A 144,179-nucleotide genomic window follows, 5' to 3' on the forward strand; every position below is an offset into this window, starting at 1 on the left:
AAAGTTACAGATGACACATTCCCTTTACATTTTAAACAATATACATTTTATTTATCTCTTACATTTTCAAAATGACAGAAGAGGAAAAGGGCCTGCAGCAAAGGTTTGTCCACTCTGCATGGCATGGCTAGTAGCCCCTCTGAAACTCCTCGTAGTCCCTTTAAAGCAGAAGTAAGCGGAATGTTTGTGTTAATATAAGTCTTAAATAGTTATATCTTCCGACAGCAATCACTTACATAGAGTGTTTGGTCTGAAACACGGGTCTGTCAGTCACTCTGCTCTGCTGTAAGCCGAGGAGAAAACTTTCCTTGTATCCTACAACCTTTATCCAATGAGGAGAGAGAACGGCATAAAGGGGCGGTCCTCTGTGTGCAGCCAAGGGATGCGCGTGAATGTGGTGACGTAGGGACGAGGGCGAGGACTGCTAACTCCATCAGCTGACAGGAAGTTAGCCAAAACGACTGGTTCGCCTACTTCTGCTTTAATGAATGGGAATTTGAAAAAATAAAATAAAATTTAACCACAAAGGATTCTTCTTTTTAGTGTCAAAGAGCAATTAACTAAATTTTAGGGTTTGTTTTTCATGTTCTAGTTCACATAACAAAAAATAAAATCACCAGTCAACAGGAACAAATAAACAGACCCAAAACACATTTTTTTCATATGATACCAATGTTGTCATTTTCAAGGCAAGAGTGCCAAAGCACTATGGTGCCTTTGTGCAAACAAAAAACCTTTGTTTTTGTTTTGTTTTTTTGTTTCTGTCATCTAGATTTTATTTTTGTTATATGAAATAGAACATGAAAATCAAATTGTTTTTAATTCCCATTCATCAAAAGAAAATCCAATGACCAAAAGATACACTTACTGCAAACTTTTGTAGCTACTGTATTTCAATTTCTGATTTCCATTTATTATCATGCTAAATGAAAACAGCTCATGTTGTCATTTTCCATAGTCTAATCATCAAAACTAAAACTAAAATTATTTGTTTCTCAGTTTCAAAATGGTAATTGGGAGATGAGCTGCTTCTCAATTTTGCTTTTCTTATGTCAAACACTGATTCTTGAGAGTCGGGACAAAACACGTTCTGAAAAACTTTTTTTGAAAATGTACACTATATTGATTAGAGTTATATATTCATGTAGATAAAGATCTGTTCTATTTAACCATGTACTGTAAAGGTGCAGGCTGGAGGTTGAAAAACATTTTTAACAAATTCACATGTTTACCTTAAGGACTTGATTTGTGTCAACTCCGTCAGACACACTAAAGGTATATAATTATATAATTATAATAGCCTAACAAGAATGTTAAGTTCTGATGTATTTTTTAATAGTGTTTAGTTGCTCTGATATGCAATAAAAAATAAGATATAAACTTAAGGTTTAATTTCACACTGTTATGAATACACAGATTTCTAAAAATTAGCATTTTCCAACTTTATCTTTTATTTTGCCACTATAGAAAAAAATCCTAAAGTGAATAAAACACAAGAGGATGTAGATCTGATGATCCTCTATTACTTAAACAACAAAAACTGAAGAAAGAATTATTTGTTTCCCCCAAAAATTACAAAAACATGTATCTGGCGGTGCTGATGAAGATCTGACGGAGCTGACGGAGTTGACAAAATTGTATTTGCATTTCTGATCAATGAGCAAAACCTTTTTTAAACAGATGGAAGTGACACTAAATTAAGAAATAGCAATCCCTTGTCTTACTGAACATATTTTTAATTTGACTATAATAAACAAAACTGTAAATACACCATTTCAAACTATAAAAAATTGCACTTCTTCATTTTGTACTCCGAAGACCTTCTATAATGTCACAGTATCTAGCATTTGATTGGAAGATGTGTCTGTTTTGGACAAATCTGCCACAGATGACACTGTACTGCATATATTACACTAATGACAGTGGAAAGGCAGGGTTTTGCACACTGTCCGAGTCAAAGAGACTGGATGCTGTGGCATTCTGGACACAGATCCTATGGATCATGTCTTAAAATATATCAAGACAAAATTACCACAGGTGCACTTTTGGTATGATGGTCCAAGTAAACTGATTTGAAAAAGCAACACTGAACTTCTTCCCTGCTCTATAAGAAGTGTGAATATTTTCAATAGTGAAAACTACACACTGTACCTTTAAAATTTTACATCAATCAATAAATCAAACATGTAGACAAGTGCTTATATAACACATGTGCTGGAAAGTCATCCAATAATAAGCAGATAGAAAAGAGAATACAATTATTCAATAAGCAGACCACAGTCTGGCCGTGCTCTACAAATCATAAGTATATTGTAAAATAATGTAATTGCATGCTATATACCTACATTAATGTGCAGATAAACCCCTAAAATAACATTCTATTCCTTTACTATATTTGAAAAAAGTATAATATTAGCACATTTAAGCAGTTATTGGTGAATCTGTCAACTCCGTCAGCTTAGGCTACATGTCAACTCCGTCAGACAGAAAACCTGACGGAGTTGACTCTGACGGAGTTGACGAACTGGCATGTTTTTTTCCTTCTGCAGAAAAAAGCACTGCAGCTAGCTAGCTAGTTTTTTGGCTATTGCTAGCTGTCTCCATAATCTCAATAAAATACTTTCATTGAGTCCACTATGGTTTTAAAAAAGTATCATAAGTGAGAGATGGTGTTGACATGCTCCGGCTGTGACCATAGGAAAATTGACATTGTTCATCTAAAATATCAAAAAATGTCAACTTTACCAGACCATGTGTGGTATTGAAGCATTCACCACAGCCAGGAGAATGAAAAGGGATCATCAGGGGATAGCTGGCCATGCTATTGCCTGATTTAATGAGGTTTATGAAAAAATCTGACGGAGTTGACGGAAACAGAGGACACAACTTTGATGGGCAGATTTCTGTGGAAAATATTTTTAGATGTTCATGGCATGCATTGTTTTATACATTTATAACCCTTATCTTTGATTTGATATAAATGTTTTCACAATTGTAGAGGTTTTTAAAGTTTTTTGGGGCTGGTGAATGTTGTGACCTATTGCTGAGGACAAGAGAAATAACATGGGCCGTCTGACCACTGGTCATATAATTAAACAAATATCCCCCAAAAAAGGAATTATCTATGCTAAAACATAACATCAGTATTCACAACTCATTTAGATCTAACTTTGTGAGTATGTCAATCATTATTAATTTCTTTATTTTTGATATAAATAAGACTTTTCTATGTGGGACATGTTTTGTCCCGACTCTCAAGAATCAGTGCAAAACAAGAACTTGTTTCCTGCAAAGTGCAGTGATCAGGATTGAATGGGGAATTGTTTATTCTCTTCAGCTACGTGTCAGTGATTTTAATGTGCTTGTCAGCTGGTGGTGTGAGGTTACATGAATCATCATGTTTTCCAACATGGTGAATATTCAGAGATAAAGAGAAAAATGACTCCTCCAGGACATTGGAGGCTGCACTGCTTCCCTGCAGGTGAAACCCCAGGTGACAATGATGAAACATACATGTATGATACAGATCCATATTACAGGATGCTTTTCCCTCTTCTTCTGACTGTGCCAGTGAGTTTGTGTGGTGGGAGCGACCCGGAAATCAGGACACTGATGTAAAATGTAAAAGCAGCTCCCCTGGTTAAATAAAGTTGTATAAAGCAGCCTATTGTGTAAGAACCACTAGATGAATGGTGTGTGTCTCTGTGAGAGAGACAGAGTGCCCTCATGCATCACTGCTCTGGGTAGTTGTACACAAACTGTATAAAATCAACATAAAAATGGAGGACTGATTCATCATTTAACAACATTGTGAGTGAGTGTGATGAACGCCTCACTGTGCACATCCTGTTCAATAACCCCTGAACACATGGTTAGCCTGTAGCTAAACTTTGTAGATTAAATCTAAGCGGTGACTGTTTCCACCCTCACCACCACATTTGTAAATCCACAGTTGCCCCAAGGGGAGTGTCCTGCTATTCGCTTCTTGTTTATTTAAAGCAGAACTATGCAACTTGGCCGGAAATAGCTCGCTCCTTCGTTGGTTTCTCTTTTTTTCCCTCTCCGGGGCTCCCCCACAGTTCTGGGAGGCACATGTCACTGTCGTAAAAAAAAAAACTCGCCGCCCCACCTCCTCCACCCCCTCCCTACACGTGCTTGTGTTTACTGCTGAAGGTAGAGAGCGGTGTTTGCTAAGCACGGAGCTAATGCTAACACGGAGCTAACGCTAACAGGGAGCTAATGCTAACACGGAGCTAACGCTAATACGGCCACACACAGACAAAGACACAAAGACACAGACATACACACACACATGAATAAAGGTTCCAAAACGCGAAGGCGTGTGTGTGTGTGTCATGATGTATTACATTATCTTATAAAAGATCCATGGTGTGTGTGTGTCTGTTAGCATTAGCTCCGTGTTAGCCACAAGCCGAACTTCATCAGTACAAACATGTTTCCATGGTTTCCTCCGACTTTCCGAACTCAAACCAATCACGATTCATGACATGCATGACGTCATCTGCGTTCTTATCTCGTACTGCCGTAAGGCAGTTTCTCGCGATAGTTCTATCCATTGATGAGATTTACACCGAGACGGAGGACTGATCTTGCAAGTGCGGTTTTCAGCCAGTGGGGGGGGTGAGCGCATTGGCCTAGACCCCATTCACCTCATAATAGGTCACTCTACCATCACAGTGACTCTGAGCCACAATAATTACAGCCGAAATCCTGCATAGTTCTGCTTTAAAATCTGTCTAGTCCTTTTGACCCATGTCTTTCTGGAAATTGTGATGTATTAATAAGCAGCACAGTATAATTAAAGGTACAGTGTGTAACTTATTTGGCTTTTTATTAGCAAAAATCAAATATTGCTTTCATAAATAAGGCTACGTATTTACCCACGTCTAATCACAATCGCAAGACGACTGTTGGTAAAAGTGCCCTGCGGTTCCGTCACACTTCTACCTCAGGTATGGATAGTGTACAGCCTCTGACCCGGGTTGACCAGGGCCGTTATATAGGGGAGAAAGGTGATGATAATTCTAGGGGCCCAGCGCCCAGTAGCCCCCCCCCCCCCCAAAAAAAAAAAAACAGTAGTCTAATCTTTGTATGACTGAATTATTCTGCATAACCCTGACTAATACTCATAGCAATGCTGCATTAGCATCAAAACAAAAGTAGGCTAAATAAAAAATGATAATACATGTAGTTTAAGAAAAAAAGTGGAAAAGTCAGGGGGTAGGGGCCCACTTTAGTATTCTTTCAGGAGCCCCAGAATTCCTAGCAACGGCCCTGGGGTTGACATGAAATGGATGGCAAGGCACGCTGAAGTTTTACAAAGTTTATTCACCCAAGCGGTTTAAAGTGAACAATGATGAGAGACCAACATTTTCTGTAAAGATAGAGAAAACTATAAGTAATCACAAATAAAGACATTGAATGTATTAATTGAAATAAGGAGTTAGAATTAACAAACTCACATAAATTAACTATGGCAAAAATAAGCAAACTTTGCAGTCATGACTTGATAAATAAACAAACTTTACCTCCTGAGAGACAGTTGTAGGTCTACTCTTCAACAGACCAGCAGCATAGAGAGGACCGAGGCTCAGCTCACATTTAAACACTTGGCCCCTCCCACTAAATAGGCCAGATCACTGACAGGGGGAGGAAAGGAGTTGCAAACAATCCCTGTCTTTAAATAATTGTTACGCAAACACCATAACAGCAGCATGACTTTAAATACACATAATATAACATAAAAAGTTCTCTTAATGTCTTGTGTAGTGGTTTTCTTTATGTCTTTTGTACTCCTTAACAAAAGTAAAAGTAGAGTTGATGGTACCCACTCAATCAGCCACAACCAGTCTCAGGTGTGTCACCTTACTGGGAAGCAGGTGGATTGAATTAAGGAAATCTTTGCGACTTTGATGTTGCTCATGTAGTCCACAGTGTGCACCCTCGTCAGGAGTCATAGGTCAGAAAAGGCTGGCAAAAGGCTAAATATTTAATCGGATGTGCCTTTCGTTTAGACGGCGACTGCGTTTTCGGGGCTTGAAAACGCAAAAAAGTGAAACCACCCTCCTGAGTGGAAATCATAAGGGCAGCATAACGTTGGCCGACGTACAGCCTACCGGAAATCAAGAGGAAGAAGAAGAATTTCTTGTGTTGTGCACCACGCTGCCACCTAGGCTCCTGGTGTGCATACAACATTGAACTACACAGACTTTTGCGTCACCGTATGCACGCAGATTTCCACCCCAAAACACTCGTCTAAACACAGAATAAAAAGTGAAGACGCGACGCCACTTTTGCATTTTCTGTTCGGATCGTAAACGTAGCCTTAGTGTATGGAGCTATTATTGTTGCAATATTATTTGCAAATGCGTATCTCAATCTGTGTGTGCGTATTCAGATATGTGTGTGTGTAATATGATCTGTGTGTGTGTATTCAGATCTGTGTGTGCGTATTCAGATCTGTGTGTGTGTATTCAGACCTGTGTGTGTGTAAAAAAAATCTATTCAGATTTGCAAGTGAAGACAAATCTGCAAGTGCATGCAAAGATCTGTGAATGTGAACACAGATCTGTAAGTGTACATAGATCTGTAAATGTGTAAACCGATCTGTAAATGCGTACATAGATCTGTAAATGTCTGTCATCACTTACAACTCAGGCAGGAGCTCTCAATTGGCTGTGTTTTTACACGTGACTTTTGCAACACTTCTTCCGCGGCAGATCTGTGATCTGAAAATGTGTAGAAATGAGATTTGTCTGTGACCTCAGTGTTCCTTTGCCCTGAGCTCAGGCTCACAGGCTCATGCTGCCTGGCTGCAGTAGCAGTACCGCGGTCCGTGTACTAAGTATAATTCAATTACGTCGTTCACTTTGTACCATGAGAAATGTCGTTTTTACTGGGGTAAATGGTAATCGTTTAGGAGGCGATTTGTTGTGAATTAAGTATTTAATTCGTTTCGGAGTTTTTCTTCTTCTTTCTTTTAAATTGTCCGTTGCTGTAGCCATCAAAACGCGGAGCTTTTACTTTGAAGGCTGGTTCCAGCTCTCGACTTCCTTTTTCAATTTTCATTGTACAAGTTGGAGAAAGGAACAAGAAATTACCGGTAAAAACGACATTTCTCATGGTACAAAGTGAACAACGTAATTGAATTATACTTCGTACACGGACCGGGTCGGTACTGCTACTGCAGCCAGGCAGCGTGAGCCTGTGAGCCTGAGCTCAGGGCAAAGGAACACTGAGGTCACAGACAAATCTCATTTCTACACATTTTCAGATCACAGATCTGCCGCGGCAGAAGTGTTGCAAAATTCACGTGTAAAAACACAGCCAATTGAGAGCTCCTGCCTGAGTTGTAAGTGATGACAGACATTTACAGATCTATGTACGCATTTACAGATCGGTTTACACATTTACAGATCTATGTACACTTACAGATCTGTGTTCACATTCACAGATCTTTGCATGCACTTGCAGATTTGTCTTCACTTGCAAATCTGAATACAGACACAGATTTTTTTTACACACACACAGGTCTGAATACACACACACAGATCTGAATACGCACACACAGATCTGAATACACACACACAGATCATATTACACACACACAGATCTGAATACGCACACACAGATCTGAATACGCACACACAGATTGAGATACGCATTTGCAAATAATATTGCAACAATAATAGCTCCATATTAGTGACAGTGAGGGCTCACACTGTAAGAGAAACCAAGAGCCATAACATAGAACAGACCTCCAGCTACAAACAGTTCATATGGCTTACAGTATACTGTAGCTGGGCCTCATGCCTGTACAGTATGGCTGAGACTTTACCCAGAACCTAAACCAGCCAAACCTTTGACCTGGCCCACTTTCATTACTGAATGATGGACCAAATCTGGCCCTAAGGTATATCAGCCTTAACTGAACCATAACAAAAACCAGACTTCTACCAGGAGTGAACTAAATACAAATAATTGGTAACCCTTTAATTTACAGACCACTAATTATGTGATAATGTCAAGAAATAGCCCAGAAATAACGGTCAATTTCATAGTAATGTCGAGAAATAAAGCCAAGAATCAACGATTGATTGAGTAGAAATAGCCCAGAAATATCGGTCAATTGCAAGAACTTGGTGGAGAAAAATTCTGGCCTGTCCCAAACAATTCAAAGCATGAAAACCATGTGTTATCTTTTGCCTTTATCAAAAACATGACATTACAGTGAAATTGACCGATATTTAGGCTATTTCTCGACATGACTATGCAATTAAAGCAGAAGTAAGTGATCAGGTCGTTTTGGCTAACTTCCTGTCAGCAGATGGAGTTAGCAGTCCCCGCCTTCGTCCCTACGTCACCACATTCACGCGCATCCCTTGGCTGCACACACAGAGAGGACCGCCCCTTTATGCCGTTCTCTCTCCTCATTGGATAAAGGTTGTAGGATACAAGGAAAGTTTTCTCCTCGGCTTACAGCAGAGCAGAGTGACTGACAGACCCGTGTTTCAGACCAAACAGTGATTGCTGTCGGAAGTTAAGACTTATATTAACACAACAATTCCGCTTACTTCTGCTTTAATTGTTATTTATTGGCTATTTCTTGACATTATCATGAAATTAGCGGCCTGAAAATTAAAGGGTTACCTAATAATTACATGGTCCATACCTGGGCCAGATAGGGTAGTAGTGTATGTGGCTCTATTCTGTTGAATCACTGTGGCCCTTATGTGGCCACATTAGGGTGACAGAATGAAACTACTTGGTTCAAAATGTAATCTAATGTAGGCTATACCACATCTTTCATCTGACCCACATTAAGAAGTCAATGACAGAACAAGTCTGGCACAAAAAAAAGAAAAAAATATATATTTAGTGTAATATCAGCATTGATGAAGTTGTGTATAGATCACTTTAACTAAAAGCTTGCTGTGGTAACTCATGCATTGTCCTATAAAGTAGGTGTAGAAGAGCTTTACAAATAGAGCTGGATTTCCATTATTGATTGAATATTGTGGTTAAACGTGCATCAACATTTGAATATTGTCCACTGTGCTGCAAGGTATGACTGAAAAATGCTCCTTTAACAGCCACATGAATTGGTCTGTAATTGAAAGAATCTCATACGTCAATGTTCATGTTGTCCGTTAGAGGGCGGCACCGAGGCCGGCGTCAGTCGCAGGCAGGCTGGAGCGCTGCTGAGCCGGACAGAGCAGACAGACACTGAGGAGGGCCGGTGGAAGGAGGGAGGCATCCCCATGCCGCCGGGGTTTACAGGGAATTAAAAATCTCACGTCCAGCGTAGCGCGGCGGACTCTGTCGGTTCTGGAGGAGGAAAAACCAACACAACAAGATGCATCCTTTAGGGATTTGGATGCTAATGGCGGCTTTGCAGGTAAAATATATTTCTAATTTTTCACCGAGTCAGCTTCAGCCGTCGGAGGCAGCAGCAGCAGCAGCAGGGCACCGAGCGGAGACTGATAGGCTGCAGATACAGGTCCACATCCAGAGGGGAGCGGAGCCACTGCGGGTAAAAACCCCGAGTGTGTAGCCTGATCTGCGATTCATTTTAATTCTCGGCTGTTCTCGTCCGAGGCTGGCCTGGTGTTCACACTGTGGAGGCATAAAGGCTGCTGATCCCAGACCTGCTCCGGTCCCTGCTGCTGCTGCTGCTGCTGCTGATGATCTTCACCACCAAACAAGAGGATCGACTCCTCTATTATAACACTGATTCACATTTAATTCAGAGCAGTCCGTTACGGTGTGTGTGACTGTGTGCAGTGCGTAGCCTATGTGTGTGTGTAGTGTAGCCTATGTAGTGTGTGATGACAGGCTGCTGCTGTCGCCTGTTCCTGCATCTCATTTACGACTCAGTTGATGTCGCTTTGTGCTGAAGAGTCGATGCCATTGTCGGACCGTTCACCGGTTCATCCTGTCAGAGCCAAGCCCCTGCGGGTGGGGATTCACATATTCAGATAAATGTCCTGCGTGGGAGCAGCAGGTCCAGCTCGGCTCGGTGTCTTATCGATCCTCCACAGCGTGGATCCACCACCGTGAACTTGTTGTGAATTGGACATTTTTCGTGATTGAGGGAACATCTTCCTTTATGTCAGTCAGTGCGTTTAGTGCGTTTACGCACAGCAGTGTCACATTGTAGTCAGCTGTGCAGGTTGTAGCTGATGTGTGTCCCTCCACCTGCTCCAGTACCACAGATCATCTAGAAAGGCCCACACCAGTGTGATTTCCTTTGTAATGGCAATCTAAGGCAGAGGCAGAGGCAGACCCTCACTCCTTAGCAGGGATGCAGATCCCATGTCAGGATTGGGGGTGGGCAACATAGATTTTTTTTTTCTGCCTGTATGCAACTCACACCATGCCACCATAAATCACAACTTCGTAGAGGCTCGCCATGTCATTCATAAAGTACTGCACAGGGAATCATTTACTGTGCTTAGGCCTACATTTCTTGTTTATTTGTCCTAAACAGCCAAAACGTATCACTGCTCACTTAACTGTTATATTAGAAAATCATCATTTTAAGGGTCTCGGGCATGTAATGTCTACTCACACTCTTATCTTTCCCCTCCCTCTGACCCTCCCAGATCCACAATTCTTCCACCATCATTTCTTTTTAGAAATTTAGTGAAGAATGTGAAGTCTGAAAATACATTTGTTCAATTTTGACATGTCCCCCCTGTCCCCCCTGGGATCTACACCCATGCTCCTTAGGATCACGGGTATAAGGCAGAATTTAATGAAGGCACAGAGGGGCCCACACTGTCAGACAGATCAATGGAGAGGACAGTGCTGTGCCAGCTGGTCAAAGGTCAGCTCCTAAAACAAATCCATCACTGACGACTTACCTCCCCCAAACAGCAATGTCAGCACTTCAATGGGCTCAGCTCGAACCTCTGGGAGCCTTTTCATGTGTCTGTCTGCCGCTCCTAGGTCCAATTCACCTGTCATCGCATACGTATAGCTGCTGTATAATGTTTTAGTCACATTGATGAATGAGGAAACAGAGCGGCGCATCAGTTGGCGGAGATAATGTTCCTCCTGTTGCTTCAGAGGGAGAATTGATACTGGAGGTTGATGAAGACTTGGTTTTATCAGCTGTGTCACAGATAGAGAAATGAGTCTAAACTCTTGAGCACCCTCCTACAATAACCCCCTCCGTCTGTTGGCTTACTGCACTGATTTGTTTCTAACTGAAAATGACTATCTCTATAAAAAAAAAGACTATCTGACGTGTTATTTCACATTTCAGTAACGTTACGTAACCCGTGAGCTCTTCATGCGTGAGTCAACTCTCACTGACCACTGATCACACATTATGTTTGATCAAGTGGAGGCCCTAAGACAAACATCCAACTCTGTGGGGTCAGATGACACCATGAATGTATCAGCTTGGCATTAGAGTGGCATTGAGCAATGGTGATGAAAAGGTATAAAAATGTATAAAGAGACTGAGATAATAACAGTTATTAGTGCTAATGTTCTATTGTTGTAACAAAAATACTCAAAAAGTAAAGCATTTAGTCATTAAAATAAAAACGTGTTGTCCGTTTCTCTGATGAGGACAAGGGACGAGTAAGTGATGGGAATGGTAAATGTATTCTCATTTCTTACCATAATTATCATTACCATAATTACCTTTATTAAAAACCAGGCTGGACAGGCTCATTCACAGAGTCTCTTTCCATAAGACATTACAGCATGGAAAAATAATAATGATAATTCAATAAATGCTGCAGACAAACCCAGTACTGCTACTCGCTGCTTCTGGTCACCTTATCAATGTGTGCGATATATGAAGGCTGAGCAGTGCCCCCCACCATCCTGGACTGGATGAGGATGGTCTCCTGTGGGACCTCTCCCTGCAGCTCCAATTACACTGCATTAGGACCTGAGCAAAACAGTAAACGCAGTCATATATAGTCATTTTCTATTCTATTTCTATTTTCTAAGAAGGTCTTTCTTTCTTTCTCTTTGCTGAATGAATTGGTTCAAATCCCAATATAGCTGAGTGCAATATCAAATGCAGGTTTTTAATGAAGGTAAAATGTGTCACAGGAACAGACAGACATGCCACAGTCTATAAATCCTACTCTAAAGGAATGTAAAGGAATATGGTTGTTATACGCTCAAAAATCCCATCATCATCATTTTGTATTTTCTACGGTGAGAATTACCAGTAAAACCATGACTCACGTCTGTCAGAGTAATTGCAGCAGGATTTCTCCAGCACCCCTACCACCTTAATCCTGAGTTAAAGCTGCTGTCCAAATTTGAACAGGCTGTTTTTTTTTTTTTTTTCCATTTTTCTCTGAAATAAAGAAACATCAGGTGCATGAATGGTGGATGAGAGGATGAATAATCGTTGTGTCTTCAGAGGTTGATGACAGGCTGGCTGGATTGGACCGCACACTCACCCTGGAGGACAGACACACAGGGTTTGTCAAGGTGTTGGATGCACAGGTTTGCATTACACCTGGGTGATGTGTGTGTGTCGCACGGTAGGAGTGAATATGAAAAAGTAAAAATTCTAAGATGATAGCTAGTTGAATCTCTGTCTTTCTCCCTCTTTTTCTCTCTCCTCGGCCGGGTGTCACTTTGATTCCACCTTTTATCTGTCTTTTCAAACTGAAAAGCCTCTGCAGAGTCGTGTAATTGCGACGCCGCGATATAAGGGAAACACTTAAGCAAATACAGCGTTTGTATCGTTGTCATTACCGATCACGTCGCCGTGTCTGGATTGCGAATAACTGTAAATAAATGATCGCGTAACAGCTGCTGTGCCATGTGCAGAGACGTGCACGACTCCCGCCTGCTCTGTGGAGATGTGGTCTCTGCTGCAGGTTCATTCATCTCCTCAAGCTCAACCCACACACACACGCAGCTGTCAGCGGCACACACCACCTCAGCAGCCTGTCGACATGTCAGACTAACAGGAGGAGACGGAAGTGCTGAGCCCCGTGGATCTATAGATGTGAATATGACTGAAGTGGTGGATGTCTGTATACCAGCTGGATGATAATCAAACAGTGTGTGTGTGTGTGTGTGTGAGAGAGAGAGAGAGAGAGAGAGAGAGAGAGTAATGAGAGAGAGAGAAAGAGGGGCGTGTGTAGGGTTGCAAAATTCTGGGAATCTTCAAAGTTGGAAACTTTCCATGGGAATTAACTCGAATATATGGGAATAAATCCAAAATTTACTAAATTGAAGTTTGGCCCTTAACAGGGAACTTGGGGGGGGTGAGTAATATTTTACTCAACATTCATTTTTGTTGTTCAGTAAAAGAATTGATTGTTCATACAAGAATTAAAACTTGATAAAGTTCTACTCACAAATAAATCTGTTGAAATGTTTTTTAATTGTATTATTTTGCATGGATGTCTGCTTATGACAAAACAAAATATTTACATTTGGATATGATACAGTTTGTTTAAATTACCCCCAATTTCCAGTTAATTCCCCAAAAATTCCCATAAATTCCCATAATTCCCATGGAAAGTTTCCAATTTTACTGAAAAATTTCTTCCCCTTTGCAACCCTAGGCGTGTGTCTGTTTGACATATACTGTACTGGTAGATCAACATCAACAACAGAGAGACCAGAGATCAGTAGATCTCGGTTGAACCAGCTGCTGGCTGCTTAGAGAGGTATTGTTTCCCCCCAAAAAATCCACCAAACATCATCAGGTATATGCAGTAGTTTTAAGCGGATTGACCCCCTTTTCCACTGCCAGTGGAGTTTGCCTTTCTGTGAGAACACGCACAACTGCAAGGACCCATGCCACTTACAGAACAGACACACAAACACACACAGACAGCTGTTAGCCACGGAGGAAACTGGTAAAAACAGATTAGTCACATCACATTCCTGTGTCGCTGTTGGGAGTCTCTTTGATTGGTGTTTTTTGGTTGTTGTTTTTTTTAAACTTATCTCACCGCTGCAGCTCACTCAGGTCAAGTCCAGGCGTGGAAGATGGATTTTGATCGGAGCCTGAAGATGCTCTGCTGTGGATGTCCAGAGGTGTTAAACCCTCTGCCTGCTTCATTTTAAAGGGATAGTTCAACATTTTGACAAATTGGCCCATTGCCATAATCGCTATAGTCATAGCAGTAGGTTCACTACCTTTATTTGTCGGTGTAAGCTTTTAGAACTGCCCAGAGCTACGCTACGGAGGCAAATGGGATTTCTTGGTTTCCCTCATGAAACTCATCAACTACACAATCCAACAACTCCACAACACAACTGGACAAGTTGTGACCTGCACATTCACCACGCTATGAGATAATAACAGAACGTTACGAGTCGTTTTAGAGGTAAATTCATGCAAAACCGCTGAAAACAACTCTGTCTCGTAACGTTCCATTATTGTCTCATAGCGGCTCTGCTCCACTGTTCTAAAAATAGCTTGCACTGACAAATAAAGGTAACAAATCTACTGCTACAGTATGACTATAGCGATTATGGCAATGGGCCAATATGCCAAAATGTTTAACCCCCCAGTAGCCAGTGTGCAGGATTGATGATGGATGTGTGTGTGTGCATCAGCTGTAGATAATGATGCTTCCTGAACGGGAAACAGGATGTTCATACGTGCATACAGTTAGGCCTCCGCAACAGGATCTGTGCAATGACACTGGTCAGTATTTTGATGACAAAATGACAGTATGCTCTATTTAAAGGGATAGTTCAACATGTTGCTGCTTAATTGCTATAATCCCTTCAGTTTTAGGAGTAGATTAGTTTCCTTTAATTGTCGGTGCAAGCTGTTTTTAGATCGGCGGAGAAGAGATGCGAGCTGCTCAAGTTGCAACCTGCACATTCACCACACTATGAAATAATAATGTAATGTTACGAGACAGAGTTGTTTTCGAGGCAAATGCGTAGCTGGAACTACATTCCAGACGCTGGGCGGAGTGATTTCAAAAGCGCAAGTAGTTCTGAGTATTTGCTTCATGTGTCGTAATCTTAGTTTGATAAGGGAAATGAGAAAATACCATGCAGCTCACGTCTCTGCCCCGCCGATCTAAAAACAGCTTGCACCATCAAATAAAGGTAATGAACCTACTCCTACTATAGGGATTATGGCAATAGGCGGACTTGCCAAAATGTTGAACTATCCCTTTAAGCTTAGCATCAGTATCCCAGAGCATTTGAGAAATCTGCAAACTGCATGGACTTTGAAAATGATAACTCTTCATGATTTCACACACACACGTCTTTTGTGATGATGATAAAAATACAATTTACTGGTAGCATTACTACACAGTAGAGCTATAGTATATGTAAATAATATAAGCCAACATTATTTATACTGCACACCAGGGTATTTATATGTGACCACATTGAGTGTCCCTCATGTATTGACTGGCTGAAGTGAGAGTGAGCCGAGACCTTCGAAAGTCAATGACTCACCTCCTCCGTGTTCAGAAGGAGGCCGCTCTGGTTGCTCCGTTCACTAAAATCCATTGTCACATCTCCGTATTCCTCTTCCTGCCACAATAGCTGTGTCACTTGGGATGTGGTGAGATACAGGGTTGTATTTAAAGTTCTACTGTACACACACTATCCTGATGACATATGACTTGCTATAGATAGACAAATAATACACTACAGCTTCTCCTACCACAATGCTAAGCTAACATCACATTCACTAACCTGAAGCTGCTCTTCAATATGTTTTTAATAACATTATAGATAGATAGATAGATAGATAGATAGATAGATAGATAGATAGATAGATAGATAGATAGATAGATAGATAGATAGATTACAGTATGCATGTCTCATTACTATTGGAATCAAATAAATAAATAACAAGTACTAAAATACTAAAAGATGAAAATTAAAACATTAGATTTATATATTTTGTCATGAAGTAGATTTTATTGACATGTTTTCAACAATAAACCCTCTTCATGTTATTGAGTTAACTGTTGTTCTTGATAAAAACCCGACTTTAGTCTGTGCCGACCTGCTTTAATAATATTCAAATGTTCTGATGTTCTAATTAGAGATGGAATGGTTTGCAGTTTGTTCACAGTGTGTTACTGTAAACACAGTTTTTCCTTTTACATTCTAATCATCAGTGTCACTGATAAAATGTTAGTGGATATGAGCTTCAAGCCAGTGAATCTGCCGACTCTTTTTTCTGGGTTTGTCTTCTGTTTGGAGTGATGTCACATGACCACGGAGCTCACACACACTCACACAGACACACAGCAGAGAGAGAGAGAGAGAGAGAGAGAGAGCTGCAGCAGCAGCCACATCCCTGTGGTTAGTGACTGTGTGTATTTAAAACTTATTTCAGGGCTGCAGCTCAGTGTCGCCTTAAGTGCTGTGTGTGTAGCTTCTGCTACAACAGCGCTGCACTGGGCAGACTACACTGTGTCTGAAAGACGAAACAGTATGGAAATTAATGGTAATAATGATATTAGTAGCACATTTGCATTTCTCAGCACACGACATGCAAACCCAGCAGCCTGCTGCTACTGGCCTGGTCTCTTCATCTGCGACATAGATACGTTGGATTTGTTGTTATTAATGTTAAAAGGCAAATATTCCTTTGGTGAGATGGTTTAAAGTTTTGCTTTGTTACTTGTTTTTGTAACATTTCAGCTCATTTGAATATGAAAGGCCTTGGTCACTGCATGGTTGTAATGTCTTAATGTTCTTATTCCATAGTGTTTAATTGGCGTAGCAGTGTGTTTTGGCTGTGGCTAACAAGAGAGAGGGACTCCAGCCTCCGGTCTGATGTGGTCTCAGATAGAAGGCAGACATGTGAATACTGTCTCTCTCCTCCCTCTCATCTGTCTCTCCTGTCTTCCTTCCTTTCCGCAGTTTGTTCAGAGTGAAGAGGCCGAGCGCCCGTTGCCAAGCAAGAAGGGGGCGTTGCCGTGCACGAGGGGCTTTGCACAGGACGAGTCCATCATCGACACGGACCAGGAGTTGGCGAAGGGACAGGCTGTCTTTAACGGTCAGTTCATGCACTCACACACATACACACACACACACACAGTTGGGTGGGGGTTGTTGAAGAGTCCTGCTGATATCTGAACTATAATGATCTTGAAGAGGAGGGGGAGGAGGGTGGAGCAGGATTAGAGCAGCAGACTGAGCCCACATGTCCCTCTGAACAATGTGCTCCAGCCTGTCTTACTGTCTTTCCCTCTGATTGTTATTATCCTGATGAAACAGGACTGTTCTTGGTCGTCCGTGCTAAGCTCATGAGTTTGACTTTTCATTTGAGGAGAGTGTAACTCTGTCTCCATTAACTCACCCATCAAATGGCCTCTCTCTTTAGTTAGAGCTGAATTATATGTGGCTGAAGTGCAGCTTTATGGAGGACAGTCACAGAAATGCACGGAGCCTCTGATGTCCGCATACTAGCTCGGTGCTGTTTGAGCATTCTGCTTTTTAACCTCAGCCTTGGCAGTGTTAGTGGCTTCATTGCAGCACCAGCTCAGATAAATCAGCAGCTCTGATGAGGGCTGACTGGAAGGCAGCCAGTTGTCTCCCCACATGTCCTGCTGAGATGCTCCTCGGTTTAACAGAAGAACCCTGTGGGACAAGCGGCTCTGTGTGAACATGTCAGACGGGTTACATCGACACTCTGACGTTTTATTTTCAAAATGGCGCTTTAAAAGGAAACGGTGTCCGTTCAGTGGGGTGTTTGAGTTTCTGGTCAGAAAGTATCTCAGTTCACAGTAAGACAGATGAAAACATAGATTCATGAGCATTCAGAGCATTCACTGGACTTACAAGTTTGCAAATGAAGAGTTCATTTTCAAAAGCACATAACTCAGTTTTTTTTTTTTAATTTTCCCCCCAAAAATTTGATTATTAGGTGATATCAATCGAACCAAGGTTGAGTGGCTTTGACCAAGGAGATGAGATCAAAACAGACACATCTAAAAAAAAAAAAAAAAAAGCAAAGAATAATTCACAAGCATGAGCTCATTTTTATTCAAAATGGCATTTATCTGCTTTTGAAAATGAACTCTTCAAGTGTAAACAGGAAGCTGATTGTCTATAATGAAAATACTACGGATGAGGCTCTGCAAAGGCAGTAAGCTGAACAACAGGTGCTAACAAAGACAACAAGATCAGTAACAACATTGAGTTGTCAAACTAAAACAAGTGCGGATCCAGATCCTGGTCCAGGTTTCTAGTATAGTCTCTGAGGGTATGAAAACTCAGAAGGTGCAAACATAGCGGAAGAGATAAAAACATTGTTGTGGCTGCTGTGTGTGTGTGTGTGTGTGTACAGCAGAAACTCTGGGAATAAAATGACCTCCACTTTTGTTTTTGTGGTTTTATCCTGGCAGAGTGTATGAAACGGAGCTGACGCCCCAAACGGTTGTACACAGTAACACTGTGCTGAGGTGGTGTGTGTATGTGTGTGTGTGTGTGTGCGCGAGTGTGAGTGTGTGAGGGAGATCACGTGTGTCTGCTTCAGTGGACTTGTATGGACCCTGTGAAGTGTAACAAGGTAACAGTGACTGGAGCTGACAGAGCGGAGAGGGGAACAAGAGCGAGTGTTTCACTGTGGTTGTAATTCTTCAGTGTGTGACCAGGCTCTGTTGTTTATACGGTGTAACAAATACTAATTTCTGCATCATAGGCAGCAGGGCAGTTGGTACTCTTAACCAACTTACTGCTCTAGTTCTGAAAATATGAGGAGGCTCTGTTCATGTTAAGGTGTGATTCCTCTAGGACTGGACCAGGATGACCAGGACATTGCCATAACTCTACAACTCTACAACTGAACTGTGGCGGCACAGTGGCAGTATTGCATGAATGTGTGTATGTGTGCGTTGTCCGTCTTTGTGGCCCTGTCATAGACCGTCAAGGGCAGAGTTCTCAACGGAAAATTAAAACCCGACCCGGCCCGACCCACGGGTGTTGAAGCCCAGACCAGACGCAGCCTGACTCACAGGCATTCATTCTTGGCCTGAATCCGGCCAAAAAACAATTCTGACACACTTGATAATAATAGTGATGATGACATGAATTTTCTACTCTACTATAATGACGCGATGAAACTTGAATGAAATACCAAATCGGACATAGGCAGGTATGAGAACCGTGTAGAAGCCATCCTATAGCCAATTTATACATTCTTCTGCTTAAAGCAGATATCAGCTTCACGGCCGTTTCGGCTAATGCTGCGTTCAAGGCAGGCTTTTGAAACCGTAAGTTACAGCTTCAAGTCACAACTACGACTTGGTAGCGTTCCAGGTAACCCGTAGCTCGTGTTTTTACCATCCTGTTGTCTGTGAAAGTTCCCTATAACGGCCACTCGTAACTTCCGACCCGTGAACTCGTACCAGATCGAACTGGTATGACTTCACAGGAAGGAAAAACACAAAGTACGAGTTTCTTTGAACGCACCATGAGTTAGCAGCCCCCGCCCTTGTCAGGCATCAATTGGTCCTCGTGCTACGTCACCACATTCACGCGCATCCCTTGGCTGCACACACAGCCCTTCATGCCGTTCTCTCTCCTCATTGGATAACACTTGTATCCCACAAGGAAAATTTTCTCCTCGGGTTACAGCAGAGCAGAGTGACGGAGAGACTCGTGTTTAGGCTGAAATACTTCATGTAAGTGATTGCTGACGGAAAATAGGACTATTTAGGACTTATATTAACAAAAACATTCCACTGATATCTGCTTTAATCATTACCAAAATGACCATCACATTTCACAACCATCAACACATAGTGCAACCAGCAAGAAGATGTGTTTTATTTAAAAAGATAAAAAAGAAAAAAAAGAAGCCTGAGGCCTGACCCAAGTTATTTGTATATATTTTCAGCCCAGGCCAGCGCCTCTGGTCAGGATGGTCAGGTCGGTTTGGCCCAGCCCGTTGAGAACTCTAGTCCAGGATGTACCCTGTCCTTACCTTATGCCAGCTGGGATTGGCTCCAGCCGCCCTAGACCTTTAAGCAGTAGAGACGATGGATAGATGGATGTTCTACAACTATACTACAATTACATTGGTGTATATATTTCAAGAGGAACTATGCAGGAATTTCACCTCAACTCTGCTATATTTTCACCTTAATTAACCAGCTTTAGAGTAATAGTGATGGTTAGATAGATGACTTGTAACTTGTTCTAGGGAGAATGGAGACTCTCTGTCTTCCACCTAGCGTCTCTTGGCTGAAAACCAACCTTGTAAGATCAGAGCCTCCGACCCGGTGTCCCAGCTCTCGTCTCTGCGGCACAGCCACGCAAACATAACGCGCCCCGTAACCCGTAATCTCTTGTTTATGACGGATACGACTAAATAAATATACACATCCCAACATGTGTAAATAACATTATCCGCTGCTCCATGGATTGCTTTCTTGCCAGCTTTGTTAAAAACAAATGCACATGCTCGGGAGGAGGGTTAGCAGCACAGAGGGGAAAAAAAGACCAGACTTGCATAGTTCCCCTTTAATATCAGGTCAGATCATTAAGGACCAGTTCCAGAAGACCAGACGTCAGTATGTTAACAAGTTGTTTACGCCATATCAACATGTCGTGAACATGATCATGTCCTGAAATATTATTTGTCCACTAACAGTGCTCCACACTATGTTCCTGAAGGCTAATAGAGAGCCTAAGCGGAAGCAGGAAGTAACGGCGCCATGGGACCTCAACTCTGAAAAACTCGCCATTCAAATGAATGAGACTGAAAATTTTATTTCGTGATCCGATTGAATTGTGCCATGAGAAAAAAATATGACCTCTACCTGTTGTAAACATCACATTTCATCCGGGAAAAAAAGCAGTTTATCGTAAAACGACAACGGAAGAATGTATTTTGTGTGAAGACGCTCTACGGACTACAGTGGCGGAGCCAGGAAATTTTCTGTGGGGTGGCCAGGATGGTCATGTGATCATTATGGGGTGGCAATGTCTCACTGTAAAATATAGCGATATTTAGGTCACCTACTGTAAACCACACACCTCCATAATATTTAGAACGCAGGTAATGATGGAAAAGATCAACTAATATTCAGTGTATCTAACTTTTTTTCTTATTCCTGCAAGTAAAGTAACAAAGATGCTTACACTACAAATAGCACAATATACAGACAACTGCACAGCGTACTGTGATGAGAGGATTCGGGAGATGATCAGCTCCGCTTATAGTGATCACTATGAGCTCATTCTGTTGGTGTATCAGGAATACACAGACATAATTTGAGAAACAGTTGTTTTATTATAGCCTGATCAAGCTACAGTATAAACACACACAAATAATGGCCAGCAAATTGGGTCAACATAAGGATTCCAGTCATAGACAAGGCTTAAGGGCTACTGTACAAATGCACAAAACAGTTATATGTTGATGGTCTGGAATGTTGTTGAAAATAAATTGGAGAAACCTTAGGGTGAGCAACAGAGGAGGGATCCCTCAGGACGGGCAGACATGCAATGGATGTTGTATACAGACAAGAAAACAATTTACAACACATTGTTCACCATCTCCTGCTGTGGGTCTAGTCTGTTGACACCTGTCAGTTGAACCACACACACTATAAAATATTAATAGGAGGATTTGGTCATGTCGGGTTTGAATTATACTATACTATTACCTAGCATTGTTACTTAGAATGTAATGATTAATTGCAATACATAAAGTAAACAGTAGCTGTGGGCATACCTACCTTGTGATGAGCCCTGCATAGGTTCTGTGGTGACAGTGTCTGAAACACAAATGTTGAAACTGTCAGTAAGTCTTAATGATTTTATCAAGAATCATTACATATAACAGTATAGGTGATACAAAAGGCAGAAACGGCAGGCAGACACAGTGTGCTGTAGCTAAAGGGTCTGTGTTCTCATCCTGTTCCTGTCTGTCCTCACCACTGTCCCTCCTTTCAAGTAGCAGGCAATTTTTGTTTTCATTTTGCCTGACAGGTAAGGAGAGCAGCAAAATACATTAAGTTACCACACGACTATCGTTATTTGAGTGTTTATGCTCATGTTGCGCTGCTACAGAGAGTAGCAGCATGCAAGTCACTATTAAAATATATTGTGTGCTGAATGTGTAGGGGAAAAAAACATTGCAGCTGGTGATTAATCAATGGTATAATGATGTCTATTTTTTTTAAGTGCAAAAGACTTGTCTTAAAAATCACAAAATACACACAATATAATATAACGTAAATGAGGGCAGTCAGAGCAGACTCTCCATTCGCTAATGTACCACAAGGAGACTACCAGATATGTGTCTGAAATGCTTCAGAACTGGAGTAAAGTCACAGTCAACAAGTAAGAAAACTCGACCAGAACCGACCAAAGTGATCATAGAAAACTTACCTCCAAAGGTGTCCTTGCTTGGCGACAGCGTATTATGACAAACTGGCTGCTCCTGCTCCTCTGCTCCTCTGCTCTGCTCCCGCGGTAAGTTTGTTGTGTGCTGCAGTAAAATGCGTCCGTGCGGAAACGGCGGTAGGGCGGAACTAAAGTTCCGCGCGCAGAGCCGTTTTTTGTCAAATTATGCCCCAGCCATGGGGGTGGCCAGTGGGGTGGCCAGAGAGTGGTCAGGGGTGGCCACGGCCACCCCTGGCCACCCCTTAGCTCCGCCACTGACGGACTACAGATCTGTGTCCCACAGAAAATACGTCACCAACTGACACGGGAAAGGGCGGCATTTGGTGTGTGACGTCACCTACGCGACTTGTAGTCTTTCTGCTTACAGATTCTTCTGAATTTTATTCTACAATAGCTTTACAACAAACTGCTGATTTCTCGGGATGAAACGTGATGTTTTAAAGCAGATATCAGCTTCACGGCCGTTTCGGCTAATGCTGCGTTCAAGGCAGGCTTTTGAAACCGTAAGTTACAGCTTCAAGTCACAACTACGACTTGGTAGCGTTCCAGGTAACCCGTAGCTCGTGTTTTTACCATCCTGTTGTCTGTGAAAGTTCCCTATAACGGCCACTCGTAACTTCCGACCCGTGAACTCGTACCAGATCGAACTGGTATGACTTCACAGGTCGGAAAAACACAAAGTACGAGTTTCCTTGAACGCACCATGAGTTAGCAGCCCCCGCCCTTGTCAGGCATCAATTGGTCCTCGTGCTACGTCACCACATTCACGCGCATCCCTTGGCTGCACACACAGCCCTTCATGCCGTTCTCTCTCCTCATTGGATAACACTTGTATCCCACAAGGAAAATTTTCTCCTCGGGTTACAGCAGAGCAGAGTGACGGAGAGACTCGTGTTTAGGCTGAAATACTTCATGTAAGTGATTGCTGACGGAAAATAGGACTATTTAGGACTTATATTAACAAAAACATTCCACTGATATCTGCTTTAAACAGGTAGAGGACATATTTTTTTTCTCATGGCACAATTCAAACGGATCACAAAATAAAATTTTCAGTCCCGTTCATTTGAATGGCGAGTTTTTCAGAGTTGAGGTCCCATGGTGACCGTTACTTCCTGCTTTCGCTTAGGCTCTCTATAGCTATTTTTTGACCATGTTAGCTTGTTTAGGCTAACATTAGCTTGTTTGGACTAACATAGTGAAGCGGGCTAGTTGTTCGCTACATTATCAGTCTACAGTCATCACTATCTGTCCGTCAGGTCAGGTAAAATATTGCACTGACTATCTGTTGTTGTGTGTGTCTTGCTGTTGTTACTGTGAAACAGGAAATTACAGTCTGTTCCCCATCCAAACCTCCACACCTCTTCATTTTTTTTCCCCTCCTGTATACGTGAAGTGAATCATCGATGATAAAGAACTTGCAACACTCCAGACTGTTCACACCGATTTGAACTTTCTCCCTGTATCAGTTCTTATTCGTCCTTTTACCTCTTTAACATCAACAGCATTGTAAAGGACCCCACCCACCCAGCACACAAACTGTATCCGAGTATTGAAATGGCGCTCGGATACCGCCCAAGCCGAGCAAGTACTTGAGTACTCGGATATCGGCTACAGCCCTAGTAAGATCCTGTAGGTTCCTGCATGACGAGTACAATCATTGTCAATATAACAGTCCAAACAAAACAAAACATGGCGGTTAAAGGGTTTCTTCAGTGAAGTCCATGTAACACTGCCAAGTGATTAAAGGATGACAGAGTTATGCAGTGTACACTCCAAGTTTGATCATCAGATGAGATAAATCATTGTTTTTAATATACTGGATGAATCGACCCCCCACTATTTGAAAAATGAATGTAAAAATGATTCCCTCAACCATAGGGTAATATCAGGTTCATCCATATTTTTCCCACGTTAAAGCTACTGTCCTCTGTGCTTGTAGAAAACACACGTTTACAAAAATTTGTTCACAATGTTTTATTTTGTTTCCAGCTGGCTAGAGGCCTAGAAGACGGAGTTTGGGCTCTAGCTCTAATCTAATGGAGAGGATCTCCAGCACAGTTAATCTAACCTCTTCCCAAAACTCCCTTACCTTTGGGTACTGCCACAGACAGTGAAAAATAGTACCTTTATTTTCACCACATCTATTGCAGATGTCTGGAATATTCACATTAGGCCTTTTTTTGGAGTGATATACACCCTCATTGGCCAATTATATTGTAGAACTTTTAAGCATGTCTTGCCCATCCCTGTCTGGGCTGCTTTGTCTCCTGCACATTTGCACTGCTCTGACTATACTTGCTGCTTGGTTTGACTATGTGTCTATTTCTATCTATACTTTTAGGTATTTCTAATTATATATTATTAAAGGGTCTATTCTCTTAAATGTTATTTATCCTGTACGCTGTTGGACCTGAGTAACGTATTTCATTTCTTCATGTTCTTAAACATGCTGAATGACTAAACTAAACTAAACTGAACTGTCTTTGTAGCATCTTTTAGCCTCCATCATACTAACCTTGCAGAGAGTGGAGGAAGTCCTTTTAGATCTGTATCCCTGCTTCAACCTCACCAGTTGAATGTGAAGCAGCTGTAGCTGAGCTTGGATGGCTAACTGTAGCTGGGTGTGTTTGTTGACACTGGGAGATGCAGCACGTTATGCTTATGGCTGAGTGTAAGTGGATATAAGAGGAATGTTCAGTGTAGAAGTGTTAACTAACTGAACGGACGAGCTGAACATCAGCATGAGGACACAGTCTGGCAACATTTACATCAGGAGCCGTCACTCTGTATATTTTTCAGTTTGTCAGACGTGTGTGGTTTTTTTTTGTGTGTGAATCTAAAATCAGTATTTTAATGGTGTTGCTGTGTTTAGCAGGATAGAGGAATTAGATTCCAATCTGATGGCTCTGGGTGCTGTTAATTATTTAATTAGAGCAGAGGAGGAGTGAATTATTAATGAGGGGAGAGAGGATGGAGTGAGGGACGTAATTATGAACAGACGGAGTATTGGGTGGGGGGGAATGAGTTGAGAAGGGAAAAGGAGGTCAGAGGTGGAGAGTAGCAGCTCACAGCAGGACGGTGCTGGACGCTCTGAAGACTGTCCCGTCTGTACCTCGGTGACGACAGATTTGATGAATGTTCTGACCACAACATAAATGAGCTGCACGAGTTCGGCTTAAACAGTGGGGAAAGATTTCTTTTATTTATATCAGGTTTAAAAGATGCTGCTAGAAGATTAGCATTAAAGCTAACACAGCTCCAGCAGTGACAGGAAACAGGCTGATGAGTCAGGTTTGTGTTTCTGTGGAAAGGAACAAAAATAAATAAGAGAATGGAAAGTTTATCCAGCTGCTGCCAGACCATGTGTGTGTATGTAATGTGTGTGTAATAACTATCTGTCTCTGTAGAAATAGATGTGGTGGTTTTGGTTTGCTTTTATAGCCATTATGGAGGTGTTTGTGTGGGTCCTGCTCCTGTTTGTCATCCTGTGTGTGTGTGTGTGTGTGTGTGTGTACATTTTTTCTCCAAGTACACTTGAGTGTGTGTAGATTGAGGTCCAGTTTTTGATTATGCTGGCTTTGCGTGTGTGTGTGTACTTCCTGTGGAGCTCAGCGGGGCTGAAAGCTCTGACCTTCCCATGTTCCCATCCATCCTTCCTATTAAGGCAGTGAGTGTTAGTCAGTGATATGGCCTCATGCTGCTGGTCAGAGCTCTTCTCTCACACACACACAGCCACCCCCCCACACACACACCCCCTGTCTTACCCACCCACCCACACACACACAGACACACAGACACACACATACACATTTTTGCAAGCAGCAGAAAGTGCGCACATTCATCTCCCCACATCCCCCTCCACTCCCTCTCTTCTCTCTCTTTCTTCCCCTGCCTCCCTCTCTCTCTCTCTCTCCCCCGTCATGCGGGGGATTGCCCTACTTTACTCCTGCCTCATGTATCACTGTCTCCCCTCTCAGCCGGATTGGGGAAGGGCAGCTGAGATGCAGAATGAGCGCTCTCCCTCTCTTTCCCCTAGTTTGATTCCTGTTGTTTGTTCTCTGAGGGTCTTGTTATCATCTCAGCAGTGGGCTGCTCTCTGATTAATATATATATATATATATATATATATAAATATATATATATGAATAAATGATTGATTTTGATTTGAACGGTGAGTTTTTTTTCCCCCCAATGTGCTGTCACTATGGCAACAGCCCATTCACATCAAATCGCTGAAATCTTTTTGTGATGAAGTTATATATCTGCCCCGGGCTTCTACAGTGAATTAAACATCACGGTTTTTCATCACACCGATAAAAAGGCATGAAGCAGCTCATCTCACTGATTCATGACATCACCTGCAGAGCTCTGTATCACAGGTGAATCAATCCGCGCAGAGACAGACTGACTGATCTCTATCGCCCCAGACCACAGCATCATTATTGATCAGGGTTTTCTTTGCTGAGCACATTCACCTCCTCGGTAGAAACGCCGCGACCCCCTTCTTCTCTGGACCACAGGCAGTCGGGATTGATGGCCTTGAACGAACCTTCCTCACAGTCAAGGATCATTGTCGAGAGCAAATACAGATCTGGCTGTAGGAGGAGTCCAGGAATCAGCGTCTGGGCCAGTCGGGGCAGATTTTAATGATGTCGGCCAAGAACACTCGAAACCTAATGATTTCTGTTCTTCACTGTTGATACACACCACTGTGCTACATGACAGGCCTGCTGCGCTGGATCAGTGAGGTTCTGGATGATTTAAAGACAGAAGCTATAAAGGATGGTTAGTGTCTGATTTTTTGAGGATGAGCATGTCAGAGTCAAAATCCCTTCACTATGAGCCTGTTCAACCACCGATATTATGTGGTTATTATTTACAGTGATCCAAATGTGAGGCAGAACTCCAAGTGGAAGCATTTCTCAGGGGACAGATCATTTCAATATTTTGTCATAAAGTCATAAAGTCATCTGCTGCCTTAGAATTTATAAGTGTTAAAGCAGAAGTAAGCGATTTGGTCGTTTTGGCTAACTTCCTGTCAGCTGATGGAGTTAGCAGTCCCCGCCCTCGTCCCTACGTCACCACATTCACGCGCATCCCTTGGCTGCACACACAGAGAGGACCGCCCCTTTATGCCGTTCTCTCTCCTCATTGGATAAAGGTTGTAGGATACAAGGAAAGTTTTCTCCTCGGCTTACAGCAGAGCAGAGTGGCTGACAGACCCGTGTTTCCGACCAAACACTCTATATAAGTGATTGCTGTCGGAAGATATAACTATTTAAGACTTATATTAACACAAATATTCTGCTTACTTCTGCTTTAAGTATAATGTTGACATGTTTAGACCAGAATCTAGAGCTAGATTAATAATTTAGATTGAACTGAATTTACAAAAATAGTTGTTAGTGGCAGTCCTACACTGTGTATTCAAAAAATCTGCCCTAATTTGAGACTGAGACTGACAGTATTTACAGGTGTGGGTGGGATTGGGTGGTGTGGTGGGTCAGGGTTCAGAATTACAGTCGAGGTTCGTGAAGGGACAGGCTGTTTGTGTATGCTCACTTATAGTAGATAGTCGGCCACAGAGGCAGCGGTGGAGTCCACTGACAGGTGAAGTCTGGACTTTCTCAGGACTGTTGCTGAGAGACACAAGCATTGTAGGAAGCAGGACGTCTAAGACAACACCACCCATCCGCTCCACAACACTGAGTCAGGTCAGAGAAGCAGCTTCTGTACAACAACATGTACATGAACGGACTCAATTATTATTATTTATCCTTTATTAATGATTAAAAACCATCATTTATCACAAAGGAGTTGATGGATAAAACATTTTCTAGAGGATAAATAAAATATCTATCTATCTATCTATCTATCTATCTATCTATCTATCTATCTATCTATCTATCTATCTATCTATCTATCTATCTATCTATCTATCTATCTATCTATCTATCTATCTATCTATCTATCTATCTATCCATCTATCCATCTATCTATCTATCTATGAATGAAGGGTGTGATGAGTTGGTAATGTTATAGCTATACTACTAACTACATCTATGAATGAGATTTGATGGTTAAATATTGTTATAATTTGACATCATCCAAGACTGGTTTACAGGGAGTTGCTGTAACTGGAACCGCATTTTCTGTCGTTGCTACGGTAACCTGGAGACGATTTAGGTGAATTTTCTCCAGAAGCTGTGTCCCATTATCATGGTGACGGACTCTGCCAGTAGATAAAGTACAAAAAAAACCAGCCAAAACAGCAGATAGCTGAGACTGTTGGTAGGAGCCTGTGACTTCGAGTGAGGCTGAGAGATTTGCCAAGAGCATGGTTTGATGTGATCACGAATGTTTCGTCCCCTGGGGCCAGCACATATTTCAGGGATGTTACTCATATTCTCCTTTTGTTTCAGCACAAAGAGGAGAGTAATTTTACCATGGAACGTTTGAATTATTTAATAGAGAGTTTACCTATAAGCTCACGCTTTGTGTTCTATCATGACTGTAAAACATTCAAAGAATAACATAGAAATCTGGTGGCACTGTTAAAGGGATATATCGACATTTTGGCAAATTGACCCATTGGTGATGAGTCTTAGGAGTAGGTGCATTACCTTTAATTGTCGGTGCAAGCTGTTTTTCAATTGGCGGGGCAGAGAAATGAGCTGCTCAGCTAACGCTACAGACGCATATGGTATTTCTGGCTTTCCCTCATCAAACTCATCAAATACACAATCCAACAACTCCAAAACGCTCTGGTGGACAAGTTGTGACCTGCACATTCACGCTATGAGATAATAACGGACCATTACAAGAGTTGTTTTAGAAGCAAATGCGTAGCTGGAACTACATCCCAGACACGGCTGCTGGGCGGAGTGATTTCAAAAGCGCAAGTAGTTCAGAGTATTTGCTTCGCATGTCGTAATGTTACATAATTATACATTATAATCTTGTAGCGTGGTGAATGTGCAGGTCACAACTTGTCCACGAGAGCATTTTGGAGTTGTTGGATTGTGTATTTGATGAGTTTGATGAGGGAAACCCGGAAATACCATGAGCCTCTGTTGCCTTAGCTGAGCAGCTCGTGTCTCTGCCCCGCCGATCTCAAAATAGCTTGCACCGACAATTAAAGGTAACAAACCTACTCCTAGGGATTATGACAATAGGCAAATATGTCAAAATGTTGAACTATCCCTTTAATGACAGACCACATACTGTGTCCCAGTGCCCAGAAGAGTGGGGTGGGGTTCCATCTCCAGGGGAGGGCCTATAGGGGAAGATTATGGGAGGAGGAGAGGGAGGAGTGGGAGTCTTGGGGGAGGGTGGGTTTGTTGATTTTAAGATGATGCAATGTTGAAGCCATCACCCATAATCCAACGGTGTGTGGCTGTAGACAGCCCCTCACCACATTGTCAAGTTTAAGTGTGTTTATGTTTGTGTGTGTGTGTGTGTGTGTGAATCAGATCAATCAGGGCAGGGTGACAGCTGTCCTGTGAGGATTAACTGTATGTGACTGTGTTGTCCAGTGCAGCCAGTCTGAGTGTGGTCTGTCTGGCCCTCCCTCATGTACACAAACAGCAGCAGGCTGTTTACCACAAACCTTCAGTCTGTCCATAACAACTGTCATTATAGCGCAACTATAGATCCAAATATAGAGGGAGCCTCCAACAAGTACAGGAACACACTGTTTCAGACAGTCACTTAACATAAGGGTCGACTCGTCAGTCGGTCTCCTCTGTTGTCCACCCGTCTCTTGCCTCTTGTCTGTTGTCAACCTGTCTCTCTGGTGTCGACCTGTCTCGTGACCCATGTCTGATCTGTTGTTGACCTGTCTTTGCTCTGTTTTCTACCTGTTTCTAATCTGTTGTTGACCCGTCTTTCCTTTGGTGTCAACCAGTCTCTCCTCTGTAGTTGACCAGTCTGTCCTCTGTGGTCAACCTGTTTCTCCTCTGTCATTGGCCCATCAATCCTCTTGTGTCTCTGCTGTCTTTACCCATCTGCTAACCTGCCCCACCTCTGGTGTTGATGTTAAGTTGTTCAGTCTGGTATTATGCTTTTTGTTTTAATTCACATGTTATTGAGACATTCCACATGTGGTTTGGGACCAAAACAGAATATTTGTATGGAAATATTGAATTTCACAGCTGCTGGCGTGGGCAAACTAACATAATGCAATCCGTTGGGCTTTTTAATCCGGCCCCTCAAATATTGGTGCAAATTAAGACCATAAACTTTGGATGCTCTGGCAAAAGAAGGGAGATCAACAACACTGTCCCCACTGAAACTAAATGTAAATTGAGTGTAACTTCCAGGTAATGGCTTTCACATGTCATTTCTATTAGTTCACACAAACACTTTCCATCCATCTGATACTGGCCTGTCCGTCAAATTTAAATGAACCCATTGTGGCCCCTGAGCCCAAAAGTTTGCCCGCCCCTGGTGTAGAGTCTGGTGCTAGGATGTGGAGTCTGGTTGGCAATCAGGCTTCACTTCTTCATCTTCTACCTTTTACATGAACTGCCTGAGGGAACCTGGTCCTCAGGTCCTGTCTGACCTTTTTTTTTTTTTTTATCTGCATGATGAATCCTCACGTCTGACTTTCCTCCTGCGCTGCAATCGATGTCCTACAGAAAATAGCTTTACATCATGTAGTCCTTCAGGGCTGCTCTCGGCGGATTAACACACAGCCATCGTAGTGTGGTTGTGTGCACCGTGTGACCTGATAGCAGACTTCCTAACCAGCTCAAACGCGTCCCTGAAGCAGTTTGCTCAGGGACGTCCGTGGCGTCATGGCTCTAGCCCGGAGGAAAATGGAGGTGTGCCTTCATGACGACTCAAATTCCTTCTCCTGAGCTGGATAAAAGGTTTATTTCACATGAAAGACCTTTTAGTCAACAGATCGCTGCTCTTTATCCAGGACCACGTGGATATTGGGGAGAGGGGGCGGTTGTTAGGGGGGTTGGTGGGGGCAGACCTGTGAATGGCTTCATTAACAGGGAGGAGATGAGTTCATTAACACCCAGCAGCCGCTGCTAAAAAGGACAGCCTCAGTGGTAGACTGGGAGGAACAAAGCCTGCTAACGTGTGTGCATGTGTGTGTGTGTGTGTTTGTGTGCGTGCATGCGTGTGTGTTGGCAGGTGCAGGAGGTGATAATTGGTAGTAGTCTCATGTTTGCTCAGGCACAGATCTAAAAGTGGAGATCTTCACTGTCAGATTCTCCCATGGTGCTGTGTGTATGTGTGTGTGTGTGTGTGTCTCTCTCTCTGTCATCTCTTTTCTCACTTGGTGTTTCTGGCACTTCGCTGTGTCCAGCTCTCTTTTCTCTCCCCCGATCGGAACTAGGCAGACTGGTGTGTCGAATGTTAACTGGTCCTGGGCTCAGAGTGCTCAGACAGAGAAGATTACACTTGTTAGCACACCTGAGTCTCACTACCAGGCGCTCAGCAGGGATCTTCTCCGATACTCTCCTTCCTGGAAGAAAAAACACAATAGCTGACAAATATTTTACTCTTAAAAAAATGTCCAAATACTTTACACTCTGTCAATATATTTCTGTCCTATATAGATGTTTTAATGACTAAATTGAGATTTAAATCTGTCTAGAGATGAAAGCTTGGACCAGGAGATGACCCATTTCTATACAATCACTCTAGTTTGATAGGACATATTCTTTTTTTAAATAAAACTTTTATTTATAAAATGCAAGTCACAGGCATCTGGTGTATATAAAAATACAATTTCTTTTCTTTTATACCATTTTACGAATTTAAATGGACATAAATGAACAAAAAAGCCCAAGAAAACTGAAAATAGACAACACAAGTCCAACAAACAAATACATAAATAAATAAAATAAAACAAATGTGAAAAAATAAACACATACACACACAGTAATAAATAATTAAAAATACAAATAAAACGTACTAGTGCTGGGAATTACATGCACAAAGTAATAGTGGCTGCTTACTCCTCAGTCGCTGCAGTCTGTTGGGGTGAATACTGTAGATCTTGGGGGGGCTCAGATATGACCATACAGTGGGTCCTTAATTACAGAGAAGGTAAACGAATACACTCGAATACTACTCGAATAGTGACCCCGAACATTCGGATAGTAAAATATGCTACTCGTTGCAGCCCTATTCTCCAGTGTACTCAGATATATTCAACCCTCAGTTCCAACATTCAGATTCGCAGTAACCGAAGATCAGGATCTAGCCCAGTCCGGGAGAATTTCTGTGAGAATTTCATGCTCTTGTCGAAACAACTCCAAGATGAAGTTTGTTGTTGATAAAAAGTGGAGGCCAGATATCCTCTGGTGGCTGTTACAGTAATATACTTGGACAGAGCATCCAGGAAAAGCCTGTGTGGGAGACACTTCCCGCCTTCATCTGTCTCATAGTTTCGTGTAATGTTGGTCAGATCATTTCACAGAAATGACACTTTTTAAGCCAGACCCATTACACAACTTACCCTCAGGCCAAAGACCAATGCTACCATGGTAACAATCAATGACACCTGCGTCGACCAGCAGCATGAACAACACAAAACAGGAAAATGTTGCTCTGCCAACATTGTTATGGAGAGAGTAGAGAGGAGGAGGCACCCACGGGTGTTGAATCCTGGAGAGGATGTGGTCCGACCCACTATAGCATTAATTCTCAGCCCCAACCTGAACAGATTTTACACATTTTTATTTGCATCAGGCCACTCCCTCACAGACATGAGGGGTGCGTTCAGGCACCAAAATGTGGTACCGTTTGATTGGATGTGAATCAATACCTGGGATTACTGTGGGAATTCGGTCAGTACCAATAAAAGTACTGAATTTGATTTGATACTACTTTGTTATTTCACTCTTAAAGGGGTAGTTTAACTTTTGGCAAATTGGTCCATTGCCATAATCCCTATAGTCATAGCAGTAGTTTTGTTACCTTTATTTGTCGGTGCAAGCTGTTTTTAGAACGGCCAAACCGAGCCGCGAACTGCTCAGAGCTACGCTACGGAGGCTAATGGGATTTCTTGGTTTCCCTCATCAAACTCATCAAATACACAATCCAACAACTCCAAAACACTCTCATGGACAAGTTGTGACCTGCACATTCACCACGCTATGAGATGATAATAGAACGTTATGGGACGGGAGTTGTTTTCGAGATAAATTCATGCAAAACCGCTGATGCGCGTTGCCTTCAGGGGCAGTTTTTCAGCAAGCAGTTTCTGCGTTTACCTCAAAAACAACTCTGTCTCGTAACGTTCCGTTATTATATTATCTCATAGCATGGTGAATGTGCAGGTCACAACTTGTCCACCAGAGCGTTTTGGAGTTGTTGGATTGTGTATTTGATGAGGGAAACCAAGAAATCCCATAGTCTCCGTAGCGTAGCTCTGAGCAGCTGGCGGCTCGGTTTGACCATTCTAAAAATAGCTTGCACCGACAAATAAAGGTAACGGACCTACTTCTATAGGGATTATGGCAATGGGCGAATTTGCCAAAAATGATGAACTATCCCTTTAACTGAATTTCCTAAATAAAATGTCCTTGTAACTTGTTTTTCTAATTCTTCCATTAGACAAACTATTCTCCTGTTCTTTGTTTGGCTTTTTTTCTTTTCTTTTATTTTTGAGATTTCTATAAAACTTTTTGATAGAATTAGTAGTGAAGAAAGTTGAGTCAATTTTTTTTTGTATGAGTTGATTTTGAACAGAAACCATCTCAATGCACTTCTCTAATGGGGTTAGGACCCTCTGTTTTTATAATATCATTACAGAGGCCCAGTTTCCCAGCGGCCTCTAAACCTCTCATCTAATCTCACAGCGTTTGCATGTGTAATGTGTATGTATGTGTATGTGTGTGTGTGATTAAAGGCAGATCAATGCAGGGTTTGATCAGAGCCTTAACCAACATTAACACATTAAGGCCGGTTGATGAGAGGATGTGGACCTGACTGTTATAATGCAGGTTATCTTTCTATCATTTTTTACCTCTAACATGACAGACAGGAAACAGAGAGCAGGGCTCTGATGTGGAACAAAGTTTCTCCATGTGGAGCTGATGTGTGTAATCGCTAGTTTAGTTTAGCAGGGAAGATGTTGCAGAGTTATTTAGAAGCCAAAACAGCTGACATCTAATCCTTGATTGAGGTGAGATAATTGTGAAATGTTACAGATATTATCCACCTTCACAATAACTGCCCCCTTTCCAGTGTGCTGTGGATCAGTGGACGGTCTCTGCTGTATTCAAACCAGAGTGGAAACACATCGTGACCGAGCCTAGAGCCTCTGATCTCTCCAGGGCCTGCTTAGTGGTTCTGTAGCAGCGCTGCTGCAATTAAATGAAGCCGTATGAGGGAGTAAATCTCATTTAGCTGTGAGAGTCCGAAGAAAATCAGCTGTTGTCACAGATCTGTGCTACAGATATCGATTGTCTGTCCAACAGTGGAGGATAACAGATGGAGCTCTGGGTAAGATGAGGCTTTCCTTAAACCACTTCACTATGTGCTCTGCCTATGTGTGTGTGTGTGTGTGTGTGTGTGTGTGTGTGTGTGTGTATAAAGCAGATTTATATCACATTCATAAAGCAGATTTATGTCCCTGAGCAAGTCAGCATTTCAGTGTGAGTGTATTCATTTATGCTGATGCAGTGGGACACAAACACTGCTGCATGGGAAATAATATGATACAACAGTGAGCAGTGAACATGAGGCACATAGCAGGTTTAATCTTGTGAAGGACACTGCAGGACTTTGCCCTCTTGACCCTCCCTTACCTCACAAGCCCCTTCTCCACCGAGCTGGTTCCAGCGCTGGTCCGGAGCCAGTGAACTGACTAGCACCGGTTCTTCGCTTTTCCACCGCCTAAGAACCGGTTCTTGGTTCTTAAAACTGGTTCCAAGCACCAACTCCTTGCTGGTCTAGAGCTAAGAACCGGTTCCTCCAGGGGCTGGCGGCGGGGTTACCTGAGAAACAGGACCAGTGCGAAGATATACAGAGACAGTATCGATACCGTATTAAACAATGGTGGCTAACAACAGATAACGCTCATATCAAAACATATCGCCGTCAAAACATAATTGACGGTCGCTGCTTTTACGATGAAGACGGCTTCCTTTTTTCAGCCGGGTTTAATCAGAGAGTTATCGCTAATTAGACGGACTACGCCAGGTCCGGTCTTCAACACCCACGGGTCGGACTGCAATTTTCACGTCCATTTGTTACTGTAGCAAGCAGCAAAGACAGTGTGGCTCTGACTTAGCTCCTTACCAGTGGAAAAACAAACTGGTTCTTTGGAGGCACCAGAATTGAACCAGTGAAGCACTAGAACCAGCTCGGTGGAAAAGGGGTATGTGAATGTATGGTTCATGAAGCTGTTTGCCTCAGGCCACATACAGTAGCAACAACAACAGACCAACACTGGGACCATGGTAGTGAATTTACACTGGGAATATTAGTGGTAGTATTGGACTGTCACTGTCCTATATGAATAAATAAAAAAAGCACTAAAAGACTGTTGGTACTGGATTAACTCTGGTCCAATATGAGCATACACTCTGTGATCACTTTATTAAGAACTGACAGTTCCTGAGTTCTTCATTTCATGGATCCACCAGATGTTGAAACTGTCCATGAGTCCAAGAGTCCATGTTGATGTGATGGTTGCATCACATCACATCAGCTGCACATTCAAGCTGCCAATGCCCTGATCTACTACATCCCAGAGGTTCTACTGGACTCGGGTCTGGAGCCTGTGCAGGCTACTGAAGTTCATTGCCTCATTTTCATGCTGATGAAACCGCTTTGAGATGAATTTTGCAAGATGGACCATGATCCTGAGGAAGTCACAATTAAGAGGATGGCGAACTGTCAGCATGAAGGGATGAACATCGTCATACACTCATAAAAATAGTTTTTATAAAGATCCGTTTTTAGTTTGTCAGTTTAAGTCTGCAGCAGCAACTGCAAAGGTGCTGTCACATTTTAGTTATAGTTCTGATGATGGAGCATACAGGAGAGACAGACTTTCAGGTCTGAGGAATCCAGGGTCTGGCTAAATGAAGCCTTTTTTTTTTTTTTTAAATCAATGGCCAAGCAGGGAACCACATCCTACCGCTCAGCCCTGTTTACCACCGCAGAAAATGTTTGTCTTTAAGGTGAATTCAACTGTTACAGGGATGTCTTACTTACGAAATAGAACAATGAAAGAAAAATGGCTGCAGTCTCTAAACATCTCTTTAGAAAGTACAGAATCAGTTTGGTGAAGCTTATTTGTTAGAAGGTTCTGGAACTCTGGTTTAGGGCAGAACCAATACCGATTTTTTGGGGCCGATGCCGATATTAGGGAACAAAAAATTCAGATTACCAGTATACTGGCTGATTAAATTTTTTACATATATCAAAAGAAATCAAATAATACAAATAGCTGCTTTTGATCCTTTAGATATAGTTCAAACACTTGTTACAAAGATATAAATTGATGGGAGAACATTTTACTATTTTCAAATACTTTTATTGTCAAAAATTTGGGGCAAGCAACATATGAACAATTCTAACATCACATCACAAGCCTCTTTAATATTTAAATGATGTGCAAAAAAAAGCTAAGCTCTGGGAAATAAAATAATCATGCAAAGTGCAAAGTCTATTTATGAATAATGAATTCATTATTATCCGTAGCTAGTTACGTGGATAAGTAACATCATATTCATCATTATCATTTCAGTAAAACCAAGTCCTATTTCCTGCGCTTTATTAGTAAAAATGTAAGTGTTATCATCTGTGTCTATCAGCCAACTTTTGGCTGATTAAAAATTATTCTCCAATGGCTATAATCGGCTTATTAAATCGGCCGGCCGATTATTCAGTCAGTCCTTACTCTGGACTTGTGAGGCAGGTTCCACTAAGCTGCTAAGAGCCTGCAGCCTTCAGTGTTTGAATGAATCATCATAGAAGTGACAGGAGATGTTAATGTCTAATGATGTTTCCAAAAGGGGGCATGTACAGGCTGAATAGAACCGACCCTGGAGTGGAATCCTGTGGGGACACACAGGTGACGGAGCAGAGGAGGAGGAGGAGGAGGAGGAGGAGGAGGAGGACCGACCTATGACACAGTTTGATAAGACGCAGAACCTTAAAGAGCGACATCATCACAGAGTGAGCTATTAGCTGCTGTACAAACTGCTGAAACTGATGTGTCACAGCTCTTCACTCACAGTGTCTGTGTCTGGAATATCTGAAACATGTTAAAGCAGCAAAATGAGTGAAAATTAGTGAAATTAATAAATACTTTTATTGATACCAGAGAAAAAAAAAATAAATTTGCAGATTCAGAACAGAATGGCTATCGCTTATTTTCATTAACATGCCCTGCTTTTCATCATTAACCATTGTTTCAATAATGCAGTCACCTGTGTGCGCTGTGAATGCTGCAGCATTCCACACACACCTTTTGAGCTAGTTGGTTATAAACTGTACATTTCTCCAGCTCTGGATGTTTCCAGAGAACACTGGTGGAAAAGGGGCTTCAGACTAGTCCTCAGACCAGAACCAGCAGATAGAAGGCCATCAGGATCAGATGTGTTACTCTTTGACTAAACCATGAGTTACTAATAGGTGGTTTTACATGGGCACTTTTTCCTCTTTCCGATTCATTCAGGGTAACTGTTTAAGAAAGGTTTATTCCTCCTCTCTGAAAGGCCTATTTATTCTGACTGTGCTGTTTATATGGGGCATTTTCATTCAGTTTGGACATCTAAACCGATCCTAATCAGAATATTTGGCTCCATGTCAACCCAGCTAGTGTCTCACTGGTAAAGTGAGAACAGTGTGAGTCCTCTGTCTGCGTCTGTCTGGTTGCAGGTCGTCTGTGAAGCGTGTTTAAGTCGTGTTTTTTTTTCTCGGGCACATTACGGCTCCAGCTGCTGCACAGGACGACCTGTGGCTCAGCAAACGACCTGCGAGCAGCAGGTGATGATAGCGCGGCTGTGACTCTGACCACCGGCTCGCTCGACGTGTTTATCAGCAGCACATCGGCCTTGACGGGGGCTGCCGTTGATTGATTTAGCATGTTAATCTCTGAGGAGGAGCGGGTGTGTGTGAGTGAGCGGCCCCACCCAGCCAGGCCAGAGGAAAACAATTGGCTCCAAAAGTAGGGAGAGTTGCCAGGGGAAACCAGAGTGGCGGTAAGAAACCCATGTGCAGTCCACTAGTGAGTATTACTTCTGACATGTTAAACTTTGGGTGGGGGAAGACTGCATAGTTGATCCGTTAGATCAGATGCACTGGAACACAGTGCAGCCATTGTTTTTCTGCAAAAAAGCAGCGAGTAAGAGAAGAGCAGGGGGGAGACGAGGACAATGGAAACCAGGTCAGACATCCCAGACCAGGGCTCTGTGTCCTGCATGTCTGGTGAGGTGAAAAAAAATCTTCTGTTTTTGTTTAACATGTAGGAATGTCAACATGCTGTTTGGAGCAGTTAGTATCAGGGCTTACAGTTATTTAAAGCTGGTTATTATTAAAGGGACAGCTTATTTGGCTTTTTATTAGCAAAAATCAAATATTGCTTTCATAATTTACCAAAGTCTAATCACAACCGCATACAAATGAAAGCTGTCTCATAGCTTAGAATAAGTTGTTTACAAATACATAGGTGGTGGTGCACCCACCGGAGGCTGCCATGTTGCATCGCCATCTTTGAATACGGTACGCAAAAGCAAACAAACCTGGCTCAAACGCACTATTGAGTGTCTGTGACTAAGCTTGTGCCCCTGGAGGAACAAAAACAAAAACAAAAAAACGAAAGTAATTGGTCAGAGATATTGTTATCAGTTAACGGTTAGTTTGCGAATGTGTTTGTCCAACATCCTCCAAGGCTTTGTTTACACGGAAACGATCTGAACAGAAAATGCGAAAGTGGCGTTGCGTTCTCACTTTTTATTCTGCGGTTAGACAAGCGTTTTTAGGGGTAAATCTGTGTGCATACGGTGACGCAAGTTTGTGGAATTCGATGTTGTATGCATGCCATGCAGATAGGTGGCTGTGACGTAAACGCGTACGCGACATGAGCAGATAGGAGGAGACTTTTGTGTTTTTACCCTTTAGATGGGAATGCGACGGTGGAGCGTTTTGAAGATTTCCAGTCTGGAGGGTGGTTTCACTTTTTTGCATTTGTAAGCCCTAAAAATACTGTCGCTGTCTAAAGGAAAGGCACTTCTGATAAAATATGTTGTTGTTTTCAGCCCCGAGCGTTGTCGTGTAAACAGGGCCTAAGTGATGATGGGATTAGGTTTTGGCGGCCAAATGTCACGGTCGCCATGGTTTCAAAAAATAGTGTTTTGTTCTTGTGAATGTGATGTGTTGAGAAACACAAAATGTGTTTTGGTGGAGGCATATACAGCTATGGAGAGGTAATATCTATTTTTTTAGTTAATGAATCATCTAGAGTGTACAAGGGTAGATAATATTCTCCGTGGACTCTGGGAAATAGAACAGTTACAGAAACCATAGAAAAAGCAGCTGATGCTCACATGTTAGACTGTAGACTGAGTGTATGAAGCCGATAGAGGATCTTGGTGATAGTCTGACTGAGCACACACCTGTTCTCATGTCAGTCTGAGACCCTTCTAGCCAGCAGCAGGATGTCAGATGGCTTCACTTATTACATCAAACTGTCATTGTTCTGACATTTCCTACATTCAACCAGATGTAATAATGTTGGTGTCCAGCTGTGTTTCTTGCAGACTTGTGGACAAAACTGTAAATTAATCTGACATGTAGATACGTTTTGGTTTTAAATGACACAGGCCCATGAAACACTACACTCTGTATGTCCTCTGTCTGCATGGGCTGAGCTCACAGAGGAGAGATGGAAGCTGGCTCGTGGCTTCGCCTCCGTCAGAGTTTATCTAGAAACACCCAGCTGTCACTACGACACACACACATACACAAACATACAGTTTGAGGCAGAGAACTGTTGTTGAAGCTTGAAGAATGAGACTTTAATCCTGGTAAGTTCAATTTGTTAACCCAGAGCCCTCTTGCTTACAGTGCTTACCAATGAACAAATAAAAGCTACTTAAAATAACTATCTTGAACATATATATATATATATATATATATATATATATATATATATATATATATATATATATATATATATATATATATATATATATATATATATATATATATATATATATATATATATACATACATATATATATATAGCATATATCTAACCCTCTATATATGTAAACATCATTGTAATACTGTAGATTTTCTACAGAACACTGACTTCATGTGCAGGCGTAGCTACATATGGTGAACAGCTCAACCAGAAAAACAGTTTAGTCTTCTCAGCTGGTTTGAGGCCTGGAGGCTCAAAGTAATTCATTACAAGCAAGCTGAAATAAAACAGATGAAGTAGACTGTTCTCATATGTGACCGCTCCGTCTGAGAGGATGTTTGATTGAGACTTTGACTGGAGACATTCAGATGTGTCTTTACGGACAAAAGTATGACAGGGAGGAGGAAACTCCTAATGATGTTATGTCACATATCTGTGAAGTACAGAAAAGGTGTGCACAACTGCAAGAAGTCATACCAGGTCCAGGTGCAAGGTAAAACACAGTCACAAAGATACTAGTGACTGGCGCTTTTGGTTAAAAGGTATAATTTGCATTATACCTTTTAGCAAACATTTACAGTAGGGTTGACATTGATACAGCTGGCCCTGTAATTTGTATTTCAGATAAAGTTATTTGACCAACCATATTCATACTTAACTGACAAGAATACACTGTGTTGGCTGAATTAAATAGAAAGTGTGCTTGCAGAATACCCCCCACCCCTCAGTCACTGTTTAAACTAAATTCTCAGCATGTCCAACTGAGTACAAGTGGTTTACCAAGGAAAAAAGGTAGCTACAGGCAAAAAAAGAGACTTCTTTGTAACCCTCTGCAATACGACACAACACTGTTGTAAGTTAATAAAAAACAAACCAATAAAAATACACAAACCTATAAACAAATTGTAACCTTTTATTCAAGACTGCTGGTCTCTGGTATCTATATACATGTCACTATCTGACCTTGAACTAAAGCAAATACACCACCATTCATGTCTTTAACGCATCACTTTGAAGAGTTTTCTCTCAGATCACAGTATGTTCTTGAAATGGATGAGTGACCATCTGAAATCTGGCTCCGATGAGATGAGAATGCTCGATGTGCATCAGAGTCTTATTGAGTGTGTCCACGCTGTGGTCTGTCTGAGGCTGTAAGATAATGTCAGAAATAAATGCACATTTATATCCACAAAACACAGAAAATCAATCAGGGCAGACACTGACCTCCGGTGTGAGACAAGTGTGCTTCTGGCAGGCTGAACTTTGCAAGATCAGTCTTTAAATGACAGAACGGACTCACCTTTAACATGTGGTCGCCCGTTGAGGCAGTTTTCATTGTTTGGTTCCAAAGTGCAATCCTGGGTGTATAAGTCAGAGGCAGCTGGAAACTGGCTTCACTGAAACAACCTCATCAACGTGGCCAGTGAGGAAGGAGACATGAATATAAACAACGCTGGGTTCAATGAGGAGGGAAGAGGTTTGTTAGACCCAAGAGACTCATACAGTGATGTTCCCTATGGAGAACCTCTCTACAGGGAACATGTGTGTGATAAAGTGCCTCTAATTGAAGGAAGGCCGTTCAGACTGAGGCTGTGTCCACACATTTACATTTATAGCTTTTTAAAACAGTGACCAGATCCATATCAGGGGTATCTACTAATGATGTACCCGAACCCCCATACGTTATTCAGAAGTACATAAATAATGCTTTGACCCAGAATAGTTCTTCTGTCCAAAGTCTCTCCTCATTATTCAGGAGCTTCTTTCTGAAGAAAAAGAAACGTTTGGATGTGTGTTTTGAGCACGATTTTGAGCCAGCTACAAGAGATTAAAACAAAACTGTACAAAAAAACATGTTGGTGCAGGTTTTGAGCCAATCACATCCATGCACAAGACACTGCCACAGTTTGGTTTTGGTGAAGAGTCCTCAACGTTATCACAGAGGAGCAACAGCACACAACCAGGTGACTCTGGTTCACACTCCAACACAGTAGGTGGCGCTAATGCACCTTAACGGGAAAAGAAGCGCCTATAAAATGGTGGATACACTTTTTTTTACGTTTGGAAAGTCTAGAACAACTGCACGATTAAATTATTTTATTCCCGTTCTAGTTAGCCGGCTAGCTCGGCGGAAGTCTCTAGTGCGGTTTCTTCCCGAATATGAATAACGAATCCACATTTTTTTTTAAAAGCCCAAATCCAAACTCAGATACAAATAGTGCACTGGCTGTACACCCCTAGTATCTACACAATCTTGTCAAAAGGTGTAAAGAAGGTTTGAAGATACTTATTATATAGTATATCAAAGTAGTATGCATGTGGCCTGAGGATCGTGTGCAGGACAAACCTGAATGGCCGCTGCAGCACAGTAATGGATGTACTGGATCATGTTATAGTGTAGCAAAAACAAAAGGTCATGGATGGAGTTCAGCCAGAACCACATTGAGATGCCAGAGAGTCAGAACTCAACTGAACAGAAGCAAATCAGCAGAATCCAAAACAGGATACATTTCACACACACACAAATCCTCTGGTGCACAAATGCAGCTCCATAAAAGCCACTGATACAGAGCTGTGACCTCGAGCTGCTTCCTCCATGATGACAACATGTTTTTACTCTAAGTGTTTTGTCCTTTAACATTGTGTTTGTGTTCAACATTTTGAAATAAAAGACAGCATCTGTTCAGCTGGGATGGAAAAGTTAAACACCCTGTGAGGTGGCTGCTGGGGGTGCATTTAGTCTATTAACCTTATCACACACACACACACAGACAGGTGATTGATGCTTTTCTCCACTCAGTCTGATGTGCGTCTCCATCTCCCTTCCTTTCACAGTGAGCTTCATGGATTGCGGCGGCGGGAAGGTCTGGTTCAAGGTTGGAGAGTCGTCTGATTTCAGGGTGAGCGAGGACGGCGTGGTCCTCACCCTGCGGCACCTGGACCTGGCAACGCAGAAAAAAAGCACGGTGGTGGTCTACGCCCAAGACCTGCAGTCCAAACAGGTCTGGAAGACCAGAGTGCACCTCCAGGTCCGTCCGGACAGCAACAGCCCAGGCCCTGAGCAAGTCACCCAGGTACGAAGCGGATTCATCGAGACTTATACTTTTCTATTTGCTTTGAATAAGCAAATAGAATAAAAAGCTTATTGACTTGGAGGTTGTGGTTTGCAGAGAGAGCCAGCTGTCTCATTATCCTCTATTCACATTCATGCTTTCCATTCAGCTCAAAGAGACAGGTCTTTGTTTCTTATTTCCCTCTCTAAGTATATTGTAGGAAAGCTCTGGGAACGGTGATGTCAGGGGTTTACAGGGGATCAACAATAGGTTTAAAGGGATACGCCAACATTTTTTTTCGTGTCTTGCTTCACTCCCGAGTCCATGACAAGCAGATAGACACCATCCTTTCGACTGTGCGGGCAGTAACAAGGGAGATAGAGCCCGTATCGCCCGTAATTAGCTTAGCTCAAACGCTGGAAGCGCATAGGTAGTGTTAGCCTGCCTCCTACCCGAGCCGAAATCAGCAGTCAGAAGCTGATTTCTTTTTAGCTCTGAACTCTGTAAATATATCACTTTATCGACATTTCAAACATTTTAGGCGAGAAAGTAGCCGTTTAGATCAGCAGTGTGTCCTTAATTTGTCTAAATACCAGCTGTTTACAATTTTGTTCGTACGGATTTGGCGCCACTCAAGCTAGCCGTTGTGACCAACGCACTTCCGGTTACTTTCACAAAATAAAACACCCGTTGCCCTTTACATACAGAAAACCATGACGATAGAATTTGTGCTTTTACTTGAAAGTAAAGTTTTGCCAGCTCTGAGACGAAGATCAGCCCGCCGGTTTTCGTTTAGAGTTGCTGAAGAGTTTCTCTGATGACTTTAGGTGGAGGCAGGCTAACACTAGCCTACCGATACACTTCCAGCGTTTGAGCTAAGCTAATTACGGGCGATACAGGCTCTCCCTTGTTACTGCACGTACAGTCGAAAGGATGGTGTCTATCCACTTGTCATGGACTCGGGAGTGAGGCAAGACTGGAAAAAAAAAATGTTGGCGAAGCTACCCCCCCCCCCCCCACACACACAATTTCACACACTGACCGACCACACACTGTTCCGACCGATGTTAGGTTTGGACCTGGTCTTATTTACAGAGAGTGATAAATGCATTGTAAAATAAACTAGAAACAAAATCCAGAAACACATTAGTTCTCAGTTATTATTATTGCAGGTTGTGCATGTTAATGGGCTTGTGACTGGCTCATGACTGGTCAGCAAAATACACAGAAATTTTTTTTTTTCCTTTGTCCAAACACAAAGAATCTTGTTAATTTCCCACTGCATGGAACATGATTTATTGATGATATAATTATCTTTTATTAAAAAAGCACCTAACACATAAAATTCAATAATGTAATTATGTGTTATTACAAAGGTAGCTGAGAGGGATTTCTTTTAAAATATTATGTGTAATTCTGAAATACAATCATATAATTATTCTTTTATACAAATACAGCAGAAACATAAAAAAAAAAAGAATTATGTAATATCAGAGTCTTACGTAGAGCCTATAACAGGATGAACATGCACCTGATTGTGAGTGTGTGATGTTTGATGTTTTCTGGGAGAGAGCTGTAATTTTGGACAAGCTGCGACATTAAACAGTCTGAGCCTGGTGGGCTGTTACTTCCCCACAGCTCCAGTAATGTTGGATGAACTATGTTCAGATATAAAATCACAGCTTTTTCAGCCCAGCAGGCATCTGGGATTGGCCAAGTCCTGATCGCCGAGACAAAGCGAGTCAAGCAGCCATCTGTTAGGCAGTTTTCATGCACAACAGCGATAATAAGGCCCTCTGCATGTATTTAGAAAAGACACTGGCCTTGATTGGCTGTTCTTCTAAACACGGCCCAGAAATAGCCGGATGCCATATGCTTTAGCCTCTATCAGCACGGCTTGCTGCAGTCGGTCATAGGAGAATCACAGAGAGAGAGAAAAAGCTGTCAACAGCTCTTCACACGGAAAACACATGAGCAGCATTGATGGCAGCTAACAACAGTCATTTGGCAGAGGAGCAGTGTCAGCACGGAGGAAGGACCAGGGTTGTTATCACATGAAACTGAAGAGTGAGACAAACAGGCATCACATTCACAATCACCCTTTATTACAATACTTCACTTCCTGTGTATCAAGTGTTGAGTCTGACTCTGTCGGACTGCCATATGCAAAATATATGGGCGTCTCATGCATCAGTCCCATCTGCCCAAACAACAAGGCTTTTATTCCAGACAGGTTCATATTACTACAAGCCATGGCCCTGACTGGGTGAGCAGCATCATCATCATAGTTTAGTGAGAAAACCTGTTAATGTCGTTTCTACTTCAGTTTTAAATTCTTTCTAAATATAAAAATGATGCATCAAACATCTGTGATGGCACCAGGAGAGAGCTTGAGGTTATGTGGTGTGTGTTGTCACCATCAGGCTACTGTGGTACATCTCCTTGTAGATGAACTTGCAGGAAGTGTTGGGTTTCATTAACAGCTGAAAGAGGTGCTAAGGAGAAACAGCAGAGTTGTGAGTGTGGGATGATTCTGCTAATGAATTATTGCTGTGGAACATTCAGGAACATAAACCAGAGCAGACACACACACATACCACAGCGCCTTTGAACTCACTCTGCCTTCACTCTCTGACCTGAAACAAGGCTGCATGCCCTCGCTTTACTGATTTGAAATCATTCAGAGAACGCTGCCTGAAAACCCATTTTGGGCATTTTGTCCTAAAAAGGCTTTATCCAGGTTTTTGTCAAGCCGCGAAGAATCGTAGTCATTGGACAATGGCACAATGCCAACCACAAACTGTGAAGATGATCTTCAACTCAAAAAGGCGAATGAAAAGATTGGTGATCTACGCTGACTCTTGAATTTAAGAAGAAAGATTCTCTTTTAACCAATCTGAGCACTCTGAGCTGACCAAAAATGATTTTAAAGGTACATTGTGTAAGAATTACTCCCATCTAGTGTTGCGGTTGTATATCGCAAGCAACTCAGTCGTATTTTTCATGCTGCATTCACGTGAAATTGGGCAGACGGCAGGCGGACGACAGCCGTCTGCACGTAACGGCATAAACAAGCCTCTTTCTTAAATCTTTTAGATTATTTTAACCTTGTGCAATCCATCAATGATAAATTAAAATAATAGATAAACTCCAAGGGCCACACCTTAGACATTGTGCTCTCCTCCAGTTTGTCTCTTGAACACCAACTGGTAGGTGAGCTTGTATCAGATCATAAACCAGTTGTTTTCAAAGTACCCCTACAGCATCAGTCTCTGCTTCTCAACATGCTCCCCCACTCTTACCACTGATTCTGCTAATACATTTCTTTCACCCCATTATTCTTCAACCAGTCAACATCCCAACCCCATCCAGATGTGCTGCTACAATCATCCAATGCCTGTCCATTCTCAACCAAATAGTACCCTTTAAAACTAAGAAACAAAAGTCAAACAGCTCACACTAAAGCGCTTATGATAAGAGGACAATGCAGAAAGATCAATTGAAAAGAAACAAATGTGGATCAATCCACGAATCCTGCAAAACAGACTTGAAATCCTGTCAAAATCAGAATCAGAATCAGCCTTTATTGTCATAAATGCAGTCAGGAATGCAAGAACGATCTACTTTTCTTCACTCATCTCTAGTAATAAACATAATCCTAAGGCCCTCTTCAAGACAAACAGCTTTGTCATTACTGGATGTTCTGCCTGCAGTCAACCCTGCCATTTTTAACAGCTATTTATCATCTGGCTCCTTCCTAAACTGTTTCAAACATTCTATTGTTCGACCCCCCTGTAAAAAAGCCCAATCTGGACCCTCTATCCTGAAATAATAGCATACCTATCTCCAAACTGCCTTTTTTTATCCAAAGATCTTCTGAAAGTAATTTAATCTCAACTCACTTAAATAAAGACAATATTTTTTATAGTCTCCGATCTGGTTTTAGAGCACACCATAGCACAGAGACGGCTCATGTAGGGGTGACAAATGATCTTTTATTAGGTGCTGACAATGGTTTTTGTTCGCTGGAGGTTCTTTTAGACCTAATTGCTGCATTCAGCACAGTTAACCACACTCTCCTGCAACACCGTCTGAAGTCACGGGCAGGCAACAAAGACTCAGCTCTCACTCTGTAACAGTCCTACTGTTTGAACAGAACATTTTAGATTGCTTTTAATAACTCTGTCACGTCAACCATTGAGTCACCATCCTCAATAGCTCCTTATATTTTCAATTTATATGCTTCTTCTTGGTCAGATTATTTCAAATCATGGTGGCGTTTTCTCATTGCTATGCTAATGACACCCAGCTATATATCCCTATTCAACCCTCAGATCCTAGCAGTGTGGTAACTCTTAACTCCTCTGATATAAATCATCATACTTAGAATCAGTGTAGACATAGTGGAAGGTGTCTGTTTCTGCTGGGACATGAGACTGAATCTCTCAATCACGTGTCTCGTGCCTCACGTGTTCAAACTTAACCCATTAATGTATTTGCTGACATGAAAATAGACATGTTTCACAGCTGTATACAGTATATATATGTGTGTGTGTGTGTGTGTGTGTGTGTGTGTGTGTGTGTGTGTGTGTGTGTGTGTGTGTGTGTGTGTGTGTGTGTGTGTGTGTGTGTGTGTGTGTGTGTGTGTGTGTATGTGAAAAAAATCAGCGAACAATGCGTTATACCTGTTGCTTCGTCAGGTTCACTGTTATCTATTTCATTCCATGAAATACACATACAAGTTTATTCAAAGGTATATAAATACCATAAATAGGAATCCATCTACTAAATGTCAATATATAGAAAAATCTAAGAAAAGTGAATATAATAAAGAAGTATAATGGACCCATTACAACAATGAGATAAGAATACACAATCTAATTCAACTGTACCAACTCATTATGTATAAAAGAAGAGAGTGTGAATACAGTGAGTAATAGAAAAAGTAATAACAAGAATATAAATACACAAAAAATATATATAGGAGTGTATCAAAAATAAGTGAGCTAATATATGTCCAGGAGGAGATACTAGTGGAAGGTGTCTGTTTCTGCTGGGACATGAAGACATGGGGGCAAGAGATGAATCTCTCGATCACTTGTCTCGTGTGTCTCACATGTGTTCAATCTTAACCCTTTAATGTGTTTGCTGACATGAAAATAGACATGGTCCACAGCTATGTGTGTATATATATTATATACATATATATACATGCTTACTTCCCCTGGCCCTTACGGATGACACATATCATATGTCAGTTTACCACTCACCACCTTCCACTGTCTATTAATGGCCACCTGAATCAAATTCAGTCTCTAGTGCTCTTTAATGTTGCCTTCAAAGGGACTTCAGGGTCTGTTCCATCTACTGTACTTGAACTACACTTGAACTGCACACAAGACAGTCTCAGTTCTGGTCTGTGGTTACGCTACTGGAGTCTGTCAGGGCAGGGCGTCCCTCTCTGTCTTAAAGACTCATCTCCCCAGAGAGCAGCTCCTCTCCTAACACTCATGTCTAACCAGCTCTTACTATGATCTCTCACTGCACCTCTTCACCTGATCTTCCTCCCTTCCTGCTGCACTTAAGCTTTACGGGAAACAGGCAATTTGTTCCGTTGTCTGTTTGTATTGTTATTAATTTACCTGATAACCGTTCATGTAATGTCTCGACTCACATAACCTCATTACTCTTCTTACAAATTAAATTTGAAATACATTATTTTCACCTCATGTCAGCAGTATAAAGCATTGGACATATTTTTTATTTTTGCTGAAGGCACCAACCTCTGCCCACACTGTCAGAGCCTGAACTCAGGTGAATAGGCAGGTGAAAGGTGGAAGGCAAAGAGTTCGTCATCTTCATCCTCTATGAACTCACACACACACACACACACACACACACACACACACACACACACACACACACACACACACACACTGACAGGTGGTGGTCATTTATCAGACGACTATAACGAGAGCATTAATCCAAGTCACTGGAATGAGGTCAGAAATACCATGAGTCACCAAGGCCTCCCAGCTGGACGGCTCTGCAACTCAGCCGTGCTCTGTGTGTGTGTGTGTGTGTTTGTGTATGTGTGTGTGTATCTTGCCCACTAACAATGCCTGTTTACTGTCTCTGCAGGTGAAGCCTGATGATGCAACATTGACTCAGCAGCTACCAGTGATCTTGTTTCCATGGCGCAGCGTAGTTGTCAGGGGGGATGGCACTCTGAGGCGCGTGAAGAGGGACTGGGTCATTCCGCCGATCAACGTCCCCGAGAACTCACGAGGACAGTTCCCTGAGGACCTAGTCAGAGTAAGACACACAGACACACACATACAAACACACACAGACTTAATGCAGTCTGTCAGAGTATCCCAGCAGCTAGGAGCAAAAAAATAAAAAACATTTTTGCATTTAACCCTTGCGACACTGAGAAGGCGTGCACCAGCTGACCTCTGAGGTCTGAGTCACCTAATGTTACCATTACACAGCACTTACATCGGCTAACTCCACCAGAGAGAACATTTAATAATCACTCGAGATATTGCTCATAAAATTATAACAATGATAATAAACAAAAAGGAGGTGAAGTATGAGACGGAGAGAATATGAGGCACAGAGAGAACTGCAACCAGAGAGAGAGAAAGAGAGGGAAAGATGTTGATGGAGGGATCCAACCTTCCAGGATTTGGTTTCTCAGAGTGTTTACGTGAAATTGTTAAAGAATTCTAGTTGATCAAGCTCAGACTCAGAGACGACAGGAGAAAGGCAACATTGAGCAGCAGCCAAGTTTTATTGAGAAACACAGTATGACAAACATCCAACAACCTAGGAACCTCCAAAAAAAACCAACTGTGGACTCAGATGTTCAGGCTTTTATAATCTGATAAGAGCGTGTTACATCTCAGTTCTCAGGAGTCCTTAACCTTGACATATTTTCACTCAGTCTCGCATAGTTGTTATGACTGGGCTGGTGTTCATGACGTTCTCAGACAGCCAGGGAGTCTAATATCATTTGACATTGTGACAAGCTTCTTGGAAACAGGGCCGACACATTTTAACAAAACATCTTGTTGTTTTCACACATAGATATTCCACAGCAAAATCTGTTTTTATTGGACCACCTGGACAGCAGTCAGACAGTCAGAAGAGAGATTATCTGTTCTGATTGGCCCAGCAGCCTGTTGTTGCTAGAGCTGTTTGTTCTTGAAACCACAAATATGTATAAATAAGAGTAGCCTACTGCATTCCCCTGCTCTAAAGACTGTCTATGAGGTCAGAGATCAGATGTTACAGTACACGGCCTCTGGATGTTGTAAGGGCAAGGCTTTATAATCAAAGAACACATGGACATCTGCCTATACAGTATGGACCTTTTGGTGTTTAAAGCACATCACTTTTAAGGACATCGCTGTTTAGGACATCACTATGTAGGACTTAACTGTGTAGGACATCAGGACATCAATATGGGATTTCACTATGTAGGACATAACTGTGTAGGACTTCACTATGTAGGACTTCATTGTGTAGGACGTCCCTGTGTAGGACCAGGAAGGTGACACAGTCAGAATGTGAAGTTGATTTTTTCTCCTTCCTCTCCATCTCTGCCTCAGATCCGCTCAGACCGGGACAAGAACCGGATGCTGCGGTACAGCGTGACGGGCCCCGGGGCCGACCAGCCTCCAACCGGCATCTTCATCATCAACCCCATTTCAGGGCAGCTGTGTGTCACCAAGCCTCTGGACAGAGAGCACATCTCCAACTTCCATGTAAGACTATGAGAGCTGATCTCACCTTTAACTTTACACACACTGTCAGTCCTTCACACTGATAGAAAACACTTGTGTCTGTGCTCTGCTCCTCTCACAGCAGCTCAGTGTCTGTGCTGCTTAGCCCTTCTCTCACATTTCCTCCTTTGAATAACCAAATATCTAATATTCACTGGTGCTGAGACAAAAGACGAAACTGAAAGTAGAAACTAGAGAATGCATTTCCTGAAGGAAATACGTGTGAATGCTGAAAGCTGAATGCCATTACTTAAGCAAAGCTGAATTAGCTGAAGAAACTGCTGAAGCAATGTTGAAAAGGCAGATGCTAAAGCTGAAACATAATCTTTGTAAGCTGAGAGATGAATGCCTTTTAATGGGGTAAAAGCAGTAGGAATGTTAAAAAATGTCGAAGAAATGTAGAGATCCTGCATGTTTAAGTGTAACAGTTGAAGATTTCGAAGAGTTCAATTCCGCAGCTAACCTGAAAGTTAAGAAAACTGATGAAACAATGCTAGCATAGCTGAAGCAATGGCTGAGAATAGATTAAAAAGTAGAACATGTAAGAAGGAGGCTGATTTTGTATGAAATGGCTGGAAATCAGTATGAAGAAATTGAAAAGCTGAAGCTGAAACAATATCTGAAGAGTAAAAGTAGAACATGTAAGCTGGAGGCTAAATGACATGGCATGGTGTAAAAATACCTGAACTGTTTCAGATTTTTAAATTTTAAATTTAGAAATTAGCTAACATTTGATATTGATGTGAAGCACAAAGAGCGAGAGCAGTGGTGTACAAAGAATCTCCTCCTCCTGTGCATTTAAGTGGAAGAGACCGTAGGAGTGATGAGTCTAAATAAACTGTAGTGTCACATTCATCTTAATGTAGGAACAAGTCACTCAGAGCAACACACACACACTGTGTCTGTTCAGGAGGAGCATATATAAAAACTGCCAGCATCCCATCATTCATCATTTAGAGAAAAGTTGTGTGTGAGCTGTAGCCTCTGTGTGTTTGAAGCTTCTGGTTTTCCAGGTGTATGTTTTTTTTTTTACCATCCAGATGAATTTCTTTCATCCTCCTGCTCCTCAGTCAAACAGCTACTTTGATATTCTGCAGTTTCCCTGTAAACACCTGTCTTTTTTTGTAAAGAACACAACTGTTGTTTTTTTGTCCTTTTATTTTAGCACCATCATTTTCCTCACCTACGCACTTGCTCCCTCGCTCCTAGCACTGACACTCAGCTCCACCTCCACCGTGCTTTGTGTGAAACATCACAGATGCACAACAAACATTTAGCAGCCAGGTGTTGTTCCTACAAAATACCTTAAGTTGAGATTTTCTTCAAATGTATAATTGTGGTTTTTATAAATTAAGTTGCACAAAACACACTTAAGTCTAAACTAAGGAAAAACAATGCTGAATGAGGAATGAGGACAGAAAAAGGACACTATCGGACATTTCCTCTGTCCTCCTCCCTCCTAATGAAGCTGCATTCTACACACATAAAGGTTTCCTGTCACTTTTCCACAACAGTTCAATATCATCCGAATGTTAGTGGGGGGTTAAACAAGCTGTGGGAGGACTGAGAAGTTGAAAATGAAGCTTTTCTCTCTGTTTCAATCTTGTTGAGCACTTGAGATGAAGAAGTCTGGTTGTTGTTTTTTCTCAAGTCTTGTGATGTCACTCACAGAGCTATGACTGTTGAGTGTTTTCTGGTTCGTTTGGCTGAGGTGCATAGCGTGTGGGAGTAAATTATTGCCTCTTTTTTCCTAATTTAATTTCAGTCTTTTGTGATATTACTCACAATAGATATCGGTCAGCACTAATTCTTCAAAATGTTGCCAACTCTTTAAAATTTTGAATTAAACTCAAAAGTACGTAAATTGTTCCTTAACTAAGACTAAATCATTGAAGAGATTCAGTGCAACAATCTTAATTAAACCTTTAGTGTCAGACTAGGGCTGGATGGTTTGGTCTAGTACTTACACTAATCAGGCCTAAGTTTCTGAGCACTGACAGGTGAATAACAGTGAATAACACTTCATCATGGCACCTGTTAGTGCGTGGGATACATTAGGCAGCAAGTGAACATGTTGTCCTCAAAGTTGATGTCTTTGATATCTTCAACACTTCTTCAGTTACATTACTGAAAGAACTGCTCTCATTGTTTCTGCATTGTACAAAATAACTATTTGTACATTAGGCTTGGGCGATAGGACGAATGTATCGCCAATCGACCACCGGCTGAGTCCGTCACGGTTGATTTAATTTTTGGCGATTGTCTGGGCGATTTTTTTTGCATTTTGTTTCGCCAAATTAATGGTCTGCCGCCACAGAATTCAACTCTAATTTAAATGGAGCACAATTCAAAGCGTGCGTAAATTGGATCTGGCATCTATAGTTATGTAATAGGCCTATGTTATTCACACAGATTTCCGACGAGTCTCTCACTAAATATGGCAGTGATGGCAGAGATGAAAGCAACGTCAGTTCATAAATCATATTTGAGAACTAGACAAAAACTTAAGTGCAGTTACAAGGACAGGTAGCCTGTGTTATCCCGTTCTCCCACCTGTTTGCTCAGGCTGTGTGCGGAGACGTCCGGGGGGCGGGGGGCGGGGGGGGGCAATTAACCAAAAGAAATATGATTTATCCACCTCAGAAACATCATACTCAAACTTTTATAACTTGAACATATACTAAAAATAAGGCCGAAACGAAAAATACTATTTCGTGCCGAGTTAGTGCTGAAAGCTCGCCAGCTCTGACCTGCCCTCTGCGCAGCTGGCTCAGTGGTCAGCGGTGCACAGTCCACAGCTTCACCATGCCTTTTAACTTCATACTTTTCATAATTTTCGATTTGATATGTGCACATTCCGTTCAAATAAAACGTTTTATGCAATAAAATATAATTGTTCTGTTGAAATTTTTATCTACATACCATAAATGCATTTTTATAAAAGTACTTCGGCTTTCACGGGAAGATTTTCAATCCAGTAAGTAATTTTGACAATAAAGACCACAGATGTCAGAGAATAAGGGGAAGGCAAATTTATTCAAACAGAATAAACATTTGCTCCACAAAACTCACATAGATAAGGATAAAAACTATGGATTTGTGGCCTTAATAAATAACTGGGAACAAAGAATAAGGCAGTTTCGGGCGAGCCTAAAACGCCCTCAAAGCTAAAATCCCTAGCCACTGTATTGCTTTAATAAATATGCACAAATAACCATGGAAAATATAGTGCAAAATCCACACAACAAAAATAAGACTAAGATAAAGCTATTGTTTAATTAAATAAGGAACAACAATCAAATATTTTTTTTGTGCAAAATAGCCTGATAACAATGCCGTTACTGCCGTGACCACTTAAGCTGTTTTAAGCCTCTTGTAAGCTATTGCTTGAATAAATAGCCTATGAACAAAGAACAATTGAAAAAATAAAGTGCAAAAATCACACAATCACATATAATAATGTCCCTTTCCGCTGTGTCTACAACGCTCTTCTTCGGAATAGCTTAGGCAACACTGAACAAAAATAAAGTGAAAATAAATCAAACAAAGTTGTAGCCACCTTCTTTCCCTGTGCAAAAGCACAGTTTTACAGATTTTTCGAGAGGAAAACTAGCATATTTACCTTGTCTGGCTTAAGCAAAGTGCGCATATGGTTAACAATATTTCCAGCCGTGCTAAACACCCTTTCTGACGGTGTGCTTGTCGCTGGTATGCACAGATATTTCCGTGCCATGTTGGACATTAGTGGGAAGCGCTTTTCGTGTTCTTTCCACCAAGTCAGCGGATCATCTTCACCTTCAATGACATCTTCACTTAGATAAATGTCCATCTCTGTCTCTGCCATCTGCTCCGGGGTGCGGCGACTCTGAGGCCGCCTCACTGTTCCCAAGAGGCCACCCAGTGTCTTCTTCACTGGCTGTTGAGGCGCTTCATCTCTCTCCTCTTCCTCATCTTCCACCCGAACACGCACCGCTGGCCGCGGGCCGGCTCTTTTTTCTGACCAGAACTCAGCCATCTCAACCTGGAGTTTAGTCTTGATGAAGTCAAGCTGCGGTGCGGTTACATGATTTCCCTTGTAACGAGGGTCGAGCAAAGTGGCTGTGCGCATCAGTTGCACGGTTCTGTCGTTATCATATTTTTTATCCAGCTGCGCCAAAACCTCACCTTTGATCACCTTTGTCATGTTGGTATCTTCTTCCTCCACTTTAAGAGCAGTGTCTCTCAGATGATGGAGCATCGGGATGAGGGAGGATACAGTCACGTAATTTTCTGCCGACAAAATGTCTGTAAAATCAGCGACTGGCTTCAAACCAGCATTCACCGCCTCGAGGACACTGACATCTTGCCATGTCAAGTTGGGGAGAGAGCGCCGGCTCTTGTCCGCAGCGAAGACGCGTTTAATGGCCGGGGCTTGTTCCAGGACCCGCTGCACCATCTTCTGTTTTGTTCCCCAGCGAGTTGGACAATCCTTAAAAAACACACCAAACACAGAAAATACTTAGGCTGATGCCGTTATCTTGCATGCAACGTGTCGCATATTGGCATAGCGACTATAAGAAATAATTAATGTTTAAATATATAATATTACCGTTATCAGGGAATGTTGTGGCAGGTCAAGTTCCTCTTGGGCCTTGCGCAGCTCCCGTCTCCTCTGCCAGCTGTGCGTAAAGGATGCGTTGATGGAGCGGCATACACCAAAGGCTCGGTCGGTTTTTTCTTTATCCTTCTTCATGGCATTATTCACTGCCACGTTAAGGTTGTGTCCAAAACAATTAAGCCATGGCCAATCGAGTTCCCTAATCGCACTGACAATGTTGGCTCCATTGTCAGTTGTAACACAAGACACTTTTTCCTCTCTGATTCCCCATTCTTGCGCGCACTCTTGCAGCTCTTCAGCCAGGACCGCGGCTGTGTGGTCATCAGGAACATATGATGTTTCCAGACATTTCGTTTGTAGCTCCCAGTCTTCTGTAATGTAATGCGCAGTCACACTCATATAGGGAACCATGTTTGCACTTGACCACAGGTCCGTAGTCAGTGCGACAAAGTCCGCTGCCTCCAGCTCTTTACTTATTTCTGCTCTGACTTTGTTGTAGAGATCTGGTATGGCGGTTTTAACAAAGTATTTCCTCCCAGGAAGCTCATACTGCTTGTCAAACGTTTTGAGCATCTCCTTGAAAGAATCCTTCTCCACCGTGTGAAAAGACATCATATCTTTGGCCAGATATCTAGACACAGCCGACGTGCACTGCGTCCATCTCGTACTGCCCTTCGGATATTTGGTGGATTTGGCAAACACACTGAGGAGTTTAGGCTGGTGAAGCGTGGTTTTTCCAGTGGCGGCGGTTGAGGGAGCCGCAGCTCTAGGTGTTAGCTTAGCATGCTCTTCAGGATGGTGTACTCGCAAATGCTCGTGCAAATTGGTAGTGTTAGAATCTTTTGCCGGCACCACTCGCTTGCACAGTCGACATACCACCTGACTTGTGTCCTGGGGCTTGCCGGTTGCGTCTGGCGTGAATCCGAAATAATCCCAAATAGGGGATTTTGTGTTCTTCTTAGCAACCAGCTCTTGCTCCGCCATATTGCTGGATCCCGACACATGCGCTCCGCCCACGTGTCATAACCGCCGAATATATCGTCAACCGCCGATTTAAAGGGTGACGGTGGCCGATTGGAAATTTTTTACCTATCGCCCAAGCCTATTGTACATGCAGCGGGGGAGGGGCTGGAGCCGATCCCAGCTGACACATTCACATTCACACATTTAGAGTCACAGTTAACCAGTGAACCCAGAGAGAACACACACACTCCACCCAGCCCCCGCCTTCTTGCTGGGGCGACTGTATTTAACCACTGCCTGATATTAAGGACTATACAGTATCTCAAATTTTAGCGGTGGCTCATTAACTAACAGCAGCGGTGCGTTGCCATGACTCCTGCATTGCTGCCTTCCACTGATGTGATGATGTCAGTGCTGCTCTAGAGCTGCTCCACCAGTCACATAGTAGAGTCCAAATCCACTTCATGCAATACCGCTGTAACTTTCTGCACCTTCTATAGAGTGCGCCAGGGCTGACGTCAACACCCGGAAGTTAAGCATCACGCTGGTTCCCAGAAAAGAAAGTGAATGGGATTTTTGCATTGCGTTTTGGATGATGTCAGAAAATCAGCTCTGTGGCTAACGCAAGTTTATGATACAAGTTTTGTTCAGCAAGATCATCTTCACATATGAAAGCCCTTTATACCGTATTTGAAGTTTAAATGCGATGGCCAGAAGTAAAAAGCTAACGTTAGGCTTTATGGGACTACTACTGTACACGGTCGCATGACTTTTGACGTCACCACCACTAAGCTTTCCACTGATTTCAGCCGCCATTGTATAATGGGGAAATGGGACGTTGAAGACCCATAAATAACATACGGTAAAATAACTAGGGCTGCCTCCAAATAGTCAACCAAGCACTGGTCGACCAAAAAATTTCATTGGTCGATTGGTCGCAGCAAAAAAGTCAAAATCAATAGGCTATGACTGAACTGTAAGCTATATGAAAGGCTATAGGGCTTTTAATTTGAAGGGCCAGATACAGGAAGTTGTGACACTCACTCACTGTCGATTTTGTTTTGTTGTGTGTAGGGACCTGCATGGCAAAAGAAAATCTTTGGTCGGGCGCAGCCCTAAAAATAGCATCCATAAGAACACTCTGGCCTGTTGGGGGGTGATGACGTTTAATGTCCCAGACAGGGTTTGTAGTCGTATTGAGCAACTTGTTAGCAACCGCCTTTTTACCACACGTAAAAGCCTCAAAATTCACAAGTAGGGTATTTACTGACGTGTTTTATGTTGTAGACCAAAACCTGAAAGTCACTTAAGCTTTTCTTAATCACAGACCTAATTTGAGGTATTTTACCAAAGTCCCATTCAAAAAACGTATTGACTTTTAGACGAGGGAATCGGAAGTGCTAGTACTCTATAGCTTCCAACCCTACGTCAGACTGATATGAAAAACTTTTTGCTTTGTGCAACCAGGCCCTGAGTGTCCACTCACCTTTATGCTCTGTGTGGAAGTTGCACACTGCAGCGTCGGTGCTGAGGAAATGAGCAGATTTTAGATGATTTTCACTCCTGTGAATCTACTCCGAGTCTGTTTCACCACCACAGTCGCACGTCAGCCGCTGTTGTTGTTTTCATCCGTGCAGCCGCTCTCTCCTGGATATATCCTCTCTCCTATGCACAGAGATGAAGGAGTCCGTGTTTAAAGAGACTGTGGCTGTTTGCTCACTATATCTAATACAGTCACATCCACCTCAGAGAGCACAGCCTAACCTTTTGATCTGCAGGAATGCACACACACCGCTCACACAAGGGAGTGGAAATCTGGAGTTGCAGCAGGCTGATTTGCATTAAAGCCGTCTGATGAATATGCATATGATTGGATGTAGTTGTCAGAGCTGGGAGCTGGGATTGGCTGCCATGTTTATTCATGAGGGGGCTTTGGCTCTTTGAGAGCCTGATACAGATGCTACATGCACTGCAAAGGAATGACTTATCAAGGTTCCAGCTATGGCTGCACTCAACACGTCTGACCATGTGATGCTGAATAAATACTCCAGCGGCTTTTTTCATTTTACTATCTTTATTGAGCTTATTGAAAAAGCAAAACGTATGACATGTTTCCCTTGCAAAAAAAAATTTAGCATCACAATGATAGTGACCAAAATAATCATGGTTATCAGTAATGTCACCATGTTCACGTGCAAGGACCACGCCACAACAGTGTGCCATTTAAATGGATGGGGAACGGAAATTGAACGGAGGGATGAAGGAGAAAGGAGGTTGATGTTTGCGCTGCTGGTCTGAGAGGATGTGATGAAGACCAGCTGAGGGAGACTCAGAGTGGGGGTTCCAGAGTCAAGACAGTACACGGATTGGGACATGGAAGGGTATGCACTGGTTGAATAGAGAGGGATGAGGGAAGGGAGGGGACTAGGATGGAGGGATGAGAGTAGGGATGTGATTAAGGTGCCTGGATAAAGGGGAAAAGGAGGAGTGGGTCAAGATATCTAGGGCAAACAGAGGAAGAAGGGGATGGCCATGTATATGTAGGCTTGACCAGGTGCTCCTGAACATAAGTTAACTTTATTTGTCCTATAGTTTTAGGAGTAGGTTCATTACCTTTAATTGCCGGCGCAAGCTGTTGTTAGATCGGCGGGGCAGAGACGCGAGCTGCTCAGCTAACGCAACAGAGGCGCACGCCGCACGGTATTTCCACGTTTCCCTCATCAAACTAAGTACACAATCCAACAACTCCAAAACACTCTGGTGGACAAGTTGTGACCTGCACATTCACCACGCTATAAAATAATAATGTATATTATGTAACATTACCACACTACTTGCACTTTTGAAGTCACTCCGCCCAGCAGCCATGTCTGGAATGTAGTTTCTGCAGTGTTTCCTCTAGGATTTTTTTAAGGAGCGGTGGCCCGCCACTGTAGAGGAAACACTGTTCTGTTACGCATTTGCCTTGAAAACAACTCCGTCTTTAACGTTAGATTATTATCTCATAGCATGGTGAATGTGCAGGTCACAACTTGTCCACCGGAGCGTTTTGGAGTTGTTGGATTGTGTATTTGATGAGTTTGATGAGGGAAAGGCGAGCTCGCATCTCTGCCCCGCCGATCTAAAAACAGCTTGCACCGACAATTAAGGTAATGAACCTACTCCTAAAACTATAGGGATTATGGCAATAGGTGAATATGCCAAAATGTTGAAATATCCCTTTAAAATGCACTGGACATGCTCAGAAAGCAGGAAAATACAATCCAAAATGATTTCACCAACATGTCCAACACATCTGTCTCATTGATGAGGACAAGGGACCAGTAGCTGTACAGAGTAGCAGTAGTAGTAATAGTAGTAGTAGTAGTAGTAGTAGTAGTAGTAGTAGTAGTTGTAGTAGCCCATCTGTACTAGAAACCAGGAACTCTGCTCCTATACTGTAACTGCTGCCCTTAAATATACAGTAACTTCTCACTCTGTCTCCCCTCTGATCTGTGGTCAGCCCACGTTCTTTGCCAATATGTCAGGGACTGTCGATGCTGCATAAACCTAATGTGTGATACATGTGTGTGTGTGTGTGTGTGTGTGTGTGCAGTTGCGAGCCCACGCTGTGGACCTGAATGGGAACCAAGTGGAGAACCCTATCGATATCGTCATCAATGTCATCGACCAGAATGACAACAGACCAGAGTTCACACACACCATCTTCAACGGCTCTGTACCTGAGGGATCCAAGCCTGGTACAAACACACACACACACACACACACACACGCAGGTGTAACAGACTTGTTAAATCCCTCTTCACTGACTTGTCTGCTGTCTTGCTGTGTTCCCAGGATCCTTTGTGATGACAGTGACATCAGTGGACAAAGATGATCCAAAGACTGCCAATGGGATGCTGCGCTACAAGATTCTCTCCCAGAATCCCCAGAGCCCCTCCTCCAACATGTTCACCATCAACAACAAAACTGGTGACATCATCACTGTGGCAGCAGGCCTCGATCGAGAGGTGTGTGTCCGTGTGTGTGTGTGTCTTATTGTGTGGACATGTGTGAGGCTCATCCCTTACCCCATATGGAGCAGCTGCTCCACAACCTGCAGGATTTCCGGTGGTGCACAGACGGCTCAGTGGATCGTTCTGCCCTCTGCACATCTTTTTTTAGAAACCTAAAAAAAAAAAAACCTAAAACACTCTTAGATCTAAAACATTCGGGATCTATTCAGACCGATGACATCCATCTACAGCGATGTGATCAGCTCTGGTCAGCTTTGACTACCTCACACCTCTCATATAAACACTGACGATCCACTCTCCTGCTTCATATACAAATAAACATGTGTGTATGCGTAGGTGTTCCCAGTCAGTCCCTCAGGGCTTTTGTTAATGTGCCTGTGTGTGTGTGTGTGTGTGTGTGTGTGTGTGTGTGTGTGTGTGTGTGTGTGTGTGTGTGTGTGTGTGTGTGTGTGTGTGTGTGTGTGTGTGTGTGTGTGTGTGTGTGTGTGTGTGTGTGTGTGTGTGTGTGAGAGAGAGATAGAGAGAATGAGTGAGAGAGAGAGGAAGCAGGCAGGTGAGTGAATCAATGCTCTGCTCACACAGATCTAAGGTCAGATTAAGTTCCATTCACTTTGAACAATAAAACATTTTATAAACTGTTGCACTGATCAGAAAATGTCAGAGCACATCAGTTTAGCAGGATACATTTCTATATCATGGGACTCCTCAGAAGCTCTCTGTAGCTTTTACACACAGGCCCAGACATTAAATAACATGCAAAGCTTATGAAAACTATTTCCTATTTCTACCTAATTCCAACCTAGAACCCTAAAACATCCTAAGATTATCTCATAGATACATAATACAACACATGAGATATGAGATATTGGTAGATGAAAAAAAATATGAAGGACTAAAAAATACATACAAGTGAAAAGTTTTCATAATTTGAACCCTCGGCTACACAGGGTTCAGAATTAAACATATCAGTGTGGACACTGATCAGATCTCAAATATGTCCTGAATCTGTTGTAGGTTTATTGTGGTGTCTACTAACACAAGGTTGAAAAAACTGTTATATTATTTGTTATTTTTGCATCATCTAATATTGATGAATAAAATCTGGATCTTTTAATATACTGTATGCCTTGACACATTGAGATCTGGTCAGGTAGTAGTTTAGTGCCGTTGGAGCCATGACACCCTGCCACTTTTTTTTGTATATATTGATGCAATAAAAGCAGATTCAGTAACGGGCATGAAAACATGGGAAGTGTCCGGTAGCCTCTGAGCTGTGAATGGAATCATCAGCTTGTAAAAATGAGAAACAAAAGCAGAAAACATCTTTCATTCATCATTCACTCCTGACAGTTTCTCCTTCACATACAATTTCATATGCATTGATATTACATCAGGTTAGAGGATTAGTTATCATGATTGATATCATAACTCAAATACCAATAAGTGAATCAGTCCCAGTCATCGGTTCTCCCTTCAAGTGAGGGATGAGGAAGCGCAGCAGGGAAGATGTGTATGTAATAACTACATAACTACATAGCAGTTCAGTTTCATACAGATACAAAAGACTTTATTGATCCCCAAGGGCATTTCAGTTTCTACAGTCCACCATGACCATACACATACAGTCAGTCACACACGTAGCAGGGGTAGCATGATGGGACATAGGAATGTACAAATAAAACTCAAGTCTAAATAAAAACTGAGTTATCAATAAAATGCAATAAAAAGAATGCAGAGAGCAGAATAAATAACAATGATAAGAATAAAGAGATAAAAAAGATTACTCTGACTAGATAAAAAGATTCATGTGGTCAGCTTTCTCCCAAAGAGAGTTCAAGTCACACAACCTAATACCAATAATGTTGGAACAAACTTTCACAATACTATTCAGACAGTTTCTGTCCTTAACCGTCATGTTGTTAAACCAACAAATAAAGGAAAAGGTGAGGAGGCTCTCGATACGACACAATACGAAGTATAGCTTTGGAGACACCAACAGAGTTAAATAATTCTCTGCTGGGCACGTTGTGATGTCAAACCTCAGCTGAGAGTCAAACACTGTGCCCAGATATTTGTATGAGTTTACAACATTGACATCCTCACTGTGAATCCTGCTGGCTTTGAGCCATTGGCCTGTTTCTCCTGAAGTCAATGATAAGTTCCTTTGTCTTAAAAACATTTAAGTCCAGGAAACGATCATTGCACCACTTGGCAAAGTCAGTAAGTGCATGACCGTGGTCTGACTGGTCTGACTGGTCTGAGAAGTGACAGCTGAAAACTGTCCTCTTTTGTGGAGCTGCAGCTGTCCGTGTGTAAGATGGTGGAGACTGGTCATCAACTTCACTGCAGGAACATGAACATGAATTGAGTGTCCAAAGACAAGAACCTGAGGTCACCTGAGTTATAATAATTCTGAATGAGAATTGTAAATATGACAAAGTCAAATCCTTCACACCAACTGAAGCTTTAACTGCGCTGTGTTTCAGTCAGTGAACTTGAAAACATTTCCTGTTTGAATTAAGGAGCTCATTTCACTCGTGTCATTACATCTGCAGTCATTAGCTCCATTCAGCTGTAATGATGCTATGATGATGATGATGATGATGATGATGATGATGATGATGATGATGATGATGATGATGATGACGACCCTCTTGTTCTCTGTCTGTCTGTAGAAAGTCACCCAGTACACCCTGATCATCCAGGCCACTGACATGGAGGGAAACCCCACGTACGGCCTGTCTAACACTGCCACCACTGTGATCAGGATCACTGATGTCAACGACAACCCCCCTGAGTTCACCGCTGACACAGTAGGTCCTCTCTCTCTCTCATGGCTATAAAACAAGATTGAAGCTGTGGGCTGTTACTGGCAGTGGCAGATGGACGAGGAGCAGAGAGCCAATGAGATGTCCAATAACGTGGCTCAGTTTGACTGAGCAGGTCTGACATGAACAGAGGTGTTTGGAGGGAAGTGGAGTCTTCATTTAGGGAAAGAGTTGTACTGAATCGCTGAAAGACAGAAGAGACTATACTATCCTCGTGTCTTCCTCAGTTAAAGGGATAGTTCAACATTTTGGCAAATTTGCCCATTGCCATAATCCCTAAAGTAGCAGTAGGTTCGTTACCTTTAATTGTCGGTGCAAGCTATTTTTAGAACGGTGGAGCAGAGCCGCGAGCTGCTCAGAGCTACGCTACGGAAGCTAACTGGATTTCTTGGTTTCCCTCATCAAACTCATCAAATACACAATCCAACAACTCCAAAACGCTCTGGTGGACAAGTTGTGACCTGCACATTCACCACACTATGAGATGATAACGGAACGTTACCAGACAGAGTTTTCGAGGCAAATGCAGAGACTGCTTGATGAACAACTGCACCTGACAGGAACACGCATCAGCGGTTTTGCATGAATTTACCTCAAAAACGACTCAGTCTCATAACGTTCCGTTATTATCTCATAGCGTGGTGAATGTGCAGGTCACAACTTGTCCACCAGTGTGTTTTGGAGTTGTTGGATTGTGTATTTGATGAGTTTGATGAGGGAAACCAAGAAATCCAGTTAGCCTCCGTAGCGGCTCTGCTCCACCGTTCTAAAAATAGCTTGCACCGACAATTAAAGGTAATGAACCTACTGCTATGACTATAAGGATTATGGCAATGGGCCAATTTGCCAAAATGTTGAACTATCCCTTTAAATACAATGACAAAGTGTTGCTCCAGTATCAACATGTCTCTCTCTCTCCCTGTCTGTCTGTCCGTTTCTCTATCTGTCTGTCTGTCTATCTGTCTGTCCATCTCTCTATCTCTCTATCTATCTGTCTGTCTGTCTATCTGTCTGTCCATCTCTCTATCTCTCTATCTATGTGTCTGTCTGTCTGTCTGTCTGTCTGTCTGTCTGTCTGTCTGTCTGTCTGTCTGTCTGTCTGTGACAGTTCTACGGGGAAGTCCATGAGAACAGGGTGAATGTGATCGTGGCCAACCTGACGGTGACAGATAAAGATCAGCCTCACACTTCGGCCTGGAGCGCCGTGTACCGCATCGTCGCCGGAGACCCCACGGGACGCTTCTCCATCCCCACTGACCCCACCACGAACGAGGGCCTGCTCACTGTGGTCAAGGTGGGATCTTCTCTCCACAACACACACACACACACACACAGAGTTAAATGCTACATCTGAATCCATGTGAACACCCGGCCAGACTCAGGTGTGTACCATGGTCTTATGTAATCCATCCATCAATCCAATCAGGGGAGAAGAGAGCAGACAGTTAACCCTCAAAGTCCTGATGTACAGGATGAGGATTGTCACCTGAACCTGTTGGCAACATGTACTGAGGTCAGTTCCCAGAATGCAGTTGGATAGGACAGGACTCCAGTGCGGGGGCTGCATCCTAGAGAGGACATGGTGTACAAAGGAGTGGCCCTTTGTAGCTGTTGTAGACTTGTAAATGAAACAGTTCTGTCTTACAAAGGTTTTCTCTTTGTTAGCAGTTGCTCTCACTCTTAAAGGGATATTTCAACATTTTGGCAAATTGGCCCATTGTCATAATCCCTATAGTCATAGCAGTAGGTTCGTTACCTTTAATTGTCGTTGCAAGCTATTTTTAGAACGGCGGAGCAGAGCCGTGAGCTGCTCAGAGCTACGCTACAGAGGCTAATGGAATTTCTTGGTTTGGTTGGCAAGCAGTTTTTTTTACGGCTTTGCATTTACCTCGAAAACAACTCTGTCTCATAACGTTACATTATTATCTCATAGCGTGGTGCACCAACAATTAAAGTTAACAAACCTACTTCTAAAACTGTAGGGATTATGGCAATGGGCCAATTTGCCAAAATGTTGAAATATCCCTTTAACGGCACTTTGCAACAAAGAGTATAAAAGATTGACGGAGCCTCTGTGACGTGGCGGAGTGTCTAGAAGTTCCAAGTGTCTTGTCAGGACCTGACTCTGCTCTAGAGCTGCCAACTGTCCCATTTTTGGCATTTTTATCACAATGATTTGGTCCCATAAGCAACGGCATATATCCCATTTTCAAAATAAAAGATGCATCACCTGCCTCTGTGTTTGAGTGCCTGTATGTCCGACTGTGTTCTGTAATAGGCAGCACTAGGACCCAGAGGACGCCCGCTGCGCGCATTTGTCGTTGGAGCACGGCACTGTCCGTGTGTGTGTGAGTGAGGGGGAGGGAGAGCAAACGCCGCTGACCGTTCTCTCAGCAGTTGAAGTTAACAATGTAACATTAGCTGGCAGGTGGCCAATTTAATAAGGAGTTACGTCTGTGGGTGGTGTTATGTTGCTGTCTTTTGGAACTGTAGTGGCAGTCAAAACCATGGAGGTTTGGTTAAAACAGCAGTCGCTGTGACTTAATAATTGGCATTTGGCATTATTAATGTTTGACTGAAGTTTTGAACATAGCAAAATCGAAGATTTCAATAGTAAATCATCTTTTTTATTCCATCTGGTAACATGGGAAAATAGAAAAGATGCTGCGGTTGCTGTATTGTGGCATATGGAAATGATTAGTATTACAAATTCTGATCCAGAGAACAAAGAGGCAGAGCCTGTAGCCAGCAGCCACACTGGGCACATGAGGAGAAGCTGATGGAGAGGTCGTCTCCATCGGCTGCAGAACCACCCAGGAAACATGAAAGTCAGTTGAAAAGTTCAGACTCGGAGTAGAAAAGTTTATTTCAAATGATGGTGCTGAGTTCTGCTGTAAAAGCATTAATGATCAAGAGGCTTAAAGGTCCAGTGTGTAATAATTGTCAAGGTTTATTGGCAAAATTGGAATATACTACCCATGAATATATTTATATAAGTGTATAATTGCTATAAAATAAAATTTGTTCGATTTTCATAGCCTTATAATTATTCTTTTATATACACATAAAGCAAGGGTCTTGCTTTAGAGTTTCATGTTCATAAATAAACCAACGAAGAGGAAGGAGGAGGAAACAGCAGACATAAAATGGTTTAGATCTTCACCTCATCGCTCCATGCTCCTGAAATACAGTCGTCCCAGTCCTGGTAAACAAGCTTTTTTGTCCTGGGAGGCCACCGTCACTTTGCCAACGGGAGGGGGTAGTACGAGCGAGTGAGTGAACGCTGAAACCTAGATTCTGAACGCTCCCAATTTTACACACTGGACCTTTAAGAGAAGACAGTGTCAGGCTTTGTTTTTGCTGTACAAACAGAAAACCGCTGTAATGGATCTAGCCACTAAGGGAATGGTTAGGTGTATGAAGTGTCCCATATATTCAGACACTGACATGGAGCCTCGCTGTTGGAGCCAGACTCTAGCGGTCGTTGGAGGAACTGAAGTTTTTGCTTCTTCAGTTTTGGCTTCATTTTTCAGCCTTGGAGTTGTGCCTCCTGTTGCCTGGCAACCGTGACAACATGTGGGTTTTTTTTTCTTTCGTTGTTGTTGTTTCCAGATCCGTTGTTGAAGTGAAAAAGGGACTAAAAATGTGTCATTTGAAGGAGACAGTGGGTCCTCACATGCAGCTTGTGAGTAGCTCCTTGTAATTATCATCAGAAGAAGAACAGCTGCTGTTTGTGTTTCGCCTCTGACAAAGAGACGGTAAAAAAGGCTTCACATTGTTCCACCAACCTGATTCATGTTTCCCAAGAAGATGGAGCAGTTTTGTACACAACAGAAAAAGTAAGTGACGTGTTAGCAGGGGAGGCAGAGGAGTGATGACATCACCTCACACACATGTCAGTTGAACAGAAGCTGCAGGGAGGATCTCTCTGACACACAGATAATGACAGCACAGAGAGACAAAAGAAATGTTTGCACGATGTCCTCAACATTTTATTTTTTTATTTTTTTATTTTTTATTGTGAAATACAAGACAAACGACAAGTGTGAACATGGTTTCTGTGTATGTGTAATTCAGGTATAATATATAATATAAATGGTGGTCATAACAGTAATAGTGATAGCAGCAATAAAGAAAGAAATTAATGAATAATAATAGTACAGTAATATCTGTCATAATAATAATGACTATTAATACAAAAAATAATATTAATAATAGTATTAATAATAGTGATAATAACAGCAATAATTCTAAAAATAAGAAAGAAAAATAAGTAAGTATGAAAGAAGAATGTGGGAGCGGAGGATGGGTAAATGAATGAAATTTTGAATGTGAAAAAAGAATGAAACTATGAGAGAAAGAAAGAAAGAAAGAAAGAAAGAAAGAGGGTCCTCAACATTTCCTACCTCCCCGTCTCTTTCTCTCTGTGCAGCCAATAGACTTTGAGCTGAGCCGCTCCTTCATGCTGACAGTGGAGGCGGAGAACGAGGTCCCTCTGGCCCGAGGCATCCACCTGGCCCGTCAGTCCAAAGCAACCGTCTCCGTGCGCATCCTGGACGTCAACGAGAGCCCGGAGTTCAGCCCCAATCCCAAGTCCATCAAACTGGAGGAGGGTCTACCTGCCGGGTCTCTCCTCACCACCTTCACTGCTCAGGACCCAGACCGCTTTATGAGACAAACTGTCCGGTAAGACCCCCGCTTCAATCTAGCTGCTGATTTATTTGAATTAATTCTAAGGTCACTACCCTGAGTATTTAAAGGAGACATATCCCCCTTTTCCACAAATTAAGGTGTCTTAAAGACATGTCTGTGACAAGCTTCGGTCAAAATACCCCACGGATCAAACATCACAGCTCTTTTCATCCTGTTCAGAACGGCTGGTTTCAGTGCCTGTCCCTTTAAATGCAAATGAACCACTGCTTGCCCCGCCCTCTCCCGCTGTACCGGTACTCACAGGTAGGGATGGTATTATGCAAATTCAAAAACTAATTAAATCATTGGATGACAACTGAGAGAACAGCTTGTAAAACCACATGGATTTCAACCTCAGGAGTCTACAAATTACAGATTTATTGTCAATAGTCACATTTTTGGGGCCGGAAGGCAAGACAAACACCCAAATATATGTTAAAGAGCCACCTTAAATGTAACCTTGGAATCAGTAATATGTATGTAGGAGGTGCTACCAATACTCTGCACTAAACCTTTACTAGACAAGTAAGTCAAATGTGGAAGTCTGTCAACATGCATAATGTTCCTGTATCAAGAATAAAACCAGACCATGAAAATGGCACATAACTCAAATGATTGTTATCACCCAAGAGTTTCCGCCTGTTTCCAGTTGGTGGCTCTGTGACAATGTCTTCAGTGTGGAGTTGTAATCAAACCTTATAAAGTTTGGGGCGGACCGCTGCCGCGCTACCGATATTATACTGTAGGTCCTTCCTGTTTGACATTCACCACACACAAGCATGAGCCCCATGCAACAAAACATTTCACTATAAAGCATAAAGCATCGTCAAGGTCTTCGTGTCTTTACACCAAGTTAGAGTTCTGCTCAATATTCATGTCATACAGTACATTTATAAAAAGCAGTGAACTGTATGGTTTTGATAGGCTGCTGCTGGAAAGAGTAGTTATGAAAAATTGAAGCAGATATAATGAAAACTTCAACATTATATTATTATTTAACCAACATTCACAAAAGCTAGTGTGAACAAAAGGTGAATGATTTTTGCAGTATTTCACAGACTAACCCTTACTCTAAAGTCTGTGTTGGGCTTGAATGAAAATCAGGTCAGTGAGTTGAGCAGAACATCACACTACAAGTAAAGAGATCATGTGCATTTCATTCTCATGTCTTCTCCATACTGTGTCCCTGACATGAGCAGAACTTGTGGAGGTGATCAGTGAATTCCTCTTTCAGTGTTGGCGTGAAAAAAACTCAAACTTTTATGAAAGCCTTCAGCAGGCCGATCATTTCCTGTCCAAATTGGCCCTTGCCTGCTTTCTATTTAGTTGAGTCATTAACGTCAACAGAAAATACAGTAGGTACCACTGTGAACATATCGCTCCTTGTTGTCGTCACTCTGACTGCAGTGCTGCCAGTAAGCTCAAAGTCCTTCCTTATCCCGCCTATAAAGATGAGAAGCTGGGTTGTGTCCTGAACATCACAGCTCTCATCCGGAGACAAGGAGAAAGTCAAAATTGTCCACTTCGTAAAGCTTAAAAAAAAAGTCCTCGCTGCATTTTCAAGTCAGCCAGCAGAGCTTGAGATGTCTGTAGCTGCTCTGTATCAGAGTTGTATTTCTGAGTGTCTTTTAATGCTGATTCAAATTGTAATCCTTAAACATGCTGCTCAGTTCTGAGCACACAGCTTCACCTTTGACTTGACTAAATAAATACTCCAAAGTCCATGTTTTGTTAAAACTTTACTTTTTTAAATCAATATTCCTATTTTTCATGTGACCTTACACTTTTATGGCCAACTCCCATCACCCAGGGGCCGTACAATGCCCAGGTCTGCTCATAAAGCATGACATTTCCTCTTGCTGCAAGGTGGTGCTATGACTTTAACTGAATATTAACATATAGATGGGCTCTGACTGGGACTGCAAATTAAGTGTCATAAAGGTCTTAAGGTTAGACCAACTAAATATGATGTTGATCTGCTGAATTCTGTAGGAGTTGGTTCAATTCCAATGTCTGTGAATAGCAGAAATACAGACAAAATTTGTCAATGAGCAAACTCAAAATATATGAATTTGTCTGGGGTTTACAATATACTGTACAGTATGTATATAGTACAGTCTTTATTGTAGGTCTTGGCATGTTACATATTCATCTAGCAGGGCTCCAGACTAACTTTTTTTTACTAGAAGCACTAACTTATAATCTTAGGAGTGCAAGCAGAAAATTTAGGGGCACACACCGTAAATCAACTTGCAAAGCAACATTCACATTTCCTTTTCATTCATGATCCTCACACACTTTGGCCTGACCCCTGGAATGACAGATTACAGATTCTTTGAGTCACCCCGTCCATGTTTCACCAGTGATAAAAAAAAAAAAAAAAACTCCCATTCAAGGGCGGTATTGGGACTGAAAAAGCCAAATCGGTGAGCACTAATCTGGCTTTTCCAGTCCCAATACCAATACAGATACCTGGGCTTTGCTTATTGATACCCAATACAGATCAAATACCACTGTGTCTTTTTATTTTATTATTTCTGGAAGCAGACAAAATAACACATTTCACTGTGCATTGTACTAATGTATATAAATCATATCGTATCTGGGCCAATATTCAAGGGGACATATTATGGAAATATCATTTTCTGAAGGCTCTTTGTTTGTCTTGCCTTCCGGCCCCTAAATGTGAGAATTGACAAAAAAATCTGCAATTTTCAGGTTCCCAGATTCCCATGTGGTTTTACAAGTTTTTCCCTCAGATGTCTTCCAGTGATGTAACTAGGACTCAAATTTGCATAACCCCACCCCTACCTGAGACCGGTAGAAGGGGCGGGGCAAGCAGTGGTTCATTTGCATTTAAAGGGACAGGCACTGAAACCAGCCGTTCTGAACAGGGCTGTTTTGAGAGGATGAAAAGAGCTGTGATGTTTGATCCTTGGGGGATTTTGACCAAAGCATGTCACAGACATGTCTTTAAGACACCTGGGAACTATTTTAATTTGTGGAAAGGCGGCATAATATGTCTCCTTTAATATCAGATAAGTGCACCTTTAGTTCAAACACAGTGGAGACATCTGAATCACAGAGGTTGAAGATTCTGTTCATGGTTCTTACACCCTATGTCATTCAATACAATCACAAATCATAGTATAATGTCACTACAAGTGCATTCAGGAGCTTCACCACTTCAGCCTCCTTCAGGACTGGGGCGTTTCTTTGTCTGTTATCACTTGGTGGTCACTAGTGTGATGGCTGCCTGATGACTATGACCTTGGTAAATTTGAGAATTAATTTATCCCCTGTTGATGTAGAGCTGTCCAGGTGCAAGTGACCTGATTGTATAATACAGTTTGCTGTGTGTGCCTCTGCTGCATGCATGCGGTCCTCTGCAGCCTGGCTCTCAGATAAAAGCCGGAGGATTTCTGTGGCACACGCCGGCTGGAGGGATTCTCTCTCTCTCTCTGTTCGACGAGCAGCAGAGCCTGCAGGACTGCTGCGTTCTGTCCCCGGCCGTCTTTCTTTCACCGCATCCCACTATTTTGTTTCTAAATGCAGTTGCTCAAGTCTGCGTAGCCTAGCAACAGCCAATGGTGGACACTCAACTGTGTTCACAAAAACACGCAAGTGCACACATGCTGACACAGATAAAGAGAGTGTATTGTACGCCGCGGAGCCGACCGGGGGGAGAACATCTTGGTGTCAGATTTTTCTTCCTGTGTCGCTTTGTGTTGTGCAGTTAGCTGCTCTTCAGACGCTTCCTCTTTATCTTACTAATTAACAACAGGTAAAAACGGGCCACTCCGCTCCGTCATGGCCGCCTCACGTCGCACGGTCGCTCTGCTTTCTTTGTTCATTCACAGTGTTGTTTGAAATGTGAAACATGATAAATCACCAAGGCTTCCTTCTGTTCACTGACTGCAATTCAAGATCAAACATTTCCACTGATAAACACATGTTGTGATATAATGTAGGAGTCCGTTAGAGGCAGAGTTGTTTCCAGCTGGAGTAAGTGAATGAGACTGCTGCAGCCTCCATACATCAGCTCCCTCTAGCAGCTTGGCCTGGATCCAGGCAGCAGCTGAAGACGCTGCCTCCCTCTCTCTCACACACTGTCTCTCCCTCCCTCTCTCTCTCTCTCCCTCTCTCTCCCTCACAATCCAGGTACTCCAAGATGTACGACCCTGCCAACTGGCTGGAGATTGACCCAGTTAACGGCCGGATTTCCACCATCGCCATCCTCGACCGAGAGTCTCCCTACGTCAAGAACAATCTGTACAATGTCACCTTCATGGCCTCTGATAACGGTGAGACCTGCCCGTGTCCTGCAGTGACCTTAACCCCCCCTCCACCCCCTCACACACAGACACACACTCACTGCTTTGTCAATAGCTGCAGTCATCCTGGGTTAGTGTGGAGTCAGTGTCTGCAGGCTGGAAACAGCGTTGGGGAACAGCAGCTAGTGAGGCTACGAGCTAACGCACCGCTATGGAATTAATTACACATTATTATTCAGCAGTTTTGTCATTCATTCGTTAGAGAAGATTGAGAAAATAAAACACAACATCATTACATGAAGCTTCAATAGCAGCATAGCTGTGAAAGTGGCTGCTCTACCGGAAACATGTTTTCAACTCACCTGCTCTTACTTCCTGATTGAGAAGTCTGGACCTGTCTGGTCAGCAATCTGCTCGCTCCAGGAGGAAAGAGCAAAAAGTACAGATAGCCAAATGATAGCTTTTCTTTTTTTTATTGAAAGCGGGACACTTCGGACTTTACAGAGAGTCAACTGGTGTGTCTGTAGCTCACCCAGAAGAAGTGGAGTAGTCGGCCAAAGTCCTATAGGAGACCTGTGCACCTTCACATATGTGCCAAAGAGAGCCTTTATTCTTTTTCCCTTAATCCCCAACACCTCAAAGAACAGTTCTATAGTGTCTTAAAAGAAGTTTATGATAATTTTCTCTGTTTCAAACAAATATATGTGAAGTATTTTTTTTCTTTTTCCTTTCTTTTTCTGATCATATAGCTTTTTCTACATTCATATGACACCAGTACATAGTGAATATTCTGAAAGAGCCAGGTTGACTTGAAAAAAAGTGTTGTCAGTAACTTGATTGTGCATTACTGTACAGGGCTGAGGTTTTACAAGCATTACAGTAATACACAAGGAGACAAGACGAGAGATATCAGAAGAAAATGCCATAAACTCTTAATATTTGATTTGATCAGATGATCTGTTTGTGGGGCAGCACTGTGGGGTAGTGGTAGGCTTGTGCCGATCGGCAATCTGATCGTGGATCTGCGATTAAGAGGATGATTGATGATGGTTTTTTTCTTGCTGATGTTATAAAACACATACATACTCGCTGCTTGTGCTCTGGCTCAGCTGACTGACGCCAGAGCATGTGAGTGGAGCGGAGGAATGGACAGACAGTGGTGCAACGGATTGATGCATGGATATCGTTAAGAAATACACTCATAATCAATAAAGCTACTAATAATATAATTGAATGTGAAATGACAGTGAATGGTCAGGAAAGCTGGTAGCTTTTAATTGTTTATTTGTTAGTTTTTGATACAAGGACTTGACTAAACTATGCATGACAACATGCAGTATCTGTCAGCGCTCTGTAATTATCTGGTAGTGACAGAGTGTGACAGCAGCCTCACACTCAGAATGAGTCACTACCCACCTTCTGAACCAGCGACCAAACATCCACAACAGAGAGGTGACTCTGAACGCAGCCTGATGATTCATTAACTAATCGACTGCACAGTCAACGTCTTAAAGGTTCCACACTTCACAGATTCACACACCATATTTCAGATTTTGCCCTTTAACATCGGGCATGTTTGTGGAGGTACAACAGCACAAATCCAATAGACTGAAAACATCATGGCAGCAGAGAGAGGAGACTGTGACCACTTGTCTCTGTCTTGTTTCACTGAGCTGTTTATGGGCAGGTACAATGTTGAGTTATGAAGCTCCTTGTTTTCCTCCTCTACTGTGTTTCATTCATCAGTGGTGATCCATCAGATTGATCTGGTTTTAAGAACCAGGTTACAGGTGAAACACTCAGAGAAATCAAATCCTGCAAAGTTGGATGGTGGGCCCAGGTGGGCTTGGTGACTGCTTTGTTGTGACATCACAAAGTGACATAAGTCCTGACAGCTGATTTTGAGGCCAAATCTCTGAATACAGGCTGTGGCCATTTCTCTGTGGACTGAGGCTGTGATACTTTTTACAGTATTAATACAGAACCTAGAGCTGCTTTATATTCAAATCACACAGGGTATCTACCTTTACTATATGGAACCTTTAAATATTTACCCTTTAACCAACATCCACCAGTTTAGACTGGAAATGATGCAATTTTACTGAACAACTGTTAGTTTTGTAATTATGTACAAATACATAATTATACAGTGTTACAGTATAATACAATATGAGATAGATAAATTAATAAGATATAAGTAATATGTAATATTATTATATTAAATAGAGGTTATAAATTACGGAAGCGCATTGCATTCACTTGATAAAATAAAATTTAGACACCTTATCTCGTAATTACGAGATCTTTTCTCGTAATTACGAGATCCTGATGTCGTAATTACGAGATCTTTTCTCGTAATTATGAGATCCTGATGTCGTAATTACGAGATCTTTTCTCGTAATTATGAGATCCTGATCTCGTAATTATGAGATAAAGAAAAAGGAATGTCTATAAGTCCGCTCTTGTCTCAATCAGAATTGACCGTCCGTGGTAGTACAGTGGATAGAGCAGTTACCGCTCACACGGGAGACTGAGGATCGAGTCCCGTGGGGGGCTTATCATTTGCATGATGTTTTTTAATTTGGAATTAATTATTCTGAATTAAATAGTTTGGAATCAAAATATTCTCCTTCGAGTTTACATGGAAATAATAATTCAGAATTGGGGTTAACATGGAAAACACATTAAATCGCCTTTATTTAATTCTGCTTAACGTCTGGGGGTCGGGAAGCGTTCTGATTGGACAGGGGGTACACGTGTTACGTATTTACGTCTACCGGTGTGTGAAGTGAACTGAGCTGCAGCCGCGAGCCGCTCCGCTGCTCCTGAACTTAGAAGCAGAAAGTTTCTCCTCTTAACTGCCAGGATGGCCTTCCCTGGGTGGGGAGGGCGAAGCTCACTGATCGCCTCCCCCGCCTGGCCGCCCCCAGCGGCGGCGGTGCCGGGCTCACACACCCTCACTGCCAGGATCGCCTTCCCTGGGTGTGAGCCCGGCCGCCGCCGCTGCTCCGGCGGTGATCCTGGCAGTGAGCTTCGCCTCCCCCTCCGGAGCAGCAGCAGCAGCAGCAGCAGCAGCAGCAGCGGCGGCCGGGCACCGGGGTCTGTGAAGCAGGTTCATGAAGCCTGGTTGTCCCGACATGTCTCACTCACGTTATGTTGTGTGTGTTGTAGCCTACTTTTCGGCTACAAGACAACATAACGTTATGTTGTGAGTTGAGTCATGTCGGGACAACCAGGCTTCATGAACCCGCTCCACAGACCCCGGTGCCCGGCCGCCACTAGAGCAGCGGCGGCGGCGGCGGCCAGGCACCGGGGTCTTTTATACAGTCTGGCGTGTATGAACGGCACAATCGGTTAACGTGGGCCGGTGTGTCCCCCGCCGGCTAATAATGTAGGCTACAGTGACCTAATATACAAAACAAGAACGATCTGCCCCACCAAGGATTCGATCCTCAGTCTCCCGTATAGTTAGCAATTGCTCTAACCACTGCACCACCGTAGCATTCATTTATTGAGACAACAAGAGCGGATTTATAGACATTTCCTTTTTCTTTATCTCATAATTACGAGATCTTTTCTCGTAATTACGACATCAGGATCTCATAATTACGAGATCAGGATCTCGTAATTACGACATCAGGATCTCGTAATTACGAGAAAAGATCTCGTAATTACGAGATAAGGTGTCTAAATTTTATTTTATCAAGTGAATGCAATGCGCTTCCGTAATAAATAATAACAAATAGTGTGTTTTTTTTTGTTTTGTTTTTTATCTGATCAGCATTGTCCAGTGAAAAACCTATTTGAGCTTCTAAATTTCATTCTTCATGAAGTTTTGAAAATAAAAACCTGGAGACAGAGGCTGAACAGTATCACATCCTCTCTGATGGAGAGGACACAGCGTTCTTTCGTGCCCGAGGTCACATGTCATGAGATGAAGTATTTCTCTTATTCCACATGATGGAGCGACTTCTCCCCATAAACAACAGATCACACTGTCCACCTTAAATCACACACATTTAAACTCTGTAATCAAATGTCCTGATCCGGTGGTTTACAGGACACAGTGGGCCCACTCATTTGTAATGGAGATGGTTTCCTGTTCATTCAGCGTGATCCACAAAGTCTCCTCCCCCGATCACAGCCCTGCTCACAGCCACAGAAAAGAGGATTCTCTGTTTGAAAGTAGAAAATGGCAGAAGAGGATTTTTCATTCAGCAGCAGCTCCATCATCCTTCCTCTCTCCGTACACAGGCCTCGCTGTGCTCCGAGCCTCCTGCTTACTCATCCTTACATGCTCCGCAAGGAGTTCACTGATACACTCACGCACTTGAGCAAATACAGGCTGCGCGGGAGGTTACATGTCTGCAGTGTCTCTGCTGTCACCATATGTGCATCTACTGTTTCTGAGCTTTGCTTGGGTTTACACTGTGTCCATGGAGACACAGGACCTGCACTCATCTCTGGCAACTGGTGCAATGGCCTTGTCTCTGTTAGGAACAATGTGCTTGTGCTTTGTAGCAACACTTAGCCACATGCATTCAAACATCTACTATATAAACTAAGCCTTGTGAAGCACACTTTAACTCTAGTCCATTTAAAGGCGTAGGCTGGTATCTTTGTTGATTTTTCTTTACCTCATGGGACATAGTTTGTTTTCATAATCAGCATTGCTTATCTTTACTATTGGATCCTTCTGTTTTCTTGGTTGAATGGCTGTGTAGAGAGAATCCAGCTGCAGGCTTCATACCAGGAGCCTGTACGCATGATCTGTAGCGGTCTGCTTTGCTATTTTCCAGTAACATTACAGTGATCAGCCAAACACCCAAGGGAGTCAGGCTCTTTGCTTTAATCACACTCAACACTTAAACTATTTTCCTGACTGAAATCGTCTAACAGATTTTATTATGAGGTTTATTGTGGCGTAGAATGAGCAGCTCTCATCTGTTTTCTCCTCCAGCTTTGTAATGAAAACATGTCCATCACGAACACTGGGCAGGGGATGTTTGAACTCACATCAACTGCCTGATAGATTACAAATGCGTTGTGTATTGTTTTGTTTTTTTCAATAATTCATAGAAAATCATGTAAAACATATTTTTTTTATCCTCTGTCCAGGTATTCCTCCTGCCAGTGGGACAGGCACCCTTCAGATGTATCTGCTGGACATTAATGACAACGCTCCTCACGTGTTCCCTCCTGAGGTGGAGATGTGTGAGAGGCCTGATCCCAACGCCATCAACATCACAGCCAGTGACCCGGACCTGAACCCCAACGCTGGACCCTTTGCCTTTGAGCTGGCCAATCGACCAGCTGATGTCCGCCGCAACTGGACGCTCAACCGCGTCAACGGTCAGTGTCCAATGACGTCGCTCTATGACCCTCTGCTGCTGCTTTATGAGGGGAATAGGTCTACACTGAAGATAAAAAACAATGCTACTCATATAGTCACTCTGTATCATGAGGTGATGACAGTCACACAGCCTTCCAACCAGCCAGTTTAATTACACATTCATAAGGATGATGTTATTCTAGTCTTAACCCTTTACCTACTGAGGCTTAAAACATACAGTATAAAACAAAATATGGACATATTTGTTATTACGTATGGCTATAAAATGGTCAGAAAATGACCCTATGTCTTTGTGCTTTTACCTCTTTCCCCGGATTACCTAAAGGTTGAGCCTGGAATTTTTTGTCCAAAAATAAAAGCTAGACTTATACAAATGAAATCCATCTTCATCATTTCTGGGTCTGGACAGTGTTTTCTCTCCAGTCAATGACAGATCTCAGGTGAAGCTACGTGCAGCAGAGTAGGGCTCAGGGTTGCTAGCCCCACTAGCTGTCCCGTTAGCGAGTTAGCATGTCTCTCTCTAGCTTAGCAGCAGCAGTCAGGACCGCAAAGAAAAAGAAATACAGTCTGAGTGAAGCTGGAGCTGCGGACGGATACCTGGACGTCACAGACAACTAAAGCATCGACTGGTAACAAGTATGAGGGCCGTTGTGGTGAGCTAGCTCAATGCTAACTTCGGGTAGCAGTAGCGGTTAGCATCCGCTGCAAACACCCTCTTCCCAGCTCACCACAACAGCCCTCCTGCTCGTTACAACATAACACTGGAGGCTCCCATTGTTGGTGACGGTCGGGTATTGTTAGTGAGGAAAAATACTGTTACTGGACATAACGTTTTCATTTGACATTTGAACCTATACATGTTGAAAATCTTGGTATTTTTTTGAGTCTATGCTCTGGGTTTACAAAAGAAACAGTACAAAACTCTATTCACAGGCAAAGAAGTTCAGACTATATAGGTGAAAAGACATGCACACACTCGCTTTCACACTATTTTATTCAAAAACACCACATGATTGCTCCATCTTTCCTTTCTCCACTCTAACTCTGTCCGTTTTCCCTCCTTTCAAAATGAAATTGCAGGCATTATGGTAATATAGGCTATATAATATAGAAGGAGAGCACAGATTCTCAGCTCTCCATCAGCATTGGAATTTTTCTGATTGGACGAACTATGGCAGAGTTACGGTAATTATAGCAAACATACCGCATTATCGCAGTAGATAAAAGGTTAAAGCACTTTTATACAGCTTTTTTTTGACACATCAGGGGCAACTCAGGGTTCAGTATCTTGCCCAAGAGCACTTCAAGCTGGGAGATCAAACAACCAGACTGATTTAGTGGACAGTTGCTAGTTCTCAACTCCTCTAGATGGGTGTTGATGTGTGTAATGGAATAAAAGAAACAATAAAAAGCCTTTTAGGTGTTCAATATAAGGGGATTTAGTTGCTGTTGCTGCATTTCTAAACTAGTTTGAAAAAGCAAAGATGAATAAAAAGCTTCTTTTCATGTCTATCATTGTGGGAAGATTATTTCAGAGAACTAGAAATCCTTGACTTACCCTTTATTGTGTAGCTTCTTCTAACATTTTTTATTCAATTCAAAGCAAAATGACCATGTTGAAGTGGGTTAGGATCTGGGATGCCTTGCAAGGTGAATGACAGTTATATCTATTGACATTTTAAAAGAGTGTATCAATGCTTGTGTACAGCATTAGATAGGTCTGTGGCGTTGGAAGTTTTGAAAACATCCATCCGTTTTCTAATGCTGGGTGGGAATCAGGCCGTCGTGCCCACAGGTTCAGTGAGGTAGTCTAGATCTCCCTCTCCCCTCTAATGTTTTCCAGTTCCCCCTGTGTGGTGCCCTGCATTACAGCTGGCACTGCCCCAGTCTAATGCTCCATCATACCAGCACTCAGGTTGTTGCCGTTCTGTGGCAGGAGCTGTTTATTCTCCTTCAGTGACTAATAGATTTTTGTGGGTTTGAGCTCAGTTAATGGTTTGAAAAAAATCTCCCTCTGAAGTAAGTACCATTAGCAGCCTAAATGAGGTTACTTACCTCTCTTTCTCTCTATTAACTTCTTCATCTGTCTTTCCAACTTCGCCCTGTTGTACCGCAGGTGAGTACGCCCAGCTCCGCCTGCGGATCGGCTCCCTGGCCAGCGGCATCTACGAGGTTCCGGTCATGATCACAGACTCAGGCAACCTGCCCATGTCCAACACCTCCTACCTCAGGGTCAAGGTCTGCCAGTGTGATCACCATGGAGACTGTGTGGACATGGAGAGAATCATCGCCGCTGGACTGGGCACCGGAGCCATCATCGCCATCCTCATCTGTATCATCATATTGTTAGGTGAACTTCCCACATGCGTGCCCAAACACACACACACACACACACACTCCCAAGCACTTAGAGGACTGAACTGAATGTGAAAACTTAAAGGGATAGTTCAACATTTTGGTTGGCCCATTGCCATAATCCCTATAGTCATACTGTAGCAGTAGGTTTGTTACCTTTAATTGTCGGTGCAAGCTGTTTTTAGAATGGCGGAGCCGAGCCGCTGCTCAGAGCTATGCTACGGATTTCATGGGATTTCTTGGTTTCCCTCATCAAACCCATCAAATACACAATCCAACAACTCCAAAACACTCTGGTGGACAAGTTGTGACCCGCACATTCACCACGCTATGAAATAATAACGGAACGTTACATGACAGTTGTTTTCGAGGCAAATGCAGAGACTGCTTGATGAAAAACTGCCCCAGACAGGAACGCGCATCAGTGGTTTTGCATGAATTTACCTTGAAAACAACACCGTCTCGTAACGTTCCATTATTATCTCATATGGAGAATGTGCAGGTCACAACTGGTCCACCAGAGCGTTTTGGAGTTGTTGGATTGTGTATTTGATGGGTTTGATGAGGGAAACCAAGAAATCCCATTAGCCTCCGTAGCGTAGCTCTGAGCAGCTCGCAGCTCCGCTCGGCCGTTCTAAAAATAGCTTGCACCAAAATGTTGAACTATCCCTTTAAAGAAGTTTAATATTTTCTCCTGAGTCAACAATCTCAACACCACAGCAGCAAAATGTTTTTGGAATATGAATGGAATACCAACTGGACAGAGGATCCAGCTAGGGGCTTGGTCCATATCCACATGACAGCGTGACACAGCTGTCTAAGATTTGTTGGCTGCATTTGATGCACATCCTCTGTTCCACCCCGCCTTAAAGGTCAACTTATGAACTCATTTTAAAGCAGAAGTAAGCGATATTTTTGTGTTAATATAAGTCTTAAATAGTTATATCTTCCGACAGCAATCACTTACATAGAGTGTTTTGACCGAAACACGGGTCTCTCAGTCACTCTGCTCTGCTCTGAGCCGAGGAGAAAACTTTTCTCGTATCCTACAAGTTTTATCCAATGAGGAGAGAGAACGGCATGAAGGGCTGTGTGTGCAGCCAAGGGATGCGCGTGAATGTGGTGACGTAAGGACGAGGACCAATAGATCCATGACGAGGGCGGGGACTGCTAACTCCATCGGCTGACAAGAAGTTATGGTGTGTTCAGGGCAACTCGTAACTCGTGTTTTTCCGACCTGTGAAGTCGTACCAATTCGATCTGGTGCGAGTTCACAGGTCGGAAGTTACGAGTGGCCGTTATAGTGACTTTCACAGGCAACAGGTCGGAGAAACGCAAGTTGCGGGTTGCCCCAGTCCAGTCCAACGCTACAAAGTTGTAAGTTGTGACTTGAAGCTGTAACTTACGGTTTCAAAAGCCTGCCTGGAACGCAGCATTAGCCAAAATGACCGGATCGCTTACTTCTGCTTTAATGTTCAAGAACCTAGTTTGAGATGACTGAGTTATTCTGCTGGAAGTGCAGTAGGTCAGTAGGTCCACTGTGGTCATACAGGGGTGGACATGGTCAGCACAAATACTCTGGTAGACTGTGGTGTGTGCACTATACTCGGTTGGTACTAAGGAGTCCAAAGTGTGCCAAGAAAACACCCCCCACACCACGACACCAGCACCAGCACCACCTTTGTTTGAACTTCAGCAGATCATTCTGACCATGTCTACATGCCTACAAGTGTTGAGTTGCTGCCATGTGATTGGACTCGTAGATATTTGCACAAACAAGCAGTTGAACAGGTGTACCTAATGTGTGGATATCTTTATGAAACAGCTGTATGGATGACCTTTGACCTGTGGAGATACCACCTGCTTGAAGCCATCATTAGGTTGACGTCTTCAATTATCCAGGAGTAATTAATTAACAGTACTGGATCGTCACACAGCCCTGCTAATATGGCTGCAGCTGAACCTACTCTCGGCTTCACATCCAAACAACATGGATTAGTTCATCTCATTATTGCCTTTATAATTGCTTCTGCCAGAGACTATACAGACAGATTTGTTGATACAAGTGTTCTATTGTAACTACAGTCTGCAGCGCCGCGTCAGCTGCAAGTTGTCCAGGCACAGATCCCAGAACTGATTCCAACATGGTTTCGGCAGATAATTGTCGTCAATTATCTGCTTGTTAACAAGTAGCACTTGATGATTTCCCTCCAAAACACTGCAGGTGAGTAGACAGGCGAGGAGCAACAGCTCCCACTCAGTGAGAGGCGGCGAGTGTGTAGCGGTGGACTGGGATTTGCTGTATCAGACGTTACAAAGATCAAGACTTCGAATAGCAGAGGAGTGTTCAAGCACTTGTACAAAAGAGACAGAGCCTCAGCCCTGCTGCTGCACGCAATGATTGCATCACACTTTTAAAATAAGTGAGAGTGATCTGGGGTTACAGGGAGTTTCACCCGCTAGAAGCTTTTTACATCAAATCACAATGTTTGATCAAACAGTTTGAAGTAACCTGCTGAGCTTGTGGGGATGCACAGCTCATTTTATAATGTACATGCATCTCATCACAACATGATAATGAAAATAATGAATAAGGAGTTTCACAGATGCTTCTTACATCTTAGTCAAAGCCGTATTTTGGTTTAATGAGTGACATGGTCTGAATTTTCTGTTCGAAGCGTTGCTATGGCAACACCATCATGAGCTTTGTAAAAGTTAGAGGGGCTGTTTGTTTGTTGTTTGAAGGGGGCAGAAAGGAAAAAAAGGGAGAAAAGGAAATAAGAGCAGCGGGAGTACAAAGCTGCTGACTCCGACCCGAAGACGGAGCGGCTGACTTCAGGTTGGGCCCCTGAGCGGCCGATGGAGCGAGGCCCCGGTGGAGCTTGTGTTAAAACAACCTGGACGTGTTTGTGTGGCTGCGAGGCTCTGAGCTGCCAGCATCCAGCCAGCCAGCCTCCCCGCTGCTTCCACACAGCAAACCTGACTAATGGTGACAAGACTTTTCTCAAATCAGCTCTCCGGGGTTTAAATCGTCCTCACTCAGAACTTCACTCAGCGCTCTAATGTGTTTTTGGCCCGTGCAGGTGCAGTAGTGTGGGCTCGCTCTCTCCCTCCCTGGGCTTATTATCTCATACATTTTTCAAACCTGTCAGTTGTGTCAAAATAAGAGCAGAGTTTTCTTAAAGCACTCCAGTCCAACATGATGAGGATTTCAGCAGTTGAACCGAGCAGGATGTGAGGAGATGGCGTAGGCTTGTTAATGATAAGCTGGTCTCCTTTGAGTCTAATCAGTGAATTTAGAGGAAATTTGAAATTTGAAGAAAGTTAATCAGCTAACCCCTGTGACCAATGGTGACTGATTGAAGAATGCACAGCTGGAGGATGTATGATAAGCTCTTGACTTCACACAGTCTCTTCACTCATCTTTCAGTTGTTCTTCTGAATCTGGATTAGCTGTGTTGAGACTGAACACAGTGATACATGTCAGAGTTTACTGGGGTAACCTGACACAGTTAACCTATCAGAAATCTCCTTTTCAAAAGCAGCCAGCTGGGTTTTTACAGTCTGAGGACCAGCATCAGAAGCATCATCAGCTATTAGATTGGATATTAGATATAAGGAGTGAGCACAGAGAAATGACTTGTTATTATAAAATGTCTCTGGCCTGTTATTGTACATCTCAAGGCTGTACGGTGCCTTGAGATGTACTGTCGGTAACTGTTGACCTCTGACTTTTATATTCTGTTTACACTTATGGCAAAACTTTATGTATGATCTGAGAATCTGACCAGATCACTGTGCATGATGACCGTGCTTCTACCACCACTGTCAGGCTATGTTTAGCTTTGGCTGCAGGAATACTAATGACCTCCCCGTCAAGAAATTAGCTGTGTGTTACCATGGTACCTAGAAATGTGGCTGCACTTAAACTTAACAGTGAGACACTACAGGTGGATAGGGTAAAAACAATTAAATTATCACCATAAAACTTTCCAAGTGTATTACTTACATTAAGACTAATATTTGTGTCCAAAGTTTTTCCAAATGTTATGTTTAATTATGCAAATTAGGTATGCTGTAATAAAATATGTGCTAATTTGCATAATTGTCCAAAACAGAAATCTGAACACTTTCAAAATTCTTGTTTTATTTTGTTGCCATAATAGAGTCAAAAGTTTTTACAGAAGGGATTTTGGATATCTCTTTTCATCTCCCCATGAATGAGGAAAATACTGTCACCAGACCTAAAAAAATGTTTTTCCCTATGATAATAATAAAATGTTTTATAAACTGGGCTGCGAATGGTATATCAACAAACCTCAATGTTAAAACATTTAAATTATAGAAATGAATGCAAGTGCTAATGCAGTTGAATTTCTGGCTCAAATTAAAAAATTGCCTTAAAGGATTTGTATAGTAAAATTCCATTAATTGTTATTGGTAACCATACTTTTACGATTTGTTGCTGATACAAAGGAAATGGCCATTTTTAGAGCCGATAACACTGTGCAGGGGAGAGAACTTTACAGAACAGACACAGAGCAGTATGTGGCGGTAGAATGTGAACTTTTGGTGAATTTAAGAGAAATCTACTGATGAAAGAAGACAAAGTCAGGTGTATTTTCTACCATTTCTTTCCACTAGTCTGAAGGAAGACATGTTATGGAAGCAAAATAGCCCAAAATCTCAAAATTGATCAGTGCATGAAAAAACAATGTTTTTGCCAGTAGTGTCTCAGCTTAAATTCAAATTACATTCAGACTCTCCAGTGGAAGAATTGTGGTGTTAACTGCATGGCTCCATTTTCTACTGCTGCTGCTGGAAGAACAGGAGTGCTCCTTCTTTGCAGACTACATCCACACACACACACACACACACAACAATTTAGCTCAGAAATAGTCTCCATCCAGATCAACACACCTGAGAACTCCCTGCATACTGAGCAGTCACATGTGTGAGCCAGTGCAAACAGGAAGCAGCTTGTCTATTCTGCAGCTGATTAGAGAATGACTCTGAGGAGGAACAGTAAAGCCAGCTGCAGTGTCACAATATGGAATTTAACTGGTACAGAGACCAAGTCAGTGTAACGCATCGGTCGTGTTGGTTTTACCACTGCTAGTCGAGGCTGATCAGTCCATCCGGACTACCACACCTCAGACCTCCAGGGCTGTGTGGACAGGAGGAGGGTTAGTGGTGTGAATCCTCACATTAAACGGCATCTTCTCTCCCCCTACAGTGCTGGTGCTGCTCTTCGTCATGTGGATGAAGAGGAGGGATAAGGAGCGTCAGGCCAAGCAGCTCCTCATCGATCCTGAGGACGACGTCCGAGACAACATCCTCAAATACGACGAGGAGGGAGGTGGAGAGGAGGACCAGGTACACACACACGCGCACACACACACACACACACACACACACACACAAAGAAACATCAAAACTCGTGCTGCCCAACACAAGTCATTTTAGGTTGACCTGTGTTCATCAGCAACTCCTCCTCTTCCCAAAAACCTACTGGCTACCACACACACACATTGCACACACACACACACATTGTGCAGACAGTCTCAGAAACATAACCAGACCACAGAAGACACATAGTGTTGGCACTCAGACACACACCCCGCTCCTCTGCAGCTTTCAATCATCTGTCCTCCAGCTAAGATTAAGTGTACCACAAAAGAGGACCTCGAAACAGAATTAATTGCTTTCTGTACGAGAACAATTTCCTGTGTCCCTCCACGCTGCTCTTCTGCTGGAGCACATAAGCCGCTCCGCACGTCTGCTGGGAAGAGGTTTAACCCTCGATCACCCAGACAGCCAGCGGCCACAGAGCGTGCTCTACCTGATACAGCAGTACAGCAGTAGAGGATCTCTACTGTACAAACCTGCACACCCCCCTGCCAGACACAGACAGTAGCTATGTTTACATGAGCATCATTTCTTAATCAGATTAAAAATTTGAGGGATTGGAAAATCCAAATCCACTGTTTATTTTCGAGATTTCAAGAATTTAAGATGTCAAGAAATGTATTTCTCCATTTTGTGCACAGCAAGCTGGGTACAACAGGAATTCTTGTGTGGAGTTCCCCACAGGTCAGACATAAAAGATTATTAAAAAGATTAAAAGACTTGTTGAAAATAGTGAGTCAAGACAAAAATAAATAAGGAAAAAAATATTGGCGCAAAATCACAAAATCCGCGTAAACATGCACCAAGCTTTATTCAGAATAGCAGCATTTTGACATGCGCAGAGTTGTCTAATTTCCCTAAAACAACAGCAGAAGAAGAAGTTGTATACAGAAGCACATTGCATTCACTGGATTAAACAAAAAATTAGACACCTTTTCTCGTAATTACGAGATCAGGATGGAAACGTTTTTCAAACACAAATGATGCCTCTGTCCCATTGTAATACGTAGACTACAGTACGAGCTACAAGGACCAAAACTCAGATTTACATAATAATAATACAGTACAGAGACTCGAGAATCTCTACACACATCAACGGTCTCCTCATGGGCATACTACAACAGCTGTTTTTGGAAAAATGTGCTTTTGCATAATTTTTGTGATTTTTTTATTGGGAATAATAATCAATCACTTCAATATTGATCAATAACTTCACTGTTATATAGTAATTCTAACTAAATTATAAGTAGTAGTAAGTGTGGCAAGTGTCGTAATTACAAGATCTTTTCTTGTAATTACAAGATAAGGTGTCTAATTTTTTGTATGTGTATGCAATGCACTTCTGTAGTTGTACTTCTGCCTGTGCTGTAAACAAACCAATAAACGCAGTAGTGGCTACATTTCCTCATCCACAATTTTTCTCTGCTAGGGATGCACATGATTAACTGTTTAACTGTTAACCGATAACAATAATAACTTTATCTGATTAATACTATCTATAATAAGGATCGGCATATTTTGATTGAGCTTTTTTTTTATTGCAACTTTGGACCCCAGGAAGAATAGTCGCTGACTAATGGGGATCCAAAATAAAATAAATAAATACAAATAAACCACCCCTCTTGATCGGAACACATTTTTTTTTCGATTGAGCTGAATCAGATCAGAATCCTCCAATCGACGTGTTTACATGACACATTTTTAGTCTGATCAGCCCTTAATTCCAAATATTTGTGTCCATGTAAACATAGATACAGTACAGTCACCTGGCTCTGTTTCACCATTGGCTCCACTACAACACAATACAATCTACTGATGAAACGAGACGCTCGCTGCAACCTGCCTGGGTCGGTGTGGAGTCGGTAGAAGGTGGTGACACTGCTGCTGCAGAGATATTTCAGCCTTCAGATCCTTTGTACACCAAAGTTAGTGGGATAAGCATTTTCCTTCAAACCAAAAAGGCGATTTCATTCTGAGGACACACAACGAGCAGTGTCATCACATGCGCTTACAGAGCGCACACACATATACACACACACACATGACAAAATTGAGCTGTGGGTGGCTGTGCAAACTGGTAAAATAAATCCTGAGTTGCTGCTGCTGTCAGTGTCCAAGCTTCTGTGTGAGACGCTCTGATGTGGGATTCTTTCTTTTAAAGACATGTTTCAGGGCTGCAGCTCACTCTTTCATCTCCAAGGTGTTTCTGGTTTAACAGCAAAATACTGGGCAGGTAACTGGTGTGTAGACAGAGTCTGTGCTCTGACAGATATGGAAGCACAGAAAATAATAGCAATGATTACAATGATAATTGTACATTTGCTTTTTCAAGCTGACAGGCCAGAGAAGCAGGGGCCGCCACTAAGATCCCCAAAACTGAATCACAGCTGCTGAATAAATAATAAAAAATGTCCAAAATTCAACAATCCTACTCTTAAACAATGGAAAGTGTGCAGAGACACAGTTTGTCTTGGCTAGAAGGAAGAGACACCAACACATGAGCTATGGCTTTTGGCTCTGGAGTGAGTGCAGAAAGGTTTGTGAGTTAGGATCAGTGTAGACCATTAAAGCGCGTCCTCCACTCCCCTCCTCAAAGTGTTTCCAACCTCAGATGAGCGCAGGAGGCGCCCCCTTTTCAAAGATCAAATAGTTCGACTGGTGTGAGTTGAACTGGGACTCGGAGTCAGCATGAGCTTCCAGATGCAGCGAGGCCAGTTCATCTGTGGAGCCACTAAGATGTGAGCAGAGTAAAACTTGACAGACTGAAAAGCTTCCTGACAGGAAGGAGGTCTGTCAGACTTAAAGGTGGAGTAGGTGATACTGGGAAAAAAAACAGTAAGCAGGGTACATTTTGAAAATACACAATCGAAAAGTCCAAGCCCCTTTCTTTAGACTGCTTTGAAGCCACGCCTCCAGAGCACAGGACTGAAAGATGGGGGAGGGAGGGGCAGATGATAGACACATCACTATCTAATGAATTTGCTAGTGGCGTTGTGATTGGACGGTGTTTTTTTTGACATTTTTCAATTTTTGTGAAAAAGCATTTAAAGGGATATTTCATCATTTTGGCAAATTTGTACGGGGCAGAGACGCGAGCCGCGCAGTATTTCCACGTTTCCTTCATCAAACTAAATACACAATATTTATACCACCCTCCGTGCAGAGCTCACATCTCTGCCCTGCCAATCTAAAAACAGCTTGCACCGACAATTAAGGTATAGGTAATGAACCTACTCCTAAAACTATAGGGATTATGGCAATAGGCAAATTTGTCAAAATGTTGAAATATGTATTTAATTAATTGCCTGCAATCGAGTGTGAAGATGATTTCAAACAATACAGTAAAAATGCTCCAGAAAAAGATCTCCTCCCCTACCTTTAACCTTCGGGCTGAGTGGAGAAGTTCTTAGAGAACCTTCTGGACGATATCCAAGTTGAAACAGGGAACTGGACAACTACCAAGACCTTTGCCTCCATTGGCTGTACCTGCCCTTGTTCCTCTACCTTGGATAGGTGACTGTTCACCAACCCAGGCCAGACAGACAGACAGGGAATGGATGTGTGCAACCAACCAAGAAGAAGATATTCTCACCGTGAGTTGGATCAATTTCCACAAAATGCACCTGGACAGCCTCCGTGTCCCACGCCTCGTGACTTAAAGTTGATTTTACTCCAGTATGACTGAGAGACCTGGACTCTGTCTCAAAGCACAGCGACCACCTGTAAATGTAGTTGTCCAGTCTTGTTTCTTACACCTCAGGACACTCGTAAGATCCTATTAGAATTTAAAGATGGTCTTACATGCTTTCACAGTTAGACGGTCTCATCATTATACATGTCTGAACCAACAGAATTTAAATTACATTTAGTTTGAATTGCAGCATCCAGACTTCTTGCCAGAACTAAAAGAATTGAGCTTAATACTCAAATCCATACATAAACCCATCACCTTTCATCAGCTTGCAGTACATTTTAGAACTGATTTCAGGATTTCATTGATGACTTTTAATTTCACTCTGGACTAGCAACTGAATCTATGTCTCAGACCTACAGTATTGGCCATGTTTGCCCACTCTGTTGAAGAACCGCCCAGAGGAGATTAAATTGGTGAGCTTTTTAGCCTCTCTCAAATCCCATTTAAAGTCTGCCGTATACAGAGTGAAATGGAACAGAGCCAGAACAGTCCACTGTGGAGCCCCAGGGCTGCTCGTCACTGTCCCTGAGACACAGTTACCCAGCCTGACATACTGTGGTCTGCTTGTCAGTTAATCCACAATCCATGACATGAAGCAGAGACCCACCAACATCCCTTTGAGCTGCTCTGTAAGAATCTGGGATGATAAAACATGATTTATGATACATTCAACGTCTGCAGCATGCTCTAACAATACAGTCCCTGACAAAAGTCTTGTCGCTTGGGTACAAGTTGACCTTAAGTGCCCCTCAAATATATGTGCAATCATTTTTTTTTTTTTTTTTTACAAGAAATGGCTAATTTCAACATTTCACAACCGCCGCAAATATTGCAGGAGACCTACTGGAGTCCACATGGATCTGAGATTCACCCAGAAAACAGTTAAGTTTGGTGGTGGAAAAATCATGGTCTGAGGTTACATCCAGTATGGAGGTGTGCGAGAGATTTGCAGGGTGGAAGGCAATATCAATAGCCTAAAATATCAAGAAGTATTAGCTACCTCTTACATTCCCAACCATAAAAGGGGTCAAATTTTGCAGCAGGATGGTGCTCCATCGCATACTTCGATCTCTACAGCAAAGTTCCTCAAGGCGAAGAAGATCAAGGTGCTCCAGGACTGGCCAGCCCAGTCACCAGACATGAACATCATTGAGCATGTCTGGGGTAGAATGAAAGAGGAAGCATGGAAGACGAAACCAAAGAATCTTGATGAACTCTGGGAGGCATGTAAGACTGCGTTCTTTGCTATTCCTGATGACTTCATCAACAAATTGTATGAATCGTTGCCGAACCGCATGGATGCAGTTCTTCAGGCTCATGGAAGTCATACAAGATATTAAATATGGATCTCACAGCACCACTACTTAATTCACTGATGTTGTGCAACATATTTTTGTATTTGAAGTAAATTATTTGTTCAATTTTCACATTACTCTATGTAGGTGACAAAACTTTTGTCTTGCCAAAATCTGACCTTTCTGTGTTCATTAAATGATCAATCTTTTTTCAGTGAAGGACATTTATTTTAGTATATTAAACATCATTTGGGAGGGTTTTAGCTTTCATATGAGCCATTTCTAAAACCAATGGATTAATTAAAAGTCAGGTTATAAGCTGTTGTTTCTGCAAGATGGATGAGTGACAAGACTTTTGTCAGGCACTGTACTGTGAAAATACTGATAACTATGATTATTGTAGTCGTCATAATAATCATATACCATACCATTTTGTCTAGTTGAAGCCAGAGCTGTACCGTCTCTGTTATTATAGAAAATAACCACAGCTCAAAACTAACAAAGGCTTTGACTGTCTCCTGCTCAGCCACTTCTCCTCATCAAACTCACTTTTGCAGTTTGGTTGGTGAGAGACCTCTATCATGATACAACACGCCAGCATGATAAACACAATCAAAGTAGGAAGTCAGTTTTAATGTGATTTTTGAATGATATTCAGGCATATGTTCCTTTATTTCTATTCAGCACACCATGTTAGTATTCCCCGTCCAGTGGACAGGGAGTTGGAGGTCACAGGCAAAAAGCCTGAAGGCTGAAGAACCATTATGCAGGACTAGAGTCTGAAACAGATGATTGTTGCCTAGGAGCCCTGGCGCAGGGACTGACGAAACATTGGCCAACTCGGGTTTTCATCTAGATATCTTGGAGGAATGGAACCTCCCTGTTGACTTTGGCTTCAGCATCAGACAGGAAGGCTGCATGTTAAGTTGTACCTTTTGACATGGGAGTCTAGTCCCACTCATGGTCTCACTTTCTGGAGCCAGACTCTGCGAGAGAAACTGCAGCTTTTGGTACCAGTACTTGACTGTTGGCTGATCACTTCTGGAGGTTGATACTTGGGTAAAAAAAAAAAAAAAAAAGAAGGAATCAAGTTATAAAAACCTGCAGTAACTAAAAAATTACTTCTTGAAAAATCTGAACACACTAACAGTAACCAACACAACCCGAACCCTACAGACAGGAAGAAATTACAAAATAAAACAACCCAGATCCATGATGTCAGATCATAAGAGATTTAAGATTAACTTTATTTGTCCTTGACAGGAAATTTGTCTCGGGCACGGGCGCTGACACAGCTGCCTCCTAAAACCACATCATACATATTCACATATTCACATTCACATTCACATTCACATCATGCATTTAGAGTGCACATAGTAAACACATACACATAGAGAGAGTGCACATACAGTAGTATACACATACACATGGAGTAAACATACACATCTACATACACACAAAGCATAGTGCATATGGTGTACACATTCAACTGTGCAACGAACAAAACAGAAGCCGCAGAAAGTACAGGGTACACGTGGAGCACGTAGACAACCAACAACACCGGCACAGCTTGCCTAATTTGTAATCCATCCACCAATTGGCTAGCCCTCTTATCCAGGTGGGGGCCCAGGGGCCTGGAGCCAAACACCACTCATATTCAACACTACTGGCAATTTGAGAGTCACCTACAGTATGCCTGTGTTTGGACTGAGGGAGAAATCCGAGATACCACTAGCGTTGTAGTACTCAAGACACAGCTGCAGTTTAAACTGTAAATGTCTCTCTGTCATTCGCTCACTTTGGTTTATGGAATGTAATTCAATAACTTAGAGATAAGATAATTAAAATTGTTCTACAAAAGAATCTGCTTGTGTAACCATCTGAAAACCTTGGTTGCACCAGTGTCAAAATAGGGAGGAGACTTCAGCAGGTTCTGTGCTGTGTTCTTCTCTTCAATCCAAATATGGTATAGATTTTCTATAAAAATTATCTTTTCTTTTTAGCTGAGGAATAATGTAAATATCAAGCCCTATGATTATCAGTACTGGCACTGAGTGTAAGGGCAGAGTGTAGATTGTTCATCCACAAGTGCAAAAGAAAAGTTTGTCTGGAGCCCTGGATGGGTCTTTGTTTTTTATAGGCCTACTTTATAATTTATTTTTGTAGCACCCTGTTCAAGGTTGAGTGTGTTCAGTAAATAAAGGCATATAAATGATAAATATTTGATATAATGTTTGTTTTTTTACATTAGTAATTCATTTTACACATAGTTTTGCATTATTTTGGTGATAAATATACACTTTAAGCAACAGAAAATCTGAGGAGCCACTTGTGAAAGGGTGAATGTGACCTACAGTGTAAAGCGCTTTGAGTGGTCCAAGAGTCTAGAAAAGCGCTATATAAGTGCAAGTCCATTTACCATTTACCACTTTACCCGACAGCTTCTTCTTCTATTTTTTAAAGGCTGATTGCAACCAGCCGTTGGAGCCCTATCGCCAACACTTGACAGCGATTATTGCGGATGGAAATGAGCTATTGAGTTGTGTTTTATTGTGTTATTATTGTTGTTGTGTTGTTTTGAGTGTTTTTTTTAAGACATTTACGCCGGTGTCAGCTCCGTCGCTGCTCAAATCAACTACCGCCATTTGCTTCCGCTACGTCACTACTTTTCAAATGGCGGTAGTTGATTTGAGAAGGCGGCCGTTGAGGGTGGAAAAGTGTCCAACGATCCACACTCTATTTTCTGGCAGTTTGAGTGCACCAATTGAGTGTGCATAGGGCACTATATTTTCGCACACTGCTCAGTGTGAACGCACTTATGCACTCAAAATATGAAGTGTAAGTGCAGAAGTATGCGATTTGGGACACACCATTGGTCTTGGTATGCTCTGGTCTCGATTACAACACTGCATACCACCAATATCAGCTCACACCTGCTGACATCTACCGACGCCACTGGTGTTCAAGTTTTATAAACAGACAGTCACCAGCTGAAGCGTCTCATATGAGACTCTGACAACAACCATGTGAGGCGGCTAACAGCTCACTGTCTGGAACAGGATGTGGTGACGTTCCACCTTGTAGCTGTGTGTCTGTGTTGTTTCAGTCAGGTCGGTGTGCTGCTAGTCAGGAGAAGCAGCAGGTCAGTGAGTGAATCAGAGAGGGGCTCTACATGACTGCCTCACACAGCCCCATGAGAAATAACCTTCACTCTCCCTTTTTGCACACCTGGTGATACCAGCTCAGTCTGGTGAGTTCAGGGTTCACACACACACACACACACAGGGGAACCAGGCTTTATTTGAATACAAATGTAGAGCAGTAATGGTCTGGTTTGAACCTGAGGGGGAAAATAGTGACTTAATAAAAGGTTACATAATGCATTAGAGTGAAAAACAATACCAACACAACACAACTTTGACCATTTCAGTGCACATGGGCAAGTCCAGGCCCCTGCACCACATGGTCTGAGCAGCTTACAGGATGAGTGTGATGCAGTTGCAGTGCAGCATGATGATGTGACAGACTGCTCTCTGTGTGTCTGTGTTCACACTGAGAGAATGAAGCTGTCATCAAAGAAGAAAGCTGGCTGTTGTCGGTTGACTGGCAAACACTTTCCTGGGACAGGTGGTGTCTAAGGTCGTTTTCACACCTGACCAAGAGGAACTCGGTTCCATTGTGGAGCTGAAAGTTGTAACATTGTTGTATTTATCACTTGGTTCGCTTCTGCTTTCATTTTTCATTTCTTTTGCCATTTCTGAAGCACATCAAACTTTCTGAATAACGTCACACAGTTGAAACAGGATCTCGTCGATTGGACACATTTGCAGGGGAAATCCCTCCCTCCTCCTGACCCGCAAAAACAAACAGCAAACATGGAGCAGCATGTTAAATGAGCTGTTTTATTACATATACACCACATGTCACCGTATGTGTTGTGTTGACCGTCATTCATAGAACCACAGTTACCTCCATTTTTTTTTTACTTATCAAATGAGGGCAGCTACATTTCACTCTCACAATGAGACTGACTGTGGACGGACTATGAGGTGTTTGTGTTGCTAACATTACAGACGCACAGATGATTGTGTGCACAGATGCACTGTGTATTGCAACACTTTCTACATTTGGCCCGGTGAGCGTTCACACTGCATACGAACCACACCACGGTTCACTTGCAAGTGACCCACATTTTCAGGCAGACCAGAGTTTGCTTGTTTGGTCAGTGCTCCAGAGTAGGGATGGGCTTTCACACCGGCACAAATGAAGCAGATTATCCCAGGAAACAAACTCTGGTCCGTTAAAAACGAACCAGACAGCTCTGGTGTGAAAGCGACCTTAGAGATGTCAGTGGTCATGGAGAGTTTTTTTAAATCAAATATTGCTTTCATAAATACGTATTTCACTGAAGTCGAATCACACCCGCATACAAATGAAAGCTTACATAAGTACATAAATACATAAGTGGGCGACGCACCGAACCGAGGCGGCCATGTTGCATCGCCATTTTTTACGTTCAGTGGCAGCGTGACCGTAGGTAACCATAGAAACTCAGCGGAGCTGTCGGCTCGGGGAGAAAGTTTTCCAGGTAGCGCCTGTTAAAACTGTCACCACTGTGTAGTGTGAGGAAGGACGGAGGCACCGATGTTGCATTCAGGTATAGTCAGGCAGACGGCCGTCGGCAAACTAACCGGATGTCATTTTACTCGATGAGAGAAAGACGGTAAAACGTGGGTCAGGTAAACAATACGACATCACCATGACAACATATTGTCATACCTGTATTGTTTTGCCTCGTGCTGGTGGACCACTTGTTTATCCTGTTACATGCAGCGTCTGTTGTCTGTCTGTTGTCTGCCCGATTTCACGTGAATGCAACATCAAGAATATGTTCCGATGTGCAACCGCACCACTCATAGACGGATTATCATGACCACGGGCCCTGGACACAAACTCGCCACGGGCCCCTGCCTACACAAGCAAACAGTGCGCGCGCAAAGGCGCTCTTCCCATTACGCACATAACAACACCGGGCAACACACAACAAAGCAAAATCACTGTCATTTTAGGTCTTTTTTGTTTGGCACCTGCCATGTACAGGACAATAGCTATATATGTTTTTGCCCGTGGTGCGCGCGGGGGGTGGGGGGTTTGTGCACCCCTGAACCGGGCTCTACAAACACTGGTGCGCATCATGCCACGTAGCAATGGATTGGATTATTAATAAGAGCCTATTGCACAACTGAAAAACTGTAAATATTGTAGCGACCCCGCAGTAACGTTCTTGTTATGATGTTTAAGTTCTGTGATTTCTGACTGACTGTCAATGTGTACGGGCAGGTAGGGTATGGTTGGATGAGGGGCCAGTGTGAGTGTGAGGATGACAGAGTCCTGTGTGTGTAGGTGAGTGAGTGAGGAGGAGCAGATGAAGAAGTGAGAGCTGTCAGATAAATTTGTGTTATGTTGTAGTTACGTCGGATCGGACGCTACAATATCAATAAAAACGTGAGTTTACCATCGACGTCGGACGTGAAATAGCTGCGGAGCGGAGCCAGTTTCCTTTCTGCGCCGTTAACAGATTGTGCCAGATGCGCCAGAGCGCGCACCTCTGTGCCAGGCTCGCGCTCTGCAGCGGTTTCTATTTATTCATCTTAACAGAGCGCGAGAGAGATTAACACACACACACACACACACACACACACACACACACACACACACACACACACACACACACACACACACACACACACACACACACACACACACAGCTGAGCTGAGGGACCAAGGCGCTTGCCGACCGGCACGGAGAAATGCGCATCTGGTGGCGTGCCCCCCGGGGTGCTCAACCTGGTCAGTGGGTGCTTGAGCACCGGAGCATCCACGGAATCGGCGCCTATGAGTCGGGGTCAGACTGCACTCGGATGCCGAGTAGCCTACTGGAGTACTTGGATATCGGCTACAGCCTATAGAAACTACTCACTAAAACCACCGGCTTTTTCCTGGAAAAGTCCTTGATAAGGTAGTCCAACTCTCGGATCAGTCTGTCCTCTACGGCCCTTACATAGCGCAGTTTCAGCCGTTTCAGCCTTTTCTTTCCTTTGTTTTCGTCTAGTAGCTAACAGCTGATCCACTGAACGCCCGCGTCTCCATTCCAAAAACGCACTGTACATTTGACCTCAGCGTACGTACGTCATTGTGTCATCACACATTACTGATTTATCATTTCTAAAGCATTCAATTGATTTTATAATCATACTACATTTTCAAAACCACATTCATTCCAATATTTTTTTTTTAAATTGTACAAAAAAAAAAAAAAAAAAAACTCTGAAGGCCAAGGGCCCCTATTGGGTCTGGGGCCCTGGGCACACGCCCACTTTGCCCATGCGGTAATCCGTCTATGGCACCACTAGATGGGGGGGATTCCTACTAGGCTTGGGCGATAGGTAAAAAATTTCCAATCGGCCACCGTCACCCTTTAAATCGGCGGTTGACGATATATTCGGCGGTTATGACACGTGGGCGGAGCGCATGTGTCGGGATCCAGCAATATGGCGGAGCAAGAGCTGGTTGCTAAGAAGAACACAAAATCCCCTATTTGGGATTATTTCGGATTCACGCCAGACGCAACCGGCAAGCCCCAGGACACAAGTCAGGTGGTATGTCGACTGTGCAAGCGAGTGGTGCCGGCAAAAGATTCTAACACTACCAATTTGCACGAGCATTTGCGAGTACACCATCCTGAAGAGCATGCTAAGCTAACACCTAGAGCTGCGGCTCCCTCAACCGCCGCCACTGGAAAAACCACGCTTCACCAGCCTAAACTCCTCAGTGTGTTTGCCAAATCCACCAAATATCCGAAGGGCAGTACGAGATGGACGCAGTGCACGTCGGCTGTGTCTAGATATCTGGCCAAAGATATGATGTCTTTTCACACGGTGGAGAAGGATTCTTTCAAGGAGATGCTCAAAACGTTTGACAAGCAGTATGAGCTTCCTGGGAGGAAATACTTTGTTAAAACCGCCATACCAGATCTCTACAACAAAGTCAGAGCAGAAATAAGTAAAGAGCTGGAGGCAGCGGACTTTGTCGCACTGACTACGGACCTGTGGTCAAGTGCAAACATGGTTCCCTATATGAGTGTGACTGCGCATTACATTACAGAAGACTGGGAGCTACAAACGAAATGTCTGGAAACATCATATGTTCCTGATGACCACACAGCCGCGGTCCTGGCTGAAGAGCTGCAAGAGTGCGCGCAAGAATGGGGAATCAGAGAGGAAAAAGTGTCTTGTGTTACAACTGACAATGGAGCCAACATTGTCAGTGCGATTAGGGAACTCGATTGGCCATGGCTTAATTGTTTTGGACACAACCTTAACGTGGCAGTGAATAATGCCATGAAGAAGGATAAAGAAAAAACCGACCGAGCCTTTGGTGTATGCCGCTCCATCAACGCATCCTTTACGCACAGCTGGCAGAGGAGACGGGAGCTGCGCAAGGCCCAAGAGGAACTTGACCTGCCACAACATTCCCTGATAACGGTAATATTATATATTTAAACATTAATTATTTCTTATAGTCGCTATGCCAATATGCGACACGTTGCATGCAAGATAACGGCATCAGCCTAAGTATTTTCTGTGTTTGGTGTGTTTTTTAAGGATTGTCCAACTCGCTGGGGAACAAAACAGAAGATGGTGCAGCGGGTCCTGGAACAAGCCCCGGCCATTAAACGCGTCTTCGCTGCGGACAAGAGCCGGCGCTCTCTCCCCAACTTGACATGGCAAGATGTCAGTGTCCTCGAGGCGGTGAATGCTGGTTTGAAGCCAGTCGCTGATTTTACAGACATTTTGTCGGCAGAAAATTACGTGACTGTATCCTCCCTCATCCCGATGCTCCATCATCTGAGAGACACTGCTCTTAAAGTGGAGGAAGAAGATACCAACATGACAAAGGTGATCAAAGGTGAGGTTTTGGCGCAGCTGGATAAAAAATATGATAACGACAGAACCGTGCAACTGATGCGCACAGCCACTTTGCTCGACCCTCGTTACAAGGGAAATCATGTAACCGCACCGCAGCTTGACTTCATCAAGACTAAACTCCAGGTTGAGATGGCTGAGTTCTGGTCAGAAAAAAGAGCCGGCCCGCGGCCAGCGGTGCGTGTTCGGGTGGAAGATGAGGAAGAGGAGAGAGATGAAGCGCCTCAACAGCCAGTGAAGAAGACACTGGGTGGCCTCTTGGGAACAGTGAGGCGGCCTCAGAGTCGCCGCACCCCGGAGCAGATGGCAGAGACAGAGATGGACATTTATCTAAGTGAAGATGTCATTGAAGGTGAAGATGATCCGCTGACTTGGTGGAAAGAACACGAAAAGCGCTTCCCACTAATGTCCAACATGGCACGGAAATATCTGTGCATACCAGCGACAAGCACACCGTCAGAAAGGGTGTTTAGCACGGCTGGAAATATTGTTAACCATATGCGCACTTTGCTTAAGCCAGACAAGGTAAATATGCTAGTTTTCCTCTCGAAAAATCTGTAAAACTGTGCTTTTGCACAGGGAAAGAAGGTGGCTACAACTTTGTTTGATTTATTTTCACTTTATTTTTGTTCAGTGTTGCCTAAGCTATTCCGAAGAAGAGCGTTGTAGACACAGCGGAAAGGGACATTATTATATGTGATTGTGTGATTTTTGCACTTTATTTTTTCAATTGTTCTTTGTTCATAGGCTATTTATTCAAGCAATAGCTTACAAGAGGCTTAAAACAGCTTAAGTGGTCACGGCAGTAACGGCATTGTTATCAGGCTATTTTGCACAAAAAAAATATTTGATTGTTGTTCCTTATTTAATTAAACAATAGCTTTATCTTAGTCTTATTTTTGTTGTGTGGATTTTGCACTATATTTTCCATGGTTATTTGTGCATATTTATTAAAGCAATACAGTGGCTAGGGATTTTAGCTTTGAGGGCGTTTTAGGCTCGCCCGAAACTGCCTTATTCTTTGTTCCCAGTTATTTATTAAGGCCACAAATCCATAGTTTTTATCCTTATCTATGTGAGTTTTGTGGAGCAAATGTTTATTCTGTTTGAATAAATTTGCCTTCCCCTTATTCTCTGACATCTGTGGTCTTTATTGTCAAAATTACTTACTGGATTGAAAATCTTCCCGTGAAAGCCGAAGTACTTTTATAAAAATGCATTTATGGTATGTAGATAAAAATTTCAACAGAACAATTATATTTTATTGCATAAAACGTTTTATTTGAACGGAATGTGCACATATCAAATCGAAAATTATGAAAAGTATGAAGTTAAAAGGCATGGTGAAGCTGTGGACTGTGCACCGCTGACCACTGAGCCAGCTGCGCAGAGGGCAGGTCAGAGCTGGCGAGCTTTCAGCACTAACTCGGCACGAAATAGTATTTTTCGTTTCGGCCTTATTTTTAGTATATGTTCAAGTTATAAAAGTTTGAGTATGATGTTTCTGAGGTGGATAAATCATATTTCTTTTGGTTAATTGCCCCCCCCCGCCCCCCGCCCCCCGGACGTCTCCGCACACAGCCTGAGCAAACAGGTGGGAGAACGGGATAACACAGGCTACCTGTCCTTGTAACTGCACTTAAGTTTTTGTCTAGTTCTCAAATATGATTTATGAACTGACGTTGCTTTCATCTCTGCCATCACTGCCATATTTAGTGAGAGACTCGTCGGAAATCTGTGTGAATAACATAGGCCTATTACATAACTATAGATGCCAGATCCAATTTACGCACGCTTTGAATTGTGCTCCATTTAAATTAGAGTTGAATTCTGTGGCGGCAGACCATTAATTTGGCGAAACAAAATGCAAAAAAAATCGCCCAGACAATCGCCAAAAATTAAATCAACCGTGACGGACTCAGCCGGTGGTCGATTGGCGATACATTCGTCCTATCGCCCAAGCCTAATTCCTACACATTATACCTTTTAAATATATTTTTCAGGTATCTGTACTTTACTTGAGTATTTATTTTTCTGACGACTTTTTACTCTTACTCCCTACATTTCCCTCCCTACTTTACATATCTGTACTTTCTCCTCACATTGCCAAAACAGGTTTGTTAGTTTTTCAACCTGTACGAGTGGCGACCAGGGGTTAGAGTCAGACCGAGGCTGTGCACCTGACGCATTTTTCAGCTCATACGGTTCCTGTTCACGCACGTTTGTTTTCACTCTGGTCCAAACACACCACTGGCAGAGCGTCATGTTTCCATGCCGATTGACTGGACTAAGACATGTCATATTAACATTTTGTAACGCTAAAGAGTAACGAGAGCCTGTACTTTATTACTTTTGTGTAAAGTTGAATCAGTACTTCTTCAGTACGTTTTACACAAGTATCTGTACTTCTACTTGAGTACAGAATGCAAGTACTTTTGACACCTCTGCGTGTGTTAAAAATGACCGTAAACTCCTGACACCTGAAGGGCTGTGGAGGCCCATGTAACTGTGATGATAGTGATAATGAAAGACATGCATCGACACAGAGAAGTCAAATAAGTAGTTGAGTTTAGATATTCCTTTAAATTGTTAAAGCTGGCACCCAAATAATCAGGATATAATCGCAATCACATGAAATATAATATGATAAAGGGTTGGGGTTAGGGTTATAATGATAAACCACATTTTGTGCTTGTGTGTGTGAGAAGTTTTTTTCCCATAGCTATCTCCTACAGAATTTAGTCAGAGATAATAAAGTGGCGTTTAAAGAGACATCAGACGACAAGGTCTATTAGTCAGAATGGCTGCTCAATCAGTAATTATTGGCCTCAGATTATTTTGCCGTGTTATCTCTGCAGAGGCGCGGTCTTGTTTGAAGTCGTCACATTTCTTCATCTTCCTGTAGAATGATTAAGGCTGTGGTCCAACAGTCAAAATAATCTCCTCTCGAACCACTTCTCCTTGATCTTGCTGGAAAAACGTCACGCAGTCAGGAAAAGATGTGAGGGAGTATTCATAAGGATTTATGAAAATAATCTGACTGCATTTACAATGAGATTTGTTTGTTTTGTTTAACTAACTTTATCTATAACACCTGGATTTACTTACCTCGAGAAAATAAAGCAATCAAGACTGAAACGTTGACTGAAATAAACAGAGATAAATTAAAAAGCCAGGCTCTTAGAATAATAATTAAAGGAATAAGGAACTGAACAAAGGATCAGAACGAATTATATTCAAAGACAACCGTACGTTTCCTTTCAGTTTTATATATTTGTTTGGAAAAGAAAATTACTTTGAATGATAATATAAACTAGAAATCCGTCGTGCTTATTCTTCATGCCAAATCCTGACAGGGTTTAAAGAGATAACATCGGCATTTATGGATACAGGCTTCAATCGATCACTGTTCTGCTGAGGTGAAACAAACAATGTTGTGATATTAAATGTTGCTACAGTAAGGGATGGTGGGATGGCATCCCTCCCCTCCTTTTGGTAAAGGAGGGTTCAATGTTTCCTTTGTTATATGAGACAAGATATGAAGCATTGAAGCTCATTCCCTTATCAGTGAGAGAGGATCAGCGCGGCTCTGATCGGGGCTTCTGCTCTGATGCGTCCTGTTAATCTGACTCAGTTCAACCCTTCCTAAGAAAGAAGAAAAGACCTTTTGACTGCAGCCCTTGCCTGAGCAGTAACATGTAATGACTCAGAGACAGCAGAGAGAGGGAGAGGTAATTATGCTGACATGCCAGCTGTGTTCACTGTGACTGCTGACAACATCACAGAGAGCAGCTTAAGTGCAGCCACTTGAGCCTTCCCTGCCTCAGTGTCGTTGTTTGTACATATATTGCAAATTAAACATGGAGCATATGGACTATTGTAACCTTAATGCATCCAGCAGGGTGGTTGCATTTAGAGACAGCCTCACTTGATCACAGTGGCAGACATTCACAGCTGGAGGCCCAGCAGCAGCAGCAGCAGCAGCAGCAGCAGCTCTAAAAACAGGTGAACACATCCAAGATGCCTTGAGGATGCAGTAGAGATCTGGGGCAGGTTTCCCAAAGCCTTCGCAACAATACGTCATTCTTCAATACTTTTTCTCCATCTTAACATTTTCATGTGTTTCCAGAAGTGTTTTGCTAAGAATATCTTCCCTACGACATCCGTTGCTAAGGTTGGTCTGGAGCTCTCTTAGACTCTTCTGAGGTGGGATGAGCCATGTTTCAACCAGTGCCTGTTGTGAAAATTTCCTTTTAGCTCCTAAGAGAGAAAATCACAAGTCCAGCAAAAAGAGGTTTAAAGTACTTTATTTTATCTTACAAGAGTTGGACTAAAAGTCAGTTACATCAGGATACTTACAGTAGAAGCCATGTGCTTCTCCTATAGGCGGCATCATACATGTCCAATAGCATCATTGCATTGTTGCAGAGTAAGTTTGCACCAGACCAATCATAATACAAGGTTACATTTAGCGCTTATGACATATCATTAGGCTACTGTAAGATTAACACATGTGAAAGAGGAAGAAAAAGCAGGTATACCCCTTGTGGTTTCAGGCACGTAGACAACCACTTTCTTGAGCATGACTAATAGGAACAAAGAGTGCAAAAGTGGAACTTGCCTTTTTTCCCGAAGTTCATCTAAAGGTTCATGAATACAACATCTTCGAAGTTCATCCAAGGATTGTAAACATAAAAATCTCCATTACATGCCACACATAGAATTCAGTGTTACGCATGAAACTGATATTATCCTATGCTACAGTGACTGTAGTTTATTTTCAGCCATTGATAAAGAAAATTATTTTGGAAGCGTTTTCACTAAATAAAAGTATGTGACCAATAGAACTAGAAGCTTTATTCAACTAATAAGATGACATTTGGTTAGTTATTCTCATTAGATTAGTGATAATCATCTACAATATGGCCAACAATTAGGGTCTAATTAGGTAAGCTATATACATATGCTTAGGCTATGTGCCATCATGGTGGCCTCTTGTGAGGCCAAACCATGGCAGTGATATAACACATCCTTGTGCTTAACCAGAGACGCAGCCACCTGCTGAGTCACAGCTAGTGAGTTAGTTCACATTCATTATTTTATCAGATAAAACATCTGCCAGCTGGACACCATGTTTGAAAATGCGATTTCTTTCTAAAGAATCTGTGACAGTGGGTGGGTTGCTTTTAGAGCAAATGTTAACTAATGGCACAAAAGACTAAATTGCACCAGTAATTAAACGAGGCTGCTGGCCAGTCATCTGCAATTGCAAATCAAGCTGTCAGTGTTACGTGTGCGATTTGTGAAAAAACCACAGGGGGGGGAGAGTGATGACTAAATAAAAAAAACAAGAAAAGAAAAGACAGAAAGGACGCGCTGTGCTGTCCAGACGGCTCATCTGCAGCTCGCAGGAGGCCTAAAAATGTGGAAACCGCTGATGATAATAATGTTGGCATCTGATTGATGTTTTACGTGCAAAGAACGCACAATCAATCATGCACCTCTGATTGAAGTGAAAATGTATCCAATTTCAGCACCTTCTTGTGGACACCTTACGTCATTTCGTTGCAAACTCATTCTTCAGGAAGCCCCTGAGAAACAGTTCAGGGAACAGGCGTAGAAAGGTAAACAACTTTGGTACGATATACCTTTGGAGTCTTCTTAGCGTGCTAAGAGAGAAAGTTATCGGGAAACCGCCCCCTGATCATTCGCACCACAATTTGAGCAGGTCTGGACCACATGGGACTACATTATGGGTAAATTCATGCAAAACCGCTGATGCGCATTCCCGTCAGGGGCAGTTTTTCGGCAAGCAGTCTCTGCATTTGCCTCGAAAACAACTCCATCTCGTAACATTCCGTTATTATCTCATAGCGTGGTGAATGTGCAGTTCACAACTTGTCCACCAGAGCATTTTGGAGTTTGATGAGGGAAACCAAGAAATCCCATTAGCCTCCGTAGCTTAGCTCTGAGCAGCTCGCGGCTCTGCTCCGCCGTTCTAAAAATAGCTTGCACCAAGATTTAAAGGTAACGAATCTACCCCTAAAACTAGGGATTATGGCAATGGTCCAATTTTCCAAAATGTTGAACTATCCCTTTAAGCAGTGTGAACTCAAATGCATCCAACAGATACCTGTTTATCGCCATGTACCACAGGGGAGGGAGGTCCAGTCTTAAAGCAGGTGTGAACAGACGTACTTAGAGCCGTCCGCTGTGATCACATCACTGATGACACAGGTTAATACCAGGTCTGAACAGGGCCTACGGGGACATGAGTCAGCCTGGTCGCTGTAAGAACAAAATACAAGGAGGCAGCATTTCCTTCCTCCCTGTTGGTAGTAGTGAGGCTCTCAGCAGCTCTTCAGCGACAAGCATTCTGTTGGTTGGCCCATTATCACCAACAAAGCCCAAGGTCAGTCAACAACATGCAGTTATTGTCCTGAAAAGGCTGCTTCAGTCGATTTCCTTGGAGACCAGAGAGCATGAAATGGTTTCTGGATGGTTGCTGCAGTGACTCACGCTCCACCATTCACCACCGACAGATCAGAGGCTGTGACACACACGTCCCCCCGCCCTCCCTGCCCGCTCGCTGTGCCTGCGTTTGAAAAGAGAAAGTGAAAGATGGGCAATGTTTCTCTAATTACACAGCATTAGAGCTAGGTTCAGTCCTCCCTGAGGACGGCTGATGTAGGAGGAATAGGAAACGTTGCATCAGAGCTCGGAGTCATTGAAAATCTCACTGCATCAGCTCTTAAATACAGATGGACCATGAAGGTGGTGACATACCCATTAACTGTATCAGTGTTCAGTTCGGTTCACTTGTACTAAACTGTAATAAAACGTGCCTGTTGGATATTAACTGATGGTTACCATGTGTCTGTGTGACCCACAACAACATTACTGTCAGAGATCAAACTACAGAGCGTTTACAGTAAGTGTTTAAGTCTTTTTTTAATGACCTGGCTGCTTGTTGGTGATGATCCGTCTCACAAACAGCCCATTTAGCCTAAAGAAACATCGACTGGGCTCCTTTGGTCCAGTTTCTCTGCAGCACTTTATAGTCAAACCTCGCTCAGCCTGCCCTGTGTGTGGTGGCCTGTGGTTCCACCTGCTGCTCCACTCCCACTCACTGATTGCCTCCCCCAGTGTCCATTTTATATTATGCACATTTGTATTTGCCACAGATTTTCTTTTCTTTTTTCCCAGAGGGGGACAGAGCCTTTGCCATCGCTGCCCCAACCCTCTGGAACTCCCTCCCTCTAAATGTCCGCATCTCAGACTCTCTGCACTCATTTAAAAATCAGATCAAAACCCACCTTTTCAAAAGAAAAAATAATAATACAAGTCCTGACACCCACTGCATCTCAATTTGTTTGGGTTTTTTTGTTTCATTTTTCATTTTTCAAGAAATTCTTCATGTAAAGCATCTTTGAGTGCCTTAGAAAAGCACTATACAAATCTCATGTATTATTATTAATTATTAATGTTATTATTATTATTATTTCAGTTCTATTCATTCTATTTTCAGTATCTTACATATAACATTTCAATGTCTTTTATATTTCTAATTGTCTGTCTTGTGCTGCTACTGGATACTTGAACTTCCCTTGGGATCAATAAAGTATCTATCTAACTCCAGGCTGAGGATCAGCCCTAGTATTCAATCAGGTTTAATATACACACTCCAATACATTTTCACCTGGGAGTGCAAAAACTGCAAAACACAACAAAATCCTACACCATCCAAAAATGGTTCAAAACAATCTGAAAACCAACTGCTGATCATGCATCAAATAAAGGGCTGTATAAGTAAAGCAACTAATGCAAACACTCAAAAAAACTAAAGCACAGCAACTAATAGAAATGAAAACCAAGACTATGGAGGGTACTGACATCACACATTAGATGTAGGGGGGACTGTCAGGAGGTCAGAGGTCAGGCCTCTCTGTTGGTCTGATGGTCCATCCCCAGACTGAAACATCTGGCCAGATGTTAACATGCCTCCAGACGATGATCCTCTGACTTTACATCTGGCAGCACCACAGGGTGTGTTGTTGGACTTGCCCCCTGTTACTGTGACACTAACGTGTGTGTATGTGTGTGTGTTGTTTCAGGACTACGACCTGAGTCAGCTGCAGCAGCCTGATGCTCTGGAGCCAGAGTGTGTCAAAGTGGGGATCAGACGTCTGGATGAGAGGCCCCTCCACTACGACCACCAGTACCCAGTCCGCTCCGCTGCCCCCCACCCAGGAGACATAGGAGACTTCATCCACGAGGTGGGACAACACTGTGTGTGTGTTTCTGTCTGTGTGTGTGTGAGGAGTTGAAATATCAGAGACAACATGTTTGTCAGTGTTGTCAGTTTAAACCTGCAGGTGTCAGCTCGCAGGAAGTGATGAATCACCCAGAGTGAGATGCAGACAGTGAGCGGACAGTGTGCACAGACAGACAGGATTAGCAAACGTTAGATCTTTTGCTTCTCTCAGCCTGTTTCTATCCTGTGGTATTGGGCATCAAAGTGCTCAGGATGTGCAGTTTACCTCATCATCTGACAGGATTCAGGGAAACTGAAGTTCAAACAGTTTCTCTCAGAGCTGCTGCTATGAGAACTCACACACTGAAACCTTCAGACACTCTGATTACTGCTGATGAAAACAGAGCACAGAGCCTGCGTATAAACAGTGAGCTCCTCAAACATGAAGTATACAGTACAGTGATGAAGGCAGGAGACATGTCCGCCTCCAGTTGTATTGAAAGAATGGTGTTGGCAGACAAACAGAGGTCTGGGTCACTCTAAATAAGCTTTGTAGTGGTCAAGATTAGCTCAGCTCAGACACGGTCCAGCCTGGATACCAGAGTTCAGCTCCACAGACTGGCCACGAGCCACAGCTCATTAAACCTTCAGGCTTTGAGACTCTGACGCTTCCATCCTCATCATTTTCCATCATGTTTGATATATTTAAAGGTCCATAAAGTATAAATGTGCAGTTTGTGTAGTATAGTTGATCTAGGTTCTGTATTCATCCAGTGAAAGCATTAAAACATCAGTCCACAGAGAAATGCACACAGCCTGTATTCAGAAACCGAGCCTTAAAACCAACCCTTGCTGTCACTTGGTGATGTCACAACAAAGCGGTCACCAGCCTGAGCCACACTTCAACTTCTTCCCACGTGGCTGAAATCTATGAATCGAACATTTATACGCATGCAGTAAAAAGTCAGCATTGGTTTTACAATCATGGTCGATTTACTCGTACAGTGTGAGGAGGTATGAAACAACAGTATTTCTAAAATCATACAATGTGTGTTCAGCTTAATCTCAGTACAGTAAATTGATGTTGCACCTCCACACACCTTCCCACACTGCATAATGAAAGTTAACAGCGATCCCTAACCATTTGGGGTGGCCACAGCACAGGGAGCACGGAGAGAACAGATGACTTAATTCTCTTTTTTTAGTTGGTAAAGTTAAACTGCCACAATCAGTTGCCATCAGGCCTGTCACAGTTATTACATAATTGCCTGACCGCAATCATTTGAGCTGACCACAGTCATTTTGCATCATTGTTACAATGGTTTCCCTTCATCTGTATAAAAACAGCCAGATGAAACTAACAGAAATCTTCTTCTTCTACATAAGGTATATGTGTATTATTGAATTATGTTTGGACTTATACTGTAAAAGTGGCATAAAATGATCAGAAAGAGACAATTAAATTGTTAATTTCAATAATTTGTGTGGTAATTAATCGTCAACTAAGATTTTATTGATTGACAAGCCTAGTCATACGAATACTGATATGAATATGAATATGAACACGAACAGGAACACAAATACGGATACAAATTACTTTATTAATTCACAAAGCGAAATTCATTTGTCTGTCAGCTCATCTACCATTTGCAGAGGAATTAAAAAATCTGATGGCTGTCTGGTCTGATGATATTTTGTTTTGTTATACATTCACTACTTTTCATTAACAACACTGCTTCTCTGGGAGATTGTACTCTCTCTCACCCACACACCCACACACCCACACACACACACACAACTATCACTGAACTTTACTGTAAGTGCAATAACATGTAAAAGGCAAAGAAAAACTTTATCAAACCAGGAACAACAGAGAGGAGATATTTACATGTTTGTGAATTGTTGTGGTTTAGCTTTGTATGTGTGTGTGTGTGTGTGTGTGTGTGTGTGTGTGTGTGTGTGTGTGTGTGTGTGTGTGTGTGTGTGTGCGTGTGTGTGTGTGTGAGCCTCTAAACCTTCCTGAAAGCATTACATCCCTCAGATGGATTAAATACGAGTCTCTGAGTTAATCGCGGGCTTCATGAGGAGACTCAGCTCTTCCTTCAGAGCTGATAACTCTTGTCACATCTTCAGCTCAACACTGAGGAATCATCATCAGTGTGTGCGTGCCGCCGTTGCATGCCGGGCCTGCGCGCCGCTGCCTGCCTGCCTCCACGTTGCACATTGTTTGCGAAGTCTTTTTTGTGGTCGGGGCTGTAATAAAGGCATCTGCCAGTCGCGGCAACGAATAATGAGCGGGACCTGTCAGACATGGCAGCCTGATCCAGACAGCTTAATCCCGCAGACATGACAAGCCAATGCCTCTCCCTCTCTCTCTCTCTCTCCCCTGCGCTAATACTATAGGCTCCCATTCAGTGTCAGAGCGGTGGAAGCGTCTTCGGTCCGATGACAGACGAAAACATCTGGGCTCATCAGATCCACTGAGACAACACCTCTGTTCTGTTAGTTTGGACGGAACAGTGTCAGTGTTCATTGGAGATTAGATTAGATTAGACAAACTTTATTGTCTTGGGCAAAAAGTGCATACAGCCATACAACAACAATTGGTAACACATTATAATAAGTACACACTATTAAGCATTAGTTAAAGCAGAAGTAAGCGATCCGGTCGTTTTGGCTAATGCTGCGTTCCAGGCAGGCTTTTGAAACCGTAAGTTACAGCTTCAAGTCACGACTTACGACTTTGTAGCGTTCCAGGCAACCCACTTGTGTTTTTCCGACCTGTTTTACCTGTGAAAGTCACTATAACAGCCACTCGTAACTTCCGACCCGTGAAGTCGTACCAGATCGAACTGGTACGACTTCACAGGTCGGAAAGACACGAGTTACGGGTTGCCTTGAACGCACCATAACGTCTTGTCAGCCGACGGAGTTAGCAGCCCCCGCCCTCGTCATGGATCTATTGGTCCTCATCCCTACGTCACCACATTCAGGCGCATCCCTTGGTTGCACCAGACTGGCTCTGGCTGCACACACAGCCCTGCATGCCGTTCTCTCTCCTCATTGGATAAAACTTGTAGGATACGAGAAAAGTTTTCTCCTCGGCTCAGAGCAGAGCAGAGTGACTGAGAGACCCGTGTTTCGGTCCAAACACTCTATGTAAGTGATTGCTGTCGGAAGATATACCTATTTAAGACTTATATTAACACAAAAATATCGCTTACTTCTGCTTTAAGCATGAAATACTGAATTCATCATTTATAACACATGAATACTCATTAGTATGTAGTTTATAAATACATTTAAAAATGTTTTACTCATCATTGATTGATGCACTAACTGTATTTATAAACTACATACTAATGAGTATTCATGCGTTATAAATGAAGAATTCAGTATTTATTAATGCTTAACTAATGCTTAATAGTGTGTACTTATTATAAAGTGTTACCCAGACAATACAGCTTTGCACTAACAATCAGAACCGTAGCAGTCGGCATTTCCAGTTATAATTAAGAACTAAAAAAAAGTAGAAAAGGACAAGAAGTTTGACTTGAGTGCAAAATAGGAAAGTTAAAGAATAAATCGTAAAATGTATCAAATAATAAGATCAATGGGGCGAGCTACTGTTCACTACGCTTCCACTATTAGGAGGCCACCAGCCTGTGGTTGCTGCTGCCGTGAAGTAGGGGCTGGCAGAATGCGTGATGATGGATCCTTCATCACTCCCATGAGCCAGTCTAAGTACCTTCTTCTCAAAGATCACATGGAGTGTTTGAGAGTCTTTTTTTTTTGCCAATCACCTTCGTGGCAGTATTTACCATTTTTACAATCCTGGATGCATGTCTGTCCACCAGTTCATGAAGACTGTTTATGTGTATGTGTGTGTATGTGGGCGCGTGCTGGTAATCTGCTGAATCTCCTCCTAGAGATAGAGGCAGCATCTGTGCACCCTGACCCAAATCCTCCTCCATAATCCCTCTTTCTCTCCCAGCACTCCCCTCTACTGTCTGTACACACACACACACACACAAACACACACTTCTCAATCCCGGTCTTGTGGCTGTTCACTAGAGTGAGTGAGTGAGTGAGGGTGGGAGGGGGTTTGAGGGGGGTGAGTGATGCAGAGATTAAGACTGGCGGGCTGGTGATTAGGAGGTCGACATTGGACAAGTCCCACATATCAGGGAGAGGGAACGCGGCTCCTTTCAGGCAGCAGGAGCGGGTCAGCGAGGGTCCGCAGACTCTGGGCCTTTTTACGCGGCTTCTACAGTTCCCGTACAGTTACTATAGAAACCTTATAGGATTATTGTAATCCGGCGGTAAATGTAGTCAGAGTCTTGTAGCTCTTTCAAGCGTAAACTCATCCTCTCGCAGACATTCTGTGGAGTGTGTGGGCTGCGGTCACGTGGGGACGATCTGACAGCAGCAGATATCACACACAGACCTGTTCTGTGCTGCAGCCCTGATATTTATGGAGCCTGTGATGTGAGTCTGTTGTGCAGCGCACATCAAACACAGGCTGTGTGTGTTTGATCAGTCATATTACTGCCCCATCGCTGATAAGGAGCCCTCACATGGTCCCAAACGCAAATGCAACATATGCACATATGCTGTATTGTTTTTCTATGCAAATATATAATAAATCTACATAAAATATAGAAATGGAACTTTGAATGTACCCAGCACCTATTAACTTTATGTTCATGTTTGTTTGCTTAATGTTGGTTTAATAAAGTTACATAAATAGATATCAAAATGTGTATCATATCGTTCGCGAATGTTTTTCGTCCGAAGGAACAAATTGTTTGAGTGAAGGAACTGAACAGAATCACTTCCTGACCTGATTCGTTCTTTTCTCAGTTCAGTTCAGTTGAGTCTGGAACCGCTGCGTGGTCTGTGAATCACTGAATCACTCGTGAATCTGGTGCTGGAGACTCTGGTTGCGAGGGAACGGTGCATGTTCAGTGATGCGTTCACTGAACGTACTGTCACTCAGGGCTGAGGGCTCAACGTTCACTGTGTGCAGTGATGGGAATAACGGCGTCATAAAATAACAGTTAAAGGAGACATATTCTGCCCCTTTTCCACAAATTAAAATAGTTCCCAGGTGTCTTAAAGACATGTCTGTGACATGCTTTGGTCAAAATACTCCAAGGATCAAACATCACAGCTCTTTTCATCCACTCAAAACAGCCCTGTTCAGAACGGCTGGTTTCAGTGCCTGTCCCTTTAAATGCAAATGAACCACTGCTTGCCCCGCCCCTTCTACCGGTCCCAGGCAGGGGTGGGGTTATGCAAATTCAAATCCTAGTTACATCATTGGAAGACAACTGAGGGAACAGCTCCTAAAACCACATGGATTTCAACCTTTTTGTCAATTCTCACATTTTGGGGGCCAGAAGGCAGTGATATTTCCATAATATGTCCCCTTTAAAGTGTACATTATATACACAATCAACTAGTCAGAAAACAAACGTTTATCTGGAACTAACCAACTCCCGTCAAGCACTGGACAATTTGGTGAACGGATTCTTTGAACAAATCTTTTTAATAAACTGAATCTAGTTATTTATTACTCTCAAAAGAACTGCCGTTCCCAACACTAATTAAAATTGCATATATAATGCATAGGTGTATGGGCTTATACTGTACAAATGAATGTGTGTGTGTGAAAATGTTTCATATCGATACTTTTATTATGACTTTAAACAACAACTTTGCCCGCGTCCATACCTGTGCTTGTGTAACTGACACACCTTCCTGTCTCCCTGTGTCTTGTCTTTTCCAGGGCCTGAAGGCAGCGGACAACGACCCCACCGCCCCCCCCTACGATTCCCTGCTGGTGTTCGACTACGAAGGCAGCGGCTCCACCGCCGGCTCCCTCAGCTCCCTGCACTCCTCCTCGAGCTGCGGAGACCAGGACTACGACTACCTCGGCGACTGGGGGCCGCGCTTCCGCAAGCTGGCCGACCTGTACGGCGGAGGGGACGACTAAGCGCCCTCGGCCCCGTCCCCCCCTCCCTGCCCGCCTGCCTGCCTGCCGACAACTAAAACAACCACCACCACCCCCCCCCAAACCAACCCACCCCGCCCCGCCCCACCCCTGCTCCAAGGGCAACAGGCGTGGCGTGGGTGGAGTTAAGGGAAAACACCACACGGAGCGAGGAACGGGGCTTTTGGGATGATCGGCACTTGTGTATCACCACGGGGACATCTTTTAACAGAGACCTGCTGCTGCTGGAGGACAGGTGATGAGACTAGGGGCCATGCGGAGTCGGCGGAGTCGGCGGGGGTGGGCGGGCGCGCGGGCGGGGGTAGGGGGGGCGCCCCGATGAGGCAGCGGGGGAGCATTCAAGGCTAATGGACATTATCATCTGAGCATTAGCCACCCTGAGCTAACAGCCGGAACAAGTGCGTTCAGAAGGGACGTTGTCTCTGCGACAGCCATGCTACAGACGTTCATCTACACTTGAATCTCACAGTACAGGAGCACCGGGCTCAAACGTGCCTTTTTGTACATTCTTTTGATTGTGTCCTGATTCTGTACATTGCTTTAAAAAGCTCTGCTGCTCTACAGCTGCAGCTGGAGGAGTGCTTCGCCATGATAACGAGCGCATGTGTGTGTATGTGTGTGTGTGTGTGTTCCACCTCATTACCTTTATTGCGTGTGTGTGTGTGAGAGAGTGAGTGTGTGTATGCTTGTGAGTCATTTTCGCAGAGTCACACTGGATGGACACTAAAGGGCAGAGAGACTATGACGAGACGCCCTGGATGATCCTACCTGTGGAAACGTGGCTCTCCTGTACAGCTCTGGGTGTTAGCGCTTTTCCTCTGGTTCAGTCAGAACGTTCTACATGTTAACAGCTGTTGCTGTTAATGTAACAACAGCACACCACCTTCCACACAAATCCTCTCTCCAAAGCTGGTGTGTGATTGGCTCAGTTTATGACACCTCTCTCTCTGGAGGTTTTCACAGCAGGAGACTCAAACTGTTTGTTTGTGGTGCAGGTTATATATAGTGGTTGTGTCCTCACAGTGTCTCCACTGATGGGAATGTGAGGTTTTTGCAGGGTGATAAGATACAGCAAAACAAAAAAATGGTGATAGAATATAATTTCAGAATGATGTACGAACAGGAAGTAACTCATATTTAATGCCCTTTAATCTGCTGATTTATCCATCCAGCAGACAAGCATGAAGTTCAGGAATCCAGTTGATGCAACTTGCTGCAGATGTGGCAAAATGTCTCTGTTGTTAATTCTTTCAGTTCAGAGTCCTTATTTACTGTAGATCTGTCTGGTTTCTGGGAGATACATTCCATAAAAAGAAGCAGTTAAAATAAAATATAGGAAACAGAATGTTTCTTGTGTGGGTGTCAAATGAAGTTACACAAAATGACAAACAACAGCTTCTCTTATAAGTCTGTTACAGCCATATCTCTGGGCAACAAATTGAATTGAAGGCAACTGGACTTCATCAGTTCGCAACGCATCAGTCTGACTCGTCCTCACTAGTCTGACTTTTACAGTCATATGCAAACTGCATCAACACGACACATCCATGTGGATCAGGTCTGAGCACACTGAACCAAATGAAACCAGGACTCCCAGTCCGCCGGAGGACTGTCACTGTCACTATAGCACAAAATCTTCAGCAGCTTCATGAGGGGAGAGGTCCTGCAGGTCGGTCTGAGTGTGGGAGGAACAGGTTCAGTGAGCAAGGGCACAAACATGTGGTTCATTAAGAAATAGAAAATAGTACAAATTTCCTTGTTATCACCATAATTGCCCTGAGCAGCCAACTATAACGAGTCTCAGTGTTTCTCTTTTACGAGCTAAACATTAAATCTTTCACCTAATGTGAATCCCCAGAGGAGTTTGTTTAAAGTGTGTTCATCGTCTTCAGCTCATCATCACGACTTCTTGTGAGAGCAAGTGATTCTGGGCCGCTTGGTGAATCAGGTCCTGGTCTTTGTTGGAGCGAAACATAACACATCATGAAGTAATGGACTGACTCACTATAATTATGTATTATTGTCTGCCGTTGAGTCATCTGTTGCTTGGGTTTGTGTCGGTGAGCAGACGTTGGTCCAACCCAGAGTTGTACAGTAGAGTTTCTCTTTTTTCTTTCTCCAGGTAGGTTCTCCAGAGCCGCGGGGAAGACATGTACAGTAGTGCTAGAATTTAGATAGATCCCTTCTGTTTCTGTTTTGCTTTTATCACAGTGTAATTTAGGCAGCTGGTTGCTGATCGGGGGAGGGTGGGGGTCATCGTTTTGTAGCAGAGACACTTCTTGATACTGCTGTGGTGGATTCAAAGGCAATGTTTTCTGTCTGCTGATGATTTGCCTTAGTGTTCTCTGAATACTCACTGTAAACTCAACTCTGTACAGATTGTATTTTTTCTCTTGTTGTTCTTTTGGCTGTGGTCACAGAAAATGACATGCTATTATCCTGAATCCTTGTATATGTGTCATTTGGATTACAAATTAAAACGTTTTTGCATGTTTTTATCTTTTCATTATGGGAAAACAGTACTTTCACATCGTTTGCAAAGAAGTTCAACACCAGCAACACGCATGACAGCAATGTATCAGTCCTGACCTTATAAGTCAACAAGATCAATGAACTTTTAATGCAGCAGGACCACGGGCAGAGCAGACTGTAAATGCAACACTGACACTTTTTCCACATTAGAGGAATATAATGATTCACGTGTGGTGTTTGTGCCATCTGATCAATCCAGTACTGTGTCTGTCTGCACTGAGCAGGTAAGAAGAAAATGGAATGAGAACCTCCAGAACACCCCAAATGCTGCAATACCATCTTAACTATATCAACCAACACAAATACACAACAACTCATTCAATGCAAGATCATCCGTCCTGAGATGACTGCACAGGGAAGAAAAATAAAATGGGTTTCAGAGAATTTGTTAACAATGCACATAAAACACCAATGTGTAAGGTCCCATGGGACTACATAGGAATTCTGGCAACATGACACTGACCACCTCTTGCATCTTTTTGGCTGCCACATCCTAATATCCCCCTCACTGTGCCTTTTAATGAGACCAATCTACAGTAATAGCACCCAAAATAACACATCCAGCAAAATAGTCAGAATAGTCCAAAGCATCATGGAGAAAACTACTGCCATTACCTAGAAATCTAGAATACACAATATACAATCTGGAAAAATCTATTTGTGACCATAAATCAATGGAAAAACCATCTGCTTCCACCAAGAACCAAATCACATATTTGGACATCTTTGGAGCCCAATCATTAATAATTTAAGTTCTTCAATATACACCATTCCCATTCAACTCCTTTTGCCTTTTCACCATCAAAATCTCACTGCAGTATGACTACATACAGTGTTAAACATCACATAAAGAAGCTGTACTGCAGATGCAGAGCCGAGGCTATGCTAAGGGATAGGCTACTGTTCTACCATTGACACTAATGGGAAACGTCAATTCCCTGGCTAACAAGTGTGATGAACTGGGTGTACTTGTGAAGACCCAGCAGCCTATCAGGAGTGTAGTCTCAAGTGTTGATTGACCCAGCTTCGCTGCAGTGTGAGCAGACAGAGCAGGTGGAAAGAAGAAAGGTGTTCTGCTTGTGAGCAACAGGTGGTGCAACCTCGGTCATGTAACAAAGAAGGAGACGATCTGCTGTCAGGATGGTGAACTGTTCATAGTCAGTCTCAGATCTTCCAATGTACCAGGGGATTATTCTCACATCACCCTGACACAGCCATTGCAATATGGGGGGGATTGTAAACAACTCTCACCTCTCAGCTGACTGGCTTCACAGTATGACCACAGTGCCATAAGGAAAAACAACACACTCCAGGATTTGGCCCATCCTTACCTGGTGTTTTCATTGTTGCACACCACTCAGATGCTAAGTGCAGTAGTGTAATATTCTATTTTTAACTAAAAGATACACAAAAAAGACACAACAACTACAAAAACTTTGAAAAAACTCTCCCAAACTTAGCGACTGAGGCAGATGATCAAGCACCCAGAGTCTGAGTGAAGTTTTTCCTCTCCACTGTTGCCATGTGTGCTGCTCTTGATGGGATCTGTTGGGTTTCTGTAAACACTGAAAACCTCCAAAAAAAAAGTTTAGAAACATTATTTCAGTCAATCATTTCTCCCCTTTAATTATACCAGTTGGTGTTTTATAAGGAGGTGCAACTTGTACTGTATGGATCATGCCTCTGGGGAATTAGCAACACAGCTAAACGTGTGGGTAGCGCCCCCCCCCAAAAAAGGTGTCAAAATCACCTGCAATATTCTCCAGTTGGTATTCACACTCATTATGAGGAAAATGTCTAGACCTTCTATTCCTCACAAACTTGTGATCTCCAAACGAACAAACCAACACAACATACCCACATCTGAATCCAAGACCTTTAAACTGATTTAGGTTTTGCAGGTCTGAGGAACCTCCCTTCTCATCTCATCTGACAGCTGAGCGAAGTCTAGTTGCTTCTCATCCTTTCCCATCAGTAATGAACAATTGATAGGCTACTGTTCTACCAAGCCCTCTTCTTTCTTGAAACTCAGAGAGAATGGAGAAGAGGAGAATGGTTTGCAGACACTTCTGGGGCCGCCTCGGGTGCTATTTCTTCAGCATATCTGTGTGAAATGTTGTTGTTTACACTCTGGTTTGTAGATACGATGTGTCACCTCTCCCATCTACTGAATGACCTCATCAGGGCAGTGCCACTTGGGCTCCAGTAATATGTTTTCTGATGATGGCAAAAGCAGCCGGGGCAGAGCTCCACTTCACGGCTGAACAATCATGCCATTCATTCTGTTGAGCCGGTTTCAGCAGATTCCCCCAAACCATGTCTGTGGTTCTCATGAGCCACCCCCACATCCTCAGGACAAAAGAGATAACTAGTCTTTGATGGATCAGACACCTCCCACATCTCATCTGTAACAAGCTCTCTGGGAATACTAGCGTGAGTGATGTAATCAAGCACAGTGGGGATACTGGTTTAGTTGTTGCCTCTTTAGGGGATACAGGCTTTGGGTATAGTGTAGCATAGTTTCAAAACTGACTTGTTCCTTGCCTGACTCCTTTCTACATGACCACCCCAATTTGCCCCCCGGCAAGATTCCAATCAATCAATCAATCAACAATATCTACTCCATCCCATTCAAAATGGGCGGAAATGACAGGCAGTGGAATGAGGGGTGCAGGAGTTGTGTGTTTTCTTATAGTGAGCTGCCACTCAGGGCATGCCTCAGTGTTTGTATTGTACTTCACTATACATGGCTTCAGCCCAGCAAATACAGGACTGTTTACCGGAAAATGAGGATGTCTGGTCACATTTAAAACTGGCTCCACATTTTACAACAGTAAAATACAGATAATGAGGTGATAAATTAACATTCTAATAATGTAAGGCTGGTGGTGTAATAAATGTAGTCACTGGCTGGTAAGTTTAATGCAGATTACTGGCATTCTTTGACACTGATGGTAGAAAAGCTCTTGATGTCTCTTCCTGGTGATATGATGACCAATCAGGTCCAACCAGGAGCTGAGTGACGAATACTGCTGTTACCTCTTAAATTAACTTTACATACTATTTAGTAAAAACTGAAAACTGACTGTTAAGATTTTGAAACAGTTGTTATTCTAGTAACTTTCATGTGTTTTATATATGATAACGGCAACATAGAAATAGTCTTGAGCATGTTGCTACTGTTAAAATTCATATCAGATATCTTCCATGAAAACCACCAACAAAGCAAAGTCTTATTAATAACCTTATCTCCATAATAAAAAATATGCATTCATTTCAACACATGACTACACTGTAAAAATATAGACTGGGTTGATATAGAAGAATCGTACTTGATTGCCACAAAAAAGGTTTGCATAATAAAGAGATATAGTTTGATCTCCACTATCATTTTTAGTAACAAGTATATGAATTATGATTAGTATGATTAAAATAATATTTCATAGGTGAGCATATTGAAACAATCCACTCCTCATATATGTGATATTGCCAAACCCAGGCTCTTTAAACCCAGGTGAACCTGCTAATAAAAGCCACTTCTCACTTGTCCCCTAAAGAAAAGAAAAAAAGACGGACATAGCCTCAGTGACTCAGCGTTGGTGTAAATCCCAGTCTAGTCCTCGGTCCTCATCTTGCTTGTCTGTGGCAGCTTTAATTCCTCCTCTTCCTTCTCTGGCCTTTTATCTCCACACTCACATGAAACGCAGAGTCTGTGGTTTCCAAGCCCAAGGGCACATCAGCACTATCTTCCCCCAGCAGCCTGCCATCCAGAGAGAGAGGAGCATAAACCCGGACCTCTCCTGAGATTACACACAATTAGACAAACACTTGCTCTGCTGCACTGCTCTGTGTGTGTGTGCCTGTGTGTACGTTGTGTGTCTTCAGTCCTGAGAGTACAGTGTGTATGTGCCTGGATATGAAGTTCTTGCACCTGTGCTGACTGCAGTCAAACAAAACAATGAGGATAAATCATAAGAAAGTGGAATGAATCATATTTTCTTCACTTATGGTTAACAATAAATGACCTTTAAATTCTAATAAACCAATATGCTAAGTCACATAATGTGAGCTCTGTGTTTTAATGCATCTTTTCAGAAACTATCACTTAAGATTCTGTATAGGGCAGGAAAATATGTGAGTTCTGCAGACTATCCTATAAAAGGACAATAGGAAAACACTGAGGTTAAATACACAAGGAAACAAGACACAGGTGTGGTGATCAAACACAGGTGAGACACATGAGGTAATCAGAGGAGGGCAAGCACAGGAAGACAAGACAGGAGCTTCAAAATAAAACAGGAACTAAACAGGGGACGAGACACAAACCATGACAAACACAAATAATGGACCATAAAACATGCTAAAATATATAAATATGCCAAAATGAAAAATAAATAAAAAATATTGCCAAAAAAAATAAAATAAGGGTTAAAATATGTGAAAAAAATAGCCAATATTCTCCCCCTCTGGAAACACCCCCAGTGTGTCTACTGAAAGCTCTGACACCTCACCTGGTGTTAGGATGGTTCTCCATCTCTGTCAGTTACTTTATGTTAAATGATTTCACCCAGAAACCATATCAGCAAAATTCAGTCAGATGTCTGAGCCACCAGAACCAGAGTCATATTCTTGGCTAGAGGAAAAAACGTTCCCTTCTGCCTGCAACAGATTGGAAAGTTTTTCCTGTAACAAATTAAAATTTCTGACTGCAGAGGCGGTTTTTGGTCATGAGCATGATCTTAGCATTTTACAAAAGCAATCCACTTCCTCCTCTTCTTATCATCTCTCTAAAAATATCAGCAAATCAGTTAGTACTGTTGGATCCAGAGCAGACACACTGTAGGGAGAGAAAGCAGAGCTGACCAATGATTCAACAAACTGACTAGTAACTCAAAACAAGCTGGAAACCCACTGATGCTAGTGCTTTGGAAAGTTTGGAAATGTTATTTCAGTCAATTATTTCTCCCCTTTCATAATACCAATTGGTGTTGTATTTGATATGATTGGAAAGCCTGATTAGTCACCTTTACAACGGGGTACAACTTGTAAGGATTGTGCATCGGTGGAATGAGCAACAAAACTAAACGGGGGTAGTGCCCCCCAAAATTGTATATTGTGTTGTGTTGTGGAGAGGATGGTTGGTGTTGTCCTGCTTCCTACACTGCAGGTGTGTCTCAACAACAGTCCTGAGTGTCCCTCTCAGCCCCGTTTTTAACCAGCTTGTCCAGGCTCCTTGTGTTCAGGTCAGACCTGCTGCTGCTCCAGCAGACTGCAGCATTAAACAGTCCACTGACCACTGACCGATGAGACATGCAGCGTTTGATGTAAAGGAAAAAGGGTCATGGACCCAACACTGATACTTTGTTGATCCTCCCATCATCAAACAGAGACCATATGATCCTTTTCTAACAATCACACCTGCTTTAAGTAGAGTTATTTATAACTAGACCATGGCTCAAATGATCAGCTCAATGAATGGACACCAGGCCACCTGAAGAGGCCAAAAAGACTTCATGTGTTGATAACTGACTGTTACTTAAAAAGGAAAAGTGACACCAAAGAGACTAACTCTTATCAGAAAGGTGTGAACTCTTTGTCTCACACATTAACACACATACAAACTAGTCTCCCTCTGTCCCTCTTTAGATAACAGTTTTAAACTAGAACATTCTTCACAGACACATCTGAGTGAAATAAGATATCAAACTGTGGTGTTTATCTGTGCTATAGACCCTTTCAGAGAGTATAAACAAAGACAGGTGTGGCTCATTAGAAAACGCTCTGCTACACTAAATGGAATGGAGCCTTAATTAGTATCCTTGGTAACACCTGTATTTGTTTATACTCTCTGAAACGGTCTATTAGGTATATGGTGTTTCATTCAAATTTTTTGGTGGAAGATGGATGTGCAAGTTTAATAACTTTGGATTAAACAATTTTAAACGCCCTTAGAGAATGTGCTGAAACAAAGGAGAAGATGGTTAATACACTCTCTGGACCTGCGCGCCTCCCTTAAAAAATCCCATAACAAGAACGTTTATTTCTTTTAAATAAAAATAAGTAATCTGTACGGAGGTAGATGACACCTTCAACTGGAACAGCACTTGGACTGAGACTGATGACATATCACGAGTCACAAGAGCACAAGTACAGAGAAGAGAGAAGGCAGATTGGAAAACAGCTGAGGGCAGCGTGACATAAGCACTTTTCCCTCAACAATAACTAATCACTTGTCAAAGATCCCAGGATTATCCTGAATGCACCAAGGACCAAAACGTTCTGCTCCCCTATTAGTGCAACGAGTTCCAGTCTCTGTCAATAGGATTTACACCCATGAAACAGATACAATACTGAAGGTGAACAGGCCTCAGAGGCCACAAGAGGGCAGTGAGTGACATGAGAGACGCAAACAGGCATCAGATAATTTATGGGGCAGAACAGTGTTTTGAATGTTGTGGTTTTCTCTATTTAGTTAATTTCCTGTTTTATTTTGAAAGTGCTTCTCTTGTGTGCCCTTGGTAAGTTTCACTTCCTGTCTTTGTCTTACGTTTCCTTTCCCTCCATGTTGTGCGTATGTGCAGCCCTAATGTGTCTCACCTGTGTTCAACCACCCTTGCCTCTCTTGTGTATCTAAATGTGCGCCTGACTTCACCTGAGCTGATGGTCACTGAAAGCTGAAATCAAATTTGCAGCAGGAGATTGTTCACACAATTTACTGTGGAAAAATTAAAGAGCTCCTCTGCCTTTATAGATATGTGATTATGTGTGACCCATGTGTCTCTGCTGCACACGGTTTACTCACCCAAACCACCGTGGTTCCAAATCATGTTCAAGCCAGACAGCAGGATATTTGACACATCAAATTAAATCTGAGTAATGTTTTATGAAAACATGGAGGACGATGGGTTCAGGTACATGGGGGGGAAACTCACACATGGATGCCTGCTGGAAGAACACTCAGAGGGAAATAAGCTGAATTGCTTTCTGTGTTATGTTGAACCGCAGACTTGTCAATATGCAAATGTACATATGGTTGCTACGTGAAATCTATATACACACTAAGTATACACAGTATTGTGCAATGGTTTGGTCAAATGTGTAAAGTAAGAATACAGTACTATCAGGGAGGTGTCTGATTGGCCCCAAATTTATTCTCAATGAACCCAAACATACAGACATCGTCATTAAACATATTATGGAGATATCACTTTTTGAAGGCTCTTTAACATATATTTAAGTGTTTGTCTTGCCTTCCGGCCCCCAAAATGTGAGAATTGTCAAAAATTGTCAGGCTCCCTATAGGTTGAAATTCATGTGGTTTTACAAGCTGTTCCCTCAGTTGAGTGACAATGATGTCATGATGTTATTAGTTTAGGAATTTGCATAATTGACCATATTCACAGCGATGCCATCTTTCCATATACATTATCACTCTGGGTGGGTAAACAAACCATATAACTGCTGCATCTCTGGCTGCAAGCTGTACAAACGTACAAAGTCTGATAAACTGCTTTCCTTTCACCACTTCCCGGTTGATTCAGATTTAAGGAAGGTATGGGTTGTTAACGTCCGAAAGGACATCGGGCCATATTTTAAAGTAAAACCACGTTTGGGTTAAACTGATTTGAATTAAGGGGGCATTAGCTGCAACTGCTAACATTAACGGTAACGTTATGTGACGGTGTTGAATCTTCCCACTCCGAGTGACGATGTAAGCAAAGGCGACACTGTGAAATAAGTAACCACCCCTACCTGTGAGTACTGGTACTGGTAGATGGGGCAGGGAGTGCTCATCACCTTTCTACTGCACTTAAATGCACTTTGGTATTAAGGGTTACTTATTTATTTTTTTCATTTTTTATTTTTTCAATTCTTGCAGCACTATGCATTTTAATGCATTGTGTAGACTGTTTACATTTTTACTATGCGCAGAGCATTATGCATTATTATTATAACAGTAATTTATTAGTAGTAGTATGTTTTTATTATTCGTGTATGTATTACTGCACTATGTTGTGGCTAGTGACATGTTGATGTCTTTGATGCTGTCTTTTGTCTATTATGTTTGTAATGCTTACTGCAAATCCAATTTCCCTGAACTGAACTGAACTGAACTATATACGATTAGGTTGTAGTTACATACCGTACATATGTCTATGTTTGTGCAGGTTCCTCATTGCATAGCAGGCACAGGTTCGACTTTCAGAAAAAGGCTGCAAGAGAACAAAGAACAGACTTCAAGTGACACTAAAATCCAATTAAACCCATCATTAGGGTTAGGGTTACAATTCATATTGTATTATGTGACATCCTTGTGATGTGTGTGTATGATACACTGGCTGTTTGCAGTTCCCATGTCATCTTTTGTATGTACACCATGTGTGAAGTTGCTGTACCTCTCAGTGTGTCCACTGCCTCCAGCAGAGCACAGAACACAGTGTCTCTCTCTCTCCACCCTGCCTATGTGACATTTTGACTGATGGAAATACTTCTAGGTGACATTTCTACTTTTTGTTAAAGTTATTATCTATCTTTTGTCTGAACAAGAAAAAAAACTCTGTAGCTCAAACTTTATAATGTGAGCACTGACTGCAGTAATAATCAGGTTGTTAGGTGACAAATGGGCTGTGTCCCACCACTGCTGCTCTAACTGATATCATACATTCAAATGAATTGTACAGATAACTTATTTCTTCCATCACTGCCTGCGTCTCACTCTGACTGCAGAGTTTTTAGAAACTGACAAGCTGCTTTCTCTGGATAGAAACTGCATATCAGTGCAACTTTCTCCTGATACTCAGTAGCTTTCAACTTGATCGTTTTTTATTCCGAATGCAGCCAAAATGTCCTGAGGCGTTGTTTTCCTCCAAGCCACAGAAAAACCAATAAGCTGCTGTGTAGAGTATAGCTCAGATGATGTTGTTGTAGAGATGTGTGCTCTAAATTCAGTCTTTGACCTTCTCTGGTCTGCTGGTTTCATAACTTCACATCTGTTCCAGGATTATTGGAGTGAAACAGTGGTTTGGGATCTTTTTCATAATCACCAAATATGAGAGCATATTCATCCATTGGCTGTATCACTTATCAGTGCAGGGCTGCAGAGGAGAGGCCCAGCTGCCTGGCCTCCCAGCACGTCCACTCCCAGAGGCTCCACTCCCGAGCATCCCGGCTGACACCGTCCCTGTTCCAGCACTTCCTCCAGCTGCAGCACTCCGACCACCCAGTGTACCCTTTCCCTGAATTCCCAATGATCCCAGTACTCTCTGAGCTCCCAGACCTCCCCTCCCTTGATACCCTTTTCCTAGAGTCCCAGTGTTCCCCACTCTCTGATTCCCCCAAACCCCCAGAGCTCCTGCTCTCTGACTCCTCCGTCCTGCCTGAGCTCCCCAGACGCTCCGAGCTCCCAGTGATCTCTGCTCAGGCTCCGTGGTTTTTGTGTTCCGGTTAAATGTCCTGTTTTATTTTGAAATTTCCTGTGTCCGGTTCTTTGTGTGCTTGTGATTTTCCTCACCCCTGTATCATATTTTCCTCGTGTATTTGACTTCAGTGTTTTACTCAGTCTTTGGTCAGATCGTCCTGTGGTCATGTGTGTTTCCTGTGACTTCAGTATCTTCCTTCCATGTCTGCATTTGGATCCTGCTGAGAACCGAATTTGTGACAATTACCAGCTGTGGTGTAAATTTCCTGACTCTCCAGGGCTGGCTGGCAGAGCCTGCTTCCTCCTGTCGTCATTATCTCAGAAACAACACAGGCTGTTGTTTTTATTTTTTTTATTTTTTTTATTTTACTTTATTCGTTTAAGGTGTTCAGTATTATTCATGTTTAAAAGCACCACACCTTTTGTTGAACCAGATATTTGCTTCAAACTAATTGCCTCAGAACTCAGTGGTTGCAGGCTATTGTTCTGTTAAAGGGGACCTATTATGCTTTTCCAGCTTTTCAGACTTTTATATATGTTTAAAATGTTGGATAATGGTTCTAGAGGCTAGTGGAAGTGTCATATCCTGAGGTTAATGCATTTGGAGGTAAACCCTGCTAGATAATTGGGATTTCTCTGCACACCTGTTACACTCGGTTGCGCTGAGTTTTTTTTGACATGAGCTCGCGTCTACGTCGATGCGTGCCGGACTCCCCTACATGGTCATGCCGAGGTCTCTGCTCCAGCCGGCCCCGCCTCCTCCCATGCTGCTCTGTTGTGCCTGGTGTCACAGCGGAGAGCGGAGCGGACTACTTCCTGCTTCTTCCCTGCCTGTTTTAGCGCTGTAGCGTCACTTTACTAAGTTTTATTTAGAAGTTTACGCCGACGTTTCATGTAAGTGAAGCTGTACCTGTGTGAGGAGCGACATACCGCCGGGGCGACGTTGTTCGCCGGACCGACGTAACGCTGGACCGCCGGAGCACCGGAGCTCCGGAGCTGCAGCGGCTCCTCACACAGGCAGAGCCCGTCTGCAGGCCTCCTTGGCCGGGCAGGCGTCAGTGCTCATCGCGGTAGAGAAAACCATCGCTAATAAACATACCCGCAGGTTTTTTAGACGTTTACCGCCGTGTGGTTAGTCTATTTAGCAGAATGTTGGTCTCATTGATGAAATCTTGTGGCAGTTGAATTAGTTTGAATGAAAAGTGAAGCTGTGAGAAGGAGGAGGAGAGGAGCAGTGCTGCTGTAGTCTATGTGCACAAATCACCATATTTACATCAATAAATAACTGTTTTACAATGAACTGACCAGTCTGCATATATTTTTAATTTATTTTATATATTTATTTTTGCATTTTTATATTACATGTTACATGGTTACAGTAGCCTACATGGCAAAGACTACTCCATACCATCTTTGGTTAGGGTGAGACTAGGTCATGGGCACATTTCATTACACAATGTAGACTGGTCAGATACATACTGGAGATCTGGCAATTTGCCTACTGCAGATTTAGCTTTTGTTTGCATACTACATTTTGGCCAAATCAGTATAGGTACTAGTAGTAGACATCGTCATGGTAACGCAATGCTGAGGGAGTGGTTCATTTGCATTTAAAGGGAGGGGCCACTGAAACAGACCGTTTTGCAGAGCCCTGTTTTTGAGAATGCTGTGATGTTTGATCTTTGGGGTATTTTGACCGAAGCACGTCACAGACATGTCTTTAAGACACCCAGGAACTATTTTAGTTGGTGCAAAAAGGAGCATAATAGGTCCCCTTTAATGTTAGATATTGTGAACAGAGGCTTATGTTATCGATCAAACTGCTCCACACAACGGGCTGGTGGATTTTTTTTTTTTTTTTTGGTAGAGGAGATGAATGCAACAAACACAGAGCAGCCCACAAACAGCAATGAAGAAGTTCAAACCAGGTGGTAGGATGGGAGTTAATAAGTGTTTATAACTATTGTTGCTGCTATTGGAAGAAGGATTAAGTGACATTGTGAAATCATTTTCAAAAATGAATCAAGTTTACAAACTAGAATAATAATTCGTGCACATCATGAACCTGCATCCATTTCATTTTATTTTATTTTCATTTATTCATTTATTTGTAATGGGACTCTCCATATTCATAAACATACAAAATTAATCAATTTGTTTTAAATATGCCAGATTTAGCTCAAGAGCTAATTTCCAAAAGTCCTCAGATCCCCACCACCTCTATTCAGTCCACAATGGTGGACAGCAGGACTGTGGGGGTTGACCATATCACAACTACTACTTACTAATTTTAATAATTTATTAAAAGGTGACTTTATCCTCAACCAAAGTCATTATCTGATAGGATATGTGCAAGTATCACTTCCATGTGCTTTATACAGGACTGACATTTATCAGCCATCTTCTGCCTTTGCTCTGTTTCCTGTAAGAACATGAGACCCTGTAAGTACAGATAACAATCTTCAAATCAATCATACTTGTCAGCCGGTTATTATCTCTTTTAACCTGAGATAATAACCAGCCGAGTGAAGTGGGGAGAAACACGTCAAACATTTTTTAACATGCAACTTAGTGAAAACAGTATTGCTTTGCATCATCTGTGGCCAAAAAAAGGAAGTCTTTGTGGATAATTATGGCAGAATAGTCCCACAGTCAATTGACCTACTAATGATTTTTTAAAGATTTCATCTCCCTAATCCCATCTCCCAAATTTAAACAGTTCTGCAGCGAAAAAATTCGAACTCAATTTATTCTAACTAACACCCAACTCTAATTCCCCACAACACCTAACTCCCACACAGCTCCGTGAAGCAGCAATTAGCAGCACCTCTGCCTGCTATTGGCTTAGTGAGAGCCGCTAGCAAAAAATGGGTTTTTATTTTTTCATACACTTCCACTGATTAGCCTGTCTAAATAAATCTAACTTTCAACTTCTAATATTAGTGTGGAAAGCCTCTATTTTTGTCATATCTTTATTCAAAATCTACTGTATTGTGCTGTGAGGTTCCAAAACTTGAAAGCACAAAATTGATGGGATAAGATGTTTCCACTAGAAAATACACTGTGACAACTTACCCTGTGATGTACACATCCATTTACATTTCTCTTTTAAATTGAGAAGCCAAAATCATGGTCATCAGACCAGATGCCCTGCACTGTGCTACATAAACAACAAAAACAAATGTTTTGTGTCACTAAAACTTGACTGTGAATCCATACAGCAGTGTTTTTCAACCTTGGGATCGGGACCCCACGGGTGATTGCCTGGAATTCAAATGAGGTCCCCTGAAATGTCTAGTAATTGAAAAAAAAAATATATATATATATATATATTTTTTTTTTAACTAATTATTATCCTTTTTAAAATTACGATTAAAAACACCACACACAATCTTAAAAAACTGTATTTTATACTTTCACTTTCTCGAATATAAATTAAGTTCAAATGCAGCATATAAAAATATGAGCTGGCACATCTTGATTGATGGTTGCGATCATGTGACTGCATGTGATCGTGGGGTGGCCAGAAATTTGTGATGTCAAAATGGGGTCACAAGCCAACAAAGGTTGGGAACCACTGCCATACAGGGTCCAGAAGTGTATAGGCTACAGTACATGCATAATTGCACATTCCCTTATAAGTGCAAAACTGTCACATGAAGGTGGAGGAACTATATTTTCACAACAGGCTCTCAGAGTTGACATGGTCACAGAGTTGTTAAAGATGATGTGAATTTTGAAGGCTTTCCACTGTTGCAAGTGTCCTCCAGCACAACAGTGGGCGCTTACAGCAAGTGCACTGAGAACCCATTGAGAGCAATTCAGAAAAGGTTGAAGATCAAAGATTTCAGTATGTTGTAAGTAAGTGTAGGCCTACAGTGCTTATTTATAGTTCAATGACACTACTGCTGCTGTCAAGCTGTAGGCTATTGTATGTAAATGAAAAGTATGCAAATCACTCTGCAGCAACGTGTCTATCCATACAGATTGTTTGAATTTGAATCCATAGTGTTACGTACTGGTCGGGGTTATAAGTGCTCACAAACAAATGAGTGTAAGGCCTTGTCCACACCAGCCTGGGTTATTTTGCAACTGTGAACATGTGTTCTGTTCTGTCAACAAGCAACCATACTTGTTGACAGAACAGGCACTGTTTAAAAGGGATCTAACCCTAACAGTGCCTCTTTTACCCGGGCTGCAGTCTTCTAACCATCGGATAAACTAATCGCTTTTTATTTTGCCCTGGATTTAACCAACCTGCTCCCCGGCTGCCTGGCTTCTATACCGGCGTATTGTTAGCACCTGAAGCTAACCTCACCTGCCCTGCTTACCGGAACTACGTTCCCAAAAAATAACCTATACACTTGGACCCTTGGGGGTGGACCAGCTGAGTTAACTAATCTAGGGATAAGAAGGCTGCATCTGATGAAGATATTCCTCTAGACACTGGTGGTAGGAAGCATGAGGCTGCCTGACAAGGTTACAGGGGCAGTCACTTTTTGGCAAGGCCTTGCTGAAAAGTGACTGCCCCTGTAACTCCGGAGTGCAAAGGGTGACACTGACCAAATTCACTGTACATACACCTGGTACCCTCTATTATCACTCCAGAAGATTCTATGAAAATTGCCCTTTGCACTCCTGAGTTACAGGGGGCAGTCACTTTTTGGCAAGGCCTTGCCGAAAGGTGACTGCCCCTGTAACTCAGGAGTGCATAGGGTGACACTGACCAAATTCACTGTACATACACCTGGTACCCTCTATTATCACTCCAGAAGATTCTATGAATATTGCCCTATGCACTCCTGAGTTACAGGGGGCAGTCACTTTTTGGCAAAGCCTTGCCGAAAAGTGACTGCCCCTATAACTCAGGAGTGCAAAGGGTGACATTGACCAAATTCACTGTAATTGTGACTGGTACCCCCTACTATCACTCCATAAAATTCTATGAATATTGCCCTTTGCACTCCTGAGTTACAGAGGGCAGTCACTTTTTGGCAAAGCCTTGCCGAAAAGTGACTGCCCCTGTAACTCCAAACCTTCTCCGTTGGACTCCCCTCGGACCCCCAGATGATATATCCGAGTTTGGAGAAATTTAAATTTTTGGTCAAAAACAAAAAATGTAACCTGCAGGGTTGTCGGTTTTTTCAAAATTGCCTGTTTGGTTTTTGGTCATTTTCTCCAAAACCACCGGCCCGATTTCAACCAAACCTTCTGCGTTGGACTCCCCTCGGACCCCCAGATGATATATCCAAGTTTGGAGAAATTTGAAGAAATTTTAATCTTTGCTCAAAAAAAAAAAAAAAGTAACCCGCGCGGTTGTCGTCTTTTTAAAATCGCCTGTTTGGTTTTTGGTCATTTCCTCCAAAACCACCGGCCCGATTTCAACCAAACCTTCTGCTTTGGACTCCCCTCGGACCCCCAGATGATATATCCGAGTTTGGAGAAATTTGAAGAAATTTAAATTTTTGGTCAAAAAGAAAAAAAGTAACCCGCGCGGCTGTCGTCTTTTTAAAATCGCCTGTTTGGTTTTTGGTCATTTTCTCCAAAACCACCGGCCCGATTTCAACCAAACCTTCTGCGTTGGACTCCCCTCGGACCCCGATGATATATCCGAGTTTGGAGAAATTTGAAGAAATTTTAATTTTTGGTCAAAAAAAAAAAAAGTAAGCCGCGCGGTTGTCGTTTTTTTCAAAATCAACTGTTTGGTTTTTGGTCATTTTCTCCAAAACCACCGGCCCGATTTCAACCAAACCTTCTGCGTTGGACTCCCCTCGGACCCCCAGATGATATATCCGAGTTTGGAGAAATTTGAAGAAATTTTAATTTTTGGTCAAAAAAAAAAAAGTAAGCCGCGCGGCTGTCGTCTTTTTAAAATCACCTGTTTGGTTTTTGGTCATTTTCTCCAAAACCACTGGCCCGATTTCAACCAAACCTTCTGCGTTGGACTCCCCTCGGACCCCCAGATGATATATCCGAGTTTGGAGAAATTTGAAGAAATTTAAATTTTTGGTCAAAAAAAAAAAAACGTAAGCCGCGCGGCTGTCGTCTTTTTAAAATCGCCTGTTTGGTTTTTGGTCATTTTCTCCAAAACCACCGGCCCGATTTCAACCAAACCTTCTGCGTTGGACTCCCCTCGGACCCCCAGATGATATATCCGAGTTTGGAGAAATTTGAAGAAATTTAAATTTTTGGTCAATAAAAAAAAAAAACGTAAGCTGCGCGGCTGTCGTCTTTTTAAAATCGCCTGTTTGGTTTTTGGTCATTTTCTCCAAAACCACCGGCCCGATTTCAACCAAACCTTCTGCGTTGGACTCCCCTCGGACCCCCAGATGATATATCCGAGTTTGGAGAAATTTGAAGAAATTTAAATTTTTGGTAAAAAACAAACAAACCGTAAGCCGCGCGGCTGTCGTCTTTTTAAAATCGCCTGTTTGGTTTTTGGTCATTTTCTCCAAAACCACCGGACCGATTTCAACCAAACCTTCTGCGTTGGACTCCCCTCGGACCCCCAGATGATATATCCAAGTTTGGAGAAATTTTAATTTTTGGTCAAAAAAAGAAAATGTAACCCGCGGGGTTGTCGTTTTTTTCAAAATGGACTGTGTGGTTTTTGGTCATTTCCCCCAAACCACCGGCCCGATTTCAACCAAACCATCTGCGTTGGACCCCCCTCGGACCCCCAGATGATATATCCGAGTTTGGAGAAATTTGAAGAAATTTAAAATTTTGGTAAAAAAAAAAAATTCAGCCGCCATAAAAGTGACTGCCCCCTGTAACTCAGGAGTGCAAAGGGCACTATTCACAGAAATGTCTGGAGTGATAGTAGGGGGGACCATTTACAAGTACAGTGAATTTTTCAATGTCATGTGTCACGTGAACCCGAGATACCGGGAATGAGTCCAGGTGTTTCGTTCCTGTGTGGAGTTTAACATGTGAACCCGAGATACCGGGAATGAGTCCAGGTGTTTCGTTCCTGTGTGGAGTTCAACATGTGAACTCGAGATACCAGGAACGAGTCCACACACTTTTCGGCAAGGCTTTGCCAAAAAGTGACTGCCCCCTGTAACTCAGGAGTGCATCCTGTAGGGCAATATTCATAGAATCTTCTGGAGTGATAATAGAGGGTACCAGGTGTATGTACAGTGAATTTGGTCAGTGTCACCCTTTGCACTCCTGAGTTACAGGGGCAGTCACCTTTCAGCAAGGCTTTGCCAAAAAGTGGTTGCCTCCTGTAACTCAGGAGTGCAAAGGGCAATATTCACAGAATTTTCTGGAGTGATAGTAGGGGGTACCATTTACAAGTACAGTGAATTTGGTCAATGTCAAACTTTGCACTCCTGAGTTACAGGGGCAGTCACTTTTCAGCAAGGCTTTGCCAAAAAGTGACTGCCCCCTGTAACTCAGGAGTGCAAAGGGAAATACTCACAGAATTTTCTGGAGTGATAGTAGGGGCTACCAGGTGTATGTACAGTGAATTTGGTCAGTGTCATCCATTGCACTCCTGAGTTACAGGGGCAGTCAACCTTTCGGCAAGGCTTTGCCAAAAAGTGACTGCCCTCTGTAACTCAGGAGTGCAAAGGGCAATATTCTTGGAATTTTATGGAGTGATAGTAGGGGGTACCAGGTGTATGTACAGTGAATTTGGTCAGTGTCACCTTGCCAAAAAGTGACTGCCCCCTGTAACTCAGGAGTGCAAAGGGCAATATTCATTCAGAGCGCAGTCACTTTTTTTTTCGTAGGATGAGTCCGGGAAAGTCCCACCTTTCCCGTCTCTGATTGGCTAGATGGGCTCCATTTTCAATTCTGATTGGCTAGAAGGGCTCTCGCCTGATTGGTTGTTTGTTTTGGTTGTGAAACGGCTGTGAAACGGCTGTGAAACGCAGGCTGTCGGCAAAGCGTGATAATTGCCTAGATCTACCTGGACTCTCTCTACTTATCTGGCCTGTCTACACTCTACCTGGTCTTTTTACTAAACTTAACCAACTCCTCTCTTCATTGCCTAAACCTAACCAATGGCACAATTACACTTCTCTCAAACTCAAAATGTAAACTTAGAATGTAAATTTAAAAACTAAATTTTTTGGAATGTGAAACTAGCGGGGATCGAACTCGGATTCACCACACCGCAGGCGAAAATGCAACCCGCTACGCCATGGTGTCTGATTACATGTAATATTTCAGTTGTGTGTATTTTACGTTACTACAGTACTGTTGTGAGATGACGTCAATCGGAGGAGAATTCATCCAGCCAATCAGAGGCGGGGAAGGCGGGACTTTCCCGGACTCATCCTACGAAAAAAAATATTGCCTACAGTATGCACTCCTGAGTTACAGGGGGCAGTCACTTTTTGGCAAAGCCTTGCCGAAAAGTGACTGCCCCTGTAGCTCAGGAGTGCAAAGGGTGACACTGACCAAATTTACTGTACTTGTAACTGGTACCCCCTACTATCACTCCATAAAATTCCATGAATATTGCCCTTTGCACTCCTGAGTTACAGAGGGCAGTCACTTTTTGGCAAAGCCTTGCTGAAAGGTGACTGCCCCTGTAACTCAGGAGTGCAAAGGGTGACACTGACCAAATTCACTGTACATACACCTGGTACCCTTTATTATCACTCCAGAAGATTCTATGAATATTGCCCTATGCACTCCTGAGTTACAGGGTGCAGTCACTTTTTGGCAAAGCCTTGCTGAAAAGTGACTGCCCCTGTAACTCAGGAGTGCAAAGGGTGACACTGACCAAATTCACTGTACATACACCTGGTAGCCTCTATTATCACTCCAGAAGATTCTATGAATATTGCCCTATGCACTCCTGAGTTACAGGGACAGTCGCTTTTCGGCAAGGCTTTGCAAAAAGTGACTGCCCCTGTAACTCAGGAGTGCAAAGGGTCACACTGACCAAATTCACTGTACATCCACCTGGTACCCTCTATTATCACTCCAGAAGATTCTATGAATATTGCCCTTTGCACTCCTGAGTTACAGAGGGCAGTCACTTTTTGGCAAAGCCTTGCCGAAAGGTGACTTCCCCTGTAACTCAGGAGTCCAAAGGGTGACACTGACCAAATTCACTGTACATACACCTGGTACCCTCTATTATCACTCCAGAAGATTCTATGAATATTGCCCTATGCACTCCTGAGTTACAGTGGCAGTCGCTTTTCGGCAAGGCTTTGCCAAAAAGTGACTGCCCCTGTAACTCAGGAGTGCAAAGGGTCACACTGACCAAATTCCCTGTACATCCACCTGGTAGCCTCTATTATCACTCCAGAAGATTCTATGAATATTGCCCTTTGCACTCCCGAGTTACAGAGGGTAGTCACTTTTTGGCAAAGCCTTGCCGAAAGGTGACTGCCCCTGTAACTCAGGATTGCAAAGGGTGACTCTGACCAAATTCACTGTACATACACCTGGTACCCTTTATTATCACCCCAGAAGATTCTATGAATATTGCCCTATGCACTCGTGAGTTACCGGGGGCAGTCACTTCCCCTGTTACTCAGGAGTGCAAAGGGTGACACTGACCAAATTCACTGTACATACACCTGGTACCCTCTATTATCACTCCAGAAGATTCTATGAATATTGCCATATGCACTCCTGAGTTACAGGGGCTGTCACTTCCCCTGTAACTCAGGAGTGCAAAGGGTGACACTGACCAAATTCACTGTACATACACCTGGTACCCTCTATTATCACTCCAGAAGATTCTATGAATATTGCCCTATGCACTCCTGAGTTACAGGGGGCAGTCACTTCCCCTGTAACTCAGGAGTGCAAAGGGTGACACTGACCAAATTCACTGCACATACACCTGGTACCCTCTATTATCAGTCCAGAAGATTCTATGAATATTGCCCTATGCACTGCTGAGTTACAGGGGGCAGTCACTTCCCCTGTAACTCAGGAGTGCAAAGGGTGACACTGACCAAATTCACTGTGCATACACCTGGTACCCTCCATTATCACTCCAGAAGATTCTATGAATATTGCCCTATGCACTCCTGAGTTACGGGGGGCAGTCAGTTTTTGGCAAAGCCTTGCTGAAAGGTGACAGCTCTTTATTATTTCACAGTGAAAACCAGTCTGGAGTGTTAAGGAAAAGAGAAAGAAAAAAGGAGGAGCTATAACCCCTATACTCCTAACAACAAAAATATCCCATGAATATATTTTTGTGAATGAAGCTGGATTTCTTCTCACAAAGGAGAGGAGAGGCCATAACATATGGGCTATGGTTGATATCCCTGGCCAACATGGCGGCGATGTCACCATGTGGCCATTTGTGCAGTCATTCTCAGCTCATGCCACCTTTGGGCCGTATAACACCACCATCTAGTCACATTTCTGGATGGTCTTTGAGATGTTTTGTTTCCACCTGGGCAGCACAGTGAGCAGGCAGAGCATCCTGTCCATGTGGTCATTTGGGATAATGTCAGTTTTCATCATGCTGTCATGGTATGCCAGCAGTTCAGCAGCAACCCAACTTTCATGAATGTTTTCCTTCCACCACACTCCCCTGTCTTTAACCCAGTTGAAAGTTTTTCGCCTGTGGTGATGTCAGTGTGGATTCCTGCCAAGGCTGGATCCACCACACCGGATAGTTTTTCCTTCTATTGCCTGGCTAGAGAGAGCACAGCCTGTCAGGAACCACCTGAGTTAGTTGTATCCTTTTCATTTGTCTTTACTACCACAAAGAATAAGTTAAAAAAAATTAAAAATCTGCAGCTACGTATATGCCCTGAACACTGTGTTAACCATTTGATGTAGTGTGTAATGAACACTCAGTGGTGTTTTTACTTTGATTGGCTGCTGTATGATCTGAAAATAGAGGTTCATTTTGAACACAGATACAACTGTTTTGAGATGATCATTGAATTTCAAAAGAAGAGTCAGAGGTTTAGTGAAAGCAGTCAGACAAAATGAGCTTTCTAACCGGTGAAAATTTTGTTTTCGACAAAAGAATCATTGCTTTAAAGCTATGGTTGACGTTGACAAAAACAATGAGAAAGATTTGAAAAAAGTATCCCCGCCCCCCACACCCCTCCCCTCCGAGCTCGTATCGCTCTCCCCTTGGAGCCTTCTAACCGCACCAAGCCAGCCGGCAGAAAACAAACACGACGCCAGCTTTGAATGCAGAGTAACAATGTCGAGAGAGACAGTGCAAGTTTGAGCAAGATACTGAGATCTGCATTTTAAACTTGGATGTTTTTTATACTGAAATGTCTACTTGCTGCACTAATGGAATTATTTTTTAACCTTGTTTATATTTTAAGTTTGTTATTTATATTTTAACATGTTTTTATATGAAGGACAGCACAGTCTGGGGGGTGTAGTCAGGATTTAATTTCACTGCTTGTTGTAAGTGTACACTTTAACATGCATGTGACAAATAAAGAATCTTGAATCTTAAAAAAAGGAGAAACTCCCATATGGACCATATGGCTGTGGTTGGTCTACGTATTTCTCTAGTGGCCTGCAGCCACTAGAGGAAAAAGATTTTTTGTTGTTGTTCCTTTGGCTCTTCACATTGTAGGTAGTACTATGGGGCCATAACCATCTAAATGATGTTAATAATAGTGATTGATCTTTCTCAACGTGAACCCATGCTTTAAAACAAGGGTTCTGTTGTGGTTGACGAGGAACCAGGACACAGTTCCGGCAGGTTAAAGCCCCAGGGGCACTTTTATTCAGAGAAACCCTCACGGCAGGGAAAGGAGGGGAAAAACCTCACGGTAGGGAAAGGTGGGAGAACACCTCACGGCAGGGACAGGTGGGGGCGTGCGTGTGGGGGGGGGGGGATCCTGGCTGGGTTCGGCTCGAGGAGCAGCGTGGGGCAGAGGGAGAACGCCGAGGGCACCAACAGCCTGAGCCCAGGAAGCTGAGCGTCCTGGATCGTCTGGAGAAGAGAGAGAGGCTTTGATTAGCTACAAAACTAGTCTCAGGGTCACAAGAGAGCAGAAAACACAATAGTCTGGCTACCACAAGTTACTACCGGGACTAGACGGCACAATCTGGCACTGATTGCACCGCAGCGTCTCCTCTTGTCACCTCTGGTGCGCTAATTGCAGATGCGTCTCTGGTGTGTCGCTGTGATTGTGACCGGACCACAACAGGTTCAGGACAGAGAGGATTTTGAATCAAGGAGGAGAATTTAGTACTTTAGTGATTAACAAAATTGTAATCCACCTCTACCAGGTTTTAAAGGGATAAGTAGCCTACTTTACATCTTGGGAGGAAATCAAGCTATATATGGACCGGAACACCAGAAAAAATGTGTTTGACTCTTTTCTAAAACACCCACCTGAACAATACAGTGTGCATTTTAATGTACCTAGCTAGTCCTGAAGGATATTTGTGGCAAAACTAAGAGATTGCTGTAGCCCGGTGGAAATTCATGAAGATAAAAAGGGCATATGTTTAAATAAATATGTTAATTGCATAATAAATAGCAGTTAAGATTTAAAAATAAAGTCTAAGTTCATGGTTAATAAATGTCATTTAAGGTAAAAAAAAAAAAAAAAAAGTAAAGTTAAAAGCATTCGGTAAAAAAAAGTAAATACTGGGTAATGTTATTGGTGTATTGAACTATGCATTTAATATGTTAATTATTTGTTGTTTATCAATGTCTCTATGTTTAACTACTATGTTTAACTATGCCTGAAAGTACAGGAAGAAATAGACACACAAATGGTTGTGAATGTATTTTATTTTGAAAGGTGCAAGAGTGAGCCTAGCATAGACATAGTAGGTATATACATAGGCCCAATCCCAAACTAGTCCCTACTCACTCACTACAACTTCACTACCGAGTGTCACTCCAAATGGAGTTCCACTCCCAGCTGCGGAGGGCACTCCTGATTAAGGGGGAGGGTATAAACATAAAGCCAAACAAGTGGGACGCCCTCGCTACCTTACCGGAAACAGGAAGGAACTGTTATCATGGAGACGCGTTGCCTGTGCTGCAGCTGTCATGCCGTTTACCAGTTTAAACTCAAGACAATTCAAAGTGCTTTATATAAATTAAGAACAGACATGAGGACAGAGGGTAGAAGCAAAACAGTGCAATATTTACATAGGAATTGGAATGGGTTAACTCAAGAATAACATAAAACCTAAAATCAGCCTACCCACAGCATTACGCTTAAAAAAAAGAAGAAGAAAAAGAATAAAAAGAATCTGAATTTAAACTAAATTTGTCTGACTAACATGTATTTCATCTAATGCAGATGCTTTTGATGTGATATGCAGCCTGCTGGTGCCTGGCTCTATACAGCAGCCTGCATCAGCGTGACAGCTCAGCCTTCAATTTCTAAATCCCTCAGTTTATTTTTTACACATTAGTGACCAAGCTCATCGTTCATTAGTTCATCTTCATCCTCACGTACTGTTCTCCTCGCTGCGCTGTCGGACCTGCAGCTCTGTCACTGTTGCGCTGTAGCGCTTCACCCCCCCCCCCCCCCACTCAAATTGGGTGTGATGACTCTTACACATATTTATCCAATTATGTCCTCAAATGCTTGTATTTAAAGAAAATTACTTTCATGTGGTTTTCCTTAGAGGGATCCACCTGCATTTCCTTTCTAAATTGAAATGCCTATGTTTCAATCTTTGGTTGTATTGCATTGGTTTGAAAATGTCATCATAAGCTGTTCACTTTAAAATGTGAGTATATCCCTGGTGATAATGAGGATGATTCTGAGTTAAAATAAGAAAATTAAGAAACCTTAAATTTATGGTGTTGTCTGATGTGTCTTTTGTAGCAACGAAGCGAGCTGCTGGGGTTTTCCCTCCAATTTAAGTTAAATACCTTAGAAATCTGACAGGTTGAGGTGGACTTTAAACATTCTCCTGTCTCTTTTTTGTTTGGAGAGGCTTCTATGCTACACGTATCATTTTGTATTTCTTAAACATACTGTATCTTCATCCCAAAACAAAATTTGAATCGACATACCCTCACACCTTTTTATATCTTCCCATTTTTCTCCAAAATCTGGTTTGCACCAACAATATAAAGCTCCATAATATACTACAATAGGATAACACAGTATTAATACAATTAATACAATAAAAAACACTTGTCAGTATCCACTTGGAGCACTTTGTGTTACAGCTGTTCAAACTGATTATGTAGAACTTCATAATAAAGTTTGAAGAAGTGAGTAATAAAAATCATCACTCCCATACAGTTGTCATGAAGGAGGAAGACACCAAAACCATGTGCATGTTTATTTCTGCTGTAAAATTGTACATTACAGTCTATGGGAATTGATTCACTGTTGGAGCCAGATTCTAACAGCAGGCACAAACATCCATTTGGTCCCACAGATGAAACGATGGTCCATTAGAATGGGATGAACAGACCGTCTGAAAACAATATTCGTTGGGTACTGACTGTCTCTGGTACAGAGAGGTAGAAACCTGATTTGCTTATCATGGCTGAACAGCTCATTAGCACTATACACACACCTACCAAAATCTCTATAGAAGTAATTTCACACTTGGACCCACACAAACATCACTCTGAGCTTGCAATAAAATTAAGAGGTTTGACATAGCAAAAAGGAAATGCAAAGCTCCAGTTTACAAATCAGGCAGTAACAGATCCTTTCAATCAATCACACTGCTATAAATAACCTGGCCTAGTAAACATAAGTAATTATACAGAATCTTTTTAATTACCAAAATAATTGTCTCATTTATTTATTCGTAGATATATTTTCGGTAGCCTAACCCCATGACCTTTTCCCCTTACACTGTACACCTTCAATATACATCCCCTTGTTTCCTAGCAACAAAGCCAAGAAAGAGAAACCACATCAAGCTGCAGCTGGATGGAGTTGTTTCTGTCAGATCTAGAGGAAGTTGACTGATCAGAGCCTCAACACATGTAATCAATAAATGAAGGTTTAGGTCAGCCATTCTGAAAACAACAGTTACGGGACAGATATGTGATTTGCTGCTGGAATCCTGCCCAGTGTGCCAGACACAGGTCTCTATTGATCTTGTATTGATCTCTAGTGGCTCTGTGCTTTCCCTGGTGGTCCAGACTTTCCAAGCCATGGGTAAGATTTTTAATCAGTTATTTCTTCTATCTACCGTGTCATGGAGGGGTTTGTCCTCCAGTGATGGTTGCTCCTGCATGAATCAAAGTCAGTCTTATGCGGTGTGTGAGTCCCAGTCCAAGTCACAGAGTCACCAAAGAAGACTGCAAGCCGCATCCGAGTCAAGTCCTCATCACCCGAGTCTGAGTCTGTGCAAGGCTGAGTCGATGCTTGACAAGTGCAAGTCGAGTCACTTATAATTATTATCATCACTGTTTATTATGATTTTCTTTTCTTTTCTTTTCTTTTCTTTTCTTTTCTTTTCTTTTCTTTTCTTTTCTTTTCTTTTCTTTTCTCTGGTGTTCATTTGGTCTGTGAAGAGTTTATATCCTTAAAAAAACAAATCATAATAGTATAGTATATACCGTAGTATAGCTAACTATTATGGACTACACCACTGATATGCAGCCATGTATTTTCCAGCATTTACATGTAATTAACTTGAGATGACTAATTAGACTAATTGATTAAGACCAGTCAGTGGATTATTGATTTGTTTTTGTCAGCAACTGTGTGATCAATCATTCTACCCAGAGAATCAGAGCAGGAAAAGAAGACACTGGCTCTAGAAGTGGCTGAAGGCCACACACTGTGAACATGTGTGAAACCCCTTGTATAAGCATTTTAAAGCTCTCAAGCCGTCTTTGAGAGATGAAGGGAAGACACATGGCAGGTTGACACCTCTGTTCTTTACACTTGGCTTCATCTGAGAATCTAAAGAAGTTTTTTTTCCACCCAGTGTGACGTTTACATCCACCCGCTCCTTCTCACAGTACATTACAGTCTGACTGGAGCAGAGCAGTCGCTCGGCTGCCTGAACTCTGCCACAGGAGTCTGTGGTTTTGTCTATTTAATTGCACAAGACAAAGGAGGATCCAGCAGCCGGCCCCACACTGTCAGCAGGAGGTGAGCCCAGAGATTGGCCTGACAACAACCCTGACACTCACCAAGGAGAGAGAGAGGGAATACAGTATAAGAAGGTAGAGAATATATATCATATTTATTTATAGGGCAATAGTAATTTTGATGCAAACAGAAGGAGGGAGGGAAACCACACCCACCTCTGATTTAAATCTTAATACAGATACTGATACTGATCATTTCTGTGTCGAACAGATGCAGATATACAGTAGATGAAAAAAGAAGGCAGCTCTCTGTATCCTCAGTACCTGCCATGCTTCTTGTCTCCAGTCTGCTTTATCTCCCTAATATAATATAAACCACCTATAATCACCTAGCTTGATATTCACAAAACTGTTTTATTAACAGGAGAAATGTTGAGCTGGGCATGAATGGAGTGGGTTTGGATGTAGGCAAGGACTGGTCTCCAGAGAGTAGGTTCCAGAGAATGAGATGGAGTGGTTTACCAGGGTAAAGCATAGGTAAGGGTTGCAAGTGCCCAGGCTTGAAGATTAAGTAGCCAGGCGGAGGCGGGGACTGATGGAGTGGAATGGATGAACGGGTGAGTGGATCCAGGGATGTGAACATGGAGAATAAAGCTTCTGTTCCGACAGCAGTTATTATCTTGCAGATGTGGAAACTACACGTGCCTTAAGCATTAAGAGGCAGCAGCAGCAAGTAAATGCTCTTATTACACTGATTTATCATCTGCGGTATCTGCAGTAAATGAGAGAGAGAATTTTCGAACAGGAGCAGAGCTGCTCAGTACGTAGGTCATGTGTGTGGCAAGTGTGAGAGAGAGATGAAGAGAGCAGTGATGCTGGTGACCGGAGCAGAGACTTAACTAGTCAAGTTAGAATGAGACGCAGTGCAGTAGAACTAGTTCAAGAAGCAAGGACTGCTGCAGTGACCCTTTTAAAGTAACCTCAAGATATTTACAGCAGCGCAGACACAAAGGTGGCGGTGGGTTATACAAGTGTTCTGAGGGCAATATTATCACACCTCAGCATCCACTGTGGTGCGTTCAGGTAGCAGGCAGCTTTGCACTTGGTGTTACATTTAGGCCCATGACGTTCATATGTGTTGATCATGAGATTATCGCATGGGTCATGATCTGTAGTATCTAATTTGTGCACTTTATGTCCCTGTATTGTAGCTATAACAACAAGCTTACAGAACCTATACTGTAGGTGCAACTGACTGGTGCCAGGGAATGTGAATATCTGCACATCTGTGAATGGTCTAGTTTCGTCTTGCTTTCCATGTTGTATGTTACATTTTTACCTTAATTAAACAGCTTCGGACTAATTGTGATGTTAGATAAATGACTTGTAACTTGTTACAGGGAGGTTGGAGGCTCGCGAGGCAGCGATGCAAACGTTCCCCGTAAACCATAATCTCTTATTTATGACAGATAAGACCACATAGGCCTAAATAGGCACATCGTAACATAATCCATTGATTGTCAAAGGCTTTGTTGAAAGCAAATGCATACGACCGGGAGGAGAGTTAGCAAAACAGTGGAGAAGTGATATTGGTATAATGTAAACAGGAAGTCATTGTCAAAATGTCTTAAATTAGTTAAGACTAAATATTATTTTTTATGGAAAAGGAAGACTTGTATTCTTCACCCCTCTAAATGGCCTGTGGATGTATTATTTTTGAAAAATATAGCTTTTAAAGGTATTCAGAAAAGAAAATTGATTTTGAGCCCACTATGGGTCTTAACATTAGTGTAATCAGTCATCTATCAGACGATGTAGGCCAAACTTTGTGCAAAATTCTATTTTCGAGTAAAGCCGCGGTGAAAGTGGGTAGTTTTTTTTTATGCAGGCGCACGAGTGTCACGTTGCTCACGATTCATCAGCCAGTGATATTGGATTCGTCATCCGTCAATCAGGAAGAGCGAGGAGACTCGTCCACCAACACCCAACACAAACTCTCCTCCGTCCCTACTCCACTCTCCTCCTCCGAATCCCTGCGGTCCATCACTTAGCCTAGCTAGCTAAGTTAGCAAGCTATAACATAGCAAGCCTAAGAGCTAATAGCTAGCTACGTTAGCATAACTCGCACACACACACATACACACACCGAGCTCAGTCCCGCCCCAAACATTGAATATCCCGCCTGCTCAATAACGACCAATTAAATTTGTTTTCCTTACTCCTAAACTCGTGCGGCAACTCGTGGAAGGAGGTGCGACAAAAAGAATAAACGGCCATTTCTGAACACCTTTAACAAGCATTCTCCATATTCAACCTTTAACTGTTGTGTCCGGTAAATTAAAAAAGAAAATAATTAGTACGTTTTTCCGGTCGAGTAGTTGTATGCGGATTCAAGACGTTTACACTGTTCAATGTGGTCACAATGTGTCCACGACCACCTTCGGGGGCGGTTTGGCCGATCGGATCACAATCCGTCCTCAATGTGTCTTTGGTGTGTTTACCCCTGTACTTTCATATGGTCAAGCTCTATCTGACTGCAATCTGATCACTGAAAACGCATGTTAATACCAGGTGTAAATGAGTCCTGGCGACAAGTCTGTATTGTATTATGTAAAATACTGTATATTGGGTTGAACTGGATGCTTTTGGTTTTGATTTTTTTATTAAAGTCTTTAAAACACGTTTTGTTTTTTTCCTGCTGGCCCAGTGCACAGCAGCACATCACTCTGCTAGAATGACAGTGTTCTGCTGCCTCTGATCTGAATCTACTGTAGGTGACTATGCCTGACTGCCTCACAACTCGACGTCAAATTACCCCAATTACCTCTCCGAGCAGAAAAAGGTGATGAAAGGTCAAATTCGTCCAATGTGACAGTATAGAATTCAGTAATGACTTAGCTTAATAATGGACACCCCCATGGCCACACCCCATTTTTAGAGCAGTGTTGTGGAAGGACAAAGTGAGGGCTTTCATTCTCACTGAGCTCTCAGAGCTGCTAACACAGACAGAGCCAGCAGGCAGAGAGAAGCTCTGAATAACGCAGAGCCTATGGAGAGCTGCCACACTGTGTTACAGCTGTCGTCCCTCGCTATGGACGGGAACAGTTTTCTATTCACACCAGGCTCTGCCTCCCCCTCTTCCTCCGCTTCCTGTCTTGTCTTGACTTCCTGTCAGCACTGACAGCTGCTGGAGGAGAAGTGTGCAGTT

The 144,179-nt window shown here is 42.6% G+C and overlaps 1 protein-coding gene across 1 annotated transcript; it reads left to right on the forward strand.

Moving 5' to 3' along the window:
* The first annotated feature begins 9,153 nt into the window (after window positions 1-9,153).
* On the forward strand, window positions 9,154-115,564 carry LOC310985187 (cadherin-2-like). The gene is made up of 16 exons (XM_083970696.1): window positions 9,154-9,418; window positions 16,873-17,008; window positions 43,334-43,572; window positions 49,693-49,866; window positions 51,168-51,323; window positions 60,497-60,641; window positions 60,739-60,911; window positions 63,593-63,730; window positions 64,854-65,039; window positions 68,178-68,431; window positions 72,599-72,741; window positions 77,830-78,063; window positions 80,181-80,414; window positions 85,656-85,795; window positions 106,917-107,078; window positions 112,848-115,564. Exons 1-16 carry the CDS (start codon window positions 9,377-9,379, stop codon window positions 113,052-113,054), a joined length of 2,763 nt encoding a protein of 920 aa, XP_083826822.1. The 5' UTR covers window positions 9,154-9,376; the 3' UTR covers window positions 113,055-115,564.
* Window positions 115,565-144,179: the final 28,615 nt, after the last annotated feature.

Source organism: Trachurus trachurus, assembly GCF_905171665.1.
Source record: "Trachurus trachurus genome assembly, chromosome: 4".
Taxonomy (NCBI): Eukaryota; Metazoa; Chordata; class Actinopteri; order Carangiformes; family Carangidae; genus Trachurus; species Trachurus trachurus.

Coding starts and splice junctions, on each gene's coding strand:
- LOC310985187 (XM_083970696.1), top strand. CDS start 9,377: ATGCATCCTTTAGGGATTTGGATGCTAATGGCGGCTTTGCAG. Junction 80,415..85,655: donor CTGTATCATCATATTGTTAG/GTGAACTTCCCA, acceptor CTCCCCCTACAG/TGCTGGTGCTGCTCTTCGTC. Junction 107,079..112,847: donor TAGGAGACTTCATCCACGAG/GTGGGACAACAC, acceptor TGTCTTTTCCAG/GGCCTGAAGGCAGCGGACAA.